Below are 113,543 nucleotides of genomic sequence, written 5' to 3' on the forward strand. Positions count from 1 at the left end.
ATAGGATATAGTGTAATTGTCATTTTTATGAACTATCGCTTTAACAACTGTGTGATGAACATTAATTAATATATTGGATGATGGGATTAGAAAAAAAACGGATTTACAAACGTCTCAGGAGTTTGATGCTCTGCACTTATGTACATTGAATAAGGTGAGGACCGTAATGGGTTATGAAATAAGAATTCACTACAAAATTCACTACAAAAATCTGGGATGTGATATATATAGATGCTCAATATCTCAGAGCTATGCTTTGCACAAATATAACCTTGTAGACCCATGGTCACGATATTTAAGGGTTCACTTCAAAGTCGAAGCCGTTCTGTGTGCGTAATTCAGAGGTTCCAAAGTCCTCCAGTTGCGAGGAACCGCTGGCCAGATGTGTGTATTTTCTTTAAATAGCCTACAGCTTTGCGCGAATGAGGTACCTCGGCGCCGCGAGAACCAATCACAAACGCAGGGGGCGGGTTGTCTTTGGAACGTTGTGTATGTTAAAAAATGGACAATTTATCGCAGATATCCAAATTCCGGTATTGCAAGATAACGTATGCGTGCATGCGGAGGTGATTTGCAAATGCTTGGCCGAGGAGTGAAAAGGAAATCGGCTGAGAGGGGAACTGCGCATTGTTTTGCCCCCCCCCCCCCACCCCCGGTGAGGGTGAGTTCTCTGTCCGGAGAAAGCAGGCGGAGCGCACTGGTGATGTAGGCAGCCCATACCCGGAGATAGAGTACTATGTATTTAGTCTGTTCAACACCCTATATCAATGACTGCATGTTGCACTCCGGAAGTAATGGGGTTATTCTCAATCACATAGTACTGTATATGGACAAGTGTTTATAGGAAATGTGGTGATCCTGCATGCGATGTCGTGCTCAGTGTCCAAGGGCATTGTGCCTACTGTTCAATATTAATTTCCTAAGGGTACGAGCATAGCCTACGGAGTCTGCATGCTCGGCTCAGTCTCATACTGTCACTGTTGACACATTCTACGAGTAGCCTATGAACCCAACCGATGGCAGCGCATTTGAATGATTGGTCTAGTTGTAGCCACCTCGATTGTTTATTTCCCCTACGCATTGTTTCAATAGCTTCTACCGAAAATGCATCAACGCCCTCGACACACTCACGCTCAGATAAAGGGAGTGCAATACGGGAATGACACTTGTCGTGACCCAGGGATAGGCTGCAGTCTATTTCTCATATAGGCTAAAGTACTGCTGTCACGTTGAATATTCACTGAGAGTGAATCATATGAAATAATGTGCTAATTTCCTCTCTGCGGAGAAAGCGTGCCGTTGAATGTGGCTCGAAGGTAGTGCGAACACCCACATGATGCCACTGTGAAGAGTGAGAAAACTGTGATTGTAAATCGCAGACATGGGCGGAGGGAATCGCCGTGGTGATTATTGTTTTTATGGACGCGCCCGGTGTGTATGTTTGCGCGTGTCAGTCGCGTAACACAATCATGTCATAGAGCTCGTAAATCGAGAGGACCGCCAGTGCATCAACTACATCGATGTATTGATCTACCCTCGTGCGGATAGAAAGGACGCTCACTTTGTACGCAAACCCAACGTGCCGCTGTAGCTAGAGGAGCGTCAGGAGAACCGAAGCAAGCAAGCAGTGACATGTTTTGTTGACAACTATTGCTTGACAACTCGCGAAGATTACCGACAAGGACTAAATACTTGCTTTTGAAAGTGGATGAGACTGTCTGCCTGTCATTTCCCTAGGACCACAATAAGTACAGGTAACGACACAATAACCTAGCGGTTAGAGCGTTGGGCCAGAGACCGAGAGGTCGCTGGATCGAATACCTGAACTGACAAGGTGAAACATCAATCGGTGCCCTTGAGCAAGGCACTTAACCCTAATTTGCTCCAAGGGGCGCCGTACTACCATGGCTGTCCCTGTAAAACAACAACTTTCACTGCGTGTATGTGACAATATATATTTTTTTGTTTTACTCTTACGCTGTTTACTAGTTTTCTGAGGGATAGAAATATGTAGAACATGATGAAGGTTGAATGCTCTGCTTCAGAAATCATCTAATATGGGTGCAATTTTGCATTTGTTGCAATAGAACGATGGCATTCATAAATTACATGTCAAATCTATTAACATAACATTATGCATGACCGTGTGTGTGTGTGTCAAAGAAATGCCATTGGCACATTTTGAGTTGTGATGATGGATGACCCTGTTTTTCCAAGGGTGGACACTCCGAGATGCCTTTCTTGCACACTCAGATTGGATACACTGACAGAGCTATAAAGCTCAGTATCTCCAACTTCAAGTGAGGTGTCACAACCAATTCAGTTGTGAAGCATTTGGTTGGCAAATTTAACTGGTGACATCCCCTGACAATAATTAATTTATGGTATTGACTGATGAAGTGCAGCCAAGGACGGGGACGTGGTCCAAACTGACGTCCCATAAATAACTTTGTGGAATGATTTCACATCCACTGTTACCGAACAGTAATAGCTTTAAAGCTAGCTGAGGGATGGGCAAGGAGAAATGCAACCACACTCAAATTCATAGACTGCAAGGATTGATATCTAAATTAGTTTGAACCATGAGGCTATACAGTGTTCGTTTGCATTTACATTGTTTACAAACATTGGAGTAAAAAAAAAGCTTATATTCTGGGTTCTGATGTGGAATGACAGTTGTACTAAGCTCATGAGACAAGTTATATTCGTCAAGAATCAATACGCATATATCATTCATTTGTAAGTCCAAAAGCTGATATACTCTAGATTCTCTAGATTCTCTTTCAGAATTCTAGATACTAGTTATTATTTATCCGTATTAGGAGAACGTGGTCTAGTAAAGGCGTTGAAAGAATCGTCATGATGATTCCTTCAATCTGGACTAGTCTATACTGTATGACTCAGCTTGAATGTGATACCATGGTATCTAGAGATGTGGATAGGTGATTGAAAGTGACTCGGATCTCTGCTGCTCTGACAAGGATGCCGGACTCATGGCATCATTCACACTTAATATATTACCTTATTTTGTGTAGTGAAGGACGAGGTACATCATGGCTGCAGGCTGGCTGGTTCTTGATAGGTATCATAGTGGAGGGATCAATGTTTGAATTATAGAATTGCTGGGCACTGCCATAACAAATCACGGCACCCCCATAAAACACTGGCATCTCATAGGCATAAAAAAATTATCTTTTGTCCAGGCCACTCTTACAAATCACTCCTTAAAGTCCAACCACATGGATAAGCATTTTATTCATTATTATGTAGTCGTGAAATTGTCCTTTAGACCTGATCCAACATTACGTTTTGCTTTCATCCCCGTAGTCAAGTTTTTTCCCCCACAATAATCTGATCCCAGATCTGCATATAGGGGGAATCTTTTGCTTGATCCCCATGCACAGTGCATTTGAAAGTATTCAGACCCCTTGAATTTTCAACATTTTGTTATGTTACAGCCTTATTCTAAAATGGATTAAATAAATTGTGTCGAGGCACAGATCTGGGGAAGGGTGCCAAAATATTTCTGCAGCATTGGAGGTCCCCAAGAACACAGTGGCCTCCATCATTCTTAAATGGAAGAAGTTTGGAACCACCAAGACTCTTCCTAGAGCTGGCCGCTCAGCCAAACTGAGCAATCGGAGGAGAAGGGTCTTGGTCAGGGAGGTGACCAAGAACCCGATGGTCACTCGGACAGAGCTCCAGAGTTCCTCTGTGGAGATGGTTGTCCTTCTGGAAGGTTCTCCCATCGCTACAGCACTCCACCAATCAGGCCTTTATGGCCAGATGGAAATCCACTCCTCAGTAAAAAGCACATGACAGCTTCTTCGAGTTTGCCAAAAGGCACCTGAAGGTCTCTCATACCACGAGAAACAAGATTCTCTGGTCTGATGAAATCCCTACGGTGAAGCATGGTGGTGGCAGCATCATGCTGTGGGGATATTTTTTCAGCATTAGGGACTAAGAGAGTAGTCAGGATCGAGGGAAAGATGAACGGAGGTAAGTACACACAGATCCTTGATGAAAACCTGCTCCAGAGTGCTCAGGACCTCAGACTGGGGACAAGTCTCAGAATGTCCTTGAGTGGCCCAGCCAGAGCCCGGACTTGAATCCGATTGAACATCTCTGGAGAGACCAGAAAATGGCTGTGCAGCGACGCTCCCTATCCAACCTGAGGTGCTTTAACGAAGTACTGAGTAAAGGGTCGGAACACTTATATTTGCTCAAATTTAAACCAAAAAATATTGCTTTGTCATTATGGGGTATTGTGTGTAGATTGAGAGGGGGAAAAAAACAATTTAATCAATTTTAGAATAAGGCTGTATTGTAACAAAATGTGGAAAAAGTCAAGGGGTCTGAATCCTTACCATTTGCCCTGTAGATAGCATGATAAGTTGGGTTTCATATCCTACATGCTCTGCTGTGTGAGCAGCACTAGTCGATGCAGAGCTAGCAGCCCTAGTTGTTCCAACCCATCTTGTATGTTTGCTTAATCAGCCCTTGTGGCGTCGGAGTGAGAGCAGCATATTATTGAGACACAATTAATCAAGCCAGGTTGTAATTATCATTGAGTTTGGAATTGAAGAGGGTGGGAGGCTAGACACGGGTCATTCAGGCTAGAGGTAAACATCTTATTAACCATGTCGGAGTCTCTCACAGACTCTCACCACATAGGGCAACAAGGTTGTATTGGGTAGACAGGCGCAGCTATCTCAAAAATGTCCTCATAAAAATACCAGAGCTTAATTAGGTTTATGGTCATTACGGTCCTCAGGTAATCTCTACTAAATGGAACAATTCCACACTGCTAGCTCACTGTAGACAGAAAGGAACCCAATTTCGTAACAGCCTTGGTCATGAATAAAACATGTGTATTTGCGGCCTCCATTGTTAAAAAACCCCAGAGCAAATAGAATCACCTAGAAGCCCTTAATGCCTGGGTGCTTGGGCGTTGGTCGGACTGTTCCTGTTTTCCCTTTTTCCCAAAAGCACTATCTGAGATGACCGCAGTCAAACCTCGACCACAACCTCAGTCATTCCTGGTCAGGTCTTCCCCACATACACACACGTCCCCACAAGCACACATTGTATGGCACAATAAGGCTAGGACTAGGAGTGCCCCTTGGAATTGCCGCTACGGTTCTCCGGCCTCTAATGACAGAGTCAAGAGCGTAATTTTAGTCTGGCTTCGCCTCTCACCTCAACGCAAGATTTGTTTTTCTTCAGGAACAAATTCCCCAGACTAACGTGTGTCCAGCTTTAGTCAAGCAACACACGTTTTTGTGTGTGCACAAAAACGCACACACACAAACACAGAGCCTACTGACTGAACACGTTGGCAGAAAACAGCCTAACAAGTAGCAGTTCAGGATTTGAGTCTCTGTGTAACTTTATCACGCAGATAGACACTGACTCAGGCATGCCAACTCTGTTCGGAAAGAATTGAGTTACTATTTTAAAGTCAGATGCTGATCGAGTGTCTATTTATAGTCTATGCAAATCACCTCCGACATAATAGTGCCATTTCCCCATGCACAGAGGAAATGACTACTTCCTTCAGAGTCCAACACAAGCTCATTTCAGTTTTATCAGTGCCTTCATACATATTCCCCACCCTGTTACATTTCTGTATTATTGCATCTGAGTAGCGGTCGACGGTTGCTGTAAACACAATTCCATCTACTGCTGAGTCAATTGCATTTCCTTCAATAGCTGCAGAGAGACGAGTTTAGTCTCGTGGGAACAGCAGGCAAAGTTGAGGGGAGGCAGTCTTTGAGGTCCTGAGAGAGGCAGAGGAGGGATGGATGGATGAGGTTTGAGCAGGCCGCCGGTCCAGCTGTCACCCACACTGACTGAAGCTTGTGAACCAACAACAACAAACCCAGAGGTGAGGATGCAGTGTAGGCATGGGAGGTAGAGAGGTTAGGGTGAGGAAGGGAACCCGGAGTTTGTTTGTCTTGCTAATAGAGAGATTTCACAAGGCACCTGTAAAGTTTACGGTGGGGCTTGTAATGCTCAATGCAAACACACAGGTGACAAGGAGAAGTGCTGTGTATAAACGAAACATTGATTAGTCCGAGGAAGGAGTCGCTGTATATTTCACTCCCTACTGCTTTGACGACCCATCGACTTCCTTGTGTGTTAGCCTTCCCACAATGCATTGCGGTATCCTCACACATCTCAAAAGTCCTTCTTATTTGAATTCACCACTTACCTGAAAAGGCAAGTCACAGTCATCTCAAGTATCCCCCAGAGATACCTTACTCTTTCAAGTCTCATGCCTTCTAGTGTGACGAATTACTGAAGAATTTTCGAGGCTGCTTTGCCTGTATTTGGTTGTTAGACGGCTTCCACGCCTTCTTTCACCCCATATCTCAAGGCCAAGCTGAAATACTTCACAGATACCTTCTTGAGTCTGACATCAACATATTGGTGGTGGAAGTAAAAACGAATCCATAACCCTTCTTTACCATATGTGTCAAAGCTTCCGGTCAGACCAGTGATCAACCATACAAAAGATGGAAGGAAGGACGCAGTCTAAGAGCTTCCAACCAGAACCCTAAAGGTTCCCCTCTGTCTGAATCCTGTACTTTCCCTCAGGCTCCTCAACACGCCATGTGGCCTTTCTCAGTGCTAGGCCCCACCGTACTGATCCGTTCATCATTGATCTGTGACAGTGGAGCCACAGACTCTCTTAGCAGGCTGCGTGACTCCTTCTCCAAGAGGTGTGTGTGTGTGTGTGTGTGTGTGTGTGTGTGTGTGTGTGTGTGTGTAAAGGCTGTTACTGGCTAACCTAAGCCCAGACATGCCCTGGGTTTGTATTGGCCTACATTGAGCGCTAATGGGTTTTCTGTGTTACTATGGTGAATGCCATCTATTGCTACGCTACTGTTTTCGTTTACACAGTACAGCAAACAGGATGGCGATTGGGGTTCTGTCGTTGCCTTGCATAATGTTGACAGTTGGTAATGGGGGATTACTGATCGATGTGGAGGGAATAGTTGACATTTCCCTGGTTCTTTGGTGGCAGTGTGGGATTAAACTTTTTGGTGTCTTTCGTTTTGTGAAAATATCTCGGTCTTAGTTGGAGAAGAAAGTGAGAATCCATCCTTGTCATTACCATCACTCTCATTACCATCCCCCTAAACTACAAATCATCAGAGACGTTATAGTGCTCGGCTCAGGGGTGGAACCAAAATGTTTCTCCAATCGTTCCGAGCAAAACACCGATATCTTGGGAACAAAAAATTGACATTATTAACCGATTCTCAAGATTTCAGAATAACGTTTTTGTTTCGGGACACTCGAGATCACTTTCGTTCCGGGTTCTGTTTCCGTTCTTCAAAATCGCTTTTTGGTTCTGTTCCCTGAACCGGTTCCAACCCGTAGCTCAGGTTGCCTTTTTTCCCTGTCAGACTGGATATATGTCTTAGCCGTGAGAGTATGCTGAGGTAGATTGAGTTTTACTTCAGCAGGAGAGGCAGGGGATATAAAGCAGAAAGGAAAATCAATGTCTTAACTAAAGGAGCTGGTAAATTATTGATGAGGACTATGTAATGGGATCCCTCGTGTCTGTTTCCTTACAACTTTGTCTGCTTGCCACTGTGCTGTGGGAGAGGAGCTTGGCTGAGCCAAAAACCAACACCCAGAATCTCTATGGCTCTCAGTGAGCTCACTATCTGAGACTACCTGATGTGCACATCCATACACACGGACACATACACACACAAATAGTCACGAGGCCTGCATACAGACACCGCCTGACTGACACATGGTTGCACATAAACACAGACACAATGAGTTGGACATGTACGTTTCAGTAGTCATTCAAGTTACATTCAAAGGTAATTCTGTGTCACAATCCACTGGTCTACTGAGACAATGCATTGTTGATCAATATCCCCCGTCTGTATGGAGCATGATAACAGGAGCAAAATGAAGGGGGGCCACCAATTCTACATGGATGGAGAAGGTAGAAGAGGGAGAGGGAGGGATGTAGAGATGGGGAGGGAAATAGAAAGTGAGGGAGAGCAGGTGAGACCTGAAAGCTGCCTTTGTGTGGCGGCTGGCAGTAGGAACACTGGTCTGCTCTGTGAGGTGTTCCATACACACCACAGACACACACACTGGGGAGTTATGGGGGGGATGCTTTGGCAAACATAGCGGGTGATGTTTTCAAATGTAACAAAAAGCCACTCTCTCCCCACCCCAAGATTAACAGGATTACACTGCCATAAAGTGGCTCTATTTTCCCTTACTTACTCCATTTCAGTTGCTAAACCGCTCCCCGTTTTCCCCTCCGCTGCATCTCAACTGTATCTGACGCTGTTCAACCAGAGCTTGAAGTACATGGTAATATCAGAGCTGGCTGCTTGATGTTCGGCATACTGAAACCAAAACGCCACGGTTCCAGGACTGGACGTCAATAGCATAACCATAGCATAACCAGACCAAACATTCAAACGACTTTGACCATTTTCGAATATAGAGTGGTGGTATGTTTAAACTTTGAGAGTCAATGTTTTATTATGTCTGTCTCACCAGAACTGTCTGCTATCTGAACTGAGCGAGGTCTGTGTTTGAAGAGACTAGATTTCACCTTCAGTTCAACTCAGGGGGTTTTATAGTGAATTTCTATGTGAATGAAATGACCACCGCTGTGCTAATTTATTGCCGAGTGTGTACACGCTTCATGCTGATAGTGTATGTTTTGGTTTATACAGTATATCGGCATGTTGGTACAAGCGTTGTGCGTTACATAATGGTGTGAGACAGTGTTCCTTGACTTGTTAATGTGCATAGTGCTGCTGGGCTCTGGTTGTGCTGTTAAGTGCTCCTCGGGTTGTGTACTGAGCTGTGATCTCGTTTATTTGCGTCCTCAGGAGAGACCCGGGAGACAGCGGGCGCCATGAGGCGGCGAGGAGGGCTTGAGAGAGAGGAGACATCGTCCTTCATCATCCTCAGCATCGGGCAGTGCAGGAAGTGCACACACGCACCACAGAGACCGTCTAGCAAGAGACAGGCTAACAGCACCCGAATCTGAGCGAGAGAAACCGGAGAGAGTGGCTTCAACATCCATTTATTTATCCTCAATGGGCTCAACCTGGATGGGACCAGACTTGGAAGTGACGATGTCCAAGTTACCACACCGTTCTATATTGGACCCTCCTTGTTAGACCTTCGAAACAACTCGCCTACCGCTGTGAGGCTTAGAACTGAGGGGCAGAGAGAGAAAAAGTGAGAAGGAGAGTGATAGAGGAAGAGAACGAGAGACACTCTGGGCCCCATGCAGGCGCGTAAGAAGTATGTCCTGCTGGGGCTGTGTGCTTGCTGCTGGCTGCTGCTCTTCTACTGGGGCGGCGGGGTCCAGGTCCGTCTCTTCAAGCTGCTGGGGCGGCCGAGGGGTGAGGTGGTGCGTCCCTGGCCCAACTGGACCGACCGGGCCTTCCTGCCGGGCTATGCCCAGCTGGAGGAACTCCAGACAGGGCCGGGTTCCGCCGAGTCCCCCCACCAGCGTCACCAAGCCTGGACGGGCATCTATAAAGACAGTCGCTGCCGCATGGAGACCTGCTTTGACTTTACGAGATGTCGACGTAGAGGGCGGGACGGGTTTAGAGTATACGTCTACCCCTCGGAGAAGGGCGAGCGCGTGTCGGAGAGCTATCGTAAGATACTGACGTCTATAGGCGAGTCGCGGTACTACACCACGGACCCTCGCGAGGCGTGTCTCTTCGTTTTGGGGATTGACACTCTGGACCGAGACCAGCTCTCGGGGCAGTTCGTGCCCAACCTGGACGATCGTATCAAAGGTTACCCGCTCTGGAACGAGGGACGGAACCACCTTGTCTTTAATCTGTACTCGGGCACCTGGCCCAACTACAATGAGGACCTGGGCTTCAATATTGGCCAGGCCATCCTGGCTAAAGCCAGCCTCAACACAGAACACTTCAGGCCCGGGTTCGACGTCTCCATCCCCCTGTTCTCCAAGGAGCACCCCCAGAAGGGGGGCGAGAGGGGCTGGTTGGTGCGAAACACGGTGCCCCCACGCAGGAAGTACCTATTGATGTTCAAAGGGAAGCGGTATCTAACGGGCATCGGGTCGGACACCCGTAACGCCCTGCATCACATCCATAACGGGAAGGACATCGTGTCTCTCACCACATGCCGTCACGGGAAGGACTGGGAGAAACACAAAGATGCCCGCTGTAACCATGACAACCTGGAGTATGAGAAGTAAGTCAGGATTCGTCCTGTCCCCCTTAGGTACATAACTTCCAATTCACTTAGTCACTCATTGACATCAATGCATGACTAAGTGAAAATTCGACTTAAGTGGAAGTTAGGATTCTCCCCTTAGGGAAGGTTATTATTGAGAGGTGGTGTCATAACTTGTGTTCAGTTTCATCAGGAATACACTTTGGGCTTGTACTTGTATTGCTTTGTTTTTACTTGTTCTGGGCGTTTATTGCGGCCCTTAGAGTTTGGGCTTTTATGACTTTGATTTTCTCTCTCTCATCTAAACGGAGGTCTCCTTCTGGTTATTTTCTCTGGCTTTTACAGTTACTATTCCAGTTATCATGTTAGGATTATTGAGTGTTGGTTGTGTTCGATTTAAAGTATAGAGTGTGGTCCTGGCTGTGTACGGTCTTGGTGAAGAGTTTACACCCCTTAAAGCAAGTCAACATCCGAAGACCAATAGATTGTCCAAAGGCCAATAGAAAAGGTTCTGAAACCTCCTGAGAAGTGTATTTATTAATCCATGTGTAGAGGAGCAGTGTCACGATGCAACGAGGGGGGATTGAGGAGAGGGAAAGTTGACTGGAATAAGAAGAGCAGTTAATTAGGTAAGAGTAGGGGGAGGCTATCTTTTCATGTAGCTTCCAACAAAGTACACTAGTAATCTGGTCCTGGTCGGTTACCTCTAGAATAAGGGAGAGAGAGAGAGAGAGAGAGAGAGAGTGAGTGAGTGGAGGGACTTGTCTTACCCAGCAATAACAGTTGTAATCTGGCCAGGACATAGCTACCTTTCTGGATTGTTGACATTGGGCCAGTGGTGAAGGAAAGGGGACGGAGCTCCCACTCAATACTGTATGAATGAGCTCATTTATTCCACACATAACAAACGGTCTGCTCAGACATCAGGGGGTGTGGGGGCTTATGTTATATGATGGCGGTTTAGATTTGGATGTGGTGAGGGGTTAGATAGGGGTGAGAGACAGCAGTGTGTAAGAAGAAAAACAATGTTTTGGGGGGGGGGGGGGGGGGGGGGTTAGCACTTTTTTCTTCTCCCTCTTTGGAAATGGGTTACGGACGGACGGGACGGGGGGCTCGAGTGTGGGTTGTGAAGGGGTGCAGAAGGATGTTGGAGGCGGGTGATGGTGGGGGCTGGGCATGACGTTGACCTCTCTCTGACTCTCATATCCCGAGGAATGGGCGGGCTTTTCGGGAATAACATGAGAACCATGCATGGAAATGGAGTCAGAATGAATGAAATGAAAGCATGACGATATATATAAACGTCCCATGAAGCTGAAGGATTCTGAGAATAAAGGTAACGACTCCCACCCTCCATGGCCCTCTGTCCCTCTCTCGCTCTCTCGTTCTCTTTCTCCATCTCTCTCTACCTCTTTCTCTCAATGCCACACCCCCCCCCCCCCTCCCCCCAAATGCCTTTCCTCCTCTCTCTGTTTCTCCTGTCCTCCTTGGCTGTGTGCTCAGGCAGGCTGCAGCCTCTTAGTAGGTTGTACCAGGTTAATGAGCCCATGCATCTGGTCCACCAAGAGATTAACCCAGGAGGACCTGGAACTAGATAGGGTAGGGATGGGGGGGGGGGGAGAGACCTGAAGGGGAGTACAGGACAGGCAAGACATGGCGGTTAGATAGAGGGAGGGACGAAGAGGGGGAGAGAGGCAGACAGCAGGAAAGAGAAGAAGAAAAGTTAGGAAGGGGTAACAGATGAGGAGAAGAAGAAAGAGGAGAAGAAGGTAGGACTTCAGGCAGGGAAAGGACCCAGGAAGAAAGAGAGGCCAGGAGGGAGGGTGACAAAGCGAGAGAAAGAGGGAGGGAGAGAGGGGGATACTTCAGGCAAGGGAGAGGCTTTACCGCAGCTTAATGGCCTAGTTTCTCTTTTTTCTTACTTTGGAGGATTCCCTGAGAAAGGAAAGAAAAAACCTGCACTGTACAGTGAATCTAAATGAGGAAGTGTGTGAAAAGAGAGGAGTGGAAATGAAGCAGGGACTTTCAGGAGACACACACACACACACACATATATATATATATAAACACGTACTAGTAGAATACTTTACAGAGTTGCTTTAGTTCTAGTTGAAGCACTGAGGTATACATATCAGGGACGTTGGGGAGGGGGGTGTAATGGCAAAAGGATGTACCTCTCCATTCAGCTTAAACGGATGTTCCCATGACGACGGCCTTGCCATGTGGAAGACGGTGTCAGTGCATAGGCCATTATTCATGACCCAAAAAGTACTCAAGGAGAGGGAGAAGAGAGGAATAAAAAGAGATTAATAAAAAGACCACTGTTTGCTACTGCAGTGCAGAATATACAGTAACCTTTGTACACTGTAGATACAGTACAGGAATATACAGTAATATATATACATAAATACACTACATGGCCAAAAGTATGTGTATACATGCTCGTTGAGCATCTCATTCCAAAATCATGGGCATTAATATGATATGGACTTGGTCCCCACTTTGCTGCTATAACAGCCTCCACTGTTCTGGGAAGGCTTTCAACTAGATGTTGGAACATTGCTTGCTTCCATTTAGCCACAAGAGCATTACTGAGGTTGGGCACTGATGTTGAGCGATTAGGCCTGGCTCACAGTCGGCATTCCAATTCATCCCAAAGGTGTTTGATGGGGTTGAGGTCAGGGCTCTGTGCAGGCCAGTCAAGTTCTTCCACACCGATTTCGACAAACCATTTCTGTATGGACCTTGTTTTGTGCACAGGGGCATTGTCATGCTGAAATAGGAAAATACCTTCCCAAAACTGTTGCCACAAAGTTGGAAGAACCGAATCAACTAGAATGTCATTGTATGCTGTAGCGTTAAGATTTCCCTTCACTGGAACTAAGGGGCCTAGCCCGAACCATGAAAAACAGCCCCAGACCATTATTCCTCCTCCACCAAAATACATTAGGCACTATGCATTGGGGAAGGTAGCTTTCTCCTGGCATCCGCCAAAGCCAGATTCGTCCGTCGGACTGCCAGACAGTGATGCGTGATTCTTCACTCCAGAGAACGTGTTTCCACTGCTCCACCTTTACACCACTCCAACCAACGCTTGGCACTGAGCATGGTGATCTTAGGCTTGTTTGCGGCTGCTGTGCCATGGAAACCCATTTTCATGAAGCTCCCGACGAACAGTTCTTGTGCTGACGTTGCTTCCAGAGGCAGTTTGGAACTCGGTAGTGAGTGTTGCAACCGAGGACAGACGATTTTTACGCGCTACGCGCTTCAGCACTCGGTGGTCCCGTTCTGTGAGCTTGTGTGGTCTACCACTTCGCGGCTGAGCCGTTGTTGATCCTAGACGTTTCCACTTCCCAATAACAGCACTTACAATTGACCGGGGCAGCTCTAGCAGGGCAGAAATTTGACGAACTGACTTGTTGGAAAGGTGGCATCCCATGACAGTGCCACGTTGAAAGTCACGGAGCTCTTCAGTAAGGCCATTCTACAGCCAATGTTTGTCTATGGAGATTGCGTGGCGGTGTGCTCGATTTTATACACCTGTCAACAGCAGATGTGGCTGAAATAGCAGAATCCACTCATTTGAAGGGGTGTCCACATACTTTTGTCTCTGTAGTCTATATAGTACAGTAAAGGACAACATCATCATTATTACATGCATATAGGAATTATGGATCTGAAATAGTTGTGATTTTTCTATAAATGAACTGAAACTAGGCATGGCCCTGACATAATAAGAGGCTTGAATTGTACTGTAGTTATACTGTAGTTAGTGTTCCTGCAGTTCAACCATGGGTGTGTACTTGAATGCATGCTTGTGTAAGTGTGTTTTGTTTGAATAGGTGTGTTTCTGTGAGTGCGTATGTGTATGCTTTCGTGTGTTTGTGTGCATTTATAATAGTGTGTGTGTTGGGATGTTGGCAGGCCCTAATAAGAAATCCTACACCCCACTGTAATTAGGGGCTGTGAAATTGTACCCCTGGAGAGCATGTGGTGTGTGCGGCTCGTGTTCCAGTCCAGAACAAACTCCTCTGTGTCTCTGTTTAAAAAAAGGTGAATTGAGACCGAGCCTTCTAGATCATTCTCTCTCTCCTGTTCTCCTTCCATTTTTCCTCTTCCGGTCCTGCTCTCCCTCTCCCACACTCCCATCTCTCTCCCTCTGTCGCTGTCATTTTGTTCTTGACCTCCATCCCGAGCTCTCTCCCTCATTCTTTTTCCCCTCTTCCTGTGTCTCTCCCACACTCCTGCACTCCCTTCTCTCTCCCTTTCTTTATTTAGTCTTCCTGTCTTCCTCTTGAACTCTACTCTTACTGCAAGTACTTCTCCCCATCAGTCTACTCCCACTTTTTGATTTGTTTTTTTTAATCACCGCCCCTCCCTCTTTTTAACATTCAATCAATCAATCAATCAAATTGATTTATAAAGCCCTTTTTACATCAGCCGATGTCACAAAGTGCTGTACAGAAACCCAGCCTAAAACCCCAAACAGCAAGCAATGCAGATGTAGAAGCACGGTGGCTAGGAAAAACTCCCTAGAAAGGCCAGAACCTAGGAAGAAACCTAGAGAGGAACCAGGCTCTGAAGGGTGGCTAGTCCTCCTCTGGCTGTGCTGGGTGGAGATTATAACAGAACATGGCCAAGATGTTCAAACGTTCATAGATGACCACCAGGGTCAAATAACAATAATCACAGTGGTTGTAGAGGGTGCAACAGGTCAGCACCTCAGGAGTAAATGTCAGTTGGCTTTTCATAGCCGATCATTCAGAGTCCAAAACAGCAGGTTCGGGACAAGGTAGCACATCTAGTGAACAGGTCAGGGTTCCATAGCCGCAGGCAGAACAGTTGAAACTGGAGCAGCAGCATGACCAGGTGGACTGGGGACAGCAAGGAGTCATCAGGCCAGGTAGTCCTGAGACATGGTCCTAGGGCTCAGGTCCTTCGAGAGAAAGAGAGAGAATTAAATTCACACAGGACACCGGATAAGACCTGAGAAATACTCCAGATATAACAGACTGACCTTAGCCCCCCGACACATAAACTATTGCAGCATAAATACTGGAGGCTGAGATTGACTTTATTTAACAGCATTGCTGTACTGACAGCAATAAACACACACACACACATCCTGCCTACACTTCCCACTCTTTTTTTTTTTTTTTTTTAGGGGTGGATCAGCTTAATATTGCGGAAAGAATGTTGCTTCCAATGTAATTGTCTGCATCATTTCCAATCCCCCATATTTTTTGGGGTAAATATATATATCCATACACGCATGCATACATATACACATATATACATACACATACCTATATAGACATACATACTTTTTTAAAGAATATACCTTTATTATTATTCCCCGCAACCCTACCACCGCTCCCCCAATTGGAGTAAACTAATAAACACTTCTGCTTTTACCTTCAATTTATACATCTTATACCTATTTTACAGACACAGTCTACTTTACAATAGTTCTCTCTTGTTTGTTCTTAGTCCTTCCTCTATTTCTGTTGTCCATCCAATTTTATTTCCACTTGTAACTGTGCTATTTCCCAAAAGCTCCGCACCTATACACATTTCACAGATCCCGCATGCCCTACATTGTTTATCCTGTTATTAGTCCCACCTTTCAGTTCCACTCAACCCCTCCCATCTATCTTCCAACATCATCCATTTCGGATTTTTATTTGCCATATATTTTTCAACTGTGCTGTGATGCTTCACAAAAGATTTGAACCTTCCTATTCTCATAGCTTCTACAGATTGTAAATTAAAAATAAACATTTTTGCTAAAATAATTATTATATTATTGATTGATTGACTATGGCTTTTCAAATCCCCCAGTATTGCTATCTGTAGCGTTAGTTCTAGGCAAATGTTGCAATTCTTCAGCCATTCCTGGACCTGTGACCAAAAACGAGCTACATATGGACAATACCAAAATAAATGATCTAATGACTCTGCCTCCTCACAACAGAATCTGCAGAGCTGGGAAGATTGTATACCCCATATATATAACATTCTATTAGTTGCAAGAATTTTGTACAGTAATTTAAATTGAAAAATTCGAAGTTTTGAATCCGGCGTTGTTTTCCGTATCAATTCATAAACCATGTGCCATGGAATGGGTACATCGAAAATCTCTTCCCAACTATTTTGCAATTTATATGGCACAGCTGTCAGTTTTTTGGTCCTTAAATGAAATTGGTATATGTTTTTATTTATCACACTTTTCTTTAACCATTTATGTTCTTTAATACATGGCCGACATACAAGTTCCTTACTTTTTTCCCCTTCTACTTGCCTCTTCCATTTTTGTGGTAATGCTGCAATTAATTGGTTGTAATTTTGGGTAGAGCAGACATTTCCATATGTCTGTGTTAGCTGCATGTGTGACATAACTCCACCAGTCCTATTTATGATATCATTCACAAAAATTATACCTTTTTTAAACATTTCTTCGATAAATACAGTTTTTTTATCAATTACTATATTTGAATTTAACCACAATATTTGTTGTACTATTTGTTCCGTCCTTTCAGGTGGATTAAACTTAAATTGCAACCAACTTTCTAAGGTTGTTTAAAAAAATAAGGATATTTTGGAGATTATTTCCTTTTCAAACAACCGAAAGTGAGCAGGTGTAATCTGAATAAAGGGAAAAAGGCCCTTCTTGAACATAGGATGAGACATTCGTACCAATTTACTAGAGAACCAGTTTGGATTTAAGTATAACTTTTGTATGACTGATGCCTTTAGTGAGAGGTCTAATGCTTTAATATTTAATAATTTCTGCCCTCCGAATTCATATTCGTTATATAAATAGGCCCTTTTAATTTTATCTGGCTTGCCGTTCCAAATAAAATTGAATATTTTTTGTTCATATAATTTAAAAAGCAGGTCACTAGGTGTAGGCAAAACCATAAGCAAATAGGTAAACTGTGATATGACTAAAGAGTTAATCAGGGTGATTTTTCCACAAATAGACAGGTATTTTCCTTTCCATGGTAGCAAGATCTTATCTATTTTTGCTAACTTTCTATAAAAATTTATTGGAGTGAGATCATTTCTTTCTTTTGGGATTTTTATACCGAGTATGTCCACATCTCCGTCAGACCATTTAATTGGTAAACTACATGGCAATATAAAATGTGTATTTTTTAGTGATCCAATACGTAATATGGTACATTTATCATAATTTGGTTTTAATCCAGAGAGGATAGCAAAGGTATCTAGATCCTCTATGAGGCCGTGGAGAGACTCTAGTTGTGGTTTTAAAAGAAAACATGAATCATCAGCGTACAATGACACCTTAGTTTTTAAGCCACGGATTTCTAATCCATTAATATTAATGTTTGATCTAATTTTAACAGCTAACATTTCGATGGCAATAATAAATAGATATGCCGATAGTGGACAACCTTGTTTTACTCCTCTAGATAGTTTAACATTTTCTGAGATGTAGCCATTATTTACTATTTTACACCTAGGGTTACTATACATAATTTTAACCCATTTTATAAGAGATTCCCCAAAATTGAAATATTCTAGGCATTTATATATAAACTCCAGTCGTACTTTATCAAAAGCCTTTTCAAAATCAGCTATGAAAACCAGACCTGGTGTCCCCGATATTTCATAGTGTTCTATTGTTTCCAGTACTTGCCTTATATTATCTCCAATGTATCGTCCATGTAAAAAACCTGTCTGATTAGGATGAATAATATCTGACAAAACTTTTTTTATTCTATGCGCCAAGCATTTTGCTAGGATTTTTGCATCACAACACTGAAGTGTAAGAGGTCTCCAATTTTTTAATTGGACTGGATCTTTATATATACCACTTGGGTCCTGTTTCAGTAATAACGATATCAGACCTTCTTGTTGCGTGTCTGATAATCTACCATTTATATAGGAGTGGTTAAAACAAGCTAATAATGGTCCTTTGAGTATATCAAAAAAAGTTTTGTATACTTCCACTGGTATGCCATCCAGCCCTGGAGTTTTCCCATCCTTAAAGGCCCCAATTGCATCAAGCAGTTCCTCCTCTGTAATTTGGCCTTCACATGAGTCTTTCTGTACAGATGTTAATTTTACATTATTAATAGGAAAAAAATCCATACAATTAGTTTCAGTTAGTGGAGATGGAGGAGCCTGAAACGAAAACATATTCTTAAAGTACTTTACTTCCTCTTTCAAAATATCATTTGGTGAATCATGGGTGACTCCATCATTTGTAACAAGTTTTAATACATTTTTTTTGGTAGCATTTCTATATTGAAGATTGAAAAAGAATTTGGTGCATTTTTCCCCATATTCCATCCAGTTCGCTTTATTTTTATAATATATTACACTGGATCTTTCTTGAATAAGTTCCTCCATTTCTTTTTGTTTTTCCTCTAACTTATTCTGTGCCTCTATGGTACCGTTTTTATTGCTATCTAACTGTACTGTTAGTCCTTCAATTTCCTTTGTTAATATGGACTCTTTTGATCTAAATTCCCTTTGTTTTATAGATGAGTACTGAATTGCATGGCCTCTAAAGGCACACTTAAAAGTGTCCCATACAATAAGGGGATCTGCTGTACCTATGTTATGTCTGAAAAAGTCAGTTATAAAATCTTCTGTCCTAGTTCTAAACAATTTATCATCTAGTAGACTTTGATTAAATTTCCAATATCCTCGCCCACGTGGAAATTCTGTAAGAGAAATATATATGCCAATTATGTGATGATCCGACCGCATTCTGTCCCCTATCAACACTTTTTTAACTTTTGGTGCCAGAGAGAATGGTATAAGAAAGTAGTCAAGACGACTAGCTTGATTCAGCCTCCGCCATGTATATCTCACTAAATCAGGGTATTTAAGTCTCCACATATCCACTAATTCCAATATATCCATGACATTCATGATTTCCTTAAGTGCCTGAGGGTGATAGTTTGTAGTGTGATTTCCTTTCCGGTCTATAGAGGTATTTAAGACCGTATTAAAATCTCCCACTATAATAATAGAGTCTAGTGTTGCTTGTAGAGTTGATCAATTCTTATATATATTTTCAAAGAAGCTTGGATCATCATTATTCGGACCGTATAGGTTAACAAGCCATATTTGTTTATTGTCCAATAACATATTTAAAATAATCCATCTACCTTGAGGATCTGTTTGGACAATTTGCACATTTGGATCAAAATTATTGTTAATTAAAACCATCACCCCTTTTGAATTTCTTTGCCCATGGGAGAAATATATTTTGCCCCCCCAGTTCTTTTTCCACAAAACTTCATCTAAAACTGTTGAATGGGTTTCCTGTAAACAATAGATATTATAATCCTTCTCTTTTAGCCAGGTAAATACTGATCGTCTTTTCTTATTATCTGCTAAGCCATTACAATTGTAACTGGCTATACTTATTTCACCACTTACCATAATGAGACACACCTTTCATTCTTTTAATCAGAATATATTTTCGTAAAGGTACTATTAAAAAGTAACATAATGATTGAGTGTCTATATAGTTGTACCATGATATTTGCATTTCTACTAAGTAAACCTCCAATTGGTCCCTACTATTCCACCCGCTAAAAGGCCTCATCTCGAGATGGCTTGTCATCCCAATGCCCGGCAGACCACCCTCGACCCCCTGTATCCCATAGCCCTGAACCGACTGGGATCCATTCTTTGAAAAGAGCATACAGTGCCATCTACCGAATTGAAGTAGATCAATTGCCATATGCATTTCCATTGCCCTCACCTCGATTTGTATTATATATATCTGTGGATCATCCTCTATTGTCCCTAACATCTTTTACTTCTTCCTTCGCAACAGTTGTGGGATACACACATAAACCCACACACACTCAGCCCTTACCCCCACACAACCATAAGCTCACTTTCTCAACAATTGCACCATCCCAGAGCCCAACTCAAGATGGGTCATGATTTACAAATGCACTTGCAGTTGCAGCTGCATGAGAAGGCCTGCAAGACCGCACAAAAAATGAGCAAAAATTTAGAGATTTATTTACCATTGTCACATCCTAGATAATGGAGGTCAAATGTACACCTTATTCCTGAAACACCCACAATACGGCCACCCGTCATGACCATGTCCCCACGCATCTCCATGCAGTCCGACTTTGATTTTGTGCCGCCAGGGCCACAATAATATACCCCCTCTCTGAATGTCCGAGTGTGACCCCCTCCCCATGGGTTACTGCAGCTAGTGTTGCCAGCACTGCCACTGCCTGGGTGGGGGCACCCCACCGGAATCCCCACCGGCTAGGTACAAGGTCGTCAAGGTTCTCATTAGCAGCTTTGTGAATTTCCTTGTATATTATGCTCTCCCTTTAGGGGGCTTTGGCTTTGCAGGACCAACCCTGCCAAGCAGGCTCAGAATCTTGAGGGGGCAGTGCTGCTCTTGGTCTCTGACCTCATTTTAGCTGCATACAGACCGCTGACAGCAGGCACATAAAACAGTTAGGGACTTCTCCTTAGTATCTGGGTCATTCAGGTGGGTGTCTAGGGTATAGTGCCATGGACCGTACCATTAAAATAGGATAATAAATAATTAGAAAAAAAATGTAAAAAGATGTAGTTCTCCATGATAGGACAATAAATAAATAAGACGTATAATTCATTATAAAAGTATATCCATCATCTGAACAACATTGAAAGCCCTCTCATACCCGGCTCACAGCAATACATTGGCTCTGGGATATGCAACCATTTCATTACTCACTCACTCAACTTTCCAAACATAGCAAATAAAATAAAAAATAAACACAAACCATACCATCCACACATACTGTGCCTTCTGTTTACTTAGTTTTTATCTTCACTATGTTGAATTAGTGCTTGTGTGTTCAATTAGTTATATGTGAAGATTTATAGAAAAGCTATTTTTTTTATTGTATTGTTACAATCAGTAACCGGGCTTGAATTGTGTTTATTTCCCTCGTCTATGAGAACTTTGTAATTTTTAAAATAACCATGGAGTAGTCTTTGTGTCTCTGAACAACTGGTTATCAATATATAGTTTATCAACGACGAGAGCTACTCGTTTCGCTTTTAATCTATTTTCTTTGAAAATTGGATACAGAACTTTGCGCCGTTCTGCAATTTCCTTCGGAAACTGATCATTCATGCCAATTTTGGTCCCAGCAAGTCTTTTACCCAGGCTTTTAACCATTATTTTATCTTTAAATGAAGCAAATTTGGCAACGATTGGGCGTTCGTACCTCTGCCCTCTCTGTCCGAAGCGGTGAACGCGTTCAAGTTGGATTTTGTCGATAACTTCGCGTGGAATCTGAAGCGCTGTAAGGAGGAAGTCTCTAACTATAGTTTCAGGAACTTCTCCTTCTTTTTCTTGGATACCTGTAAGTACCAAATTCTCTCTCATGGATCTAGTTTGTATGTCCAGTAAGGCTTCCTTCAGAACGGTGTTCTCCTTTTTAATTCCATTCATTTCGGTTTCAATCTTATTGACTGTCCCTTTTAGCTTGTGTGTTTCCTTCTCCAATGTCGCAGCTTTTTCATCACTCATCTCTAGGCTTGCCTTCAACTCTTTTATATCCTTACTAACTAATTCAAGTATACCCAGTTTGTCATTTATTGATTTTAACAGATCGGTTTCGACCTTTACCATTCCCGGTGGTGAGAATATTAAATCATCAGTGTCTGTAGAAGAGTCACGTTTTCGTTTTGTAATCGGTTCCCCTGTCTTACTCTCCGTCATGTTTGGTTGTTGCCTGTTTTCGTAATATTTGTCGATAAATGTCTCTAGTTTTAGGATTTGTTTTGTGTTATTGTCCAGATTGAAGGTTATCACTCACCAGATTATGTAGTGCTAATATTTTAGTCTAATTTAGCAGATATTTCGAATATTATGTTTTATCTTGAGGTGCTCTACATAAATCCCTTCAGTCCGCCATTACCCTTACCCGCCATTACCCTTACCCTTTACCCTACACTTCCCACTCTTCCCACACTCATGCGTTTACGCATTGCCCCCCCCCCTGCCTTTTTACAAGATGGCGTAAGACACGCCAACCAAATTTCATGGGAGGGATTGAGAAGGTCTTGCCCTCTCTGAGTCAAAGAGGGTCTCATTTAATTCAACTAAAAAGAGAGGTGGACCAGTGATCTCTCTATTGCTCTACTGCCCCCTATCAGTAAGCTGACCTCATAGCACCCAGTGGTGATGCCAGGTGGTTGTGTGTTACTATGTCTGGTTGCTTCTCAGATGGTTGTCTATTTTGTCTGGCTACACTGTAGTGGTAAACACATTCTTTTGAAATGCTAAACAGAATCAGTTATGCTTGGCAAAAAACAAAAAAGTGACTTGTTTGCAGTCCCACGTTTGTATATTTTGTTACCTTTTTTAAATGTTCTGGTAAGAAAGACTTACTAGCTCTACTGCCTCACAGTCCTTGGCTAATTGTTTATGTCTTAAGCAGGCTCCCCCCCACTCTTTGCATTTAGCTATCTCTCTCCTTTGGATCTGTGTATATTGAGTGGGAGAGTCCAGCCTGTCAGGTTGTCAGGTGCCTCTCAGGTTCCTGATGTGGAGCCGTTTGGCCCCGGAGGCCCACGCTGTCTTACCACCAGCCCACACGGGGGCCCTGGCTCTACTTGTGTGGATGTCCTTAATGGGTGCCATTCACCGGCCTAATCGGGCCGTTTATCCAGCCGGGCCAGAGCCACGGCGATCATAGCGGGAAAAGCCCACGGCGTCCTAACTCCCTTTTGTCCGAGCCAACTGGAGCTGAAAGCCTTTGACAATATGGGAGAGACTAGAGGAGATGGAGAGAGGGAGACTCCTGCCTTCTGCTGATAAGACTCTCCTTCCCCTCTCTCTCTCTCTGTTTTTCGCTTGTTTACCCATTTTTGATAGCCTCCACTTGACTTTGTGAACCCACAACTCTGTATCCAGAGATTATGGATGGTAGGGATTAGGGAAAAGGGGACATGTGAAACTAAGTGCTCCTTACACTATATGTTTAATGTTCCATACAATTAGGCGAAGTTGACCTTCAGCAAGTCTTTCAGAAATGTCAAGACAAAAATATAATAAATTTATTAAATATACACGTAAAGGTGTGTTCATTAGTCTTTTTTTCGTCTATGAGGGAAAGGACTGCTTTAAACCATTGGTCTTAATGTCCCATTGGGTGGCTTGAGTCGTTGACAGACGGCTAGGGGCATGGTTCAGAGGTTATTCACTCATATAGTCTGGTGTTAGGGTTCAATTGGGATTTGAAAGGGGTGGATTTAACCTCCCAAACTGGGTTGACTTTATACTGTGATTTTCCACTTTCTGATTCAGAATACTCCTCCTTACCTGCCTCCTTTTGAGGTTGGTTGAGCCCACTTCAGCTGCGCTCCGACTTCAGTCAACACCTGTTAGTCCACAGACAAGTGGGCAGCTTTTTATAAGGCGACGACTTAATTTCACCTCATACCATACTGATGACTGACAACCAAGTTAGCATAATCCTAACTGATTTATGTAGCTAGCGTCTGCTCAACATGACATGAGCTACGGAGGAGCCCTAGGATCAACAGTAACCACGTATCCTTACATTCCTTAGCACTTGACACAATTGCACCCAATAAAAAAACACTCTTATATGAAAGGGTGTGGTGGTATCTACTACTGTGGGCCAAACCCAGACAATCTACCCTGGCCCAGATACCTTCCAGAGGCAATTTAGGAATATACTGAACACCATGTAAGTCGCTCTGGATAAGAGCGTCTGCTAAATGACTTAAATGTAATGTAAAATGAATAAGTCAAATAAAATCCAAATGTATTTGTCACATGCTTCGTAAACAACAGGTGTAGACTAACAGTGAAATGCTTTCTTACCGGCCCTTTTCCAACAATGCAGAGTTAAGATAATAGAAAAAAAAATAGAAGGTGACAAGGAGAAATAAATTCAGTTAATAACGAATAACAATAACGTGTTAAAGTAACATGGGTACATACAGGAAGTGCCGAGTCGATGTGCAGGGGTACGAGGTAATTGAGGTGGCTATGTACGTATAGGTAGAGGTAAAGTGACTAGGCAACAGGATAGATAATAGACGGTAGCAGCAGTGTGTGTGTGTGTGGTGAATGGGGTTGTGGCATCAGTATGCATGTGTACGTGTGCTATGTGTGTGTTGGGATGTCAGTGTAGGTATGTGGCTAGCCTGAGTTCTACTGTTCATCTCTTATTTAATGATAGCCTGGGAGCTAGCTGAGGCCGGTTTGGTGTTGAGTCCCCTGTCTCTGCTACACCTATGATAAATGAGACCGACTGGATGCTGCTCCCAGCTGCTCGCTCTGAAACTGTCTACGAGGTATATACTGTTTAAATGCTATTCTGACGCTTGGCTATATGGGCTCTTGGGATGTTATTATTAATAATAGTTAGGTGGGTGCTTACATTTGCCCTATTTCATGTAGACGTGTGTATTATATACATGAGTGATTTGGAAATTCGTTTTTTTTGCATATCCCACTCCCCCTGAGACACTCGGAGAGTGGGGTCATGGCCAGAGGTCAGTCATTATTGACTGCGACCCTGGAGCAATTAGGGTTAAGTGCCTTGCTCAAGGACACATTGACAGATTTTTTTTCACCTAGTCAACTTTGGGATTTGAACCAGTGACCTTTCGGGTTACTGGCCCAAAGCTAGGCTACGCTTCTGTGCTCAAACTAGCACTTGTATATTTTTCTTCATGTCCTATAGAGGACCACACATTGCTTTGATATGTATTTGAACCCGGAGTTAGACCTATATGCTTTGTTACACTGTGATCCCTGTACCTCAGTTTGCATGTTGTGTTCAGAGAACATTTGAATTGCTTTACTCTCTGCCTCTTGCCTTTTTACATACTACACCCAGCCAACACACTCTGTCCTTCCCACTGCCTCTACACACCACCTAGCCTATTTCAGTCATTTCCTTCACTCTTCACACACTCTTCCCTCTGACCCTACGCCCTACATTACAAGCAGTCTCCACGATCAACTTCCTAGCCAACTCCATTCATAGCTCCATTCCTAGGACTATCCTTAGCTCGGTATCCACTACTATTACTACTGCTGCTCCTTCACCCAATACCCATGTCTCCGGACCCACACCCACCCCTCATATCCCACTCTCACACCCCAGTTCGGGTTACCCACACTCTGGCCAGTTTGCCCATCCTTGTCCCTGTGTTTCCAGCTGTCCCCTGGTTGTCACCCCTGTCCCCGTGGACCCACCAGCCTGTCCGGTGTAGTCAGGCTGGCAGGGCTGCAGTAACCAGAGCCTTCTCCTCTCTCTTTCTGTCGCAATGACTCTTTCTCTCTCTCTTTCTGACACCCTCTTCCATTATTTCGCTGTTCACGCTCTCTCCTGCTATTTCTCTCGGCTTTCAGCTTCTCTGCCCCATCTCCCTCTCTTTCTTGTTCTCTCTTGCACTCTTTGTTCCTCCCTTTCTCTTTATCTACCCCATCTATTTCCCCCTGCTGTCTCTCCCTAGATATCTGTCTCTGCCCTGTCTTTCTTTCTCTTAATTCCTCTCGTCTTCACACTCTATCTCTCTCTCTCTCTCTCTTTCCTCTCTATGGCTGTAATGTGATCAGGTGCAGGGAGTGAGCTGTCTCCACTCCAGTAAATGCATTAGCCCTGTCTCCTCTCCCTGTCCACTAGCTAGACTACTCTACTGGCCCCAGTCAAACCCCAGTGTGGCTGGAGGGCTGGACGGCAGGGTCACAAGGCCAGAGCCATTCCAGGAATGGACTTTATCGCTTCTGCAAACACACACATACACATATGGGTAGATACAAATGTGTGCATACACACATATGCCCTAAGCAGGAAAATACACATGTAGGTGAACAAACACACACAGACAGACAAATATGCATGTGCGCACACATGTTTGTGTTACTGTCCTTTTGAGGTCCAAACAATTGATTCCCATTCAAAATACTATTTTCCCTAACTCCTAAACCTAACTCTAAACCTAACCCCTAAGCCTAAAATTGCCCTTTTCCTTGTGTGGCCCGACGAAATGTCCCCACTTTTCCTTGTTTTCCTAGGAAAACCCAAACCACACACACACACACTCCATCACTGCTCCTAATAGGGTGTAAGCTGACAGACAGAGCCAGGCTCCCTCCGTCAGCACAGCGAGTCTATATTCATTCAGTAGCTTCACTGTGCGCTAGAGACGAATGAACTAGAGCGAATCACATAGATCCAATAAGCCCACTGATCTATTGAGAAACCCTCTCTGGAATGGAATCTGGGAATCTATACTGCATGGATCCGTTCCCTGCGGAAGGGATTAGATAGCCATAGCGTTAGGACAACATAGCGAGCAGGTTATCAGTTTGCCACTACTGCAGTGGTAAGCATTTAGGTAATGTCGTTAGTGCAGCATAGAGCAGAGATTGTTTCCTGGTTCTCTTATCAGCAAATCACCTATTCAAACCTGATGTTTGAGCCTGTAGCATTTAGCGTCACTGGAAGCACCGCAGTTTTGTATGCAATGAATCAAGAAGATGAAATAAGAATGTCTTTGGGAAATACCAGAGGAGAGAGAGATACAGTCTTAGTTAGTAACTCATACTTACAGTAGGGTGGGAAGGGAATAGCTGCGCTCGCTGCTGATTGGCTGGTGTCCTGCCTGTTATCTGGAACGTCTGTCTGCCTGTTATCTGGACCGTCTGTCTGCCTGTACGTCCGTCTGTCAGGAGAGACGGAGTGGGGATACCAATCCACCAAAAGGTGGCTACGAGCTCCACTCAGTTGAGCTACGTGTGTGGATGGGCCAGCAGACTCTATCCGTTGGGTTCCACTCAGAGAGGAAGTCCGTCTTGTATAGTGTATCTCCACCAGGGGGCTTGGGAACAAGAGTAGCTTACCAAGCAAGAGGGGCCGAGCCACTCGATTTGACTAGCTAGCACCGACATTTGAACTTCCGTGTTATGTGCCTCTTTACAAATGCTAGCTCCATGTCAGGCTAGTCTGCTGTTCTATGCTTTACGCCACTACTTTTTAGCCACGGAAACAAACATGTCTCTTTTTGATTTGAACTGCAACAACTACTCAGGAGGAGAAGAAGGAAAAAAAGGACTGAGAAAATGGCAAGTTCTTCCACTGAGTACTACAAGAGGGGACAATGGGGAATAAACGTCTCTTGTCCAACCTATGCGAAGCATTGACGAGGAAAGACATTTTCAATACATTCGGATGTCGGTTTGACGACTTGCTTCAGCGGCTTGCCCCTCGCTTCTCGCACGGGAGAACTCGCAGCTCTCCTGTAAATGCTGCAGAAATGCTGTCTGTGACCAATCGGTTTTTGGCGCGTGGCAGCACACAGCAGAGTATCATTACGAGTTATAACTTATACAGTGGCTTGCGAAAGTATTCACCCCCCTTGGCATTTTTCCTATTTTGAAACATGTCGACAGACACGGCAACCAGAGTTGCTATAGACCTCAAGGACCTCAAGGACTACTTCCTCACACCAGCAGGCCAGGTGTCTTTCCAGGATGCTGCGATCACACGTTGGCACCCTACTGTAAATGTTGGAGTGTGGTTTAGAAAACAGGTGCACACATATGTTCTCTTCTTCTGGTTGATGACGGTTTGACTCCTGTTGTGAGCCTCACACTTGGTTTTGCTGTTTGGACAAATCACAATAAAGAGTACTATGATGACTTCATCCTTGTAGTTTTTTTATTTTTAAAGAATTGTGAGGCTAGACCCTCAAGACATTTACCTAACCTTGTGTTGTGTAGTGGCCTTTCACCTTCCTGCTATAGTAAATGGGTGTGTCCAGCTGTAGACAACAAGGACACCCCCTCCCCCTCAAGACATTAACCTAATCCACATAGCTCATGTACAAAGCAGTACAGCTGTACCGAGTGACTGATTCAAAACAGTAATATTTTCTGCCACAAGTACAAATAAGCAGACATACATTTGCAGTACTTTTAGATCTTTATTTACTATCACAAGAGGGAAATGTGATGAACCAGGCCGGGGAGATGATGAATCAAGGGGTGATGAACCACCTGTAGATGGGCCCTCAGAGCTCAGCTCCATCTCTGGACTGTCCAAAACTCCACCCTCCTCCAACACCTACAAGCAGATGGCGAATATGTTAGAATACAATTCAACCAATCTAAAAACATGTTTCCCCAAAATAACGGATTTCATAAACATCCCGATCTAATTAACACACACATTAGCCCTGCTAATCTTATAACACAGGCACTCAATATTTTCCACTCACAATTTCTCCCATCCAGAAAAGAGCTGATTTCACATCTTCTAACTAGGTCTGCTAAACATAAGATCTGTCTGATGATGTTTCACATGAACAAGAAGCCAATCCAACTGTCTGACAATCGGTGGGACACGCACCTGCGGCAGCCCCATTCCTCTCCTTCACCCTTTTCAGATTCCGAATATACCGGTCCCGAATCTTTCTCTATGTTTCTTTGATTTCAGTATCGGTGTTCAAAAAGCACAAAAAAGGAAGCTTGCAAGTAGTAGAGGCTAAGTAGCAGAATGCCCATCGCTTCTGTATTTATACCAGAAGGGATACTGGAAAAGATGTGATGTAGACACCGGGGCGGGACTTCCGTTGCAGAACTCACTCAATACTGCCCCTCAGTCTTCGCAAGGAATGATATGTCGGGTCTCAATTTCCAGGTAGGAAAAAAAATTGAGTTGAATGCAGAGCGTATTACAAGGAGCCACCCCTTTTATGACGAAAAACGACATTGCAACACTGTGCTACGCTCCGTCGGCCATGTTTGCACATTGTCCGTAGACCCCTATAGAGGGAGGGAGAGGGATAAGGAGAGAGTGTGTGTGTGTGTGTGTGTGTGTGTGTGTGTGTGTGTGTGTGTGTGTGTGTGTGTGAGACAGAAAGAATGAGATCAAATAGAGGAATAGGATGTGCAAGTGTGTGTATGAAAGAGAAAATGAAAGAGTGTGAGAAGTAGAGAAAGTAGGCGTAGATGAATGTGCCAGAAAGAGAGAAATAAATACTGTCTTCCTCCTCTCCTCTTCTCCTTACGTTAATACAGCATTGCTCCTTGCTGGGAAAGATGCAGCTACAGTACTTCCCTGCTCTTTAAACCCGGTCTCTGCCTAGCGCTGATTGAAGTTTGTCCTTAATGCTCCTGCTCTGATGCCCTCCCTGTTCTCTTGACTGGAGAGGAGACCCCGGCGAGAGAAATGTTTAACCCAAACCCCACTCCTCTAATGTAGGGGTGGGTGCAAAGGAAACCAGTAAAGCTGACAATCCAGTTTAGGAGTGGTAGAAACAGAGGGTTTTTTGAAATGTTAGTTCTAGTGAAACCTTTTGATTTGCTAAGGATCGGCACAAACAAACCTGTTAAAAAAAACAGATCCAGGTGAAACTTCAAGTCTCCATTTCCTTTGATGTCAATTTCACGCGCCGTTTGATGTTATGGGAAGCCATACCTGTCAATAGCAGAAAGTGGGTTTGGATGAATTTATCAAGAAAGACACCATGGCCACTTGAATGAAACGGACTGTGGTATAGTGCTTTAGCTTCAGTGAGGCTATGGGTGTTTTGCGGTTGTCGTCGGAGACTTTGTTTATTATGGTCTGGCTCTGACTGAGGCGTGACATTTGAAAAATGCTACATGCAAATCGTCTCTGTGGTAACCTTCTCTTTGCTTAGCAGCAGCAACAGCTCTCAGACTGTAGCTAAATCCGAGTCGGCTGAAAGAAAATGGCTTTCTTCTTGATGTTCTGTTTTCTCATCTGATAGGGCTAGGTGGGAAATGAATGACGTTTAGAAGTCCTATCTAACTTTCACAGATTTCTGTCGTTGAGGGCGTAGCCTTAGACTGCTAGGTTGTGTCCTACCAAGTCAGATTGTCCCAGTCAAAAATCAACACCTAGCTCCTTTCCCTAGCCCTTGTCCCTTTGCAGATCTGCAAGAATTGAAAGGTATAAGCAACCGTGCTTACATCTATCCAATACTTTCAGATCTGCCAACATAGAAGGGGCTTGGGGTTTTTTTCCCACCCACCGGGCCATACTATTTCTATCATACCTATTCAAATGATGGCAAATTGTACTTGTCATATGCTTTGCACACAACAGATAGACTAACAGGGAAATGCTTACTTATGGGCTGTTCCCAACAATGCAGGGAGAAGGAAAATAGAGAAATAATAGAAAAGTAATTACACGTAATAATAAATGCACAATGATTACCGATAACTTGGATATGTACCTGGGGTACCAGTACCGAGTCGATGTGCATGGGTATGAGGTAATTGAGGTAGATACATTATGTACATATTAGAGGTCGACCTATTAATCGGAATGGTCGATTAATCGACATCGGCTTTTTTTGGTCCTCAAATAAATCGGTATCGGTATAACTAGGAATAAAGTGACTAGGCAACAGGCTAGATAATATAATTGTATTTATATTGGTTCTGGGTGTTCTGCCCCCTGCAAGACTCAACTCTCATTGGCTCAGGGCTGGTTCTGTGCATGCCCGTCAACTTGTCAAACTTAATGAACCACTAATCTCTCATCTGTCAGCTAGAAGGCGGGAGTTGGATGAACTTCAAGCTTCTCTCCTCTTTGTACGTGTTCCCAAGAGCTTTAGAGACCCAACCAAATAAAAATGACGCCCTCATTCTCGAGCGCCTTTTGCGAACATCAGCCGAGACAGTAAATTGAGAGTGGGGTCGAGGAGAATGACATGGTGCGGTAATTTTCACAAACATAAGAAAAAAGCGCTGGTGGGAAAGAGTGATGGGCAGCGATGGAGGAATGTAATGAATTTCCCTCCGTTGATCCAGAGCGCTGTTGAAGTCCTACATCTCAATAGTCGGGCGGGCACATCTCAATAGTTGAAAGTAGCTTCCTGACTTTGTCTTTGTATTCTTCGCTTTTTTTTAAAACAAACTGCACAGGTGACACACTAGAGTCATCCTAGGTTTCCTTCACATTGCTTTGACCTAGCCTTGCTTCTCAGATGAGTCCAGATCAAGGAGAGGAGACGAGGGGAGGAAGCCACTTTAGACTATTGAGATGCACCCCCTCCTGTATGTATTTGAACTCTGTGTTCTTTATGCAGGAAGGGTTAAGGAGGCTATGCTGGGTCATGTTTGTGTAACCCTCACACACTGGTCTGGGGTCAGTGTTAAAGAGTCACATTTGGACACACTGGTCAGAGAGTAAAAGCTTTGGTCTACTAGTATCCATATAAGTCGTCTTTGTCAGATTATGGCGTCATAATGGATGTGCATATTTGGTGGGTATAAGTTATGTTATTCATTACTTTGACAGTAATAAGCTTAGCAAGCAAGGGCACGTATATCGTTAGCTCTTTTGTGTTCATATTATCGGATGTAATATTTAATTGGGAATGTACTCCGTAGCACGTAGTATAAAGACTAGCACATTCTGCAAGACAACAGTTCTTTAATTATCGGATACCATTTCCCCCCAGGGTCTTTCTCTTCTATCCATCCTCCCTTTCATCCACTCCCCTTCCTCCCAACCCATCCTTCATTCTCTCTCCTCCTCAGCCAAACATCTCCCATCCTCCTCCTCCCTCTTTCCCTTCCTCCACCGTCTCTCTCTCTCGCCTTCCTTGTCCCTCACTCCTTCCTTCTTCCCATTATCTCCTCTATCTCATCATCCCTCCATCTACCTCTTTCTCTCTCTCTTCATCCCTCATCTCCCACATCTTCCATCCCTCCCTCCCTCTCTCTCGCCCTCTCCATTCCCTCCTTGCCCGCCTCCCCCCTCCCTCGTTCACCCCGTGTGTTATCTGAGATGGCCATCCGTACGTCTGTGGCCCAATTACTTGTAAACAAACAGTCAAACAACCCCCCCCCCCCCCCCCCCCCCGAGCCTCCGTCGCGCATCGCCATTTGAGTCTCTCCTATCACCCTGACCCTCTGATTTGAGAATGAGAACGTGTGTGTGAGAGAGAGATGTATCAGAAAAACAACACTATCTCTGTATCAGCCGGCCAACATGCTTTATAAGGTGTTATTCTCACTCTACCTGCAGTTTTAACAAGGCTAGCTTTTACTGTGCTAGCTGTTTTTACTGCGCCAGCTGTTTCTACTGCGCCAGGTGTTTTTACTGCGCCAGGTGTTTTTACTGCGCCAGGTGTTTTTACTGCGGCAGGTGTTTTTACTGCGCTAGGTGTTTTTACTGCGCTAGGTGTTTTTACTGCGCCAGGTGTTTTTACTGCGCTAGCTGTTTTTACTGCGCCAGGTGTTTTTACTGCGCCAGGTGTTTTTACTGCGCTAGCTGTTTTTACTGGGCCAGGTGTTTTTACTGCGCCAGCTGTTTTTACTGCGCTAGGTGTTTTTACTGCGCTAGCTGTTTTTACTGCGCCAGGTGTTTTTACTGCGCCAGGTGTTTTTACTGCGCCAGGTGTTTTTACTGCGCCAGCTGTTTTTACTGGGCCAGCTGTTTTTACTGCGCCAGCTGTTTTTACTGCGCCAGGTGTTTTTACTGCGCCAGCTGTTTTTACTGGGCCAGCTGTTTTTACTGGGCCAGCTGTTTTTACTGCGCCAGGTGTTTTTACTGCGCTAGCTGTTTTTACTGCGCCAGGTGTTTTTACTGCGCCAGGTGTTTTTACTTCGCTAGCTGTTTTTACTGCGCCAGGTGTTTTTACTTCGCTAGCTGTTTTTACTGCGCTAGGTGTTTTTACTGCGCTAGCTGTTTTTACTGCGCCAGGTGTTTTTACTGCGCCAGCTGTTTTTACTGCGCTAGGTGTTTTTACTGCGCTAGGTGTTTTTACTGCGCCAGGTGTTTTTACTGCGCCAGCTGTTTTTACTGCGCCAGGTGTTTTTACTGCGCCAGGTGTTTTTACTGCGCCAGGTGTTTTTACTGCGCCAGCTGTTTTTAATGCGCTAGGTGTTTTTACTGCGCTAGCTGTTTTTACTGCGCCAGGTGTTTTTACTGCGCTGGGTGTTTTTACTGCGCCAGGTGTTTTTACTGCGCTAGCTGTTTTTACTGCGCCAGGTGTTTTTACTGCGCCAGGTGTTTTTACTTCGCTAGCTGTTTTTACTGCGCCAGGTGTTTTTACTGCGCCAGCTGTTTTTACTGCGCTAGGTGTTTTTACTGCGCTAGGTGTTTTTACTGCGCCAGGTGTTTTTACTGCGCCAGCTGTTTTTACTGCGCCAGGTGTTTTTACTGCGCCAGGTGTTTTTACTGCGCCAGGTGTTTTTACTGCGCCAGCTGTTTTTAATGCGCTAGGTGTTTTTACTGCGCTAGCTGTTTTTACTGCGCCAGGTGTTTTTACTGCGCCAGGTGTTTTTACTGCGCCAGGTGTTTTTACTGCGCTAGCTGTTTTTACTGCGCTAGGTGTTTTTACTTCGCTAGCTGTTTTTACTGCGCTAGCTGTTTTTACTGCGCTAGCTGATTTTACTGCGCTAGCTGTTTTTACTGCGCTAGGTGTTTTTACTGCGCCAGGTGTTTTTACTGCGCCAGCTGTTTTTAATGCGCTAGGTGTTTTTACTGCGCTAGCTGTTTTTACTGCGCCAGGTGTTTTTACTGCGCTAGGTGTTTTTACTGCGCCAGGTGTTTTTACTGCGCCAGGTGTTTTTACTGCGCTAGGTGTTTTTACTGCGCTAGGTGTTTTTACTGCGCCAGGTGTTTTTACTGCGCCAGCTGTTTTTACTGCGCCAGGTGTTTTTACTGCGCCAGGTGTTTTTACTGCGCCAGGTGTTTTTAATGCGCTAGGTGTTTTTAATGCGCTAGGTGTTTTTACTGCGCTAGCTGTTTTTACTGCGCCAGGTGTTTTTACTGCGCCAGGTGTTTTTACTGCGCTAGCTGTTTTTACTGCGCCAGGTGTTTTTACTGCGCCAGGTGTTTTTACTTCGCTAGCTGTTTTTACTGCGCCAGGTGTTTTTACTGCGCCAGCTGTTTTTACTGCGCTAGGTGTTTTTACTGCGCTAGCTGTTTTTACTGCGCCAGCTGTTTTTACTGCGCTAGCTGTTTTTACTGCGCCAGCTGTTTTAACTGCGCTAGGTGTTTTTACTGCGCTAGGTGTTTTTACTGCGCCAGGTGTTTTTACTGCGCCAGCTGTTTTTACTGCGCCAGGTGTTTTTACTGCGCCAGGTGTTTTTACTGCGCCAGGTGTTTTTACTGCGCCAGCTGTTTTTAATGCGCTAGGTGTTTTTACTGCGCTAGCTGTTTTTACTGCGCCAGGTGTTTTTACTGCGCCAGGTGTTTTTACTGCGCCAGGTGTTTTTACTGCGCTAGCTGTTTTTACTGCGCTAGGTGTTTTTACTTCGCTAGCTGTTTTTACTGCGCTAGCTGTTTTTACTGCGCTAGCTGTTTTTACTGCGCTAGCTGATTTTACTGCGCTAGCTGTTTTTACTGCGCTAGGTGTTTTTACTGCGCCAGGTGTTTTTACTGCGCCAGGTGTTTTTACTGCGCTAGCTGTTTTTACTGCGCTAGGTGTTTTTACTTCGCTAGCTGTTTTTACTGCGCTAGCTGTTTTTACTGCGCTAGCTGTTTTTACTGCGCTAGCTGATTTTACTGCGCTAGCTGATTTTACTGCGCCAGCTGATTTTACTGCGCCAGCTGTTTTTACTGCGCCAGCTGATTTTACTGCGCTAGCTGTTTTTACTGCGCCAGCTGTTTTTACTGCGCCAGCTGATTTTACTGCGCCAGCTGTTTTTACTGCGCCAGCTGTTTTTACTGCGCTAGCTGATTTTATTGCGCTAGCTGTTTTTATTGCGCTAGCTGATTTTATTGCGCTAGCTGTTTTTATTGCGCTAGCTGATTTTACTGCGCTAGCTGATTTTACTGCGCCAGCTGTTTTTACTGCGCCAGCTGTTTTTACTGCGCTAGCTGATTTTATTGCGCTAGCTGATTTTATTGCGCTAGCTGTTTTTACTGCGCCAGCTGATTTTACTGCGCCAGCTGTTTTTACTGCGCCAGCTGTTTTTACTGCGCTAGCTGATTTTATTGCGCTAGCTGTTTTTATTGCGCTAGCTGTTTTTACTGCACTAGCTATTAACAGCCATGTGTGTTTGCATGTGCACATGCGTATGTACGTGCATGCATGTGTGTATTTGCCTGTGTGTGTATATGCATGTGTATTCGTGTCTCTGTGTGTGCGTGTTCGCTAATCTTAACCAGATCTGTTTGGGCACGCTCTCCTGACTCATTGCCCCTTCCCATTTCAACGTCTGTCAGGGGGCTTGTAAAAGTAGAGAGAGGAAAGAACTAATGAGTCACTTCTGACTACACCCCCCCCCCCCCCCCCTCGCCAAGTCCCAAAGCAGCGCTTCTGAATTCTAGGCATGCACCAGACCAGAGCCGGGTTCAGCAAGGTAAACCGGAGGCTAGCAAACAAATCTGAAGACCGGTGCCGTATGCTTATGAGGGGTTAGTTTGAAGTAGTTTGAAGAGCCAGTCGTCACGGTTCCGCTCCACCTTGTTTGAAAGAAAGACAGCTGGACGGGTTGAGAAACACCCGAGAGGAGGGAAAAGAGGCAGGGAGGGTGGGGTGTTGTTGGGATATCGTCTCAAGGATGTGTTTGTGTCTGTCTGATTGAAGTGCCACATCTGAAGAGGTGCTATTAGCTAGAGAAGGCCACTGAAAGCTGAAAGAGAGATGCTCTCTGCCAGACGTTTTTATGTTATACTGCACACTGGAGTTGACATGCTACTGAGGGCTTTTTTTGTTTGTTTGTTTGTGTGTGTGTGTGTGTGTGTGTGTGTGTGTGTGTGTGTGTGTGAGAGAGAGAGAAAAAGATGAGTGTGTGGAATGGAGAGAAGGAACACGGGTGCTCTTTAATTCGTGTGCATGTGTGAGCGCTTGTGTGTGTGTGTGTTTCCATTTGTGCGGATACGAACGGTGTATGCCTTTGTGTAACGTCTGTGCGCACGCGTGCGCTTATGTGCGTTTGCGTGTGATCATCCTCCCTGGAGATGTGGTGGAGGAGTGCAGTCCAGCAGGAGCGTTCCTCACTCTGGTTCCTCGGTCTAATTAACTGTGCTACTAGTTACAGCACCATGCAACAAGGAGGACTGCGTTCACGTGTGCACCCGTGTTTGTGTTTGGCAGGAAGATCTGTCTGCGTGAAACATCCAGATAATGCGTGTTTGTGTCTCTCTATGTAAAAGTGTAATAAAAAGCATGAGCTGGCGCACAGCCCAAACAGTTGGTAGAGGTGCTGACTAACGGCGAGTAAACTATAGTCTATAAAAAATGAGTACGGAGACTCGTACTCTATATACAAGCGGCCAGTCATTTATTGGGTAAACAACCGGCGTTCCGGCATCATGGTGCCTTCTTCAGGGTGGTGTGGAAGTGTGCCCTGAACCAGAACGCCGGTTGTTTACCCAATAAATGACTGGCCGCTTGTATTTACATTTTTAAAAAGCTTGGTAGTTATAGACTGAAGGACGGAGATCCCAGATGCTGTCATATTCCACGCCAGACCATTTTATTTTTCTCCAGGCCCCCACACCGGACCATTTTATTTTTCTCCAGACCCCCACACCGGACCATTTTATTTTTCTCCAGGCCCCCACACCGGACCATTTTATTTTTCTCCAGGCCCCCACACCGGACCATTTTATTTTTCTCCAGACCCCCACACCGGACCATTTTATTTTTCTCCAGACCCCCACCCTGGACCATTTCATTTTTCTCCAGACCCCCACACCGGACCATTTTATTTTTCTCCAGACCCCCACACCGGACCATTTTATTTTCTCCAGACCCCCACACCGGACCATTTAATTTTTCTCCAGACCCCCACACCGGACCATTTAATTTTTCTCCAGACCCCCACACCGGACCATTTTATTTTTCTCCAGACCCACACACCGGACCATTTTATTTTTCTCCAGACCCCCACACCGGACCATTTTATTTTTCTCCAGACCCCCACACCGGACCATTTTATTTTAATAATAATAATAATTTTGTGCAAAAACCCCAAGTTAGACAGGTCCACTAGGTAAAAATGGACCAGCCCATCTGACATTTGTCCCTCTGTCTGTGTGTGTGTGTGTGTGTGTGTGTGTGTGTGTGTGTGTGTGTGTGTGTGTGTGTGTCTCTAGGTGTGTGCTTATTGTCAGAGACAAGCACTTAGCCATCAGACTGGGACAGATGTTCGAGTGGCTGCGGGTTGGCACGGTAGCCATGGTGATAATGAGAGGGGGGCTTGGTTAATTGGCATGTGTGAGCTCTGTCTCTGTCTGTCTGTCTGCTCTCAATGTCACTTTTTACCCCCTGAAGAGGTGCTCTATTCAATGCAGTGTGTGTGTGCGTGTGTGTGTGGGTGCGCATGCGTGTGTGTGTGCGAGCGTGGCGGAGACAGGATGGGGTTAGCTAAATGAAGATATATCAATCAAACAGAGTTTAGCTGTGCAGGATTATATACCCTCACCTTTTGCACACACACACACACACACACACACACACACACACACACACACACACACACACACACACACACATCTGCAAGCAGTCTTGCGCACGTGCGCACAAGATTAACACACATACCATCACACGTATCCTATATCACATTCTTAGCATGCTGTCGGATGAAAACCTTTTCATAAAATGTTTGACATGTATTGAAAGCAGTAACTCCCTTCATGTATTGAAAGCAGTAACTCCCTTCATGTATTGAAAGCAGTAACTCTCTTCATGTACTGAAAGCAGTAACTCCCTTCATGTATTGAAAGCAGTAACTCACTTCATGTACTGAAAGCAGTAACTCTCTTCCTGTACTGAAAGCAGTAACTCTCTTCCTGTACTGAAAGCAGTAACTCCCTTCCTGTACTGAAAGCAGTAACTCCCTTCCTGTACTGAAAGCAGTAACTCTCTTCCTGTACTGAAAGCAGTAACTCTCTTCCTGTACTGAAAGCAGTAACTCTCTTCCTGTACTGAAAGCAGTAACTCTCTTCCTATACTGAAAGCAGTAACTCTCTTCATGTACTGAAACCAGTGACGCTCTTCATGTACTGAAAGCAGTAACTCTCTTCATGTACTGAAAGCAGTAACTCTCTTCATGTACTGAAAGCAGTAACTCACTTCATGTACTGAAAGCAGTAACTCACTTCATGTATTGAAAGCAGTAACTCTCTTCATGTACTGAAAGCAGTAACTCCCTTCATGTACTGAAAGCAGTAACTCTCTTCATGTACTGAAAGCAGTAACTCTCCATGTACTGAAAGCAGTAACTCTTCATGTACTGAAAGCAGCAACTCTCTTCCTGTACTGAAAGCAGCAACTCTCTTCATGTACTGAAAGCAGTAACTCTCTTCATGTATTGAAAGCAGTAACTCTCTTCATGTACTGAAAGCAGCAACTCCCTTCATGTACTGAAAGCAGTAACTCTCTTCATGTACTGAAAGCAGTAACTCTCTTCATGTACTGAAAGCAGTAACTCTCTTCATGTACTGAAAGCAGTAACTCTCTTCATGTACTGAAAGCAGCAACTCCCTTCATGTACTGAAAGCAGCAACTCCCTTCATGAACTGAAAGCAGCAACTCCCTTCATGAACTGAAAGCAGCAACTCTCTTCATGTACTGAAAGCAGCAACTCTCTTCATGTACTGAAAGCAGCAACTCTCTTCATGTACTGAAAGCAGTAACTCTCTTCCTGTTTTGAAAGCAGCAACTCCCTTCCCAAAACAAGTTGTTGTTTAGTCATCCTGTGGACGTACTGTGAAGGATCTGATATTTGGCAAGTTATTTTCTTGACTGCTGAAGCCTGATTTTGCAGTTACAGTAGCTGTTGGCTTGTTTGTGTTCCATTGTTTCGTAGAAGGAAGTTCGGCGATGCAAATGGCCCTTTGGGGACAATGAAGTCACTAAGCTATTGGTGTATTGGTGCTGTGTAGGCTGAGTTAGGAGTTGAGGAAATGGGTACAGGCAGGCGGTAGTTGTCTGTATTAGTATTTAAGTCCTATGTTAAGAGAGGGTGAGTTGTCTGTGTGCCATATTACCAGTAGTTCTGTGTTAGGGGTGGGTAAAAGGCAATAGTCTGTGTCAAATGATTGTGTAAGAGTGGGTCAGGGGTTGGTATACAGTTGTTGTGTAGTTTGTGTATTGTTGTGTAGTTTGTGTATTGGTGCTATGTAAGGCTAAACGTTATGGGGTGGATAAAGTGAAGTGGGTGAAGACAGTTGTTGTTGTGCTTGGTGTTTACAACCAGTCTCTGGGCTGAATGGATGTTCTAGACAGCCTCTGGACCAGGGCCAGTCTGGCCACACTGGGGCTCTGTGTGTGTTGGAAAGGCCACTCTGTGGAAAAGCCCAAAAACAGGACAGTTACTCAATAAGGCTGCAGGCTGCATGATGTGGCTCTGACTAGAAGGTGTGTGTGTGTGTGTACAGAGACAGCACCTTGTCAACTCAACACGACCTTCACAGACCATTTTAACCCCATTCCCACAGTATTTGGTAATGGGACGGTTACCGGCCCTTAAAGGGAATGTACAGTGATAGGAGCAGTAAGTAGCCCTTTAAGGTTCAGTCTGGTTATAGGTCAGTTAATGGTCATAAGTTAGTAGCTGGCAATTAACCTCAAGCAACCAAAATGTGGGCATAATTATATTTTTGTTAAAGGAATGGTCAGTGATACAGGGCAGGTAATGGGGCAGTAGCTGGCCCTTAAAGGGACGGTCCATTAAATAAACAGTACCAGTCTCTCCTCTATAGGGGGCGGTCACAGGGTCAGGTCACACACTATAACACAGGATAGGAATTCCACTGAGCAGCGTGATCCAAGGGAGAGCTAAACATTCCACACGTTCCTATGGGAGGGTGGGATGTGTGATGCATGTTGAAATCACAGCAGTCACGCGGAGTAGGATGCCATATGATGGGTGTCCGATGCCTTGTGAAATTTGTCTATTTTGATCCATGTGTGTGAGTGTGATGTACATCAGCCTACTCTGTCAGCGAATATAAAGGGTATCATTGTGATTCGGAGGAGGGTGTTCAAGTGTTTGGGCAAGCAGAAAGGGCATTAAACAAAAACATTGAGACACACAGGCTCCGTGATACTGCTTCCCTTGCCGTGACCTCTAGTCTCTGCAACTTATCTGTCCGATCACGCTCAACACAGACACACCGATTCCACATGATCCCAACACACACAGACGCAGCAGAAGGCCTTTAAAACACATTGAAGAAGGCACATAGTTCACCTCAGACAGCGTTACCTAAAGCAGAACTCCATGATACCCCAAGTCCCCTACAGCGCAAAGGTAATCACCAGGTAATCACCATCACCTGACCGAGCCAATAATCTGGCAACTCCACGAGCATGTCAACTAGGCCGCATTAACATTCAAAACAGGAAGCTTAGAATACGCCAATAGGGGATCCATGGAAATAGAATTCTAAGTCCACTGGTGTATTTGTGTACTTTTCTTTTTTTAAAACTGTTCATATGTGACACTCAAGTTACAATTAGTTTTTCCATTTCCCATTGCAAATGTAAAATAGCACGTTGGACCCTATAATTCCAAGGTCTCAACTATTTGTCGTTTTTCATCTTAGCCACATACTGTGTACACTGTCCATAATCACAGTGTACTTTATAATGGCAAACGGAGAGATTAGTTACTCCCAAAAGTTTGTAGTGCTGCAGTTGGGGAAATATGAGATTGTAGGGGTTACATGGCAAAGAAAAACACAATCTGTCTGATATAAAAAGACTCCACCCTATTTCTGGAAGTTCTTATGTAGATTACTTGCATATTTTAAGGATTTAATCAAGACCCACATTGCAGCAGTGTCTAGTTTGTCTTCTACGTTGGCGTCTCACAGAATAATCCACGCACGCACACACTGCTCTATCTTCACACAGCAGCTCAGATGGAGGCACAATCACAGATCTGTGGAAGCCCACTTACACATATCTGTACTGATCTACACACACACACGCACACTTCCGCACTGAGACACACACACACTCACACATACACTCCCGACCTCCCAGGGGAGTGTGTCAGGGCCCTAACTGATTAAAGCTTGGCAGCGGGGGCTCTGTCAGCATCATAAAACACAGGCAGTCGTGTAGATGATCTGCCACCCATTTCCTAGGTGATATATTCTCTTACGTGTACATCTGCTGAGAACAGAGTATTCTCTCTCTCTCTCTCAACCCAGAGGAATGACTCATGTTGATGACCCCTAGACGACAACCCATCTGCTTCGTGCCCATCACATACTTTCTTTTTGACCTCCCTCCTTTTTCCCTCTTCCTCTCCTCTTCCTTTCTCTGCTTCTCCCATGTTTGCATCCCTTATCCAATAGGATGTTATTTTGTCCATGCAATAATAGGTGAAATGAGAACAGGAAAACAAGTATATATTGCTCCGGTAATAATAATTTTTTTTGTCCATTTGATATTTACTACAGATGAAATTGGACAATGGTCCACAATTCAGGACTATTGATTTAGTATGGTTTGTATCTGTTTTGTACTACCGGAAAGATACAGCTGCCTAGCTCTCTAACTTACACCCAGCCACTTTAACGTCTATATTGACTCTGAGTTGTTGTTCATTGAGCAATGTCTCTGTTGAAGAAGCAGCGGGAGATCATGTAATCTTACTCATTATGAGTTTCCTACTCTGAGATGCTTGATGAGCACAGGCCCTGGTTTGTGGGGTAGCTGACTGAGATGTATAAAGAGATCGAGAAACGAGGCTGAACTCTCTCACATTAGGAGCATAGTCCTCTCAGAAAAGCGACAGCTCATCAACGGTGGACAACTGGACACGATTCTGAATCAAACGGCACGCAATTAAATGGGAGGATGGGAGCCCAAGAGAGCGAGATTGGGTGAGGGATAGAGAGAGTCCACTAGGTTCAAATGACCAAATCAAATCAAAAACCAAATCAAATCAAACTATATTCGTCACATGGTGCCGAATACAACAAGTGTAGACCTTACCGTGAAGTGCTGACTTACAAGCCCTTAACCAACAGTGCAGTTCAAGAAGAGTTAAGAAAATATTTACCATGTAGACTAAAGTAAAAAATTATAATAAAAAGTAACACAATAACGAGGCTATATACAGGGGGTACAGGTACCGAGTCAGTGTGCGGAGGTACGGGTTAGTTGAGGTAATTTGTACATGTAGGTAGGGGTGAAGTGACTATGCATAGATAATAAACAACGAGTAGCTGCAGTGTACAAAAGGGAGAGGGGGGGGTTGATGTAAATAGTCCGGTGGCGATTGTATTAATTGTTCAGCAGGCTATGGCTTGCGGGTAGAAGCTGTTGAGGAGCCTTTAGGTCCTAGACTTGGCGCTCTGGTGCCGCTTGCCTTGCGGTAGCAGAGAAAACAGTCTATGACTGGAGTCTCTGACAATTGTATAGGCTTTCCTCTGACACCGCCTATTATATAGGTCCTGGATGGCAGGAAGTTCGACTCCAGTGATGCACTGGGCCGTACGCACCACCCTCCGTAGCGCCTTACGGTCAGATGCCGAGCAGTTGCCATACCAGGTGGTGATGCAAACGGGCAGGATGCTCTCGATGGTGCAGCTGCAGAACCTTTTGAGGATCTGGGGACCCATGTCAAATCACAGATGTTACTGATGAAAAAAGAATTGGAATGAATAGTAGCTTTATTTTGTTTCCTTAAAATGCAGCCGTTCTATTTTCTGTGTGTAGTCATTATCGTTGGGGTCAACTCGAGTCAGGAAGTGAATTGTGTATATATATTTTTTTCAATAGTTTACAATGCTTGACTTACTGTATAAGTGGACTTGACCCATTTGACATGAATTGGAGTACAAGTAGACAGAATTTATGGGTATTTTCACATTGTAAATAATGTAGAAACATTTGCCATGTTATCACTAAGTACCTAACAGGGATGTTGAAATTATAACTTTTTTCTTCATGAATACATGGTCAAAATAGTACTACCTACAGTACCAATCAAATGTTTAGACACACCTACTCATTAAAGGGTTTTTCTTTATTTTGACTATTTTCTACATTGTAGAATAATAGTGAAGACATGAAAACTATGAAATAAAACATGGAATCATGTAGTAACCCCCCAAAAAGTGTTTCACAAATCAAAAATATATGTTATATTTGAGATTCCTCAAAGTAGCCACGTTTCGCCTTGATGACTTTTGACTGGCACTGTATGCCAAGTGGTCGTGGTTTGTTTCCATCGTGTACCACTTCAAAGCGGCAGTCAGTCAACTCTGGTATACCGTACCTGCACCTGTGGATGGGCGTTCCATCTTGCGTCAATGACCATTGGTACAGCTGCTCACATATTGTCCTAAATGTATCTTTATTTGTTTAAGGCCAAAGGAGGTCTAATGAATAGTCTTTAAAGCCCGGTGGAGTCATTGACTGATCTATTATTGCCAATGTTTATTTATCTACTATTATCTATTGTCCTCTGTTGGCTTAGGCCTATAGGTGGTCTGCTAATGACGAGAAGCCTGTTGACGTTTCTCTGGTTGCTGCGGTGTGGCTTCAAGGGTGAGTGCTTTTGAATGGAGTGTGTAGGGAGGGTGGCAGACAGCAGTTGGTTCCTCTCAAGATGAGGGACTCTGGCTAAAGACTAAAAAGCGTCTGGCTTTACTATTTCGCAAGACGTTGGACACACACACAGGCTAGAAAGAGAAATACGCGCACACACACACGCACAGCCACTCCACGACGTATTAACGTGTGAGCACGCGACACCTATTTATTTGCGAGCTGCACGGAGAAAAAAAAACTGTCGTTGATGTGTAAAGTCATTATAAATTATTCAACACCGTTTCCTTCACGCCAACAGACAGCCTATTTTCTAAATCTCTCTCAACCTCTCCATCTCTTCCCCCTTTCCCTGTAACTGTTTTTTTTTTAAACTACAGATAGTCTGCTTTTTCATTTGTAGTCTCCAAGTCTGTGATGGACAGTGTTTAAGTCTCATGGAAAATGAAAACAGGAAATGGAGGGAGGCAAACAGGCAGTACAGCCGCCGCGTTACACACACAACTCCAACACCATCATTCATTTTGCTGACGACACGACGGTGGTGGGCCTGATCACCGACGACGATGAGACAGTCTATAGGGAGGAGGGTCAGAGGCCTGTCAGTGTGGCGCCAGGACAACAGCCTCTCCCTCAACAACAGCAAGACAAAGGAGCTGATCGTGGACTACAGGAAACGGAGGGCCGACCACGCCCCCTTTTCACATCGACGGGTCTGAAGTGGAGCGGGTCGAGAGCTCCTCGTGTCCAAATCACTAAGGATCTATCATGGTCCACACACACCAACACAGTTGTGAAGAAGGTGTGACAATGCCTCTTCCACCCTCAGGAGGCTGAAAAGATTTGGCATGGGCCCTCTGATCCGCAAAACATTCTACAGCTGCACCATTGAGAGCATCTTGACTGGCTGCATCACCACCTTTTGGCTAGGGTTCCTATTTCTCTCTCCTTCTCTCTTTCTCACCCTCTCCCCCCTTCAATTTGAATACCTTCCAGCACACTATTGGAATGAGTGGTAAACACTGCCCATTGCCAAAACAGTTGATAATGAAACAATCTTTCAGTCCCTCTTCCCCTCCTCCCTTATTTTCCCCCTCCAAGCAGACCTCCTAATCTCTACCATAGCTTTCTCTCTCTTCTTCTTCTTGTTTTTGCCCTCCCTCCAGCCCTTTCATATCAAATCAAACTTTATTTGTCACATGCTCCGAATACAAGTGTAGACTTTACCGTGAAATGATTACTTACAAGCCCTGAACCAACAGTACAGTACAGTACAGTCCCGTGTGGCTCAGTTGGTAGAGCATGGCGCTTGCAACGCCAGGGTTGTGGGTTCATTCCCCACGGGGGGACCAGGATGAATATGGATGAATATGTATGAACTTTCCAATTTGTAAGTCGCTCTGGATAAGAGCGTCTGCTAAATGACTTAAATGTAAGAAAATAACTAACCAAGTAAACTAAAATAAAAAGTAATAATAAAAAGTAACACAATAAGACTAACGAGGCTATATACAGGGGGCAACGGTACCGAGTCGGTGTGTGGGGGTACAGGCTAGTTGAGGAATTCTGTACATGTAGGTGGGGGCGAAGTGACTATGCATAGGCAACAAACAAACAGTGAGTAGCAGCAGTATACAAAAGGGAGGGGGGGGTTCAATGTAAATTGTCCCGTGGCGATTTTATGAATTGTCCAGCAGTCTTATGGCTTGGGGGTAGAAGCTGTTGATGAGCCTTTTGGTCTTAGACTTGATGCTCCGGTACCGCTTGCCGTGCGGTAGCAGAGAAAACAGTCTATACTTTGGGTGACTGGAGTCTGACAATTTTATGGGCTTTTCTCTGACACCGCCTATTATATAGGTCCTGGATGGTAGGAAGCTTCGCCCCAGTGATGTACTGGGTCGTTTGCGCTACCCTCTGTAGCGCCTTACGGTCAAAATGCCGAGCAGTTGCCATACCAGGTGATGATGCAAACGTTCAGGATGCTCTCGTTGGTGCAGCTGCAGAACCTTTTGAGGATCTGTGGACCATTGCCAAATCTTTTCTGTCTCCTGAGGGGGAAAAGGCATTTCGCTCGTGTCACTGGGCAGCTCGCGTCTGGGTTTCCCTTTGTAGTCTGTAATAGTTTTCAAGCCCTGCGACATCCGACGAGCATCAGAGCCGGTGTAGTAGAATTCAATCTTAATCCTGTATTGACGCTTTGCTTGTTTGATGGTTCGTCTGAGGGCATAGCGGGATTTCTTAAGTGCCCGGATTAGTGTGACGCGGCAGCTCTAGCTTTTAGCTTGTTGAGGATGTTGCCTGTAATCCATGGCTTCTGGTTGGGATATGTACATACAGTCACTGTGGGGACGACGTCATCAATGCACTTATTGATGAAGCCGATGACTGAGGTGGTGTATTCCTCAATGCCATTGGATGAATCCCGGAACATATTCCAGTCTGTGCTAGCAAAACAGTCCTGTAGTGTAGCATCCACGTCATCTGACCACTTCCGTATTGAGCGAGTCACTGGTACTTTCTGCTTTCGTTTTTGCTTGTAAGCAGGAATCAGGAGGATAGGGTTATGGTCAAATGTGCCAAATGGAGGGCGGGGGAGAGCTTTGAATGCATCTCTGTGTGTGAAGTAAAGGTGGTCTAGGTTTTTCCCCCTGGTTGCACATGTGACATGCTGGTAAAAATGTGGTAAATCTGATTTAACTTTGCCTGCAATAAGGTTCCCGGCCACTAGGAGCGCCGTTTCAGGGTGAGCATTTTCTTCTTTGCTTATGGCCTTATAGAGTTGGTTGAGAGCGGTCTTAGTGCCAGCTTTGCTTTGTGGTGGTAAATAGGCGGCTACGAATAATACAGATGAGAACTCTCTTGGTAGATAGTGTGGTCGACAGCTTATCATAAGGTACTCTACCTCAGACGAGCAATACCTCAAGACTTCTTTAATATTAGACATTGCGCACCAGCTGTTATTGACAAAAAGGCACACACCCCCACCCCTCTTCTTACCAGAGGTAGCGTCTCTGTTCTGCCGGTGCATGGAAAATCCCGCTAGCTCTATGTTGTCCGTATCTTCGTTCAGCCACGTCTCGGTGAAACATAAGATGTTACAGTTTTTAATGTCCGGTAGGTAGGATAATCTTAATCGTAGGTCATCAATTTTATTTTCTAATGATTGCACGTTAGCAAGAAGAACGGAAGGCAGTGGGAGTTTACTCGCTCGCCTCCGGATTTTCAGAAGGGTGCCCAATCTGCTGCCCCTTTTCCGGTATCTTTTCTTCACGCAAAAGGCGTGGATTTGGGCCTGTTCCAGTGAAAGCAGGATATCCTTCTCGTGGGACTCGTTAAAGGAAAAAGTTTCTTCCAGTCTGTGGTGAGTAATCGCTTTTCTGATGTCCAAAAGTTATTTCGGTCATAAGAGACGGTAGCAGCAACATTATGTACACAATAAGTTAAAAATAAGTTACACAAAATGCTAAAAAAATTACAAAATAGCACAACCTTTCGCTGGTTGGTATTTATTGGGATGACTCATGTACTGGAGGCAGCTTTGCAGGGTAGTCACAAAATCTGATTTTCAACCTAACCATAACCACACTGCTAACCTTATGCCTAACCCAAATTTTTACAATATACAGTAAAGCCTATTTTGACCGCTGGCCCATGTAGTGGAAATCGGGAGCTCTGCGTCCAGGACAAGATTCATCCCAATAAACGTCAACCTGCTTCCCTTTTCACAATATCTATCTCTCTGTATCTCTCTGCCCCTCTCCACCTGTTACAGATCACAGGAGGCTGGCGAGGGCAGGACGGCTCATAATAATGGCTGGAATGGAGTGAATGTTTGTTATGTGTTTGATGCCATTCCATTTATTCCATTCCTGCATTACTATAAACCCATCCTCCCCAATTAAGGTGACACCAGCCACCTGTGATACATGCACCCCCCCCCCCCCCCCCATCTTGCTCTCTCACCCACGCTGTCTTTCTTCCCTTTCTCCCGGTCCCCATGTTCATGCCGGCTCTGTATCTCACTCTCCCTGCTCCCCACCTTAGTACACACACCCTAATATTTGTGTGTGTGTGCGTGCGTGCGTGCGTGCGTTACAATGTACATTTATAATAGTGTTTCGTTTTGTGTGTCCGTGTGTGTGCTGAGTTGAGGAATGTCTAGGTGTGTGTGTCCTTGTCTAGGTGTGTGTATTCGTGTGTATCTAGGTGTGTGTGTGTGTCCATGTTAGTGCTGGGTTGAGGAGTGAGTAATAGTGCTAAGGGATCAACTGGTGGTCAGGTCGTATCAGTCCAGATTATAGAGCTTAGTCCCTTTATCCACACCTCACTGTAATTAACAAAGAGAGACTGAGGGAGGGAGGGAGGGAGAGAGAGAGAGATGCTCAGCGTGAGTTCCTGATTTTTCTCGCTCTTATTTTTGTTTTTAAAATGAGATAAACACTCACGTCTAAAAAGAGTTCAAGACAATAAATAATGAACTACAACTATTTAATCAGAATAGGGGGAGAAAAGTAACACTGCGCCTCAAATGAAGAAGTTTTGACTCTCAGTCGCTTAGCTAACGTTACACAACAAAAACCTTGCCAGCAAGCTAACCAGCGAGCCAGAAAAAGCAAGGGGAGTTAATGCAACTACATCAAACGACCAAACTACACATACACTACATGACCAAAAGTATATGGACACCTGTTTGTCGAACATCTCATTCCAAAATCATGGGCATTAATATGGAGTTGGCTCCGCCGCTTTGCTGCTATAACAGCCTCCACTCTTCTGGGAAGGCTTTCCACTAGATGTTGGAACATTGCTGCGGGGACTTGCTTCCAGTCAGCCACAACAGCATTAGTGAGGTCGGGCACTGATGTTGGGCGATTAGGCCTGGCTCGCAGTCGACGTTCCGATTCATCCCAAAGGTGTTCGATGGGGTTGAGGTGGCTCTGTTCAGGCCAGTCAAGTTCTTCCACACCGATATGGACAAACCATTTCTGTATGGACCTCGCTTTGTGCACGGGGGCATTGTCATGCTGTTATAGGAAAAGACCTTCCCCAAACTGTTGCCACAAAGTTGGAAGAACAGAATCAACTAGAATGTCATTGTACGCTGTAGCGTTAAGATTTCCATTCCCTGGAACTAAGGGGCCTAGCCCGAACCATGAAAAACAGCCCAAGACCATTATTCCTCCTCGGGTAGGTAGCGTTCTCCTGGCATCCTCCAAACTCAGATTCGTCCTTCGGACTGCCAGATGGTGAAACGTGATTCATCACTCCAGAGAACGCAATTCCACTGCTCCAGAGTCCAGAGTCGGCGAGCTTTACACCACTCCAGGCACCGCTTAGCATTGCGCATGGTGATCTTAGGCTTGTGTGCCTGCTGCTCTGCCGTGGAAACCCATTTCATGAATCTCCCGACAAGCAGTTCTTGTGCTGACGTTGCTTCCAGAGGCAGTTTGGAACTCGGTAGTGAGTGTTGTAACTGAGAACAGATGGTTCGTACGCTACACGCTTCAGCACTCGGCGGTCTCGTTCTGTGAGCTTGTGTGACCTACCACTATGCGGCTGAGCCGTTGTTGCTCCTAGACATTTCCACTTCACAATAACAGCACTTATAGTTGACCGGGGCAGCTCTAGCAGGGCAGAAATTTGATGAACTGACTTGTTGGAAAGGTGGCATCCTATGACAGTGCCACGTCAAAAGTCACGGAGCTCTTCAGTAAGGCCATTCTACTGCATGGCTGTGTGCTCGATTTTATACACCTGTCAGCAATGGGTGTGGCTGAAATAGCCAAACCCATTAATATGAATGGGTGTCCCCATATTTTATGTATTTAACCCCTTATTGTTTTTAGCAAAATGATCCTTGGTATGACCTTCTTAAAAAAAATCCATATAGTTTAGTAGAACCCCACCCCCTTTCCCCCAGCTTAGACAGGGCTTCGACTGTAATGGGTTAAGGAGAGAGCAGAGGGAGAGAAGAACACCACCAGTGGCACGCCCTCCCACAAGAGAGACTCAACCAGCACCACCAGTGGCACGCCCTCCCACAAGAGAGACTCAACCAGCACCACCCTCACCCCCACTCTCGCCACCCAAAAAGGCACATCTCATCTCTCACTCTCTTCCCACCATAGTGGAGGACACTAGAGCGTCCCCCCCCCTCCCCTCAGTGCAGAACAGGCTCATGCCCTCCTCACCACCATGAGCTGCCATTTACATTTACATTTAAGTCATTTAGCAGACGCTCTTATCCAGAGCGACTTACAAATTGGTGCATTCACCTTATGATATCCAGTGGAACAACCACTTTACAATAGTGCATCTAACTCTTTTAAGGGGGGGGGGGGTTAGAAGGATTACTTTATCCTATCCTAGGTATTCCTTAAAGAGGTGGGGTTTCAGGTGTCTCCGGAAGGTGGTGATTGACTCCGCTGACCTGGCGTCGTGAGGGAGTTTGTTCCACCATTGGGGTGCCAGAGCAGCGAACAGTTTTGACTGGGCTGAGCGGGAACTGTACTTCCTCAGAGGTAGGGAGGCGAGCAGGCCAGAGGTGGATGAACGCAGTGCCCTTGTTTGGGTGCCATGAGGGATGCCATGAGGGATGAGTTCACCAAAGTGGAGGGGGAGGTGGTCCTGCTCAGGGTGAGCGTGAGCAAACAGCCACCAGACGTCCACACCTTAGAGGAGCTCCTGACCAAGGTGAGGACAGAGCAGGACAGCAGCCTTGCAACACAGCTGAAAGAGGTTCGGCAAGAGAGAGACGGACTCAAGAGAGAGCTGGCTGATCGAACAAAGGAGGAGAGAGAGCTACACGAAGACAGGCAGAACAGTAATAACGATCTGACCACCCTGCGAGAGGAGCTGCAGGAGAGAAAGAGAACAGAGGACACGCTGCAGGAGCAGCTAGATCACCACTCTGTGACTTGCCCTCACACAACATTGGAGCCCACCCCAACCAATCACGCCTCCCAAGCCCTGCCCGCTGCGCGCCTCACCCCAGCTCACAGAACATAATCCCGCTGACCGCGGCACCAGCACAGGCCCGAACACCCACCAGCCCCAACTCTATCCCCTCTAGTCCAGAAGACACACTGGCTGATATCGTCCTGTTGATGAACTCCAATGGGAAGTTTGTTCAGGAGAATAAACGTTTCCCTAGACACAAAAGGTATGGTGCCCAACAACGCAGAGTGTCATGGAGCTGCTTGAAAAGGCCCAGCGCCCAGGGTCGCCAGGCCACATAATCAAACACACCGGAAGCAACGACCTGCGTGCTCAGCAGGAGAGGGTGGCGATTTCACTACAAGGAGTGATTGAGAAGGCCTCCGGAATCTTCCCCAACTCAAGGATTGTGGTTTCCACCCTTCTACAGAGGAAGGACTTCCACCCTGCCACAATCCAAAGAATAAACGCCAGCCTCTCCCGGGACTGTACCCTGCGACCCAATGTACACCTGGCCCCCATCCCACCCTCCATCTGGACTGACCCCTCCACCCAGGAACAGAGGAGCAATCCCCCCCCTCGATATTGCAGAGACATCACCCCGGACCCCCCAGCACCACCAACCTTAACGCCCCCAACAGCCAGCGCAGCACAGACCACACCAGCCCAGCTTCAGACCCCCCCCAGGCGAGGCCTACCATCCCCCTCTCCCCCCACCGCAGATCCACATCTGGAGGAGCCACAGCCCACCAGGCAGAGCTATGCACCGGCTGTGAGAAGAGCAACTGGCCCAGCCCCCACCAATGAAATGAGTGACATTAAACACATGCTCGCGCGTGATAGGCCGGTGCTCATGGTTAGATGAGCACAACTCCACCGTCCTCACACTACATCCACCCAAGTGGCATGACACACATGCTATCTGGGCTAGCAGCATACCACCCTGCATCCCACTGCTGGCTTGCCACTGAAGCTAAGCAGGGTCGGTCCCTGGATGAGAGACCTGATGCTGCTGGAAGTGGTGTTGGAGGGCCAGTAAGAGGCACTCTTTCCTCTGGTCTAAAAAAATATATATCCCAATTCCCCAGGGCAGTGATTGGGGACATTGCCCTGTGTAGGGTGTTGTCTTTTGGATGGGACGTTAAACAGGTGTTCTGACTCTCTGTGGTCACTAAAGAGCCCAAGGCACTTATTGTAAGAGTAGGGGTGTTAAACAGGTGTTCTGACTCTCTGTGGTCACTAAAGAGCCCAAGGCAATTATCGTAAGAGTAGGGGTGTTAAGCCCGGTGTCCTGGCTAAATTCCCAATCTGGTCCTCATACCATCATGGCCACCTAATCATCCCCGGCTTCCAATTGGCTCATTCATTATTCTCATTAATATTGTTCTTGTAGTTGCTGTTAATGGTAATACCATTTCCACTACTGCTAGTATTATTGATGCCTTATTGCTGTTGTATAACAACAATGGTGGGACCGTGTACTTTGACAATGTAAGTTATTTAACTTACCATGTCAGTAAAGTCTACAGAATCGAATTGAGAGTGAGAGATGGAGAGTGAGATGGAGGAGAATGAAAGAGAGACAGAGAGAAATGGAGACGGGCGTTAAAAGATGCAGGCACTGATGTACGGACGGGTGTACACACACACACACACACACACACACACACACACACACACACACACACACACACACACACACACACACACACACACACACACACACACACACACACACAGAGAGAAGAGAGTGGCTTGTGTGTAATGACAGGAGGGACTGTGTATATGTGGATGTAAGTACTATGTCCAGAACAAATAGCAGTGAGGATATGAACTAAGCTCTGTGTGGTTTCTACTAGAGAGCAGCTGTAGTTCAAGACCTCTATAATATCCTAAGTTATGGGTATACAGGCTGGGATCCACTGGGCTGGACATAGGTCTGACAAACAGTGGTCAATCGCTCTCTACCATGTACAGTATTTAGATCAGAGGTTGACATAAAACAGTTGTGCAATTCATGTTGTCATACATTGCCTGTACAATATAGCTTCTTTTTTATGCAGGAGTTCCTGCACTTACGTTTTGCTAAATGCACTGTATTCAAATGACAAAATGGGTACATTTATGCAGTGCTAAACCCAGTCTCAAATGGCTTCACTTCATGTGTAGGAGTAATTAAGTACATATACATCCAAGGGTCACATTTTACATTCATTTGCACATCCACCACTAATATAGACAATGTTATATTGTATAATATATGTGTGGATACTATCCAATCCAATATAACTTTATTATCCCTTGTGGAAATTGGCTACGTTTTTATGTTCAAAAAACAACACAGAGAAACAGAGCAATTAGCATAGCTCTTAGATAAACGAATCACGGGGGAATAGCAGGCACTATCAAGAAATACCACAGCTTCAAACACATCAATAGCAGATATCCTAGAGACTACCCACGGAATTGAGCTAACTTTGACACTATCATATCTCCCTTCCTTCTTACATGTTGATCATTATCCGTGTTCAATAAATACACTGAACAAAAATATAAAATGCAACATGTAAAGTGTTGGTCCCATGTTTCATGAGCTGAAATAAAAGACCCCGTACATTTTCCATAAGCACAAAAATATTGTTTCTTACAAATGTGTTTACATCCCTGTTAGTGAGCATTTCTCCTTTGCCAAGATAATCCATCCACCTGACAGGTGTGGCATGTCAAGAAGCTGATTAAACACCATTTATCATTACACAGGTGCTCCTTGTGCTGTTGACAATAAAAGGCCACTCTAAAATGAGCAGTTTTGTCACACAACACAATGCCACAGATGTCTCAAGATTTGAGGGAGTGTGCAACTGGCATGCCGATTACAGGAATGTCCACCAGAGCCGTTGCTAAAGAATTGAATGTTCATTTCTCTATCATAAGCCGCCTCCAACGTCGTTTTAGACAATTTGGCAGTACGTCCAAACGGCCTCACAACAGCAGACCACTTGTAACCACGCCAGCCCAGGACCTCCACATGCGGCTTCTTCAACTGCGGGATCGTCTGAGACCCACCACCCGGACAGCTGATGAAACTGTGGGTTTGCACAACCGCCGAATTTCTGAGCAAACTGTCAGAAACCATATCAGGGAAGCTCATCTGCATGCTCGTTGTCTTCTCCAGGGTCTTCGCCTGACCGCAGCTCGGCATCGTAAGCGACTTCAGCGGGCAAATGTTCACCTTCGATGGCCACTGGCACGCTGGAGAAGTGTGCTCTTCACAGATGAATCCCAGTTTCAACTGTACCGGGCAGGTGGCAGACCGTGTGTATTGCGTCATGTAGGCGAGCGATTTGCTGATGTCAACATTGTGAACACACTGCCCAATGGTGGCGGTGTGGTTATGGTTACTTGTAAGGTAAAGCTACGTACAACAATTGCATTTATCGATGGCAATTTGAATACACGAGTTACCGTGACGAGATTCTAAAGCCCATTGTCATGCCAATCATCCATCACCTCATGTTTCAGCGTGATAATGCACGGCCCCATGTCGCAAGGATCTGTACACAATTCCTGGAAGCTGAAAGTGTCCCAGTTCTTCCATGGCCTGCATACTCACCAGACATGTCACCCATTGAGCATGTTTGGGATGCTCTGGATCGACGTGTACGACAGAGTGTTCCAGTTCCCGCCAATATCCAGCAACTTCACACAGCCATTAAAGAGTAGGACAACATTCCAACGGCCACAATCAACAGCCTGATCAACTCTATGTGAAGGAGATGTGTCACGCTGCATGAGGCAAATGATGGTCACACCAGATACTGACTGGTTTTCTGGTCCACACCCCTACCCTTTTTTAAGGTATCTGTCACCAACAGATGCATATCTGTATTCCCAGTCATGTGAAATCCATAGATTAGAGCCTAATGAATTTATTTCAATTGACTGATTTCCTTATATGAACTGTAAATCAGTCAAATCTGTGAAATTGTTGCATGTTGCGTTTATATTTTTGTTCAGTGCAAATAAATCATTATGATAATTTCCATTTTTAGATAAGGGAATCAAATGAATAAAAATAGATAAAGAAGATACTGTCTAAGCTCTGATATTTTGGCTTGCTGTTGTTGTTAACCTCGTCTTAGTCTGAAGATGAGTAATATATCAATCACAGCGACAACGTGTGTGTCAAGGGAGGACTTGGACGGAAGCCAGACAGAGAGATAGATAGATGGGAGGGAGGAACAGAGGGAGGGAGGGAAAACAGGAGAGACAGGCTTATCTGTCTGGCTGCTGCAACTGCCGTACGGGGGATGGGGGGGGGGGGGGGGCATCCATAGAAGATACAGACATACTGTATACAAGATCGGATTCAACATCTGCACACACCGTGACGTGCCCACACACGAAGATGTACACACAGCAGGAGATGATGCACGGACACATGCACACATATAAACAAACACACTGAGCATAAACATGCGCCTGTCACTCTGAACGTCTGAGTGATAATGCACAGCAACCTATTGGCATTTTCCGTTTGCAGTGGAAGCGGAGATTCTCTCTCTCGCTCATGTAAGAGGATACTTGGAGAGCTTATTTCTCTGCACATTGAAACCTTAACTGCCTATAAAAACCTTCCACTGTCTCCCTCTCTCTTTCGGTCTCTCTCTGCCTCTCCATCTCTCTCTCTCGTTCTCTCCAACTGTGTTATCTTAGGCATGTTCTGTGTAGGGTGTAACCCTGATCTTGGCCCATAGCCATCAGATATAAATTGCTACAAAATGTCTCCTTCTCACACACATCATATTCCTCTCTCTTTCTCGTTTTCTATTCATTGCTCTGTCTCTCCCACTAGGTCTGTTTCTGTCTTTCTTACTTTCTATCCCCTATTTCTCTCCCTCTCTTTATCACTCATTCCCTATTTGTCTCTCTTTCCTCTGTGTGTGGGGCTGTCCAAGAGGCATTAACAGCTGGCCACATCCTGTGCTCTCTCTTTCTGTCTCCTCTCTCTCTCCCTCTGGGAGCAGAGATGTCCAGTCTACTGCAGTATGGAATATGGATGGAGGCAGCACTGTGGGCTGTAGTGACATATGTAGGCTGAACAGACAGTGTATGGTTGGAGTATGAGTAATACTCCTCAGACTATCATCACTAATACATTCTGCCATTATTGCAGGGTGGCAGGGACAGTGTTATGACTGTTGTATGAGTTAGGATTAACGTCAAAGTCCATATGAACTGTATGATGGATGTAGAAGTACTGTGTGTGTGTGTGTGTGTGTGTCTTAGGGTTAGCCCTTCAGTTTGTTTTGTGTTCGCTGAGGTGAACAGAGCACGGACAGTATTGATTATTTAGCTAATCCATACTGCCTGTCAGACACACACGTCACTGACATCTGATCTTTGCACTTTGCTAGTAAGACGTGTGGTATTAACTGACCAGCAGCCGCTGTCAATCAACTGGCCGTGCACCCTCCATGTGTGTCCAGCTGTATCGGCTCAATACTCCCCCCTTTATTCTGCTTCATTACCGTATCAATGTTTCACATGGGGCCCGTGACCACAGAGAAGGGAAGAGAGGGAGAAGAGGGAGGGAGTAGGATGGAGGGAGAAGCGAGAGGGAGTAGGATGGAGGGAGAAGCGAGAGGGAGTAGGATGGAGGGAGAAGCGAGAGGGAGGATGAGGGGAGAAGCGAGAGGGAGGATGAGGGGAGAAGCGAGAGGGAGGATGAGGGGAGAAGCGAGAGGGAGGATGAGGGGAGAAGCGAGAGGGAGGATGAGGGGAGAAGCGAGAGGGAGGATGAGGGGAGAAGCGAGAGGGAGGATGAGGGGAGAAGCGAGAGGGAGGATGAGGGGAGAAGCGAGAGGGAGGATGAGGGGAGAAGCGAGAGGGAGGATGAGGGGAGAAGCGAGAGGGAGGATGAGGGAGAAGCGAGAGGGAGGATGAGGGAGAAGCGAGAGGGAGGATGAGGGAGAAGAGAGCAGGAAAATGAGGTAGAAGAGAGCAGGAAAATGAGGTAGAAGAGAGGGAAAATAAGGGAGAAGAGAGGGAAGATAAGAGACAGGGAAAATAAGAGAGGGAAGATGAGGGAGAAGCGAGAGGGAAGATGAGGGAGAAGCGAGAGGGAGGATGAGGGAGAAGCGAGAGGGAGGATGAGGGAGAAGAGAGAGGGAGGATGAGGGAGAAGAGAGAGGGAGGATGAGGGAGAAGAGAGAGGGAAGATGGGGAGAAGAGAGAGGGAAGATGGGGAGAAGAGAGAGGGAAGATGGGGAGAAGAGAGAGGGAAGATGGGGAGAAGAGAGAGGGAAGATGGGGAGAAGAGAGAGGGAAGATGGGGAGAAGAGAGAGGGAAGATGGGGAGAAGAGAGAGGGGAGATGGGGAGAAGAGAGAGGGAAGATGGGGAGAAGAGAGAGGGAAGATGGGGAGAAGAGAGAGGGAAGATGGGGAGAAGAGAGAGGAAAGCTGAGGGAGAAGAGATAGGGAAGATAAGAGAGAGGAGAGGGAAGAGGAGAGCAGGAAAATGAGGGAGAAGAGAGAGGGAAAATTAGGAAAAATACTGAGAGAGGGAAGATGAAGGAGAAGAGAGAGGGAAGATGATGGAGAAGAGAGAGGGAAGATGAGGGAGAAGAGAGAAGAGAGTTGGGAGAAGAGAGATGGAAGATGAGGGAGAAGAAAGAGGGAAAATAAGAAAGAGGGAAGATGAGGTAGAAGAGAGGGAAGATGAGGTAGAAGAGAGGGAAGATGAGGTAGAAGAGAGGGAAGATGGGGTAGAAGAGAGGGAAGATGGGGTAAAAGAGAGGGAAGATGGGGTAAAAGAGAGGGAAGATGGGGTAAAAGAGAGGGAAGATGGGGTAGAAGAGAGGGAAGATGGGGTAGAAGAGAGGGAAGATGGGGAGAAGAGAGGGAAGATGGGGAGAAGAGAGGGAAGATGGGGAGAAGAGAGGGAAGATGGGGAGAAGAGAGGGAAGATGGGGAGAAGAGAGGGAAGATGAGGGAGAAGTGAGAGAAGAGGGAAAATAAGAAAGAGGGAAAATAAGAGAGAGGGAAGGTGAGGTAGAAGAGAGGGAAGATGAGGTAGAAGAGAGGGAAGATGGGGTAGAAGAGAGGGAAGATGGGGTAGAAGAGAGGGAAGATGGGGTAGAAGAGAGGGAAGATGGGGAGAAGAGAGGGAAGATGGGGAGAAGAGAGAAGAGAGTTTGGAGAAGAGAGAGGGAAGATGAGGGAGAAGTGAGAGAAGAAAGAGGGAAAATAAGAAAGAGGGAAAATAAGAGAGAGGGAAGGTGAGGTAGAAGAGAGGGAAGATGAGGTAGAAGAGAGGGAAGATGGGGTAGAAGAGAGGGAAGATGAGGTAGAAGAGAGGGAAGATGGGGTAGAAGAGAGGGAAGATGGGGTAGAAGAGAGGGAAGATGGGGTAGAAGAGAGGGAAGATGGGGTAGAAGAGAGGGAAGATGGGGAGAAGAGAGAAGAGAGTTTGGAGAAGAGAGAAGAGAGTTGGGAGAAGAGAGAGGGAAGATCAGGGAGAAGTGAGAGAAGAAAGAGGGAAAATAAGAAAGAGGGAAAATAAGAGAGAGGGAAGATGAGGTAGAAGAGAGGGAAGATGGGTAGAAGAGGGAAGATGAGGTAGAAGAGAGGGAAGATGAGGTAGAAGAGAGGGAAGATGGGGTAGAAGAGAGGGAAGATGGGGAGAAGAGAGGGAATATGGGGAGAAGAGAGGGAAGATGGGGAGAAGCTAAGAGAGAGGGAAGATGAGGTAGTAGAGAGAGGGAAGATAAGAAAGAAGAGAGGGAAGATATGAGAGATGGAAGTTGAGGGAGAAGATGAGAGAGGGAAGATGGGGAGAAGAGAGAGAAGATGAGGGAAAATAAGAGAGAGGAGAGGGAAGGTGAGAGTAGGAAAATGAGGGAGAAGAGCGAGGGAAGATGAGGTAGTAGAGAGAGGGAAGATGATAAAGAAGAGAGGGAAGATAAGAGAGATGGAAGATGGGGAGAAGAGAGAGGGAAAATGGGGAGAAGCTAAGAGAGAGGGAAGATGAGGTAGTAGAGAGAGGGAAGATAAGAAAGAAGAGAGGGAAGATATGAGAGATGGAAGTTGAGGGAGAAGATGAGAGGGAAGATGGGGAGAAGAGAGAGAAGATGAGGGAGAAGAGAGAGGGAAAATAAGAGAGAGGAGAGGGAAGATGAGAGTAGGAAAATGAGGGAGAAGAGCGAGGGAAGATGAGGTAGTAGAGAGAGGGAAGATAAGAGAGATGGAAGATGGGGAGAAGAGAAAGGGAAGATAAGAGAGATGAGAGAGGGAAGATGAGGTAGTACAGAGAGGGAAGATGAGGTAGTACAGAGAGGGAAGATAAGGGAGAAGAGAGGGAAGATAAGAGAGATGGAAGCTGAGGGAGAAGATATGAGAGAGGGAGAAGAGAAGAGGGAGGAGGGAGAGGGAAGATAAGGGAGGAGGGAGAGGGAAAATAAGGGAGGAGGGAGACATGCGCGAGCTCACACTTAACAGACAGACCTTCATTCGTACACAACCCACACATAGTGAGTGAGTCACTCTGCTGCAGACTTTTTAAACATCCTTTTGGTGAGCCCTGGGCCTCAGCATGCTGACAGAAGCTGCCGTGCTGTGTGCACGGGTACCATCTGTGTACCATGTTTGTTTGTGTGTGCGTGTTGTGCATGTGTGTGTGTGGTCTGTCTGGTGTGTGGTCTGTCTGTTTAGTAGAGAAAATATATATAGATAGAAACCATTTTTAGATTGTGTGTGTGTGTTTATGAGAGAGTAAAAGATGCCGACAGAGGACAGCGACATCGAAAATGAGATGTGTGTGTGCACATGTGTGTGGGAACAGTGTGTCTGTAGATCCTGTTTTTCATGGATTTCCGCCTCATTTTATGTTTAATGTTTAATAACCTCGGCCCCCCGTGGACACAGGGGATCGGAATAGCATCTGTGAGGCTTTTGCAGACCACACGTGCACGCACGCACACACACAGAGAGAGTGCAAGCAGAATACACACCTCACACCAGGACACTTTATTACGGCACACTGCCGTGCACAATGTCACAGTCTGTGCATAGGCTTACTTTCTGTATTACACACATCATGCACAGGAGGCTGGTGCCGCCTTAATTGGGGTAGAACAGGCTCGTGGTAATGGAACGAATGGAATGGTATCAAATATACCAAACACATGGTTTCCAGGTGTTGATGCCATTCCATTTGCGCCGTTCCAGCCATTATTATGAGTCGTCCTCCCCTCAGCAGCCTCCACTGACATCATGGTTTCCCTGGACTATCTGCACTGACTCTATGCACACTCACGATACTATATTTACATACACTATATACACTCACTCACACACTACGCTGACTCTCTCACACAGAACCCACACACATTCACTACATACGCACTTACACACACACCTAACTGACAGCACAAACACACTATCAGGACAAAGGTAAGACCCAGATGCAGACCGTGTCGAAGTAACAATGTTTATTACAGCAACAGGGGCAAAGGTACAGGACGGCAGGCAGGCTCAGGTCCGGCAGAGGTCGGAAATCCAGAGGTTGGGCAAAGGTAGAGGACGGCAGGCAGGGTCAGGGGCAGGCAGAGTGGTCAGGCGGGCGAGCTCAGGGTCAGGACAGGCAAGGGTCAAAACCAGGAGGACGAGAAAAAGAGAGACTGGGGAAAAGCAAGAGCTGAATACAAAAATTGCTGGTTGACTTTACTAACTGGCAACAGACAAACAGAGAACACAGGTATAAATACACAGGGGATAAATGGGGAAGATGGGCGACACCTGGAGGGGGGTGGAGACAATCACAAAGACAGGTGAAACAGATCAGGGCGTGACACACACACTCATGCTGCTGCTACTCTGTTCTTTATTTTACTCTTATTATTATCTATCCTGATGCCTAGTCACTTCACCCTGCCTTCATGTAGCTACCTACCTAAAATACCTCGTACCCCAGCACATTGATCTGATACTGGTACTCCTGCTACATGTTGGGAAGGTCTTGTAAGCAAGCATTTCATGGTAAAGTCTACAACCCGTTGTATTCGGTGCATTTGACAAATAAGATCTGATTTGATCAGCAATCCACATGGACCTGCTTTCTAAGAGTAGTAAAGGTGTCCAACATATAAATAGGGATGGGCAGTGATCCAAATATTCTAATATCCGAACGGCTGTTAGTATTCCATTACTTGGGAGAGTTAACTTTTTTTGTTGCCTATTTTAATAAATAAATCTGAGGATTTTTATGAGCGCACCCCATAAAAAAAGAACCACCAGTAGCCTACACACGTTTCACAAGTTTAGCTTGTTGTTATTGTCTGTCAATCAGAGCAGCGCTAGAGTCCGAGGCTCCATGTGTAGCAATTGTGAGATTTCTAATCAATGCAAAATGGAATTCAAATAACAGAATAAAGTTGGCTAAATGAGAAGGATGTAGGCTACAATAATCAACGAACGGGCAGGCTGTTTCATAAGGATGGAATTGTTGTAGACAAGCTTTAAAACACAAGTGCATTATGGGTAACGTCGTGAGTTAACGTTCGTTTTTTGATGCAATTGTTGTGGTGGCGGAGATGTAGCCGAACTGTGAGCCACGCTCTTTTAGCTCCGTTAGACCACGAGTTGATTTTGTCATTCAGACGACCTCACATGGTGTACAAGTTTAATAAATGTCAACTACGTCAGACTAACTCGTCATTAGCAGCGGATAAGATCCACAAATGTGGAAATTACCCGGCCCTAGAGCTAGCAAGTGAAAGATTCCCCTGAGCCATCCCGACTACGGTCTGGAGGCAAGGCAGGAAAGGTAACACTGGGGGCTTGTCCAGGATTTATCCTGCCAGCATCGTTGAGTTCTTCACATTATACCGGAATATCAAAGAGAAGAAAAAAAAGAAAAAAAAAGATTCTGACTTTCACGAGGTAATGGCTAACGAAGTTAATCATCATTGTTCTAGTAGTTCTAACTAAAGTTGTAAAAGGGCGGCTACACGCATGAAATCTGTTATTACGAGAACGAATTCGCCTGAGGATTCGACGTGCTACTCAAACCCAATCATATCGCTAACTACAGTGAATGAAGACTTGCATTCACAAATCTCATTTGCCAACTGGATGAACGAAGTTGATGTTGCAAATGCTAACATCAACTGCAATCCATTTTTGCCAAGTTCAGGTGTAGCTAATATGCAGCCAGCCGCAATTAATATGGCTGACTCGTGCCTTGAGTCAAAGACGTCTCCTCAACGGCCAAGGACAGAAGCATCATTGAAAAACAGAAATGTGGGTGACAGTGGAATCGAATCACAGCAAAGTCACAACCAAAACTATACCAGCTGGCATGCTAGATGCTCACCTGAAAATGCCATCTCTGGAAATGTGTTTCAACCAACTACTGAAATGCTGTATACTAACCATGCACTAACCCTTTCAACTCTGCCAACCACAGACTCTATGCAGCGAGTACACCTGTAGATGCTGCTTCCTCCCATTACCCATGCAGGATGCCAGCAGCTTTTCCCTCCACTCCAGCCATGCATCCTGTGTAAAACCACCACACAGTCGCAGGACACCCATCGATGTATCTGGCGTGATGCTCTGCCCACTGAAGGTCATGAAATGTACTGTAATGAAAACGCACAGTCTCACCCCAGGCGAGCAAGATCCAGTTCACATTCAGACAGCCCCATTATGATATCTCATCTGACAGTGAGGATGAATACGCTACTCAGAAGGAGAGGATCCCCACACTACGACCAGGTCAGTTTGATGGTTAGGGCTCATGGAAAGAGGTATATATTCTTTTTGACAGCGGGGCATAGAGAAATGTGCTGCCTTGGCGCGGTTACGACACCATTCACCCAGACGTTAAACCTCCAACTCCAGCTATCGACTGCATTCTCAGCAGGGCATTGGTCCTGTAAATGTCAAAGTCTTTGGAGAAGTTCACCTGCCCATTCAGGTCGGTATCCGCACAGTGAGTATTAACTTGGCGTAGAGAACACCGATGCCATCCTCGGTCACCCATTCCTGGAGCAGTCACGGGGAAGCCATGATTTCGGCAGCCTTAGGATTGTGCTGTTTGGTGAACAGGTGCCCTACTTCAGAACGAAGGTGAATGTCGTAAGAATAGCACGCACAGCCGTTGTCGAATCAGGGTACATCGTGCCGAGGGACGCACACTTCCGTGAACCTGTCAGAGGTGACGTGATGCTGAGCCCAACTAAAGGATTCATTGAGAAGCATAGTCCAATAATCAAATCCCCATCAGGCTCTACAACCCAGGAACAGAGTCAGTCAGCAAAAGTAAAGAAGGGCGCTATCGCTGGAATCTGTTCGGGCAGCAGCTGTTGTTCAGCCCACTGAACTAGTCTCGTCTCCCCAGCGGTTTCTTCTCACTTACAGTCAGTGTATGTGGAGAGCTCTGCTCCTTAGTGCCTATGGGGACGTCTTCTCTACTGGACCCACTGATCTTGGTCGCACTGGTCTTGTACAGCATGACATTCAGACGTTGCCTGGGCCACCTGTGAAGCAGCAACCGTGGTGGGTGGCATTCAAAAAGTAGCTCAATGCAGACCAGCAGTCCCAGCAAAGTCTTGAAACTGGAGTAGCCTCTCCAAGCTACGGTAGCTGGGCTTCACCAACAGTCATGGTACGCAAAAAGGACCAGACATACCATCAATGTGTGGACTACAGGACTCTAAATGAGTGTACTGTTAAGAATGCATGTCCACTTCTCCGTATCCAAGACACTCTAGATACCCCGTCGACAGCCAAATGGTTTAGCACGGACTTAGCGTCAGGCTACTGGCAGGTAGACCTTACTCCCAGAGCCCGTAAGGCAGCCGCTTTCTGCAGCAGGAAGGGCCTCTGAGTGGAATGTGATGCCTTTTGGGCTCTGTAACGCACCAGCGACGTTTCAACTGCTAATGGACTGCGTCCTGGCCGGAATGCAATGGGCGACCTACCAAGTATATCTAGATGACATCATCATCCTGGGAAGGGATGTCACATGCTCCAATGCCTGGCAGTGTTCTGTCGGCTACGCCAAGCCAACCTGAAATTTAAACCCTCCAAGTGCGGTCTCTTCCGCCGACAGGTAACCTACCTTGGACACATCGTTTCCGAACACGGCATCGCCACAGAAAATTCTGAAAGTCCAAGAATGGACCCAGCCTACCTGCGTTTCAGACGTCCGTCATTCTGGCCTCGGACTAGCAACAATTTGTCGAAGATTTTGCTGATGTAGCCAAGCCCCTTCATGAGCTTACAAAGAAGCATGCTCGTTTCCGGTGGACGCCAGAGTGCCAGGTGGCGTTTTAAAGAAGCTACTCACCACCACGCCCGTCTTGGGCTATCCACTCGACAGCGGCGACCTCATCCCTGATACAGATGCCAGCAACTTCAGCATCGGAGCCGTCTCGTCCCAGATGCAGGACGGCGAGGAACGCGTACTAGCGTATGGGAGCCGGCGGCTGTCCAACCACCAAGCAAAACTCTTGTACTACACGGAGGGAACAGTAGTGGAGTTCACTACACACTTCCGTCAATACCTGCTCCGAAGACTCTTCATTGTGCAACATTTACCACAGCAGCCTTTGGTGGCTCATAAGGATGAAGGAACCAGAAGGTCAACAAGCGTGGTTCCTCGAGAAGCTTGGGGAGCATAACTTCAAGGTCATACATCGTCCAGGACGCCACCATGAAAATGCTGACGTCCTGTCCAAGAGGCCCTGCCGCCAGACAGGACCCTACCCAGAACAATGACTGTTTTAGGCACCAGGAAGTACAGTATGACCTTGGCCCCAGCATAGCTGATTACGCTCTGGAAGCTACTTTATGGAGCTCAGTGGGGGTAGGAGAAGACCCCATCCTACAGCCTGCGCTCTCTGGAGCTGCCTTCGACGTGGAGTCGGGTCATCGGGACAGTGAAGATGACACGTTGGACATGGAAAATATTTGCCTCACCGACACAAGTGACACTGTTCTCTTCCATGGATGGACTACTGAGAAATGATGTCAAGCTCAGATAGCTGACTCTGACATGGGCCCCGTCAAGAGATGGCTCGAGGAAGTACAGGAACGCCCATCGTGGGTGGGGGTGGGTCGCCTTTCGGGCCAGCGACTAAGGCATATTGGAGCCATTGGAAGATACTGTATGTCGAGGACGGCATTCTCTTACGTCGCTTCTACTGTACCGAAGGCGCAGTGTTTTACCCACAGATACTCCCACCTCGTGTGTTCCGGACGGACATCGTGAAGCAGATGCACGACAGCCCTGTAGACCGGGCACTTTGGCGTGGAACGCACGCTTGCCCGGCCGCAGACAAGATACTACTGGTACCGAATAAGAGAGGATGTCACACTTTGGTGTCGTACATGTACCAGCTGTGCCGCTAAAGCCAGACCTCCGAGGAAGACCCAGGCACCTATGGGGACTGTCCGCGTGGGAGTACCCATGGGGAAGATCGCCATTGATCTCATAGGCCCCATGAACGAGAGAGAACGCTACAATCGCTACATATGGGTGGTTCAAGGCTATTTCTAAGTGGGTGGAAGCTCATGCATTCAAGTGGACCAATCCCAAGTGCACACACACTGGTAGACAAATGCTATCATGCGTTTCACACACATAAAGAACATTAGATCACGGTAACTTACTGTATATCCCACACCCATGGATAGGCATTTGAAAAAGGCTCACACACACACTTAACGTACCCCTGCAAGCAAACACGTACGGACGCACAGACGTACACACACACACACTCTCTCAATGGGTCATGACGATGGAGAACAGAAAGGAGACATGCTCCATGTCCCGTTAGCAGACAGAGAACAGTCTGTTAATACTGGCCCTGCTCCACACACACACGTTTTGTTCTTCAAACCTCGTGGGGACCTAAAATTGATTTCCATTCAAAATCCTATTTTCCCTAACCCCTAAACCTAACCTTAACCCGTAACCAAAATCTAATCACTTACCCTAACCCTAATTGTAACCATGAACCTAACACCTGAGCTTAAAATAGCATTTGTCCTCATGGAAATGTGGGAAATGTCCCCACGAGGGAGAATTGTCCTTGTTTTACTATCCTTGTGGGGACCAACACACACACTTACTCACTCATACAATAGGAAAGGAAAAGAGAGCGAGAGAGTACGACAGAGAGAAAGAATGACAGAGAGAGGGAATAACAGAGAGAGAGAGAGAGAAAGAGAGAGCCTGTTCATTTGTTCTTGGAAACAAACTGCAGTTAAATGATTTATTTGTTCCCTTGCATTAAGTAAATTCCCTCATTAAAAAACATCAGCGAACAAATCAGCATGACCCAGAGTGGGATGAAGTAGGTCGCCAGCGACAGGCTCACTCCACTCCCACCACATGCTGGGGAGAGCTCTCTCTCTCTCTCTAATGGGTAAGTGCCTATACAAGTACATCCAAACAGACGTTATACACACTTGCATGAGAAATAACATTAGCTCGTATCCACTAACTATCGGACGCACGTACACACATATGCACTTGCGCACACACACACACTGCAGTTCTACAGAACTGGCTAAGCTCCGTCAACAGGTGGAAAACAGTAAAACATTGCAGTGGCAAACGGAAAACAATGCACCCTTTCACTACCCTAATTCTCTAGGGTGTTTGTGTACATTATGTAGTTGTGTTTATGCTTTTTGTGTGCGAGGGTGAAATCTTGTGTGTATGTATGTGCTTCCATACTGTATGTGTGTGTGTTTGCTGGTGGATGTTTGCATACATTATGTGAATGTGTGTTGGGCTGCAAGTGTTAGTTGTGTGCACATTTCCGTGTGTGTGTGTGCGGATTTGTATGTGTGTATACACCACAACCTCGATAGTGACACTCATACAACAGTTCACCGAGAAACTCACACCCAGATCCCAATCAATGCTAACATCAGCGCCTGTGTCTCACCCCTCACAGAGTGGTAAATAAACAATGGTCGAGACGGAGACGGGCTAGATTAGCGGCGGCCATATTTTGTGCTGACGCCCCTTGAGCGTGTCAACAAGACTGTTGCCAACAGAGCAGGAGAGGCGAGGATATAGGAACTCTTTCATAAGAAACAGGTTTATTTACTTAGAGCAGTGAGCAACGTGGTGGGCTGTTAAAAAGGTTCCACTGGCTTGATAATGGCTCACATTTGAGGTATTTTTTGGGGGGTTTCAACGTATTTTACATTTAGAGGGTTGGGCTTGTGGGGAGGTCACCTGAGCTACCTTGCTCAGACCTGTGAAGGACCCACCTGGGTGATGCACGGTACCCATTTTGTACCAGAATGCACTCCAAACATTGGCAGCTTGCCACAGTTGGTTGGGAACATTGGGTTCTTTTGGTAGCTCCGGGGGCATTTCTAATGCTTACTGTGCACCGATTTCAGATCACTCCGTCAACTCCCATCATAACCTGAGCAGTTCATTTCCACCCTTAACAACTGATTTATGATCAATACGCCCTACCCACAGCCCTAACCATCTTAATTACGAACATAACAACACAACTGGCCCCATACCAGTTCTTAACACAAAACCACACTCACCAGAACCCGGAGGGGATGCTGGTGCCTGAACAAATCATGACCTTTCACACCCAAAACAATGTAGGACTGATACCCATTCAGATGCCAGAATGACCACAAGTATAAACATACATAGAGATAAAATACACTACAACACTCCCTACCGAATTTCAAACTGCCTCTGGAAGCAACGTAATGGTCTGGGGCTGTTTTTCAAGGTTCGGGCTTGGACCCTCAGTTCCATTGATTCTAGACGATTCTGTGCTTCCAACTTTGTGGAAGGTTCTTTCCTGATCGTGCACAAAGCGAGGTCCATACAGAAATTGTTTGTCGATCGGTGTGGAAGAACTTGCCTGGCCTGCACAGAGCCCTGACCTCAACCCCATCGAACACATTTGGAATGAATAATAATACTAATGCTCTTGTGGCTGAATGGAAGCAAATCCCTGTTCCAACATCAAGTGGAAAGCCTTCCCAGAACAGTGGAGGCTGTTATAGCAGCAAAGGGGGAGGGACCAACTCCATATTAATGCCCATGACTTTGGAATGAGATGTTCTACATGTAGTGTACGTTGTGGAACGGAGCAACTCGTTGTGTCAAATGTTTTGAGATCTGTATAATGCACGTCAAATAAAGTTGGATTGGATTTGATTTAAAGCCACACGTTCCATTCCAAGGCTATCCTCCCCATCTGCCTATACCAGAGAGAACGCATTTCACTTTTTGACCACTAACTCAATTACAATCACAAACCATTAACCTTAACGTAAACCATCTACCCTTACTTATGCTTGGAAATGATGAACATAAATAGTTAAATGTACCAGGTCATCTTAGTTGGCAATATTGCCACTTTACATCATGGTTTCTAGCATGGTTTTCTACCAACAGCCTCAAGTCAAGTCCTGAGAGGAATGTGTACAGAATATGGGTACTGTGAAGTCGCAGTTACAGTTGGATTTGATAGAATGTCTTTCAGTGTGACTGACTGTCCTTTTTAAAACACAAACCATAGAAGCTGACCCTGTGTGGGTCAAACCAATAGAGGCGTTTTTTTACTTCCCAAAACACAGTTCACGTAGGTCATGCAAACAGTCAGTGGCAATGGAATGGCATAGCTAAGATGTGGCCATGTCTTCCTGTTGGACTCTCTAACACAAACACAAATACCGAATTGTATTATGTAACAGGTCCACTTATTCAATCAATCAATCAAATGTATTTAGAAAGCATTTTTTACATCAGCAGGGCTATACAGAAACCCAGAATAAAACCCCAAACATTGCAGATGTAGAAGCACGGTGGCTAGGAAAAACTACCTAGAAAGGCAGGAACGAACCAGGCTCTGAGGGGTGGCCAGTCCCCTTCTGGCTGAGCCTGGTGGAGATTAGGGTAAGGAAAGGGGGATACCTAGTCAGTTGTACAACTGAATGCATTCAAATGAAATGTGTCTTCTGCGTTTAAACCAACCCCTCTGAGTCAGAGCGGTGCGGGGGGCTGCCATAATCGGCGCCCAAGGAACAGTGGGTATGCTGCCTTGCTCAGGGGCAGAACGAATGATTTTTACCTTGTCAGCTCGTGGATTCGATCCAGCAACTTTTCGGTTACTGGCCCAACGCTCTAACCACTAGGCTACCTGTTGATTTATACGAGTACAGATTGTTCTTCAAGATGTTCAAATGTTTGTTCGGTAGATGACCAGCAGGGTCAAATAATAATCACAGTGGTTGTAGAGGGTGCAACAGGTCAGTACCTCAGGAGTAAATGTCAGTTGGCTTTTCATAACCGAGGTCAAGACAGCATATTGAGTGTGGGCGTGTTTGCTTGTGCGTGTCTCATTCCCTAATCCAGAATTGTGCCCAAACACTGTTGAGTAGGTCTTTTAACAGAAGACTAATGTCAACAGGTCTCTCTTGACCCTACCGTAATCGTATTTTGTCTCTAGAACCTCGTCTTCATGGTAGAAATGGATCCTTTGTAAAAAAGTGAATGCTGTTCCCTCTGTAAAAATGCGAGCAGAATTGGTTGTCCTCCAACACTAACTCTCCATCCCACTCTTTCTTTCTCGCCTCAGGTTTGATTACCAGGAGCTGCTCCACAATTCCACCTTCTGCCTGGTTCCCCGGGGGCGTCGCCTGGGCTCCTTTCGCTTCCTAGAGTCTCTACAGGTAGGATGCTAAACACGGATCTCAACACCCTAGCAACGCCCTAAAAGAATGCCAAATACTGCTCAAAATACACCGGCGTGATCGCAGATATGTGATTTGTTGGTGCCATCTTGCCAACTCCTATAACTCCTGGGACCAAGCTACGAGTACACCTCTGAACTATCAAGATTATGCAATGACGTGTATTTGTGTTAGCAGTCACACTATTAGTATCAAAGCCACACTGTCGTATGAAGATCCTTACCCGCTCTACTAACGTGTACAATTTAAGGTTTTAAGGCGTTAACCATGATGGTGGTGTTGACTGATTTGCAAAAAGAAAAGGGGGGGGTATTTGGTAAATATAACATTGAAAGGGTTTATCTTTCATCAGACTCAGCTTCAATAAACCATGTAGTTAAGGAAATAATGATCTGGTACAAACTGTGTGGAATTACCACCCATGTAGATGTTTTGGTGATGGAGCTGTGTTCATGGTTTTACCGAGCAATGAACCTCCCAGACTCTTGTGTTCCCTGGCCCTCTCTCCCTCTCTTTCCTTCTCTCTCACTGAGTCTCTCAATGGTCCGGAAGCTTTCATAGGGTTGCCAGCCTGCCACACTGCTGATCTAAGCTGAATGGGCAAATCCACTGAACGCAGGGCTTGGCAAGGAAGCTCACTCTCACACAGCTAACTCATTCCTCCTCCGCACTCCCTCCCCCGCTCTCTCCCTCCTTCTCCCTCCCCTCTGTCTCCTTTGCTTTTCCATTCAGGCCAGTCTGAGATTGGTCAGATCTCCTTTTACTTTTCGTGCCAGCCCAAAAAAGAACGTGCAATTACCAGTGTGGTAGGAAACTTATTGTCTGCGTTCCAACTCTTGGTGTGTGCGCGCACACACGCACAAGCACACTAACCCTGATGCTCCTCTCTTCATCTCCCAATGTAAACAACCAAGAAACAACAACACACATATGCCCACATGCTGAGCTGCACTGGGATCTAGGCAGGGGAATACTTCTTAGTCAGTCCGCTTCACAGCACCATGTCTCTGGGGAAGTGGCTCAGGCGAGCCCCAGGCTTCACGTCAGTTCCGGAGGCCTCAACATCTGGCTTGACCCGGTTACCTGGAGCGTAGCCTAGCGTATCCTAGCGTCGTCTGCATGGCTGCCTTGGTGAGGGCCGGTCTCTGGTGAGGCAACTAGCGGAGCTTCAAACCGCCAGAGGGGGAATCTCAGTCGGAGTCGTCTGATCTCAGTCTGTAGCGGGTTCTGGCTGCTCTCTTGTGATTTAATTAGAAAAGTAAATAAAACCATCAACACCCAGGACCGCAGCTTGGAGAGAGAGGGAGGGAGAGAGATTGAAGGAGGGAGCTGAAAAAAGAAAAGTAGAACATCATCAAAAACCTGGCTGTCAGTAAACAAGGGGATACGGCAACATCAAACTCAGTTTAAAAAAATATGATGTATTATACCCCTCCTCTCTCTCTCCATTTCTCTCTCTCCCCATCCTCTCTGTGTAGTGTACTTAATTAGCAGACTAGGGCTCTGTTAAATCTGTGTGTGTGTGTGTGAGAGACGTAGCAGAAATGTGATCTCTTTTTCTCTAGGGCCTCAAGGGGCTCCTGGGACTGGCAAGATAGTAGCTGTGACTCATGCAACCTCCCCAAGAGAGTGTCTCACACACACACACAAGTCATCGATTTCATTATCTGCTCAGACTGCCTTATTGAAGTACCAGCTGCTACTATGGTGGTATGTGTCAGAGGCGAAGACTGGAAATCTAGACATATTTATATTGAAAAATGGCCCGTCTACCACAAGCAGAGCAGAGGAACAACAGTAGCATTACCACTGACCCTGTTCGTTTATGTTCTTGTCACACTGGCCCACCCATTTCCCAGGTGATAGATTCTCTTACGTGTACATCTGCTGAGAACAGAGTATCCCGTCTATTCTCTCTCGCCGTCTCTAGGCGGCGTGTATTCCAGTGTTGCTCAGTAATGGTTGGGAGCTGCCCTTCTCTGATGTCATCCAGTGGAACCAGGCTGTCATAGAAGGAGATGAGCGATTGCTACTGCAGGTAACACACACACACACGCGCGTGCGCACGCTCGTCTCGCACGTTCACAACAGATCTGGAATCAATTCTGTTTGAACCCAGTTGATACAGGAAATAACCTGACATTCCGCTAACCAATAACCCCCCCCATAAAAAAAATACTTTTTTGGAAAGAACATGTTGTTAAAATCATAGAATTGACAGATTAAAAATGGAATTGACCACAACATTAGGCCCATAAACACGTGCGCTCGCATGTACACACACACACGTGCCCCGGTGGTTAGGGACATGGAAATTGAGTTTTGAGTGAATAAAGCTGGTGACAGGAGGTTGAATGGGTCCAAGCACATCAGAGAGTCAGGAGACCATTGAGGTGAATCTCTCTTTCAGATCTAGAGATGAGAAATGGAGGAGAGAGAACGGGTGAGAGAGGATATAGGAGATAGGAAAGGAGGCGGGAGGGCCTTTGCTTCCTCGGGTCTTCTAATGATAGGGACCTGTTATATGGTGTTCTAGGTGGAGTCAACGGGCTACCTGACGGGCCTTTTTAACATCACTGTAGAAGATGCAGACTTCCCTGCTAGGATAACTTGATTTAATTCTAATCAAATCACATAGCAGATTTTTTTATCCGAAGTAAATCGCCTGGTGTTACAGGTCAGCTGAGCCTACTCAGTATGTTTCCTATTTCCTCAGCTAGCCGACACATTCATAGTGTTTAGTTTAGGAGAATGAACGGGGTGAATTTGGGCTATTTTCATTTGGTGCCAATGGAGCGACTCCTTTCACTTTCCTCTACTAGAGCGTAGTGTCATCATGGGACATGGAACTTGCCTGAAATGTTGGTTTCAGGTAAACCGTGTGCTATAAACAGATGTAGGTGAGCTAGGATAGCTGCCGGGCACCTTTCCTGAACCCAAGCTCTCCCTCTTGCAAAACAATACCATTTGATAGGGGATTTGACTCTGGATGGGTTGAGATAACGTAGCTAGTTCCTGACCACTTTCCTCGTCTTCCTCCATAGTAAGGGTTATTGACCGTCGGTGGGTTGAGACGAGTATGAACTGCTAGGGGCTGTTCAAAAGGTTTATGGAATGGAACATTATACTGTAAGAAATGTTATTATTTTACCAGGCAGTGTAGAGAGCAGTGTCGTTGTATGAAGTACATTTCATTCTGAGGATTCTGATTGTTTTATCGTGTTGAATACGTCGGCCTTGCCTGCTCTGCTCTCTTTTCTATCTCGCTCAACCCTCCTCTTTCTCAACTTGCACCCTACCTCGTCTTCCCCTCTCTATCTCTCTCTCTCTCCCAGGTCCCGTCTACAGTGCGTGCGGTGGGAAATGAGCGGGTCCTAGCTCTGAGGCAGCGGACCCAGATGCTGTGGGAGGCTTACTTCTCCTCCGTGGACAAGATAGTCCTCACCACACTGGAGGTAGGTGATGAGTTCTGTTAATTAAGCACCAAACGGTAGAAACGGACTGAAACAGTACCTGGCCATTGTCCAATGCTTGTTTTTGTTGTTGTTGCTGCGATGTGCTCTAATGAACACGACCCAGGAACTAAGAGAGAATGGATTGACCTCAGGTTCATTTGTATGGGATTGGGTGTTTTGTTCTTATACTGGCACCAGCTGGTTAAAGTGAGGAAGTGCATGTACTTAAGATTGCTGTGTTTGTATTCTTGAGGTGATTACTTCAGTTTTACACACACAAAGTTGGCCAGCCCATATGGACATAGATAATTCAGGTTTGAACTAATGGGTACATCAGGGCGTTCTCCCCTCAAATGTTCTCACCTTGTCATCGCTCTCTCTCTCAGATAATCAAAGACCGGGTGTTCTCCCACATCTCCAGGAATAAGTACATGTGGAACGCCTTACCAGGAGGCCTGCTCGTCCTGCCAGAGTACTCCACTCACTTGGCCCACTTCCCCTTCTACTACCTGAGCTTAGGTAGGGAACCACACCAGACTGGACCGGTTCCGACTAGTTCAGACCTACCTGACTAGACTGGCTCATCCATATAATTATATCTCATCTATAGGGTCTCCTATGGATAAAACAAAAATATACATTTCATAAAGTTTATAATCATAAGTATATAAAGCAAATCTAATATGTCTCCTACAGTAAATATGTTACTTTCAAATATGGAACGCTGTACAGGGTAGATAGTAAAAGTAGAAACTCCTTCCTGCAGGGGTCAGTCCAGGTCAAGAGTTCACCGCCATCATCCATGCCGTCTCTCCATTGGTCTCCCAGTCTCAGCCAATCATGAAGCTGCTTCAGGTGGTCTCCAAGTCCAAATACTGTTCACAGGTGAGTGTGTTTTAGCGTCATAGGTAGCAAATCGACCGCTCCATATTGCTTCGTTAAGCCTATTAACCCTTATGCTTATTGTGTCACACTCTATTCCCTCCCCCTCTAGATCATCATCCTGTGGAACAGTGAGAAGCCGCCGCCCCACAGGAGTAAATGGCCACCAATGCCTGTCCCCCTCACTGTGACAGACGGTAGGAGGAAGGTGAGTGACAATGACGTCGCCAAACCCCAAGTAAGGCTACAGGAGGAGCAGAATGAAAGTCATTCCTGTCTGCCTCTCTCTGTAGGTCTACCCCCCCCAAACCACAAAACACACTGAATCTATGGGAGTAAAATCCTTCCTTTGTCACTGCTTGTCATTCACACATCCGTGACATTTGACTCATCCTCTCTCTCCCCGTACCACAGACCTCAATGGAGCGGACAGTGTCCCCGCCATTCCTTCATTTTCCCAAACACAAACCAACCACTGTCAAACTTAACAAGGAACGGAAATGACCATCTCTCTCTCGATCCCCATCTCTCCAGACGAGCAGTCGTTTCCTGCCCAACGTGGCCATAGAGACGGAGGCAGTACTGAGTCTGGATGAAGATACAGTCCTGCTGACCAGTGAGGTATGACCTTCCTATACAACAACACACTGTGGTAGAAAACACACACTTTACCCATGCAACTGTATTCACTCTTCCCCGCAGGTGAACTTTGCCTTCTTGGTGTGGAGGAGTTTTCCTGAGCGCATCGTGGGCTACCCTCCCAGGAGTCACTTCTGGGACCCGGCCAAGCATGCGTGGGGGTACACCTCCAAGTGGACTAACGAGTACTCCATCGTTCTGACGGGAGCAGCCTTCTACCACAGGTACTGTAACCATAGAATCCATGGAACGGGCCTCCCCCTTCAAGTTAACCAGTCAATTTGCCAGGGTTAGAGGTTCCAAGCCCTTTCTATGGATTCTGTTTCTATGACTACCACCGTGTACAGCTGATCAGTTGATCGACTGACACACAACAGAAAAACATAGTGAACAAACGAAGACCATTAAACAGATGGTCTAAGAGCTGTGGCTACTACTTGAAGCCCATCCATTTTGCCCTTAGAAGAATGCATTACCAGGCTTAATGTACAGTTTCAATATCCCAACCAACAACTATTTCCTTGCCATTTTAGTGATCACTTTGTTACCGCTGACCCTTCCATTTCCCCCCCATCAGGTACTATCACTACCTGTTCTCCCACTACCTGCCCCCCTCACTGCGGGCGCTGGTGGACCGCACTTCCAACTGTGAGGACATCCTCATGAACTTCCTGGTTTCCTCCGTCACCCACCTGCCACCAATCAAAGTGGCCCAGAGGAAGCAGTACAAGGAGCTGCCCAGCCCACAGGTGAGGCGACACCCATCGATGGTGAATTTGACCAATGACCTGCCCAGCCCACAGGTGAGGCCACTCCCATCAGCTGGATGTCTGACCAATGAGTTATTTATTGCTGTAGTTGTAACAAATAACATGTGTCCCAAAAAGTTAGTTACATTACATTTTTCTCAAATTGTAAAATCTACCAGAATGACTTGATAGACAGCTTATTAACAAGGGTCAGACAGAGTTCAACCTGTTACAAGATGGATTTTTACACAACAATAATCATTAAATCCCTCGCCACAGATAGCCGGTTATTGCTGCATAACAATAACTTGCTGAGGTTTATTTTTGTAAAGATGAGATTATCCCAGAGCGTTGGTGTCAGCCTGTATGTCACAGTGGCGGTTATCTCGTCCTACTCTGTCAGACTGGAGATAAGAACAACCCTATTTGTATCAGACGTGAGATCAACTCGCCATCATAATTGTAGCAGTTCCCTAGTTTTCTGACAGGCAATATACTGTACAACACCCTTATCAGCCTATAGACAAGATTGAGAAATTGTGACACCAGTAATTGTCTACGGTATACAGAACCATAATTCCATTTGTACATCCCGTCTGTACATTAATGTTGTGTGTACGACGACCTGGGTTTCAAACTCACCCTCTCCACGTCTTTCATCCTCCCAGGGTACGAAGACGAGCGCTCCGTGGGCCAACCCAGAGCACTTTACCCAGAGACAGGAGTGTGTGAACAGCTTTGCCAGATGGTTCGGCTACATGCCCCTGGTCCACTCCCAGTTCCGCCTGGACCCCCTGCTCTTCAAGGACCAGGTGTCGGTCCTTCGCAAGAAGTACAAGGATCTGGAACGTGCATGACCGAGACAGAAACACTGTGTGGAGGCCTGGTCTGGTGATACAAGGAGGGAGGGGACCTAAAGCGAAGAGAGACTCCGTCTCCAGGGGTCTGAGACAACAGGCTATTGGAGGAGTAAACCTTATGTCCTCTGTGATTGGTTCTCCATTGACGGGTGAATGAACACTTGAAGATGTCACTCACTCCCATTGCTGTTTGAATGGAGTGGAACGGGATTTCATACCAAAGGAAGGCGCCAGGAGGACAGTTAATGGTGCAGTGCACTCCAGCTGGTGTATTTCTACAGTACACCGGCGAGTTGAGAATGTCGTACAGCGATTGGTTCATTTCACATCACGTAACTGTCAGACCAATAAAAACGGCAGTATTCAACACACATGTAGACTTCTGACATCAAAAAGCATTAATTCAACTGCATTCACCAGACCCTTAAAAGTATCAAAAGGCAAAGCATACATTTCTCACAACCAAAAAATCTGTGTTTTTACAATGTATTTATTTTGTAGAAAAAGACTCCATAACCTATTGCTTGTGCTTTCCCCCGAGATCCTGCGCGGTGTACAAAAATAGATTCACACGCTTGACACTTCCTCAGCAGTCAGCATGCAAGGCTCTCAACCCTAGAGGTAAGCAGGTGGGTGTTGCCCAGCACTCAGGAAGCTAACCTCAATAACAATGCTGAGACACACTCAGACCTGAGATAAATAGCTGCCAGTGGCTAAGTTGTGATGAGATCCCATTGTCTTCAACTCGGTTTACAGGTGACAGTCACTAGTTGGGACACAAAGAATAAGGGCAGATTAAGCTGATACTAGATCAGCCTTTGGTGCACCGAGTGAAATTCACAACACTGAATTCAGGTTTATTCAGCTGGTCCCGAGTCAGTGCTTACCACTCAAAAAAAGGCAGGAAATGTACAATATCGGAGTAAAAAAAAAGAAAAAGATACTGACAGTACAAAACATTTGTAGTAAAAAATGTTTACATCAACTCAGTTCATTCAATGTCTCTGAAAGCACCATACTGTAAAGGTAGATCACCAAAAGCTTCTAGCAGTCTGTCTCACACAAGTACAACAACGGTTGGAGGTACTAGGGCCTAGAGTTTTCCGGGTCAGGAAAAACCCACGGCCCCTAGTAGGAGGGGCATCGTGAAGTGCAGTGAGGGAGAGTTCATCTGTGATGTCATTTCCTGAGTGTCAGCATGGCGTTGACGTCCCATAGCAGGTTCCTCATCTGGTCCATCAGAATCTTCATCTCCTGGTTTTTCTGCCTCATCTTCTGTGGGAGGGACCATGACACATCAGGCCCAATCAGAATCAAGGAACTGTAACATCTCTGTACTAACTATTGGTTGTCATCCAACAAACGATAGTGAATCAGTGACATACAGACGAAGTGGACACGTCACAAACCTCCAGCACTTCTTGTCTCTCCTGGCTTACAGCCGGACTGCAGGGCTCCACTCTCACAGGGGCCATCTCCTCTCTTACATATGGCACCAGCTGGAAAGACAGACGTGTGATACACTAAATTCATCACATCATTGGCACACATCAAAACAACTACAGGACAATATACTGTCAAAGGTGGCAAAGTACAGACAGAAAAACAGGTAGAGCTTGTGTAGAGCCAGAAAGACAAACGTGCCAGATTCACACTAGAGGGCCGACCCGAATCGTACTGTGCTGGCTCGGATATTTCATTTTTCACATGATCCATACCAGCATGGTTCCAGCAACTACAGTGAATGCATAACCAAGCCAGCCCAGTACAGCTTGGATAGGCTCAGTAGAGCGAAAGGGTAATGGAGGATTTTTTACATAGATTTAATTGAGCCCTACCTCTGAGGGTTCTTCCTGCAGGTCAGAGGTCATCTCAACACAGCGCTCATAGAGAAGGCGGAGCTTGCGAAAAAGCAGGGCCAGCTGACGGAGGTGCTCCTGGAGTTTCCCGAAGCGGTCCTGATACACAGCCTGGCTCTGGGTCACCCCGTTAGGCAACTGATGGGAAAAGAGCGGGGACAACCACAGAATGACGCTAAAAAGTTGTGTGTATCTTTTTGAACGGCAGTGTGTGTAATACACACACACAACCATTCAAAAGTTTGGGGCCACTTAAATTTCCATGTTTTTGAAAGAAAAGCACATTTTTGGACCATTAAAATAACAACAAGTTGATCAGTAATACAGTGTAGACATTGTTAATGTTGTAAATCACTTTTGTTGCTGGAAACGGCTGATTTTTTATGAAATATCTACATAGGCGTACAGAGGCCCATTATCAGCAACCATCACTCCTGTGTTCCAATGGCACGTTGTGTTAGCTAATCCAAGTTTATCATTTTAAAAGGCTAATTGATCATTAGAAAATACTTTTGCAATTATGTTAGCACAGCTGAAAACTGTTGTTCTGATTAAAGAAGCAATAAAACTGGCCTCCTTTAGACTAGTTGAGTATCTGGAGCGTCAGCATTTGTGGGTTCGATGACAGGCTCACAACGGCCAGAAACAAAGAACTTCTTCTGAAACTCGTCATGCTATTCTTGTTCTGAGAAATGAAGGCTATTCCATGTGAGAAATTGCCAAGAAACTGAAGATCTTGTACAACGCTGTGTATTACTCCCTTCACAGAACAGCGCAAACTGGCTCTAACCAGAATAGAAAGAGGAGTGGGAGGCCCCGGTGCATAGCTGACCAAGTATTAGTGTCTAGTTTGAGAAACAGACGCCTCACAAGTCCTCAACTGGCAGCTTCATTCAATAGTACCCGCAAAACACCAGTCTCAACATCAACAGTAAAGAGTCAACTCCGGGATGCTGGCCTTCTAGGCAGAGTTGCAAAGAAAAAGCCATATCTCAGACTGGCCAATAAAAAGAAAATATTAAGATGGGCAAAAGAACACATACACTGGACAAAGAAAGATTGGAAAAAATTGTTAATGGACAGACAAATCTAAGTTTGAGGTGTTCGGATCACAAAGAACATCATTCGTGAGACGCAGAAAATATTTAAATATGCTGGAGGAGTGCTTGACTCCATCTGTCAAGCATGGTGGAGGCAATGTGATGGTCTGGAGGTGCTGTGGTGGTGGTAAAGTGGGAGATTTGTACAGAGTAAATGGGATCTTGATGGCTATCACTCCATTTTGCAACGCCATGCCATACCCTGTGGACGGCGCTTAATTGGAGCCAATTTCCTCCTACAACAGAACAATGACCCAAAGCACCGCTCCAAACTATGCAAGAACTATTTAGGGAAGACCGTATGGTATGTAAGAAGTGCCCATCAAGCCAATCCAACTTGTGGGAGGTGCTTCAGGAAGCACTGGGTGAAATCTCTTCAGATTACCTCAACAAATTGACAACTAGAATGCCAAAGGTCTGCAAGGCTGTAATTGCTGCAAATGGAGGATTCTTTGACAAAGGCAAAGTGTGAAGGACACAATTATTATTTCAATTAAAAATCATTATTTATAACCTTGTCAATGTCTTGACTATATTTCCTATTCATTTTCCAACTGATTTCATGTATGTTTTCATGGAAAACGAGGACATTCCTAAGTGACCCCAAACTTTTGAACGGTTGTGTGTGTATATCACATACACACACTACCAGTCAAAAGTTTGAACACACCTACTCATTCAAGGGTTTCTTTATTTTTTATTATTTTCTACATTGTAGAATAATAGTTAAGACAAACTATGAAATAACACACATGGAATCATGTAGTAACCAAGAAAGTTAAAACAAACATATTTTATATTCTTCAAAGTAGCCACCCTTTGCCTTGATGACAGCTTTGCACACACTTGGCATTCTCTCAACCAGTTTCACCTGGAATGCTTTTCCAACAGTCTTGAAGGAGTTCCTACATATGCTGAGCATTGTTGGCTGCTTTTCCTTCACTCTGCGGTCCAACTCATCTCAATTGGTTTGAGGTCAGGTGATTGTGGATGCCAGGTCATCTGATGCAGCACTCCATCACTCTCCTTGGTCAAATAGCCCTTACACAGCCTGGAGGTGTGTTGGGTCATTGTCCTGTTGAAAAACAAATGATAGTCCCACTAAGCGCAAACCAGATGGGATGGCGTATCGCTGCAGAATGCTGTGGTAGCCATGCTGGTTAAGTGTGCCTTGAATTCTAAATAAGTCACAGACAGTGTCAGCAGCAAAGCACCCCCACACTATCACACCACCTCCTCCATGCTTCACGGTGGGAACAACACATGCGGAGATCAACCATTCACCTTCTCTGCGTCTCACAAAGACATGGCAGTTGGAACAAAAAATCTAATTTGGACTCAGACCAAAGGACAGATTTCCACCGGTCTAACTTTCATTGCTCGTGTTTCTTGGCCCAAGCAAATCTGTTCTTATTATTGGTGTCCTTTAGTAGTGGTTTCTTTGCAGCATTTCGACCATGAAGGCCTGATTGACGGAGTCTCCTTTGAACAGTTGATGTTAAGATGTGTTTGTTACATTTATTTGAGCTGCAATTTCTGAGGCTGGTAATTCTAATGAAATTATTCTCTGCAGCAGAGGTAACTTGAGGTCTTCCTTTCCTGTGGCGGTCCTCATGAGAGCCTGTTCCATCGTATCACCTGGTTTTATCGACTGCATTTGAAGAAACTTCCAAAGTTCTTGAAATGTTCCACATTGACTGACCTTCATGTCTTAAAGTAATGATGGACTGTCATTTTGCTTTGTTTTTTGAGCTGTTCTTGCTATAATATGGACTTGGTATTTTACCAAATAGGGCTATCTTCTGTATACCACCCCTACCTTTGTCACAACAACTGATTGGCTCAAACGCATTAAGAACGAAATAAATTCCACAAATGTACTTTTAACAAGGCACAGCTGTAATTGAAATGCATTCCAGGTGACTACCTCATGAAGCTGGTTGAGAGAATGCCAAGTTTGTGCAAAGCTGTCATCAAGGCAAAGGATAGCTACTTTGAAGAATCTCAAATATAAAGTATATTTTTGGGGTTACTACATGATTCCATATGTGTTATTTCATAGTTGATGTTGCCACTATTATTCTACAATGTAGAAAATAGTAAAAATAAAGAAAAACCCTTGAATGAGTAGGTGTGTCCAAACTTTTGACTGGTACTGTATTTATATATACACACACACACACACACTATAAACAGTATTATTTTGAATCTCTATGGGGGGGGGGGACACTCGATGAGACTGACAGACAGCACATCATTCTTTAATTAACCTTCAATTCATCAGCTGAAATATTTCTCCCCAAACCCCCATAACAGCAGACATTTAAATGAGACACGGATTTTAATACATATGATGTGAAAGCATAACGTATCAAATGAATGTGTCGAACCTTTGGGAAACACTGGCATTACCTGTGTGGCTCGTGTGATCTGGAAGATCTCCATGGTGCGTGTGACGATGTCCTGGACGGTTTCCTGGCCGATACGACAGAGGAACACAGGGGAGATCTCTCTCAGGGCTCCCTGAGGGAGCATGGGAGGCTGGCCGGGGCCTAAGCCTGGCGGCAGGTGGGACTGCTGCTGCTGGGAGAGCATACCAGCCAGACCAGGCCCCTTTTGAGGTAAGGGTGTAGCCATATGAGACCTAGGGAGGGGAAGAGGGACTCAAAGGGGAGGAAGGGAATGGGGAGGGGGTGTGGCACAATGGAGTTCACAGGTAAGTAAGCACTCATTTGCACAAAAAGCTTTTATCAAATATAAAAATCAAAAGGATACTGCTTTACTTAACAAAAGATTTGTTAAACCAACTGAAAGATATTTTGGGGAGGCATTAACCCGTGTGGCTCAGGTGGTAGAGCATGGCACTTGCAATGCCACGGTTGTGGGTTTGATTCCCATGGGGGACCAGTACATAAAGTATGAAACTGTGGGCTCTGGATAAGTGTGGTCTGCTATATGACCACGGGTGTTTTCACACTTGGTCTCTTTCAGACAGTTCGCTTAATTTCTGTGCAGTGTTGGAACTCGGACCCTCAAAAGAGTCACAAAAGTGAACCGAACTCAGACCACCTCTGGAGATGGTCTCAGTTTGGTTTGCAGCTCTTTTCAGGGGTCAGAGTTCCGTACTGTTTTCTTTTTTAGGGCAATTAGAACACAAAGCTCCCCAGGTTCACTTGTCATTATTCCTGCACCTCACACTAGACTACTGCAACACCGTTTCCCCTGCCATAGCACCACACACTAGACTACTACAACACCGTTTCCCCTGCCATAGCACCACACACTAGACTACTACAACACCGTTTCCCCTGCCATAGCACCACACACTAGACTACTGCAACACCGTTTCCCCTGCCATAGCACCACACACTAGACTACTGCAACAACGTTTCCCCTGCTATAGCACCACACACTAGACTACTACAACACCATTTCCCCTGCCATAGCACCACACACTAGACTACTGCAACACCGTTTCCCCTGCTATAGTACCACACACTAGACTACTACAACACCGTTTCCCCTGCCATAGAACCACACACTAGACTACTACAACACCGTTTCCCCTGCTATAGCCCCACACACTAGACTACTACAACACCGTTTCCCCTGCCATAGCACCACACACTAGACTACTGCAACACCGTTTCCCCTGCTATAGCACCACACACTAGACTACTACAACACCGTTTCCCCTGCCATAGAACCACACACTAGACTACTGCAACACCGTTTCCCCTGCCATAGCACCACACACTAGACTACTGCAACACCGTTTCCCCTGCTATAGCACCACACACTAGACTACTACAACACCGTTTCCCCTGCCATAGAACCACACACTAGACTACTGCAACACCATTTCCCCTGCCATAGAACCACACACTAGACTACTACAACACCGTTTCCCCTGCCATAGCACCACACACTAGACTACTGCAACACCGTTTCCCCTGCTATAGCCCCACACACTAGACTACTACAACACCGTTTCCCCTGCCATAGCACCACACACTAGACTACTGCAGCACCGTTTCCCGTGCTATAGCACCACACACTAGACTACTGCAACACCGTTTCCCCTGCCATAGCACCACACACTAGACTACTGCAACACCGTTTCCCCTGCTATAGCACCACACACTAGACTACTACAACACCATTTCCCCTGCCATAGCACCACACACTAGACTACTACAACACCGTTTCCCCTGCCATAGCACCACACACTAGACTACTGCAACACCGTTTCCCGTGCTATAGCACCACACACTAGACTACTACAACACTGTTTCCCCTGCCATAGCACCACACACTAGACTACTGCAGCACCGTTTCCCCTGCCATAGCACCACACACTAGACTACTACAACACCGTTTCCCCTGCCATAGCACCTCACACTAGACTACTGCAGCACCGTTTCCCCTGCCATAGCACCACACACTAGACTACTACAACACCGTTTCCCCTGCCATAGCACCTCACACTAGACTACTGCAGCACCGTTTCCCCTGCTATAGCCCCACACACTAGACTACTACAACACCGTTTCCCCTGCCATAGCACCTCACACTAGACTACTACAACACCGTTTCCCCTGCCATAGAACCACACACTAGACTACTGCAGCACCGTTTCCCCTGCCATAGCACCACACACTAGACTACTACAACACCGTTTCCCCTGCCATAGCACCTCACACTAGACTACTGCAGCACCGTTTCCCCTGCCATAGCACCTCACACTAGACTACTGCAGCACCGTTTCCCCTGCCATAGCACCACACACTAGACTACTACAACACCGTTTCCCCTGCCATAGCACCTCACACTAGACTACTGCAGCACCGTTTCCCCTGCCATAGCACCTCACACTAGACTACTACAACACCGTTTTCCCTGCCATAGCACCTCACACTAGACTACTACAACACCGTTTCCCCTGCCATAGCACCTCACACTAGACTACTGCAACACCGTTTCCCCTGCCATAGCCACTCACACTAGACTACTACAACACCGTTTCCCCTGCCATAGCACCTCACACTAGACTACTACAACACTGTTTCCCCTGCCATAGCACCACACACTAGACTACTACAACACCGTTTCCCCTGCCATAGCACCACACACTAGACTACTACAACACCGTTTCCCCTGCCATAGCCACTCACACTAGACTACTACAACACCGTTTCCCCTGCCATAGCACCTCACACTAGACTACTACAACACCGTTTCCCCTGCCATAGCCACTCACACTAGACTACTACAACACCGTTTCCCCTGCCATAGCACCACACACTAGACTACTACAACACCGTTTCCCCTGCCATAGCCACTCACACTAGACTACTACAACACCGTTTCCCCTGCCATAGCCACTCACACTAGACTACTACAACACCGTTTCCCCTGCCATAGCACCACACACTAGACTACTACAACACCGTTTCCCCTGCCATAGCCACTCACACTAGACTACTACAACACCGTTTCCCCTGCCATAGCACCACACACTAGACTACTACAACACCGTTTCCCCTGCCATAGCACCACACACTAGACTACTACAACACCGTTTCCCCTGCCATAGCACCACACACTAGACTACTACAACACCGTTTCCCCTGCCATAGCCACTCACACTAGACTACTACAACACCGTTTCCCCTGCCATAGCCACTCACACTAGACTACTACAACACCGTTTCCCCTGCCATAGCCACTCACACTAGACTACTACAACACCGTTTCCCCTGCCATAGCCACTCACGTTGGTGCCACAAAAAAAAGAGAAAATTATGATGAGCCGTATTGCAGAAAAAAACATGATTAGCAATTGTCAAGGATGCACAGAAATTCTAAAATGCAAGGAGTTTTCATTTCAGATTATTTGTTTGCAATATGTGATCTATAGGCTAAGAGAGCTTCATAAGCTGTTTATTCAATTGTGGGGGTTGAATAGTGTGAAGAGGACATATTTGGTGAGAATCACAAAATAGGGTACAAAATCCATTTCAGCTCTTAAAGGGACGGTAGCCTACATTGGGTGTACAATTTTCAATTACAGCATTATTTAATCTGCAGTTATTCTTCTGCTATTTATTCTGTTAGCAATAATATTTACAAGTTAAAAGAATCTTCTGATTACAATTACGACTCATCTTTCTACTAAATGCAATCGATTAGCTTTCAAAATGTAAGTATGGTATACCTAGCTGTCCAATAACACATTCTGATGGAATAGCTTGTCCTGCACTTTGTAAAAACCCAGTGTATTGAGTGAATGTTGGAAAAAGATCTTGGGTCCATTCTAAACAGAGCAATGTGAATGCAAAGATGACTCGGGTCACAAAATAAGTGAAGTGAACTGGAAAAAGAGTTGAGTCCTCATTTAAAGGCAAGGCCAGCTTGAATACAAAGAGAATAGCTCTTTAGCTTTTTTTTAACCACAGAGTTCCCTTTAAAGAGGACTGAGAACAGTTATTTTAAAGAGGACTATGTCAATGTAATTAACAGCAACCTTGTTATGCTAACGTTAGCTACTAATTTGCTAGCCCAATAATGGACTAAATGAGCTTAATGTTACTCATTATGGTCCAATGACCTTGCATGTTCTGTTTAAAGGAGAATTGGCTCTAGAAGCCAAAACAGCCAAATACTCCATCTAAATTACACGTGAATCAATTCTCAAATGCGGAACTGTTTCTAGAAACATACATCCCTGTACTTTCATATCACATCAAAATAATCTCACAAATTCATAACACACACCGTTTTAACCTTTTTTAATGATATGCGCGGAGAGGAGGGGGGGGTCATTAAGGAACGTTGGAGGGGGGGCGTTCCTGCCGATTGGCTGCAATTGCACACTATTGAGTACCGAAGACGACTTAGTTCAACGACTCTTATTTGTAAAGTAATGGGACTAAGAGTCTCAATCAAGGGCTACTAAGCTAACGTTAGCTAGTTATTCACGAAATAGAAACGTGTGTAAATTAGTTGCATACCAAAGAAGATCATGAACTGTCTCGACTTGGATAGCGTCGAGTCCCGCCTAGCTAAATTAAACAAGTGGAGTGATTGTTATGTTAGCCATAGCTAGCTAGTTAACGTGTTAGCTTGCTAAAGAATGAATGAAATACTATGAATCATGCTAGTGAAATAAAAATACATCAACTTACGGTGTAAAATGGTGTCCTTACAATTGTCCGCTGTGATTTATCGTAGCTACGTGTCTGGTTTATTTGTAAATGTGTTGTTCCGACGACTCAACAACCTCTTTCAAACAAGATGACCGCGTTAGCTTGTCATATACGTCACTTCCGGCTTCTATGGGACTGCAGTAGTACATTTATCCACTAGGGGATAGTAAAAGCATAGAGAGCAATGATGGGAGGGACAGTCCATATTTAGAATTTAACATAATAATTCACAAGCTCAGAATTGTCCAACAAAAATGTGTCATCTCATTCAATAAGACAGTGGAATAAAGACATATACACTTAAATTCAGCAGTATTATCCATAAATAAAATGATTATTCTATTAATGTCACAAGTTATAGCATATATCCCATTACTTTGGCCCTAAACGATCCTACACCAGGCCCATCTGCCTGGGAGGAAGGAACTTCCTGTAGATCTTCTAGACGAAAATATCTCTCATCCAAATATTTCTCTGCAACTACATAATCTATCTTCTGTGATTTGCCACTCCATCAGTGCAGTGCAGTTGATCACCATAGCTATAAACTCAAGAAATGCAACTTTACTACAATTCATTCTCTCTGGCTCGCTCCCCTCAGGCATACTCACTGGGGGCCTCCCAGTCGACTCACTCACCCTTGGGCTATCCCCTACTCTCTTCACTGCCTGAGCATAGGAAACTTTCTGCCCCACTCAAACTCTGGCAATCTCAACCTCTCTCTCTCTCACAGGGCACTTCGGATCCCCAGCTGCATGGGCATCCCCACAGTTGACACAAGGTGCTTTCTCTATCCCAACTGTACACTCCCTCTGACTATGCACTCCTGCACCTTTCTCACATCATGGGATCTCCCTTCTACACACTGCTGCAACATGTCCGAATCCTTGGCACCTAAAGCACCAAAGTAGAGGTCCTAACTGACTTGCCAAAACTATAGTTGTTAACAAGAAATTTGTGGAGTGGTTGAAAAACTAGTTTTAATGGTCTCCAACCTAAGTATGTAAACTTGTACATACACATCTACTTTGTGTAATTTTTCCAACAATTGTTTACAGACAGATTATTTCACTTATAATTCACTGTATCACAATTCCAGTGGGTCAGAAGTTTACATACACTAAGTTGGCTGTGCCTTTAAAATTATGTCATGGCTTTAGAAGCTTCTGATAGGCTAATTGACATAATTTGAATCAATTGGAGGTGTACCTGTGAATGTATTTCAAGGCCTACCTTCAAACTCAGTGCCTCTTTGCTTGACATCATGGGAAAATCTAAAGAAATCAGCCAAGACCTCAGAAAAAATTGTAGACCTCCACAAGTCTGGTTCATCCTTGGGAGCAATTTCCAAACGCCTGAAGGTACCACGTTCATCTGTACAAACAATAGTACGCAAGTATAAACACCTATGGACAATGCAGCCGTCATACCGCTCAGGAAGGAGACCCATTCTGTCTCCTAGAGATGAACGTACTTTGGTGCGAAAAGTGCAAATCAATCCCAGAACAACAGCAAAGGTCCTTGTGAAGATGCTAGAGGAAACAGGTACAAAGGTATCTATATCCACAGTAAAATAAGTCATATATCGACATAACCTGAAAGGCCGCTCAGCAAGGAAGAAGCCACTGCTCCAAAATTGCCATAAAAAAGCCAGACTACGGTTTGCAACTGCATATGGGGACAAATATCATACTTTTTGGAGAAATGTCCTCTGGTCTGAAACAAAAATATCACTGTTTGGCCATAATGACCATCGTTATGTTTGGAGGATAAAGGGGGAGACTTGTAAGCCAAAGATCACCATCCCAACCGTGAAGCACGGGGGTGGCAGCATCATGTTGTGGGAGTGCTTTGTTGCAGGAGGGACTGGTGCACTTCACAAAATAGATGGCTTCATGAGGTAGGAAAATTATGTGGATATATTGAAGCAACATCTCAAGACATCAGTCAGGAACTTAAAGCTTGGTCGTGAATGGGTCTTCCAAATGGACAATGACCCCAAGCATACTTCCAAAGTTGTGGCAAAATGGCTTAAGGACAACAAAGTCAAGGTACTGGAGTGGCCATCACAAAGCCCTGACCTCAATCATATAGAAAATTTGTGGGCAGAACTGAAAAAGCATGTGCGAGCAAGTAGTCCTGCAAATCTGACTCAGTTACACCAGCTGTCAGGAGGAACAGGCCAAAATTCACCCAAATGATTGTGGGAAGCTTGTGGAAGGCTACCCAAAACGTTTGACCCAAGTAAAACAATTTAAAGGATATGCCACCAAATACTAATTGAGTATATGTAAACTTCTTACCCACTGGGAATGTGATGAAAGAAGTAAAAGCTGAAATAAATAATTCTCTCTACTATTATTCTGACATTTCACATTCTTAAAATAAGGTGGTGATCCTAACTGACCTAAGACAGGGAATTTTTACTAAGAGTAAATGTCAGGAATTGTGAAAAGCTGAGTTTAAATGTATTTAGCTAAGGTGTATGTATGTAAACTTCCGACTTCAACTGGAAATACATTCTCAAAATAAAATAGAACTTGTTTTACTTTTTACTTCTTTAGATTTAACTAAGTACAATAGAGAAACCATTGCAAGTGCGCAGAAAGTGTTCACAGTGACTATAAACAGATTACCTTCGGCCATCAGCATTGCAACCAATGCTCCTTATAGGACACATCACTGCACTCCATACTCTGTAAACTGGTCATCTCTGTATACACGTCGCAAGACCCACTGGTTGATGCTTATTTATAAAACCCTCTTAGCCCCCACCCCCCCCTATCTGAGATACCTACTGCAGCCATCATCCTCCACATACAACACCCGTTCTGCCAGTCACGTTATGTTAAAGGTCCCCAAAGCACACACATCCCTGGGTTGCTCCTTTTTTCAGTTCGCTGCAGCTAGCGACTGGAACGAGCTGCAACAAAACACTCAAACTGGACCGTTTTATCTCCATCTCTTCATTTAAAGACTCAATCATGGACACTCTTACTGACAAAAAGGCATCTGCATTGTGTCTAGCCACCCACCACCTGCCAACCCCTTTTTTGCGCTATTGCTACTCTCTGTTCGTCATATATGCATAGTCACTTTAACCATATCTACATGTATACACTACCTCAATCAGCCCGACTAACCGGTGCCTGTATATAGCATCGCTACTGTATATTGCCTCGCTACTGTATATAGCCTCGCTACTGTTATTTTTCACAGTTGTTTTTATTTCTTTACTTACCTATTGTTCACCTAATACCCTTTTTGCACTGTTGGTTAGAGCCTGTAAGTAAGCAGTTCACTGTAAGGTCTACACCTGTTGTATTTGGCAACAACAGTAAACTTTGATTTGATTTGACAGTTGTGGCTGCTTCGCGTGATGTATGGTTGTCTCTACCTTCTTGACCTTTGTGCTGTTGTCTGTGCCCAATAATGTTTGTAACATGCCTTGTGCTGCTACCATGTTGTGCTGCTACCATGTTGTGTTGCTACCATGCTGTGTTTATGTGTTGCTGCCATGCTATGTTGTTGTCTTAGGTCTCTCTTTATGTAGTGTTATGGTGTCTCTCTTGTCATGATGTGTGTTTTGTCCTATATTTAAATTTTATTTTTAATCCCAGCCCCTGTCCCCGCAGGAGGCCTTTTGCCTTTTGGTAGGCCTCCATTGTAAATAATAATTTGTTCTTAACTGACTTGCCTAGTTAAATAAAACATAAACCTTGTCAGTAACAATAGTTAGCCATGCAAATCAGCACTTTAAAAAGGCAGAATTTGCATTTGACCTGCCCCACCACTCTCACGGTTTGCAGGAACTTGTGCACACAAATCACATCAAGTGACACACATTTTGAGAATGCTTCAAAGTGATATTGTTTGTATTTCACTTGAGTTCATGCAACGTATCTTTGTAAAAGGAGCTCTAACACACCTTTAGGGAAGCTTTAGGGCTTGTTCATGATAAAGCGAAACTTACTCCGAGCAATCTGCCACATCTAAGACAAACAAACCAATATGATCCTATTCAGTTTACAATGTACTTATTGCATTTGGCATTTTTCCATGTTCCTTAGTTTTTTTTTCACAAGGTGAAGTTGTGTTTATGGAAGAAACTTCTTTCTGCATTTCACTGCGTCAGAGCAAAGAGCAGTACATTGTTTTAATTAGGCTAGATTCTGATAGCTTTATTGACATGATAAACCTGCCATTCATACGCTGTAAATAGGTGCGTGTAGGGCAGAGAATCAAAAATATAACATAGATGCAGACAGTAGGCTACTACAATTTTACCCATTTACTCAAAAAGAAGACATTTCAAATTAGCACCATGATCTACACTAACCCATTAGAAATCTACTGTATCAGTAGTAGCACCCGTGGCTATTTCAATTGCTACAATTATTGCTTCTACTATGATAAGAGCCTTGGCTTATCTCTCTCATAGACATAAAAGTGGCCTACAACAGGAAATGTGTGGGATGATAAGGCAGGTGATAAGGATCTCTTACAAAGCCTTTGCATTGTCCAACAGTGGCTTCACACTTGGTGTAAGTACAGGGTGTTACCGGAAAAAAAGGCATTTCCCTCTTTGACTCTGCTGTGTCCGTGGGGCAGTTGGGTGTTTCACCGGCGCGACAGGTGAGAAATGGAGGGAAATGAGTTGTAATGATTTCTCCATGGACCAAACCAAGTTTAATCTCCCACTCTCTTAATTAATATGCATGATATTTGGGGCATGTTAACAGGGATCTTCAAATCAAATCAAACCAAATAAAATTGTATTTGTCACATGCGCCTAATACAACAGGTGTAGATCTTACAGTGAAATGCTTACTTACAAGCCCTTAACCAACAAGGCAGTTTTAAGAAAAATAAGTGTTAAGTAAAAAATAGATAAGTAAAAAGTAAAAAATAGAAAATAAAAGTAACCAATAATTAAACAGCAGCAGTAAAATAACAATAACAAGGCTATATACAGGGAGTACCGGTACAGAGTCAATGTGCGGGGGCACCGGTTAGTCGAGGTAATTGAGGTAATATGTACATGTATGTAGAGTTAAAGTGACTATGCATAGATAATAAACAGAGAGCAGCAGCAGTGTAAAAGAGGGGTCTGGGTAGCCCTTTGATTAGCTGTTCAGGAGTCTTATGGCTTGGGGGTAGAAGCTGTTAACCTCTTGTTAATAGGGGGCGCTGTTTTCACTTTGGGGAAAAATCGTGCCCAAATTAAACGGCCTCGTACTCTGTTCTAGATCATACGATATGCATATTATTATTACTATTGGATAGAAAACACTCTGAAGTTTCTAAAACTGTTTGAATTATATCTGTGAGTAAAACAGAACTCATTTGGCAGCAAACTTCCAAACAGGAAGTGAAAATTCTGAAAATGGGTCTCTGTGTAAGGCCTTGCCTATTCAATTGCCTTATATTTATGGATCTGTATGCACTTCATACGCCTTCCACTAGATGTCAACAGGCAGTAGAATGTTGAATGGGGTATCTAGCTTGATGTGAGACCGAATGAGAGCTTTTGGAGTGACAGGTCCGCCATATTGGCAGTATTTTGCTGCGCACTTGGGAGCACCATATTATTTTCTGCAATGTGTTAGGTAGACACGACGAAATGCTCCATCTTGGACGTTATTGGATACATATGAGAAAAACATCATAAAGATGGATTTTCAACTGAGTTTGACCAGTTTGTTCGACTTTTATTATGACTTTTGGAATTTTTCGTTCCATGCGCCAAGCGTTCATGGACATGTGCGCTCCACCATGCTAGCCAAAGTTGCTAATTCGACAGAAGAAATGGACATTCTAAAACAAAACAACGATTTATTGTGGAACTAGGACTCCTTGCACTGCATTCTGATGGAAGATCATCAAAGGTAAGATAATATTTATGATGTTATTTCGTATTTTTGTGGAATATGTTGGCTCCAACATGGCGGAGAATGGCTGGGCGCTGTCTCAGATTATTGCATGCTGTGCTTTGTACTAAAGTTATTTTTTTTAAATCTAACACAGCGGTTGCATTAAGAACAAGTGTATCTTTCATTTGCTGTGCAACATGTATTTTTCATAAATGTTTTATGATGAGTATTTATGTATTTCATGTTGCTCTCTGTAATTATTCTGGCTGTTTTGGTGCCATTTATGATCATGGCACCAATGTAAAACCAGGATTTGTAGCTATAAATATGCACATTTTCGAACAAAACATAAATGTATTGTATAACATGATGTTATAAGACTGTCATCTGATGAAGTTGTTCAAAGGTTAGTGATGAATTTTATCTCTATTTGTGGGTTTTGTGAAAGCTATGTTTGCGGTGAAAAAATGGCATTGTGTGTTTGGCTATTGTGGTGAGCTAACATAAATACAGTATATATTGTGTTTTCGCTGTAAAACATTTTAAAAATCGGAAATGTTGGCTGGATTCACAAGATGTTTATCTTTCATTTGCTGTATTGGACTTGTGATTTCATGAAATTATATTATATGATATTTAAGAAGCCTTTTGGACATAGACTTGGTGCTCCGGTACCGCTTGCCGTGCAGTAGCAGAGAGAACAGTCTATGACTTTGGTGACTGGAGTCTTTGACACTTTTTAGGGCCTTCCTCTGACATCACCTGGTATAGAGTTCCTGGATGGCAGGAAGCTTGGCCCCAGTGATGTACTGGGCCGTAAGCACTACCCTCTGTAGTGCCTTGCGGTCGGAGGCGGAGCAGTTGCCATACCGGGCAGTGATGCAACCAGTCAGGATGGTTTCGATGGTGCAGCTGTAGAACTTTTTGAGGATCTGGGGACCCATGCCATATCTTTTCAGTCTCCTGAGGGGGAATAGGCTTTGTCGTTCCCTCTTCACAACTGTCTTAGTGTGTTTGGACCATGATAGTTTGTTGGTGATGTGGACACCAAGGAACTTGAAGCTTTCAACCCGCTCCACTACAGCCCCGTCGATGAGAATGGGGATGTGCTCGGTCCTCCTTTTCCTGTAGTCGACAACCATCTCCTTTCTCTTGATCACGTTGAGGGAGAGGCTGTTATCCTGTTACCCCACACGACCAGGTCTCTGACCTCCTCCCTATAGGCTGTCTCATCGATGATCAGGCCTACCAACGTTGTGTCATCGGCAAACTTGATGATGGTGTTGGAGTCGTGCCTGGCCATGCAGTCATGAGTGAATAGGGAGTACAGGAGGGGACTGAGCACGCACCCCTGATGGGCCCCGTGTTGAGGATCAGCGTGGCGGATGTGTTGTTACCTACCCTTACCATCTGGGGGCAGCCCTTCAGGAAGTCCAGGATCCAGTTGCAGAGGAAGGTGTTAAGTCCCAGGGTCCTTAGCTTAGTGATGAGCTTTGAGGGCACTATGGTGTTGAACGCTGAGCTGTAGTCAATGAATAGCATTCTCACTTATGTCTTCCTTTTGTCCAGGTGGGAAAGGACAGTGTTGGGTGCAATAAATCAAAATCACATTTTTTTTTACCAACAATGCAGTTTTAAGAAAATACCTAAAAAAGTAAGAGATAAAAATAACAACTAATTAAAAGCAGCAGTATATACAGGGGCTACCGGTACAGAGTCAATGTGTGGGGGCACCGGTGTCAAGGCAATTGAAGAGATTGCATCATCTGTGGATCTGTTGGGGCAGTATGCAAATTGGAGTGGGTTTAGGGTTTCTGGGATGATGGTGTTGATGTGAGCCATGACCAGCCTATCAAAGCACTTCATGGCTACAGACGTGAGTGCTACGGGTCGGTAGTCATTTAGGCATGTTACCTTAGTGTTCTTGGGCACAGGGACTATGGTGGTCTGCTTGAAACATGTCGATATTACAGACTCAGTCAGGGACAGGTTGAAAATGTCAGTGAAGACACTTCCCAGTTGGTCAGAGCATGCTCGGAGTACACGTCCTGGTAATCCATCTGGCCCTGCGGTCTGTGAATGTTGACCTGTTTAAAAGGTCTTACTCACATCGGCTACGGAGAGCATGATCATAGAGTCGTCTGGAACTGCTGGTGCTCTCATGCATGTTTCAGTGTTACTTGCATCGAAGCGAGCATAGAAGCAATTTGGCTTGTCTGTTAGGCTCGTGTCACTGGGCAGCTCGCGGCTGTGCTTCCCTTTGTAGTCTGTAACAGTTTGCAAGCCCTGCCACATCCAACGAGCGACAGGAGCCGTTGTAGTATGATTCAATCTTAGTCCTGTATTGACGCTTTGCCTGTTTGATTGTTCGTCGGAGGGCATAGCGGGATTTCTTATAGGCTTTCGGGTTAGAGTCCTGCTCCTTGAAAGCGGCAACTCTACCCTTTAGCTCAGTGTGGATGTTGCCTGTAATTCATGGCTTCTGGTTGTGTATGTACGTACGGTCACTTTGGACGACATCATCGACGTACTTATTGATGAAGCCCATGACTGATGTGGTGTACTCCTCAATGCCATCAGAAGAATCCCGGAACATACTCCAGTCTGTGCTAGTAAATCAGTCCTGTAGCTTAGCAGCTGCTTCATCTGACCACTTTTTTATTGACCAAGTCACTTTTGCTTCCTGCTTTAGTTTTTGTATGTAAACAGCAATCAGGAGGAAAGAATTATGGTCGGATTTGCCAAATGGAGGGCGAGGGAGAGCTTTGTACGCGTCTCTGTGTGTGTGGAGTAAAGGAGGTCTAGAGTTTTTTCCCCCTCTGGTTGCACATTTAACATGCTGGTAGAAATGAGGTAAAACTGATTTAAGTTATGGCCGTATACAGCTCAATGAGTGTGATCTTAGTGCCAGCATCGGTTTGTGTTGGTAAATAGACAGCTACAAAAAATATAGATGAAAACTCCCTTGGTAAAGTGTGGTCTACAGCTTATCATGAGGTACTCTATCTCAGGCGAGCAAAACCTTGAGACTTCCTTAGATTTCATGCACCAGCTGTTGTTTACAAGTATACATAGACCGCCAACCCTTGTCTTACCAAAGGCCGCTGTTCTATCCTGCCGAAAAAGCGTAAAACCCGCCAGCTATATGTTATTCATGTCGTCGTTCAGCCACGACTCGGTGAAACATAAGATATTACAGTTTTGAATGTCCTGTTGGATATACGTGATCTTAGTTAGTCTATTTTATTATCCATTGATTGTACATTGGCTAATAGGACCGATGGTAAAGGAAGATTACCCACTCACCGTCGGATCTTTACAAGGCACCCAGACCTTCGCCCCCCCGATATCTCTGTCTCGTTCTCCTGCGAATGACGGGGATGAGGGCCTTGTCTGAAGTAAATCCTTTCCATCCAACTCGTTAAAGAACAAGTATTCCTACAGTACGGGGTGAGTAATCTCTGTCCTGATATCTAGAAGCTCTTTTTGGTCATAAGACACGGTGGCAGAAACATTATGTACAAATTAAGTTACAAATAACGCGAAAAACATACACACAATAGCACAATTGTTTAGGGGATTGTAAAATGGCAGCCATCTACTCCGGCGTCAGTTCTTACCACTCTCATTGGTTTCCAGCAGTGGTGGGAAAAGTACTCAATTGTCATACTTGAGTAAAAGTGAAGATACCTTAATAGAAAATGACTCAAGTAAAAGTAAAAGTCACCTAGTAAAATATTACAGTAAAAGTCTAAAAGTATCAAAAGTAAAAATCATTTCAACATCCTTATATTAAGCAAACCAGACAATTTTTTTCTTTTTTATTATTATTTATGGATAGCCAGGGGCACACTCCAACACTCAGACATAATTTACAAACGAAGCATTCGTGTTTAGTGAATTGGCCAGATCAGAGATGTTCTCTTGATAAGTGTGTGAATTGGACCATTTTCCTGTCAAAATGTAACAAGTACTTTGGGTGTCAGGGGAAATTTATGGAGTAAAAAGTAAATATTTGTGTTAGGAATGTAGTGAAATAAGAGTAAAAGTTGCCAGAAATATAAACAGTAAAGTACAGTACATATCCCTAAAAAAACGACTTAAGTAGTACTTTAAACCACTGGTTTCCAGTCAAACAATTCTAATGCTAAACTGTGGCTAAGGACACAAGTCTTGAGTTGTTGACTTTCCAGGTACTTAGACTATACTCTACTGTAGGTGACATGTTTCTTATCAGTGCGAAACATTACAAAAGCAAGGACATATCCTGAAGAACTTCCTGCTTATCCAAGCCTGAACCTATATTTAATGCAGAGTAATGAGAGTTACTGGTCAGGAGCGACGTTCAGTTTGCCAAGTCACAGTTCATTTCATGTCAACCTCCTCTTTTTACTCAAAAAAAACACAGATAACATTATGCACATGTCTAATGATGTTTTGGTGAGAATTAAGTTGCTATTTTTGCTATCATTGTGGCTTTTTGTTTCTTCTCGAGGTCAAAATGATCCCAATTGGTAGTCCATGTATGTAAAATATGTTGGTAGTGTTGTTCTAATATATTATGCTTTTAAAATAATACATAACGTTCTAATTGTAAGTTGCTCTGGATAAGAGTGTCTGCTAAATGACTTAAAGGTACATGTACATTTTGAAAATGCCTCAAGTGATATTTGTTTGTATTTCATGTGAGTTACCTGCAGTATGTCCATGTAGAGGGAACTCTAGTGCCACACCTTTAGGGAAGCTTTGGGGATTGTTCTTGATGAAACGAAACCTGCTCTAATCTGTCAGATCTAAGACAAACCAACCAATCTTTATGACTCTATTAAGTTAACAATGTACTTGTTGCATTATCATTTGGCATTTTCTTTCTTATTGCTGGGGGTGTTTTCACATGGTGAAGTTTCATTTATGGAAGAAACAAAAGTTAATGTACCAATCCCTCCCCTCCTCTCTACCAGAGCAAAGAGCAGCAATTGTTTCAATTACAGTAGATTCTGATAGCTTATTGACAGGATAAACCAGGTATTCATATGCCGTAAATAGAGAATCCAATATATGAGATAGCTACAGAGAGTACTAGATACAATGGTCAATTCACACAAACATTTTAAGGCTGTATATTTTAAAATAAAACTGATTTACACTAACCGATTGGAGATCTACTGTAGTATAATCAGTGGCATATTACCAGTAGCAATGGCTACCAATATTATGGTACGAGCAGTGGCTTATCCCTCTGATAGACTTAAAAGTGCCCTATAACAGGAAATGTGTGTGGTATGATAAGACAGGTGATAAGGCTCACCTACAAAGGCTTTGCCCACTGTGCACCGACGTCAATTCAACGTCTATTCCACGTTGGTTCAACGTAATTTCATTGAAATGACATGGAAGAGGGGCCTCCCGGGTGGCGCAGTGGTCTAAGGCACTGCATCGCATTGCTAGCTGTGCCACCAGAGATTCTGGGTTCGCGACCAGGAGGCCCATGGGGCGGCGCACAATTGGCCCAGCGTCGTCCGGGTTAGGGAGGGTTTGGCCGGCAGGGATATCCTTGTCTCATCGCGCGCTAGCGACTCCAGTGTCGAGCCGGGCGCAGTGCACGCTGACCAGGTCGCCAGGTGTACGGTGTTTCCTCCGACACATTGGTGCAGCTGGCTTCCGGGTTGGATGGGCATTGTGTCAAGAAGCAGTGCGGCTTGGTTGGGTTGTGCTGGTTGGGTTGTGCTCTCGACCTTCGCCTCTCCCGAGTGCGTACGGGAGTTGCAGCGATGAGACAAGACTGCAACTACTACTAATTGGATACCACGAAATTGGGGAGAAAAAAGGGGTAACATTTTTTTTTTTTTATTAAAAGAAAAAGAAATGACACGGAAGAGCTTCAAATCTGACACCAACAGGCTCTTGAACAGCTTCTATCCCCAAACAATACGACTGATAAATAGATTAAAAAAATAGCTACACAGGAGTTAACCATGTATCTTTACTGACCTTTTATTTAAATCTTTGGACTGTCTCTATGCCCACTCACAGGGCCCGACACACTCACACAGTGTCACTCCAACACACACAAAAACACTCATGCCAACATTTGCTCACACACCCATAATATGCACACACATGTATACTGACTCTACACACCTGTACACCCACTCACATACAAGCTGCTGCTACTCGGTTTATCTTATATCCTGTTGCCTAGTCCCCTTACCCCTATACAAACTAACATGGTCCAAGCACACCAAGACAGTCGTGAAGAGGGCACGACGAAACCTATTCCCCCTCAGGAGACTGAAATGATTTGGCATGGGTCCTCAGATCCTCAAAAGGTTCTACAGCTGCACCATTGAGAGCATCCTGACTGGTTACATCACTGCCTGGTATGGTAACTGCTCGGCCTCCGACCGCAAGGCACTACAGAGGGTAGTGCTTACGGCCCAGTACATCACTGGGGCAAAGCTTCCTGCCATCCAGGACCTCTATACCAGGCGGTGTCAGAGGAAGGCCCCAAAAATAGTCAAAGACTCCAGCCACCCTAGTCATAGACTGTTCTCTCTGCTACCGCACGGCAAGCGGTACCGGAGCGCCAAGTCTAGGTCAAAGAGACTTCTAAACAGCTTCTACCCCCAAGCCATAAGACTCCTGAACACCTAATCAAATGGCTACCCAGATTATTTGCATCCCCCCCCCCCTCCCCCTCTTTTACACCGCTGCAACTCTCTGTTGTTATCATAGTCACTTTAATAACTATCTACATGTACATATTACCTCAACTAACCGGTGCCCCGGCATATTGACTCTGTACCGTTATCCTCCTGTACATAGTCTCGCTATTGTTATTTTACTGCTGCTCTTTAATTACTTGTTTTTGTGGTCACATTCCAGTTCATGTGGTCTGGCTTATCTGATATACTCTCTCAAATCCAGGCTCAGTCACTGTTGGTTTTTCATGGAGGTGATTTAAGGTTAAACACTGAATAGAAAGAGAACAGAGGTCAGTCGGTGATGGAGTTTGCTGACTTTTTATTAGAGGTCGAACACATCCGACAGATTGTTGGCCTGCACAGTAGGGGCCCGCTTCCCTTCCTGGCACAACAATAAGTAACACCTGGCGGTGTGCACGAAGAACTGCGGCTTCTCTGGAAACAGGTATTACATACATCCGAGTCTAATACCCATTTCAGACAGAAGATGTGCTATATTTCCTGTGAAACAATGTAAGGCGCCAATGTTTATATGACCCACTTTCAAACAGCCTCTTATTTACCCCTTTCTTGCCGGTATGTATACCCATTTAATACATATCGGTGGGTAACTGGCAAATTGGGAGGGGTGGGGGGTGTTGTTAAACCATGGGGGCTGTTTGCAGTTAAAATTAGGGCGCTGTTAAACAATATAAGTGTTAATGAATATACCTGCAAAAAAGCTAGGAACCATTCACACAGACCCGATACCTGTTTTTTGGTTACAGGGTCTGTGAAAATGCAGGAATCATGACTAGTTCTTTATGTGGATTTTAATTTGACATGTTTTTTTATTATCCCCTACCTCTTTCAGATATACCAAAAAGAAGGTAAATAGAAGCAAGCACGGTACATTTGTGGAAACTTTGTCTGTGTATGAAAGGGGTATAAGTCCAAATCTAACAGTTGTCTCATCCGAACCTCCACTACCACCAAAACAATAAAGCCATATATACTGTTATGTCTTCTTCAGTCCACAGAAAGTTTCATGACTGCAAGAGAGAGACCCAGGTCTGACTAAAACTGTGGTACAGATGCTCACCGTGTAGAAGGGGAGATGCTGCTTATCTAGTCAAATCACATTCATCTTCTTTAGTGTCCTCAACCTCAGCTACCCCCCTGGGCTATGCCATGTTATGTTCACGACACATCACTAATTTGCTTACTTTTTTTTTACATATCAGGCACATTTCAGTATCTGCTCTCTCTGTATCCAAACCCTAATGGAGCGAACTGGCGTCAGTCCAATTACTACTTGATTATCGTGACGTTAGACGTCCCCAATTGCCTCTCCGTCCGTGACTATGAAACATTATTACTTTTGGGAAACTGGTAGCAGTATAAAAAGCCAGAGAGAAGGTCAGACTCTGCAACATAGCCAGGGGGAAACCACTGAAGACCAACTGGGAGAGAGATGGGGAAGTTTGTACTGTTTGCCTCTCTGGCCTTTCTGCCATTGGTTTTCATTGAGGTAGGTGATGCTGTGTACTGTACTGTATCTTTGTTCTCCTTTAAAGGCACTGGTTGGCACACAGATTCAAGCAAGGGCTATTCTATTACGTAGCAAAATATATGGAATTTGTCTATTTAAATGTATGTTTGCAGTAGCTAACCATAATCCTTTTCAATTCACATTGACTTTGCGTATGTAAAACAAGGCAAACAAAAATGAGCTGTCCACGACCTGATGTTTCTTTGCTTAGTCAAACGTGTTCTGTTTTAATTTTTAATCACAGTGAAGGCTACAGTATTATATTACAAACCCAAATGTAGTATATAATAATAATACTACAGTGGGGAGAACAAGTATTTGATACACTGCCTACTTACAAAGCATGTAGAGGTCTGTAATTTTTTATCATAGGTACATTTCAACTGTGAGAGACGGAATCTAAAACAAAAATCCAGAAAATCACATTGTATGATTTTTAAGTAATTCATTTGCATTTTATTGCATGACATAAGTATTTGATCACCTACCAACCAGTAAGAATTCCAGCTCTCACAGACCTGTTAGTTTTTCTTTAAGAAGCCCTCCTGTTCTCCACTCATTACCTGTATTAACTGCAACTGTTTGAACTCGTTACCTGTATAAAAGACACCTGTCCACACACTCAATCAAACAGACTCCAACCTCTCCACAATAGCCAAGACCAGAGAGCTGTGTAAGGACATCAGGGATAAAATTGTAGACCTGCACAAGGCTGGGATGGGCTACAGGACAATAGGCAAGCAGCTTGGTGAGAAGGCAACAACTGTTGGTGCAATTATTAGAAAATGGAAGAAGTTCATGATGACGGTCAATCACCCTCGGTCTGGGGCTCCATGCAAGATCTCACCTCGTGGGGGATCAATGATCATGAGGAAGGTGAGGGATCAGCCCAGAACTACACGGCAGGACCTGGTCAATGACCTGAAGAGAGCTGGGACCACAGTCTCAAAGAAAACCATTAGTAACACACTACGCCGTCATGGATTAAAATCCTGCAGTGCACGCAAGGTCCCCCTGCTCAAGCCAGCGCATGTCCAGGCCCGTCTGAAGTTTGCCAATGACCATCTGGATGATCCAGAGGAGGAATGGGAGAAGGTCATTTGGTCTGATGAGACAAAAATAGAGCTTTTTGGTCTAAACTCCACTCGCCATGTTTGGAGGAAGAAGAAGGATGAGTACAACCCCAAGAACACCATCCCAACCGTGAAGCATGGAGGTGGAAACATCATTCTTTGGGGATGCTTTTCTGAAAAGGGGACAGGACGACTGCACCGTATTGAGGGGAGGATGGATGGGGCCATGTATCGCGAGATCTTGGCCAACAACCTCCTTCCCTCGGTAAGAGCATTGAAGATGGGTCGTGGCTGGGTCTTCCAGCATGACAACGACCCAAAACACACAGCCAGGGCAACTAAGGAGTGGCTCCGTAAGAAGCATCTCAAGATCCTGGAGTGGCCTAGCCAGTCTCCAGACCTGAACCCAATAGAAAATCTTTGGAGGGAGCTGAAAGTCTGTATTGCCCAGCGACAGCCCCGAAACCTGAAGGATCTGGAGAAGGTCTGTATGGAGGAGTGGGCCAAAATCCCTGCTGCAGTGTGTGCAAACCTGGTCAAGAACTACAGGAAACGTATGATCTCTGTAATTGCAAACAAAGGTTTCTGTACCAAATATTAAGTTCTGCTTTTCTGATGCAATAAAATGCAAATTAATTACTTAAAAATCATACAATTTTCTGGATTTTTGTTTTAGATTCCGTCTCTCACAGTTGAAGTGTACCTATGATAAAAATTACAGACCTCTACATGCTTTGTAAGTAGGAAAACCTGCAAAATCGGCAGTGTATCAAATACTTGTTCTCCCCACTGTATATGACAGATGTTTTTATCCAAAGTGACTTACAGTCATGTGAGCACACATTTTACATAAGGTTTGTCCTGGAAATCATACCCAGAATCCTGTCCTGGCAAGACAGAGATACAGAGGGCCAATGTGTTTAGTAGCCTAAAATGTATTATTATAGATAATGTTGATGAATGACATGACAGCATAAATATATACTAAGTCCTACTGACCCTACTTATTCAATGACACTTTGGGATTTTTGGCAATGAGGCCCCTTTACCTACTTCCCCAGAGTCAGATGAACTCGTGGATACCCTTTTAATGTCGTTGTGCCAGCAACCGAAAGGTTGCTAGATCGAATCCCCGAGCTGACAAGGTAAAAGTCTGTCGTTCTGCCCCTGAACAAGGCAGTTAACCCACTGTTCCTAGGACGGCATTGTAAATAAGAATTGTTTTTTAACTGACTTGCCTAGTTAAATAAAGGACAATTTTTTTTTTTTTTCAAATATGACGTAAGTTAGAGGTAGTTTCTCGAGCCAATGCAATGACTAGCAGTCTACGGGTATGTGCTAGCATGATCATTGCCAAAATCTACACACAATACCCCATAGCAAATTTATTATAAATCAAAAACTGAAATATCACATTTACATACGTATTCAGACCCTTTACTCTGTACTTTGTTGAGCACCTATGGCAGCGATTACAGCCTCAAGTCTTCTTGGGCATGACGCTACAAGCTTGGCACACCTGTATTTGGGGAGTTTCTCCCATTCTTCTCTGCAGATCCTCTCAAGATCTGTCAGGTTGGATGGGAAGCGTGGCTGCACAGCTATTTTCAAGTCTCTCCAGAGATGTTCGATCAGGTTCAAGTCCTGCTCTGGCTGGGCCACTCAAAGACATTCAGAGGCTTGTCCCGAAGCCACTCCTGCATTGTATTGGCTGTGTGCTTCGGGTCCTTTGCCCCAGTCTGAGGTCCTGAGCACTCTGGAGCAGGTTTTCATCAAGGATCTCTCTGTACTTTGCTCCGTTCATCTTCCCCCCGATCCTGACTAGTCTCCCAGTCCCTGCCGCTGAAAAACAGCCCCACATCATGATGTTGCCATCAAACATGCTTCACCATAGTGATGGTGCCAGGTTTCCTCCACACGTGACGCTTGGCATTCAGGCCAAAGAGTTCAATCTTGGTTTCCTCAGACTAGAGAATCTTGTTTTTCTTGGTCTTGTCTTTTGGAAAACTCAGAGCGGGCTGTCCTATGCCTTTTACTGAGGAGATGCTTCCGTCTGGCCACTCTATCATAAAGGCCTGATTGGTGGAGTGCTAAAGAGATAGTTGTCCTTCTGGAAGGTTCTCCCATTTCCACAGAGGAACTCTGTAGCTCTGTCAAAATGTCACCATTGCGTTCTTGGTCACATCCCTGACCAAGGCCCTTCTCCCCAGATTGCTCAGTTTGGCCATGTGTCCAGCTCGAGGAAGAGTCTTGGTGATTCCAAACTTCTTCCATTTAAGAATGAAGGAGGCAACTGTGTTCTTGGGGACCTTCAATGCTGGAGAAATGTTTTGGTACCCTTCCCCAGATCTTAGCCTCTACAGACAATTCCTTCGTCCTCATGGCTTGGTTTTTGCTCTGACATGGACTGTCAACTGTGGTACCTTATATAGACAGGTGTGTGCCTTTCCAAATCATGTGTAATCATTTGAATTGACCACAGCTGGACACCAATTAAGTTGTAGAAACAGGATGTACCTGACCTCAATTTTGAGTCTCAGAGCAAAGGGTCTGAATACTTATGTAAATAAGGTTTCTGTTTTTTATTTTTCATAAATATCAAACATTTCTAAAAACCTTTTTACAATTTGTCGTCATGGAGTATTGGGTGCCGAATGATGTAGATTTTTTTACTATTTAATCCATTTTAGAATAAGGTTTTAATGTAACAAAATGTGGAAAAGGTGAAGGGGTCTGAATATTTTCCGAATGCACTGTAAAACACATGACAATATTAATATCATGCATATAAGCAATATTTAGGTTACCTACTGATCTGGGTTGCAGTAAACATGTGTTCATCCCATAGAGATATGTGTTCAACCCAGAGCTAGACAGCACATAAAAGAACATAAACACTCTGGACACTAGTGCTTGTTCTGTTATTTATACAATTAACAGTATTTGGTAACTATAGCATTTAAGGTATTCTAATCAATCAGAAAGAATGAACAAATCTAGGCCTCTGCATGATCGCTAAATAATTGATAGCTCTGAAGGATTAAATGCTATTAATAACCAATCAAGACAACAATTCCCTGTCACCAATCTATCCTCTCCCTCTGGTGTCTGTTCGTGTATGGGAAAGCTCCGGTGAGAGGAACAAAGAGATAGGACTTATCTGCAAAAACAAAACCGACTACTAGATTAGACCAGATGAAAAGCCGAGGAGACAGGGAACACTTATGTAACACAGAGTACAGACTGCAACTATCAGCCACTAGAACTGAGGCCATATGCAAAGTAAGTGTGGCTGGTGCAGTTAAGTCGAGTCATGGGTGGTTGACCTTTTGTGGCATGGCCATGAGTCATTGTCGAGCTCTCGGAAACAGTGTGGGAGGACTTAATCTCTGGCATCAGACAATTGGAGTCAATCATTGGTTAAAGGCCACTTTACACAAACTACGCAAACACAGCGAAGGAGCATCGTTTTCACACAGTGTTTTGCAAGGGAAGACGACGCTCCTTCGCTCTGTTTGCAATTTGGGAACGGACCATATATACGACACTCATTCGCTCTATTTTCACGAAGTGTGTAGTGGTCTTAACACAGTCCAACCCTGTCTCACACATCACCATAGTGGATTAAAAAAAAAATGTTTTATTTAACTAGGCAAGTCAGTTAAGACCAAAATTCTTATTTACAATGACGGCCTACCCCGGCCAAACCCTAACTCGGACGACACTAGTCCAAATGTGCGCCGCCCTATGGGACTCCCAATTACGGCCGGTTATGATACAGCCAGGAATAATGAATGATTCACGTGGGAAATAGTTTAGTGCACTTTCATCAGTGCGTCTTTTCTTGAAATGAATCGACGTAACAATTAATGACATAGACGTGAAATCTACAAATGATGATTGACTATTGGCCATGGTGAGGTATGTTACGCCATATGACGACTGACATTACATTTAGATACATGACTGACATTACATTTAGATACATGACTGACATTACATTTAGATACATGACTGACATTACATTTAGATACATGACTGACATTACATTTAGATACATGACCGTTCACGTATCAGGACATACTGAATATAAGGGTATTATAGCAGAGCATTTCATTGAGCTTTTTGCTCGTTGTTTGTTTCGTGAGATAACATAATTTATCGGATATATCTTTCTCCTATGATCTTTGACAGGCTACCAACATAACTACCAGCACAACTGTTACCCCATCAAACATTATGACAGTACCAGCAACCATCTCATCAAACCCAGTCAGCAACCAACCCTCAGAGAACACCACGTTTCCAATGACAACCTCCAATCACAACATCAGCAGTAACGTCACCATGGGACCTCCTACCAGATCTGTCTCCAACCATACAACAACGGCCGCCACAACCCTTGGTACGCAGTCCGCACACTCTACTCCAGTAACCGCCACGACTACCACAACCAATGTGTCCCTGCACACCACTGATTATACCACAGCAAACCAGAGCAACATAACTGCTGCCATCGATATGTCGCCCACACCTCATGGATGCACCGCAGCCCTGTTAGGCTCTTGCAGTCTCCTCCTGGGGCCCCTGATCGCCATAATGATCCAAATGGTATAGGAATAAGAACAGAGCCCTGTGGAACACTTTACTGGAAGAGTACACTACTTCACAGTCGTTCACTAACAACTGATAAAAAATTGTCTGTGTTCAGTTTCACAGGTGCAGGCTTAGTAATAGTGAGTAATAATAATGAAGGTGCTATATAAAAGGTGGAAATTGTAGTAGGTGAGCTGTGTATACTATTCCTTAGGCATGGACATTGTATGAAGGAGCTATGAAGATGCTTTGGGACTGAGACTCTCAACAGACTGATCAAAATGACAAACACTGAGCCCTTCCCCTATTTTCACCACTACCAATGACTGGTCCCTTCAACCTTATAAAAAGACCATGAACATGCATATCACCATGTGCAAAATGGCTGAAAACATAATCACTAGCACACGCAAAAAAAAAAAAAAATGTTTGATTGTACTGTAGTTGTAAATAAAAAAATACACTTGTTAAGTAGTACCATTGTACTGTATTGTAGTACCATTATATTGTAGTACCATTCAGTTAAAAAAAAAAATGTTGAAGTAAATACTAATTCTGGCCTATTTTATGTGGTAAAAACGACTGCCATTTAAAGGGGCGGTACATCAACCTTTGAAATATGGCTATTTCTATTAACAAAAAGTGACTCATCCATTGATCTTGAGAGAAAATGACCAAAAACATGATTTATTTAATTACCCCACAGTCAGCAATAGCATCTCTGCTAGTGAAACAGTGGAAGGGCCTATGGCAGAATGCTTTAAAAAGCATGCCTAAATTCTCAGAGTCACTTCAAACCAAATGTCATAGCAACCCAAGTACCATAACAAGTTGCACATAGAGAATAATGGATGATATTAACATTTCCAGTGACGTGATCCTACCAGACGAGCTTAAATACCTTCTATGCTCGCTTCGAGGCTAGCAACACTGAACCATGCATGAGAGCACCAGCTGTTTCAGACGACTGTGTGATCATGCTCTCCGTAGCCAATGTGAGTAAGACCTTTAAACAGGTTCAATTTCACAAGGCTGCAGGGCCAGGCGGATTACCAAGACGCGTACTCAGAGTATGCGCTGACCAGCTGGCAAGTGTCTTCACTGCCATTTTCAACCTCTCACTGACCCAATCTGTAATACCTACATGTTTCAAGCAGTCCACCATAGTCCCTGTGCCTAAGAACACCAAGGTAACCTATCTTAATTACTATCGCTCCATAGCACTCACATCTGTAGCCATGGAACGCTTTGAAAGGCTGGTCATGGCTTACGTCAACACCATCATCCCAGAAAGCCTGGACCAACTCCAATTCGCATACCGCCCCAACAGATCCACAGATGAGCAATCTCTATTGCACTCCACACTGCCCTTTCTCATCTGAACAAAAGGAACACCAACGTGAGAATGCTGCTCATTGACTACAGCTCAGCGTTCAACACCATAGTTCCCTCCAAGCTCAAAACTATGCTAAGGACCCTGGAATTAAACACCTCCCTCTGCAACTGGATCCTGGACTCCCTGACGGGCCGGCCTAAACATGGAGGCCCCTCAGGGATGCGTACTTAGTCCCTTCCTGTACTCCCTGTTCACCCTCGATTGTATGGCACTACTCCAACACCATCATTAAGTTTGCCGGTGGTAGGCCTGATCACTGACGACACTTCTTCTATAGGGAGAAGGTCAGAAACCTGTCAGTGTGGTGCCAAGACAACAACCTCTCCCTCAATGTCAGCAAGACAAAGGAGTTGATCGTGCACTACAGGAAACGGAGGACCATGCATGCCACCATCCACATCCACGGGGCTGAAGTGGATCAGGTCGAGAGCTTCAAGCTCCTCGGTGTCCACATCACGAAGGAATTATCATGGTCCACACACACCAACACAGTTGTGAAGAGGGCATGACAACTCTTCACCCTCAGGAGGTTGGAAAGATTCGGCATGGGCCCTCAGATACTCAAGAAGTTTACAGCTGCACCATTGAGAGCATCTTGACTGGCTGCATTGCATACACTGCTGTTACTGTTTATTATCTATCCTGTTGCCTAGTCGCTTTAATCCTACCCATATGTACATACAGTGCATTTGGAAAGTATTCAGATCCCTTGACTTTTCCACATTTTGTTACGTTACAGCCTTATTCTAAAACAGATTGAATACTTTTTTCCCTATCATCAATCTTCGCACAATGTCACATAATGACAAATAAAAAACAGGTTGTCTTCTTGGGTATGAAGCTACAAGCTTGGCAAACCTGTATTTGGGGAGTTTCTCCCATTCTTCTCTGGAGATCCTCTCAAACTCTGTCATGTTGGATGGGGTGCGTCGCTGCACAGCTATTTTCAGGTTTCTCCAGAGAGTTAGATTGGGTTCAAGTCCGGTGTCTGGCTGGGCCACTCAAGGACATTCAGAGACTTGTCCCAAAGCCACTCCAACGTTGTCTGGCTGTGTGCTTAGTGTCCTGTTGGAAGGTGAACCTTTGCCCCAGTCTGAGGTTCTGAGCGCTCTGGAGCAGGTTTTCATCTGCACTTTGCTCCGTTCATCTTCGCCACGATCCTGACTAGTCTCCTGACAAGTCCCTGCCACTGAATAACATCAACACAGCATGATGCTGCCACCACCTTGCTTCACCGTAGGTATGGTGCCAGGTTTCCTCCACACGTGACGCTTGGCATTCAGGCCAAAGAGTTCAATCTTGGTTTCATCAAACCAGAGAATCTTGTTTCTAATGGTCTGAGAGTCCTTTAGGTGCCTTTTGTCAAACTCCAAGCGGGATGTCATGTGCCTTTTACTGAGGACTGGCTTCCGTCTGAAACCCTACCCGTTGTCATTCTGGAGGTTTGCCCATCTCCACAGAGGAACTCTGTAGCTCTGTCAGAGTGACCTCGGGTTCTTGGTCACCTCCCTGACCAAGGTCCAAACTGTATTGTCAGGGGATCTAAAAAACCACGGTCAATCAGTGGGAAATATCATTTAGGGGAATATCAGTAGAAATGTTACAAATAGGGAGGTTCAGGACCCTCGTAAGACATCATAGTACACTGAACAAAAATATAAAGGCAACATGCAACAATTTCAAAGACTCTACAGAGTTACAGTTTCTATAAGGAAATCAGTCAATGGAAATATATTAATTTGGCACTAATCTATGGATTTCACATGACTGGGAATACAGATATGTATCTGTTGGTAAAAAATATTTGAAAGTAGGGGCATGGATCAGAAAACCAGTCAGTATATGGTGTGACCACCATTTGCCTCATGCTGTGCAGCACATCTCCTTCACATAAAGTTGATCAGGCTGTTGATTCTGGCCTGTGGAATGTTGTCCCACTTCCCTTCAATGGCTGTGCGAAATTGCTGGATATTGGAGGGACCTGGAACATGCTAGAGGTTGACCGATTATGATTTTTCAACGCTGATTACCTATACCGATTATTGGAGGACCAAAAAAAGACGATACCCATTAATTGCCAGATTTATATATGTCATAATAGTGTAAAATTCTGGCAAATAAAATACGGTCTTTGTTAGGAAGAAATGGTCTTGACACAGTTCGCAACGAGCCAGGCAGCCCAAACTGCTGCATATACCCTGACTCTGCTTTCACTGAACACAAGAGAAGTGACACAATTTCCCTCGTTAATATTGCCTGCTAACATTAATTTATTTTAACCTCTTGAAGCTAGGGGGCAGAATTTTTATGTTTGGAAAAATAACGTTCCCAATGTAAGCTGCCTATTTCTCATGCCCAGATGCTAGAATATGCATATAATTGAAAGATTAGGATAGAAAACACTCTAAAGTTTCCAAAACTGTCAAAATATTGTCTGTGAGTATAACAACTGATTTTGCAGGCAAAAACCTGAGGAAATCCAACCCGGAGGTGCCTCTTATTTTGAAAAATCCCTGTTCCATTGCCTGCCTTTCCTCCATTTAAGGGGATATCAACCAGATTCCTTTTCCAATGGCTTCCACAGGGTGTGAACAGTCTTTAGACGTAGTTTCAAGCTTTTATTCTGAAAAATGAGCGAGATTTATCAAAACGCGTCAGTGGATAGCCAGATGTCCTTCGATTAGTTCATGCGTGCGAAAGTTGTAGCTCAACATTTTCTTTATCTCTTTTATTGAATAGTTTACCGTCCGGATGAAATATTATCGATTATTTATGTTAAAAACAACCTGAGGATTGATTATAAAAAACATTTGACATGTTTCTACGAACTTTACGGATACTATTTGGAATTTGTCTGCCCTTCATGACCGCTCGAGCCTGTGGATTTCTGAACATAACGCGCCAACCAAATGGAGGTTTTTGGTTATAAAAATAATCTTTATCGAACAAAAGGAACATTTATTGTGTAGCTGGGAGTCTCGTGAGTGCAAACATCCGAAAATCAAAGGTAAGCGATTCATTTTATTGGTTTTCTGACTTTCGTGACCAATCTACATTGCTGCTAGGTGTTTGTAATGTTTTGTCTAGTGATCGATAAACTCACACAAACGCTTGGATTGCTTTCGCTGTAAAGCATATTTTCAAAATCTGACACGACAGGTGGATTAACAACAAGCTAAGCTGTGTTTTGGTATATTGCACTTGTGATTTCATGAATATAAATATTTTTAGTAATTTTGAAAAAATTTGGCGCTCTGCAATTCAGCGGTTGTTGATGAAAATGATCCCGCTAAAGGGATCTGTGCGCAAAGAGGTTTTAACTAAATATGTAGGTTAAAAAAATATGCTTCTGTGTATTGATTTTAAGAAAGGCATTGATGTTTATGGTTAGGTACATTTGTGCAATGATTGTGTTTTTTCACGAATGCCCTTTTGTTAAATCATCACCCGTTTGGTGAAATTGAAGTAGGCTGTGATTCGATGATAAATTAACACTTTGCTTTGATTATATGCTACGCAGGACAAGCTAGTTAACCTAGTAATATCAACCATGTGTAGTTAACTAGTGATTATGTGAAGATTGATTGTTTTTTATAAGATAAGTTTTATGCTAGCTACCAACTTACCTTGGCTCCTTGCAGCCACAAGGTCCTTTTGATGCTGCACTCCTGTAACCGGTGGTCAGCCTGCCACGCAGTCTCCTCGTGGATTGCAATGGAATCGGCCATAATCGGCATCCAAAAAGGCAGATTACTGATTGTTATGAAAACTTGAAAAATCGGCCCTAATTAAATCGGTCGACCTCTAGAACACACTGTTGTAAACGTCGATCCAGAGCATCCAGAACATGCTCAATGGGTGACATGTCTAGTGAGTATGCAGGCCATGGAAGAACTGGGACATTTTCAGCGTGCAGGAATTGTGTACAGATCATTGTGACATGGGGCTGTGCATTATCATGCTGAAACATGAGGTGATGGTGGCGGACGAATGGCACGACAATGGGCCTTAGGATCTCGCCACGGTCTCTGTGCCTTCAAATTGCCATTGATAAAATACAATTGTGTTTGTTGTCCGTCATTTACGCCTGTCCAGACCATAACCCCACTGCCACCATGGGATATTCTGTTCACAATGTTGACATCAGCAAATCGCTAGCCCTCGACGCCATACATGTTGTATGCCAACTGCCCAGAACAGTTGAAACCGGGTTTCATCTGCGAAGAGCACACCTCTCCAGTGTGCCAGTGGCCATCGAAGGTTAGCCCATTGAAGGTTAGCCCAAATGAAGTCGGTTACGACTACGAACTGCAGTCAGGTCAAGACCCTGATAAGGACGATAAGCATACAGATGAGCATAAGAAATTATTCGGTTGTGGAAATCCAGTTTCATCAGCTGTACGGGTGGCTTGTCTCAGATCATCCCGCAGGTGAAGAAGCTGGATGTGGCAGTCCTGTGCTGGCGTGGTTACACGTGGTCTGCGGTTGTGAGGCCGGTTGGAAGTACTGCCAAATTCTCTAAAACAACGTTATCTGGCAACAGCTCTGGTGAACATTCCTGCAGTCAGCATGCCAATTAAACGCTCCATCAAAACTTGAGACAACTGTGGCATTGTGTTGTGTGACAAAACTGCACATTTTAGAGTGGCCTTTTATTGATCGCAGCACAAGGTGCACCTGTGTAGTGATCATGCTGTTTAATCAGCATCTTGATTTGCCACATCTGTCAGGTGGATGGATTATCTATGTGTAAAATACACAGACTTACATAGCATTAGCATTAAATAAAACAGATAACATTATTCTCTGTAGCATCAGATACAGTTGAAGTCCGAAGTTTACATACACCTTAGCCAAATAGATTTAAACTCAGTTTTTCACAATTGCTGAAATTTAATCCTAGTAAAAATTCCCTGGCTTAGGTCAGTTAAGATCAGCACTTTATTTTAAGAATGTGAAATGTCAGAATAGTAGTAGAGAGAATGATTTATTTCAGCTTTTATTTCTTTCATCACATTCCCAGTGGGTCAGAAGTTTACATACACTGAATTAGTATTTGGTAGCATTGCCATTAAATTGTTTAACTTGGGTCATACGTTTCAGGTAGCCTTCCACAAGCTTCCCACAATAAGTTGGGTGAATTTTGGCCCATTCCTCCTGACAGAGCTGGTGTAACTGAGTCAGGTTTGTAAGCCTCCTTGCTCACACACACTTTTTCAGTTCTACCCACAAAGTTTCTATAGGATTGAGATCAGAGCTTTGTGATGGCCACTTCAATACCGTGACTTTGTTGTCCTTAAGCCATTTGCCACAACTTTGGAAGTATGCTTGGGGCCATTGTCCATTTGGAAGACCCATTCACGACCAAGCTTTAACTTCCTGACTGATGTCTTGAGATGTTGCTTCAATATATCCACATAATTTTCCTACCTCATGATGCCATCTTTTTTGTGAAGTGCACCAGTCCCTCCTGCAGCAAAGCACCCCCATAACATGATGCTGCCAACCCCGTGCTTCACGGTTGGGATGGTGTTCTTTGGCTTGCAAGCCTCCCCCTTTTTCCTCCAAACATAACGATGGTCATTATGGCCAAACTGTTCTGATGAAACAAAAATAGAACTGAGGACATTTCTCCAAAAAGTACAATCTTTGTCCCCATGTGCAGTTGCAAACCTTAGTCTGGCTTTTTATGGCGGTTTGGAGCAGTGGCTTCTTCCTTGCTGAGCGGCCTTTCAGATTATGTCGATATTAACGTTTTAATGTGGATATAGATACTTTTGTACCTGTTTCCTCCAGCATCTTCACAAGGTCCTTTGCTGTTGTTCTGGGATTGATTTGCACTTTTCGCACCAAAGTACGTTCATCTCTAGGAGACAGAACGCGTCTCCTTCCTGAGCGGTATGACGGCTGTGTGGTCCCATGGTGTTTTTACTTGCGTATTATTGTTTGTACAGATGAACGTGGTACCTTCAGGCATTTGGAAATTGCTCCCAAGGATGAACCAGACTTGTGGAGGTCTGCAATTTTTTTTCTCTGAAGTCTTGGCTGATTTCTTTAGATTTTCCCATGATGTCAAGCAAAGAGGCACTGAGTTTGAAAGTAGGCCTTGAAATACATCCACAGGTACACCTGCAATTGACTCAAATGATGTCAATTTGCCTATCAGAAGCTTCTAAAGCCATGACATCATTTTCTGG

General features: G+C 44.7%; 2 protein-coding genes and 1 long non-coding RNA gene across 4 annotated transcripts; 1 reads left to right on the forward strand and 2 right to left on the reverse strand.

Annotated features, from left to right (window-relative positions):
* Positions 1-1,168: 1,168 nt before the first annotated feature.
* On the forward strand, positions 1,169-76,379 carry LOC139554519 (exostosin-1c-like). Of its 2 annotated transcripts, none has more exons than XM_071367374.1 (12): positions 1,169-1,754; positions 8,883-10,233; positions 69,307-69,400; positions 71,352-71,459; positions 72,757-72,876; positions 73,263-73,395; positions 73,643-73,761; positions 73,871-73,966; positions 74,293-74,379; positions 74,461-74,621; positions 74,975-75,200; positions 75,815-76,379. In XM_071367374.1, the coding sequence occupies exons 2-12, from the start codon at positions 9,287-9,289 to the stop codon at positions 76,001-76,003; spliced, it is 2,280 nt and encodes a 759-aa protein (XP_071223475.1). In that variant the 5' UTR covers positions 1,169-1,754; positions 8,883-9,286; the 3' UTR covers positions 76,004-76,379. The 2 variants fall into 2 exon arrangements, with proteins under 2 accessions (XP_071223475.1, XP_071223476.1); XM_071367375.1 differs by having other exon boundaries at positions 1,170-1,754; positions 74,975-75,146.
* Positions 28,185-29,053, reverse strand: LOC139554522 (uncharacterized). The gene is made up of 2 exons (XR_011670853.1): positions 28,492-29,053; positions 28,185-28,337 (listed from the first exon to the last, which is right to left on the reverse strand). It is a non-coding gene; the product is annotated as an uncharacterized lncRNA (long non-coding RNA).
* Positions 76,380-76,478: 99 nt separating the features above from the next.
* On the reverse strand, positions 76,479-86,353 carry LOC139554521 (mediator of RNA polymerase II transcription subunit 30). The gene is made up of 5 exons (XM_071367376.1): positions 86,153-86,353; positions 81,378-81,609; positions 77,845-78,003; positions 77,416-77,505; positions 76,479-77,281 (listed from the first exon to the last, which is right to left on the reverse strand). Exons 2-5 carry the CDS (start codon positions 81,600-81,602, stop codon positions 77,186-77,188), a joined length of 570 nt encoding a protein of 189 aa, XP_071223477.1. The 5' UTR covers positions 81,603-81,609; positions 86,153-86,353; the 3' UTR covers positions 76,479-77,185.
* Positions 86,354-113,543: the final 27,190 nt, after the last annotated feature.

Source organism: Salvelinus alpinus, chromosome 26, assembly GCF_045679555.1.
Source record: "Salvelinus alpinus chromosome 26, SLU_Salpinus.1, whole genome shotgun sequence".
Classification (NCBI taxonomy): Eukaryota; Metazoa; Chordata; class Actinopteri; order Salmoniformes; family Salmonidae; genus Salvelinus; species Salvelinus alpinus.

What these genes read in the sequence shown, in the direction of transcription:
- LOC139554519 (XM_071367374.1), top strand. Translation starts at nt 9,287, where the DNA reads ATGCAGGCGCGTAAGAAGTATGTCCTGCTGGGGCTGTGTGCTTGCTGC. An exon ending in CTTCTACTACCTGAGCTTAG is followed by an intron (nt 73,396 to 73,642) that starts GTAGGGAACCAC and finishes TCCTTCCTGCAG; the next exon opens with GGGTCAGTCCAGGTCAAGAG. An exon ending in TGACAGACGGTAGGAGGAAG is followed by an intron (nt 73,967 to 74,292) that starts GTGAGTGACAAT and finishes CCATCTCTCCAG; the next exon opens with ACGAGCAGTCGTTTCCTGCC.
- LOC139554521 (XM_071367376.1), bottom strand. Translation starts at nt 81,602, where the DNA reads ATGGCTACACCCTTACCTCAAAAGGGGCCTGGTCTGGCTGGTATGCTC. An exon ending in AGATCACACGAGCCACACAG is followed by an intron (nt 78,004 to 81,377) that starts GTAATGCCAGTG and finishes TTTTCCCATCAG; the next exon opens with TTGCCTAACGGGGTGACCCA. An exon ending in TGCAGGAAGAACCCTCAGAG is followed by an intron (nt 77,506 to 77,844) that starts GTAGGGCTCAAT and finishes CTGTCTTTCCAG; the next exon opens with CTGGTGCCATATGTAAGAGA.